At 39.8% G+C, this 136,962-nt stretch overlaps 7 protein-coding genes across 9 annotated transcripts; 5 read left to right on the forward strand and 2 right to left on the reverse strand.

Annotated features, from left to right (window-relative positions):
* The first annotated feature begins 777 nt into the window (after positions 1-777).
* On the forward strand, positions 778-22,679 carry rhoq (ras homolog family member Q). 2 transcript variants are annotated; one of them, XM_036572420.1, is made up of 6 exons: positions 778-794; positions 1,124-1,362; positions 1,750-1,808; positions 17,499-17,663; positions 20,494-20,589; positions 20,947-22,679. In XM_036572420.1, exons 2-6 carry the CDS (start codon positions 1,221-1,223, stop codon positions 21,100-21,102), a joined length of 618 nt encoding a protein of 205 aa, XP_036428313.1. In that variant the 5' UTR covers positions 778-794; positions 1,124-1,220; the 3' UTR covers positions 21,103-22,679. The 2 variants fall into 2 exon arrangements, with proteins under 2 accessions (XP_036428313.1, XP_036428312.1); XM_036572419.1 differs by lacking the exon at positions 778-794 and adding an exon at positions 804-893.
* pigf (phosphatidylinositol glycan anchor biosynthesis, class F) lies at positions 21,610-29,298 on the reverse strand. 2 transcript variants are annotated; one of them, XM_036572418.1, is made up of 6 exons: positions 29,047-29,298; positions 28,283-28,523; positions 28,099-28,190; positions 27,090-27,206; positions 25,985-26,093; positions 21,610-22,069 (listed from the first exon to the last, which is right to left on the reverse strand). In XM_036572418.1, the coding sequence occupies exons 2-6, from the start codon at positions 28,508-28,510 to the stop codon at positions 21,956-21,958; spliced, it is 660 nt and encodes a 219-aa protein (XP_036428311.1). In that variant the 5' UTR covers positions 28,511-28,523; positions 29,047-29,298; the 3' UTR covers positions 21,610-21,955. The 2 variants fall into 2 exon arrangements, with proteins under 2 accessions (XP_036428311.1, XP_036428310.1); XM_036572417.1 differs by having other exon boundaries at positions 29,043-29,298.
* A 384-nt stretch (positions 29,299-29,682) lies between these two features.
* On the forward strand, positions 29,683-32,780 carry cript (cysteine-rich PDZ-binding protein). Its single transcript, XM_036572421.1, has 5 exons — positions 29,683-29,788; positions 30,820-30,885; positions 31,074-31,128; positions 31,245-31,348; positions 32,155-32,780. The coding sequence occupies exons 1-5, from the start codon at positions 29,773-29,775 to the stop codon at positions 32,217-32,219; spliced, it is 306 nt and encodes a 101-aa protein (XP_036428314.1). The 5' UTR covers positions 29,683-29,772; the 3' UTR covers positions 32,220-32,780.
* Positions 32,781-33,101: 321 nt separating this feature from the next.
* Positions 33,102-37,746, reverse strand: gch2 (GTP cyclohydrolase 2). Its single transcript, XM_036572422.1, has 6 exons — positions 37,301-37,746; positions 36,371-36,480; positions 35,945-36,000; positions 35,100-35,131; positions 34,880-34,964; positions 33,102-34,498 (listed from the first exon to the last, which is right to left on the reverse strand). Exons 1-6 carry the CDS (start codon positions 37,605-37,607, stop codon positions 34,369-34,371), a joined length of 720 nt encoding a protein of 239 aa, XP_036428315.1. The 5' UTR covers positions 37,608-37,746; the 3' UTR covers positions 33,102-34,368.
* A 16,350-nt stretch (positions 37,747-54,096) lies between these two features.
* On the forward strand, positions 54,097-71,932 carry socs5a (suppressor of cytokine signaling 5a). The gene is given in 3 exon segments (XM_036572423.1): positions 54,097-54,439; positions 65,032-65,554; positions 65,556-71,932. Coding segments are annotated over 2 exon segments (1,584 nt in total). The 5' UTR covers positions 54,097-54,439; positions 65,032-65,050; the 3' UTR covers positions 66,636-71,932.
* A 17,248-nt stretch (positions 71,933-89,180) lies between these two features.
* calm2b (calmodulin 2b, (phosphorylase kinase, delta)) lies at positions 89,181-93,541 on the forward strand. Its single transcript, XM_036572424.1, has 6 exons — positions 89,181-89,308; positions 90,775-90,805; positions 92,067-92,210; positions 92,424-92,530; positions 92,626-92,761; positions 92,870-93,541. The coding sequence occupies exons 1-6, from the start codon at positions 89,306-89,308 to the stop codon at positions 92,896-92,898; spliced, it is 450 nt and encodes a 149-aa protein (XP_036428317.1). The 5' UTR covers positions 89,181-89,305; the 3' UTR covers positions 92,899-93,541.
* Positions 93,542-129,151: 35,610 nt separating this feature from the next.
* LOC118808831 (tumor-associated calcium signal transducer 2-like) lies at positions 129,152-134,367 on the forward strand. The gene is made up of 8 exons (XM_036571706.1): positions 129,152-129,278; positions 129,531-129,638; positions 129,778-130,024; positions 130,278-130,347; positions 131,028-131,126; positions 131,944-132,141; positions 134,020-134,064; positions 134,290-134,367. Exons 1-8 carry the CDS (start codon positions 129,218-129,220, stop codon positions 134,311-134,313), a joined length of 852 nt encoding a protein of 283 aa, XP_036427599.1. The 5' UTR covers positions 129,152-129,217; the 3' UTR covers positions 134,314-134,367.
* Positions 134,368-136,962: the final 2,595 nt, after the last annotated feature.

Consider the following 136,962-nt stretch of genomic DNA (forward strand, 5'->3'; position numbering starts at 1 on the left):
ACTTAAGTTCTGCAAGAATGCATGAGAGTACAGATGTGTGGAGGCTTGTTGCTGTTTGTTAAAAGAGAATCTTGTAGTAGATTAATAGATACGAGTGGATCAGTTTCTGCAGCTGCTGGAGTTTTTAAACACCTCTGTGTGACTGCCTGACTGAGAATAGTCCACTAACCAAAATATCCAGCCAACAGCATCCTGTGTGCGGCATCCTGTGACCACTGATGAAGTACTAGAGGATGACCAACACAAGCAACAGACGAGTTACTGTCTCTGACTTTAGGTGGACCAACAAGGTAGGAGTGTCTAATAGAGTGGACAGTGAGTGGACACAGTGTTAAAAACTCCAGCAGCACTGCTGTGTCTGATCTACTCATACCAGTGCAACACACATTAACACACCACCACCACGTCAGTGTCACTGCAGTGCTGAGAATGATTCACCACCCAAATAATACCTGCTCTGTGGTGGTCCTGACTATTGAAGAACAGGGTAAAGGGGGCTAACAAAGCAGGCAGAGAGACAGATGGACTACAGTCTGTAATTGTAGAACTACAAATTACAAGGTGCTCCAAATTGGTGAGTGAGCACAAATTATTTCACATTATGTATATGTATATATATATATATATATATATATATATATATATATATATATATATATATATATATACGGGGGACTACTAACATTTTTAACACACCACATCTCCTCATGAACTTTTGCCTCGGTCCCTTCCTCCGGAGCTGTGACCCCGCCCATGTCGGGAGTCCGCTCGTGCAGGCTCGCGAGTCACAGGAGGTGAGGAGCGTTCAGAAAGTGGGGAAAGTGGGGCCGTGGAGAGAGGCGCTGAGGGGCGGCTTTCACAGGGCAGGGCTGATGTCTGTGGGGTTATAGAAGGTGTGCTGGCAGCTGAGGGGTAGTTCAGAGTTCACCGAGTTCGTCGAGGGGGAAAGACGCACGCGCGCGCCTGTGGGTGGGGGGGAGCGTGTGTATTTGTGTGTGTGTGTGTGTGTGTGTGTGTGTGTGTGGAGAGAGAGAGAGAAGGAAAAAAAAGACTACTGAGCACCAAATTTGGGAAGCGGGGAGGAGAAACGGTGCTTCAGCCTTTCTTTTCTCTCTGCGAGTAGCAGACAGAGCGGGGCGCTGGTGACGCCTGAAGAGGAAGAGGAGGGGGAGGATGATGATGAAGAAGAAGATGATGATGATGATAATTTCGCGTGTGTCATGGCAAACGGAACCGGCACGATCATGTTGAAGTGCGTGGTGGTCGGCGACGGCGCCGTTGGTAAAACTTGCCTGTTGATGAGCTACGCCAACGACGCCTTCCCTGAGGAATATGTGCCCACTGTCTTCGACCATTACGCAGGTAAATAAACACAGAGCTTTCATGGTCAGCTGTTTAAATGTGATAGTGATAGCCTCATGGCTCATGCATCAGCAGGAGTGTGCACTGTCATACCAGTGGTCAAAAAGGCTGAAGAAACTGGTCTGAAGTGGCACTGTGGCTTTTGTCTGCTGCTGCCTCTGATCAAAACCACCTGTGGGCTTCAAGGAAGGAAAGCAGTTGCTGTGTTTTGCCGTTTTCTCCCAACCCCCCCAATCCGCCACACACACTTTTTTTAGTCCAGAAACCACACATCCTGCCAGTTTTCACCTCGTTCGTCCTTATGTAACTGAATGATTTCATCATATTGCTGTGTTTGAGTGTTAGATGCTGCTGTAAAGTAACGTTTTTCCTAATCTGATTTTACAGTGAGCGTGACAGTGGGAGGAAAGCAGTATCTCCTTGGGCTGTATGACACTGCGGGTCAGGTAGGGACCAAATCTTGCTTTCTTTCTGTCTCTCTCTTCTTGACGTGTTTTATTAGAAGTGACAGCAGCTGTATCAATGACACCAATACATGGTGACCTGTGTGCCTGTATTCATCAGTGGGGGGACGTGGCAGACTCTGCCTCGGCAAAATGGCTCAGTGTCTGAGTCACTCAACAGGTGATTGCTGTCCAGCTTACTGGGTTTCATTTAAACAGTAGAGCTGCTCAGTATATTGTCACCGCAGTATTGCCAATATTGTTGATGCTGATAATGCAGAAGGTTGCAGTATGTAAATTAACTCTAATAAATCCACATTTTTCTTTATTGAGTACTGACCGACCTCAGATATGCCAGATGAGATTCTGTAGGTATTTTGGGTGAATCAAGGTGTTCCTAGTGATCTGACAATAAAATGCAGGCCAGTCTTTAAAGCACCCATATTCTGCAATTTTTTTTGTGTTTTATTTTTTCCCCCAAGGTCCTCTTATCTTGTTTGCATCAGTTTATGCACCCAAATAGCCCTAATTCATTTTAACATGACCATTTCCCAACCTCTCTTTATGCCTTGGAATTAAATAGGCTGTTTTTATTACTGTGGCTTTAAGATTGATACATGTTAATGACCTTTATTCTGATTGGCTGACCTGTGAAAAGGAATCCAGGCTGAAGCACTCCTTATAACTTCAACATTAATGAGTGCGGCTAAACTGCTGTAAGCTGAATTGGCGAATATGTGTAAATGTGTTTGTGGCATCACAAAAACGTAAACTGTACATTTTGATACTTTAACAATGTTTACATGCTCTATCAAACTCTTTTACTTATAAAATGTGTATTATGTAAAATGTATGATTATATATAAATATAAAATGTTTAATTGTCAAGGACAATTAGTTTTTTTTGGCCCTTTAACAATGTTGCATTATTTTACATGACATATCATAGTTACACTATGCAGCAATGTAGGCTCAGTATTGTACCATTTTTGAGCAGCCCTGGCCAAAAGCTTTTCAACAAGCTCATTACAAGTCTGAACCTTTCTTTCAAAGGTTATGATTTGGGTCCATTTCAGCCCACAGTCACAGTCCTACGGTTTGGATAACTAAGCAAATTCAGTCGGATTTAAAAAATGGACATGGAAAAACAAAACTGATTCGCCCGACTGTGCTCACAGTGTAAATCAGGGAAGTTGCCTCAGTGCTTCTTACTGAATTAACAACAAAAGTGCAACCATATGATCTGAAATGAGGATCTGAAGGAGTTCAGCCGCTCTATGCATTAATCAGCAGTATACGCTGTGTCTGCTCTCGGGGTTTGAGAGGAAGTTTTTTTTTTTTTTTCTTGGAAGGTGGTCTGCTTCAGAGAAAATGAATCTCTATGGGTCTGACACTCTAATGAGGAGGCCTAGGAGTCATGAGCTGTTGGAATGGAAACAGTTCTGCTATTCTGCTCTATGAACGTATAAGAGGAGCTCAGAGACCGTGCCTACTCTCTTGGGCAAAGTGGAGAGCCGGATCTGACATGGCTGCTGTTTTTCATTCAGAGAGCACTTTAAAGAGTGCTCCAGTTGAAGGAATGAAAATGTGGGGAGTGGGCCAGATGTGGAGAGGGGTCAGGAAGGGCCAAATGCTGGGATTTACTTTCAAAGCAGTTTGAAACCCAAAAGCTACTCCCTGCTCTCGCCCCCCGCACACAGCTGGGTTCAGTTAAAAACTATTCAGAGACTGTGATTGATCAGATGATCAGAGGCTTCATTTAGATTACGAGCAAGAGGGTGGGTCTGCAGCCCTGACTAAACTAAAGCTGATATAAAGAGAACAAAGGAAAGTTTTCATGGGAGTTTGTCTCTCTGCTAATTACCATCAGTTTTTTTCCCCAGTCGTGCTCTGAGATGTAGGCTAAGTGCGTAGTGAGCGAACCTGATACACACACGCACTACTTGAGGAGAGATCAAAGCAGCTGCAGCATTTGGCTTTGGTAGTGTACGGCATATCAGCTCTGGGAGGCTTCACCCACACACCAACTTCCCTGCCGGCCCACTTTGAACTGCTCCCCTCTACTGCATCGTGTTGCACACACCAGGGCACTGGACAAATATCTCACACAATGGTGCTTTGACTTGTTTAGCTGAGAGCGTCCAAGTTTATATTTTAGTTGCCAAAATCTTTTTTGTTTCTTTGAACCATCAAAAGCAGCATGGAGAGCAGGTATGTTGTCCAGAGCTATGTTTGAAACGATGGATAATTTGCTATCTTCCTGTAAAGCTAACACGGCAAGTCGTCTACTTTTGTATTGCACTTGCTCTTTTATTCTACTTTTTGACTAGTTTGTACATTAAAGCTCCAGTCAGGTTGCCAAAACAGTACCACTGTGTTGCTTGAAAGCCTCTGTTGTGGTATCAAACACCAGTTTACAGCACTGTAAGTTTAGAATACTACCTCACATAAGGAATGCAAACTGCAGTACTAAAATCAGTTTCTACTAGGGCTGTAATAATACAATCAGCTCATGAGTCGACTTCAATTCACAACACTGGGATCCTCATTCAATATACTGAATTATGTCATTTTTACATCAGGTATTATGGTGCAGCATTTTTTCAGAATACGATCGCTGTTCTAAACCCAGAACTATCCATATCCTGCTCAAGCACCCATGTCCATTTCCCATTGCATAACAGAACAGACAGAGTAGGCGGACATCTATGGATGATGTGTGGTCATATGATTTTTCACATGAATTCAGTGGTAACAGTAAAAAAAGAATAACAGTAGAAAAAATGAAAGACATTTAAGTTCACTTCTTATTCTGCTTAGGTTGAGCAGTATCCCCTTTCTTTAAGATGTTACCGCTCCCCTTGTCCTACATCATTTGAAGATAGAATTAAATCAAAAAGAATAGTATGTGATCATCATATAAGTGAACACAGTGCATAATGTACAATAAATCATTCAGTAAATGTCAAATCTATCTAGTGAATGATAAATGTTAATCAGTGCTGATAACTAGGAGAGAGGCATTGGCTTAGCTAGCATGATATCAGCTCTGCTCACCACAGAACATGTTTTATTCTGGCTAACTAAAACTACCTGGCTAACTTGGCAACAGCCAAGATCACTAGAGAATTGTGTCTCAGCACCTAGAACTTATTCTCAAATGTCTCAAGGATAAGGATCTACAAAAGCAGCTCAAATGCAACCTGCAGTGTCACAGTTTGCCTTGTTTTTTAGAAGCTGTTTGAAGGATTGTTTATAGGTGTTCTGCCCATTTTTTGTCCTCAATGAGAACAACGTGGCGAAATTGGAAAAAAAAATCATGTAGTGTTTGGTGTGTATAGATTTGATGTGAAAAATAGAGTCTGAATATTTCACATTGTTGTGTTATTTATTCACATCACATTCAGTGTGTTACGACATTTTGAAAGCTTAAATCGAGCGTGTTCTGTAGTTCTCTTATCCATTGTTAAGCCACTGTCATGCTTAGTTTTTCTGAGGTTTTTACTGGGTCTGATTTTTTCCCTCTTTCTGGCAAGAAATGGTAGCTTGACAAGAAATGTAACAGTATGGGTATTCATGTACTGTAGGTATGGCTAAGAAAATGAGTGATCACAAATTTGAAATCGTGCTGCACCACACCCACTGATTGGTGGGAAAACATCATAAGCTGAGGAGACGATTGGCCTCGAGCTGTGAGTGTGGTGGATGACAATGAATGTGCTAGTGTGGGTGAAGTTGGTTGTGACTTTTGTGTTTGTACAGTGCAGTTGCATCAGTTGGCGTAATAAATGTAGCTGATTTTGCCCACCGATATGCTCAATATTCCATTTTTGCATTGCATTGTCTGGTATCACAGTGTTCTACTACACTACCTCCTGGATGAGCTGAGTGTGCATAGTGCTGGAGAGTATACCGTATTTGTTTCACATAACAATACTTGTTTGTTTTGGACAGCGACGACATATTCCTCTGACAAACTAGCATCACACTACATCGTTCCCTGTGGAGAAGAGATCACTTTTAAGAATGTGTCTTCCCACAGCATCCAGAATGGTACTAGTTAGCTCTATTTGCTCACTAGCTCATCTGAGTAGGTAGCTTTCTTAACTCGTCCTGAGCGAAAATCTCCCTATTTCTCTTGACTATTTTTGAATACTAAAACATGTTTTCAAATGTATACATCTGCACAAGTGCTGTTTCTTAAAAGGTAAGCCTGCAGCCCTACATTAGTGTTGGCTGATGTTGATTTTCTTGCCAGCAGTTAAATGATAATCTTTCCCTTAACCCTTGTGGATACTGGAATATCACAACTAGTTGGAATGCTCATCCCTAATATTGATAAATAGCAAAACATACTTAACTGTAATGTGTGTTATGTGCTGAATGCTTCAAGTTGTTTTTAAGAACATTTTGAAATGCATAAAAACTAAATAAATAATAAATTTCATGTTTGTAAATGTTGCTTCTGCCTAATGTTTAAAGTTTCCTTTGGTGTAATTGTAATAAGAGAAAAAAAAAAACAGTCCAATCAAAACAAGCAGTCAGGTATGTAAGACATTCCACTACCACTAACTTTTATTCATAAACTTTGTACCAGTAACATTATTAATACAAGCTTAAATAGCATTGAATATTCTGAATTTTACGGTATTGCATTGTATCAGTTGAATTCGTTATTATTCTAAATCATAATGATATTAAATAAAGCATGCACTCATTTTTTTACAGTTTAAGTATGTTATTTTCAAAGGTAAAATACTAAATATCAGTGCTGCAGAGCTCTATTTGTGCATTTCTCTGGATGTCTCTAGCTTTGGTTTTCTCTATGGGTGTGTGTGTCTCACAGCTCGTGGGCATGGTGTCTGGGTTTAGGTGATGATGGATGGATGGACTGTGCCGTCCGCTGAACTCCATATTCCCCACAGCCACAGAATCATCACACATAGCTGACCATATCTGACACTAAGTCTGCAATGCTGCATGGGACAGACTGAACAGGGCTATGAATACAGTGCGGGGAGGAAAAAAATAGGCAGATAGTTAGCTAAGGTAGCCACAGGCAGGTACCAATAATATTCCAGCTGGCTGGGATATCTTGTTAGAAATGTCATCTCTCGTCTGTAGTTTCCTCCATGGCTCGGAGCAGAGCGTCTCTCAGCTCATTGGCAGATGCGCGTCAGTTGAATGACTTCATACACTCTGTCTGATTGGTTCTGACATGTGGAGCGCTCTAGCAGCAATCTGGGAGAGAGCGGAGAAAAGAGGCAGGCGAATTCTCTCTCTTTCTCTCTGTCTTTGTTTCACCCCACCTCTCCCCATTTTCAGAGACACGGCAGGAAGTAGAGCTTCACTGAATCTTTACAGAAGCTCATCCTGTTCCCATTCACAGTTGTGCCTTATAATTCTCTCTTTCTCACTCTCTCTCTCTATTACTCTATGCTCTGCCATTACACTGGGTTCTGAGCAGCCCCGTCTGTCACTGAGTTTCAAAGAAGAGCCTCAGTGCCAGATGTGTGTAACAGCTGTGGTGATTGCATGCTGCTTTCACTTCAGGAAAACTCCCACCTTGGAGGAGCTGAGAGGGCACAGGCGTGGTGACCTCTTCAATGGAAGGCAGGGCAGGTTCAAAGTCAAGACGCTAGATTTTTGAAACATCCTAAATCCAGAGGATTTAGGACTTCTCATCTCTCTCTCTTTCCCATATATTCTCTTCCTCTTAGTCTACATGACACTCTGAGTTCTTTGATCTGCAGTAGTGGTATAAAAATGCATTAGTGCATCATGATTAGAGATGGCACACATCAAATACCAGGTAACCAATCTAGCCTGAAATAGTACATGCTCACATTGTGTGATTTTATGTTGTTAGCTGTGTGTTTATTCCTGTGGGGTAGAAGAGTTTGAGTAGTTTGAGCATGATAGAGCTTTTAGATGATCATCTTATGTGAAGTACTTCTGTTAAAAATAGCCCATTTTAAACCTTATTAGCTTTTAAAAATATCAGATTGGTATTGGCATCAGCTGATAATCAAGGTTCCAGTGAAAGTAGTATTGGTATTATGAAAGGTGGTATTGTGCCATCTCTAATCATGATGAATTGATCTGAAGGTGGTGGTTCAACAATTTAGAATTTTATCAATTAGAATCAAGTAGAATAATATGTAATAAGGGTGGCAATTTTAATACATATAGTAAAAAGCAAATTTGAAACAGAGTGTTGACATTTAAAACTAATGTAATGCCAATGGCGACTATGAAAACGTGCCATCTGGGTGCATCCTTTCAGAGTAAAGTGGACGGTGATGGGCAGAGCCTGTGTTATGCATGCTCAAATGACTGGGCTTTTTATAAACTAACAATAAGTTCTAAGGAGTGTGATTTTTGGGGCAACCAGCTTCTAAGACTGAACTTTGGAGGTGTTGAAAAACATCCCTGCAGATTTCTTTGAAAAGATGAAAGCAAACTTTCCAAAAAGAATGAAAGCTGTAATAAAGGCAAAGGATGGACACACTAAATACTGAAAATTGTGATATTGTATTAAGTTCACATGGTTTTGTAGTTGTTTAAATAGTTAGTTAGTCTGTATACTTTGCTGTTAAATATTTTTGCTTTCTTTTCCCCTGATTCTGAAATATGATTAACTTGTACTTAATGGCTGTTTTGACTAGAAATTAAAGTGACAGATGGTCTCACTTGGTCTCTGAGTTTTGCACAGTACTGTATGTTTTAAAATAATGCTGAATCCTACTGAAATAACTGAATTGCATTAAACCGTGATTCAATCAGTCAAGAGACTCTGTAATTTGTGGAATTGTTTCCTAAAGAATCATGATTGAATCATGATGAGGTAAAGATTTACACCCCAGCTCTGCAGTTTTAAATCACTGTGTTCTATTGTGGATTTCTGGAAAGAAGAACGATTATCAATTTTGATCAGCTGCAGACAATATACACTGATCATCATAACATACAACAGGCACACACAGACACACACCCACAGTCTTCCATGTCATAAGCTATCAGTCAATGAAGACAGCACAGTTGAAGCAGGCTGGTCGCAGCTGATCCTTTCCCCTCGGGTATGCGTGTAGCATTGTTAGCTTTCGAGCAGCTCGAACAGTTTGTGGAGGTGTTAGCACATGCAGAGCGTGTGTAATCCCAGGTGCGGGAGGCCAGGAGCATCATGCCGTGGCATCCGCCTTGAGCCTCATTCAGCCTCCAGAGGAGGCAGCAGAAATGGCATAAGAAGGTATTTTCAGATGAGGGAGTGATTCTCTGCCTCAGCGCTGTGTGTCTGTGCACGTCTGTGTGTGTTGGAGTGCACAGCAAGCTTCAATTAATCTGCATCGGATGAGTAAATACAGGCATGAATTATTCTCTTTGGATAACAGCACAGAATCCCCCTCCCCACCACCACCACCTTTCTTCGACTGCTAGCTGTCTCTGTAGCACTTCATCTTCTGCCTTCACTATGTTCTTTGCCTGTTTGCATTAGCTTGGATGTAAATATAGCTGCCTTACATTCACTTGCTCCTGTGCTGTCTTATATAAGGAACCGGGCGCTGTCGGTAATGAAACATTCAGCTCCAAATTGACCCATTTACTGCTAAACAGCAAAATGGCAGGTCCACAGGAGTGCAGACGGGCAAACAGACACATTTACAAACAAACAAACAAGTGGATGACTTTCTCCAACGGGAATTAAAGGACCAGACAGAGATGGACAGAATAGCTCAGCATGCACACAGAAAGCCAGACATATACATACACAGACAGACAGAGATGTTAGTATTACTGTCTTTGCAAGGACTTCCATTGGTTCATGCAATATTGTACACTCCTAAACGTTATGGCTCTTCAAGGGTTCTTTAATCAAGAAAATGATTCTATATAGAACTATGAACACTCAGAGAACCCTTTGCAAGATTAAAGGGTTCTTGGCATCAAGACAGCATTCTTCAGATTGTGAGTGTGAGAGTGTGTTTTATATTGTTTTATATAGATCCTTTTTGTAAAGGGTTCTATATAGCACCAAAAAGGGTTCTTCTATTGCTATGACGTCAAGCCTGTAACAATAGAAGAGCCCTTTTGGTGTTATATAGAACCCTTTACAAAAAGGTTCTACATAGAACCATTTTCTTTACTAATGAACCCTTGAAGAGCCATCATTTTTAAGTGGGTAGCTGAATAATGCTACACTTAAACCTAACCTTACCTCGATAATGAGGTTAGATGTGATCTTCTAACAAGGACGTCTGGATACAACCATGAGAAATGTTGTGCTAAATGCTGGTGGGAATGTAGACGTATTAGTGTGGGAACAAACTGTGTGAAATTTTTAAATAAATCCAACACCTCATGAAGGCAGAGCTCAAAGTAGGGGTGCAGCAGTGCTCTCATCAGCAATGTCTGACAGACAACGAGCCTGTTGTTAACCCGTAGATGTAACGTGAGTTAACTTAACTGAAATGTCCCTCCAAAAATCTCCAAATTAAACATGTAGATGTGTGTCGTATGTACAGAGAACACATTCCTCGGGGTAAAAATAAGCACCACTCGCAAAAGAAAATCTGATGAGAAACTAGTGAAACTTGGGGTGGGTAGGTGTATATATATATATATATATATATATATATCTATATTATATATATATATATATATATATATATTATATATATATATTACAGTAGGTATAAATTTAGGTATAAAGTAGGTATAAATTTTTGGTAAAAAAATCAGCTTTTTTCTTGTCAGGACCAGCCAGAAATCCCCACATGTACACAACTGTCATATTTTAGTATCATCATGAGGGATTGAGTAGTTGGTCCGTCAAAAGGAGGTAAAGAGAGTGTGGAGTGATTTCTGAAATGAATGTTTTATAGGACCAGCAGCGTGAAACACACACACACACACACACACACACACACACACACTTTTTCCTCCAGTATGAATCCTTCAGCAGGAATTACACAGAAGCACTGTGTGAGCTTTACAGACGGCAGTCTGATCTAAAAGACAAGGGTAGAGGTGGGAGTAGATGGGAGCGGCTGCTTTATGTATGTCTGTGGAAACGAGTGGATCTCGGAGGAGCAGCAGAGACAGTAAAGCACCCCCACTACAGATAACACATTCATCCTAATCCCAAACACACATTCCATTCCCAGCCCATATCAACGTCTCTGTGAGCATGTGTGTGTGTTTGTGTGAGGGGAGTGTGTTTAGGAGGCACAGAGGGCCTGGTGTACTGAGCCTTTTGAGGTGCAAATTGTTCACTTTCTGCTTGCATGTTACAGTTACAGCAAAAGTTTGAACACCCCTGGTCAACTTACATTTCCATTTTCTACATTAAAACATTAGTTAACATCCTCTACAGGCAACAAATTTATTAATAAGACATTTTTTATTCAAATAATTGCTGTCCAAAGAAAAGTAAGTATCATATACAGAATAGTACCATATACAGGAAAAGGCAATAACTTTCTTAACTTTCAATGCAAGTTAAGGTAAAGGAGTTTTCTTCAAAGTGATTTTGGGGCGTTTTCATTGGTCCATTCATCATAAAATTTTCAAGGACAGCTGGTGTGGTCAAATAATGTTAAAAACTAAAAATTGACAAAAATGCACATTTTTCTTTGGACAGCAACGAAATTTTAACGCACAATTTCTATTTTTTAACATTTTAGAAAAAAATAAAATTTGCACAGGCCACATTGTTTATTTATTTTGTTCAATATGTCAAATTCAGCAAATAAACAGTAATTGTGCTTTAAAAAGTGCTAAATGTGTTCTGTAGACGTATTAACTTATTTTTTACCTAAAAAATCAATGAAATATGTGATTTGACCAGGGGCGGCCACATTTTTGCATACAGCGGTATGTACGAAACTGGTGTAAAAGCCTAAACGCCCAGAATGCCCACAATATGCACTTCTCTTCCTCATGCATATGCATTTTAGGGAGGGTCATTACAGAATGTGGGAGGAAAAACTGGGAGGAGATATTGCAGGTGTGGCTGATCACATATTCTACTCTAATTACTAAAGTTTGAGCAATTCTGCCTTTTTAAAAAACAGATATGAATTTGCATTAGTGTTTCAAAGGATGTGTTATTCAGAAACATTTAACACTAGTCAGGTTTCCATCCAGGTCTTGTATTTAATTCAAGTGAATAACTCGAATTAGGCTGCATATCCATCAGCTCTACACCAGAGAATAAAACTCTTCATGGTCAGGTTCATAAAAGACCACTCCTGAAAAATATGGTGGGAGTTAACATAGAAATCTTTAATGTTAAACAGCTTCTCATTGTTGTTTTGTTTAATTTTATAGCTGTATTTTTGTATTTCACATTGTTAGAGCTTGGAGTCAGAATGCAGACAAAGCGCCTGCGCGTCTATTTACTGGCTAATATCACCATTATTATTATTTTTTTGTCTTTGATAAGACAGCGATACATTTTAGTTTCCATATTAGGTGCCTGCTGCTTTCTGTCATGTTTTGTAGAAACTGTGGGCAAACCGAAACAAGTGATCTGTTATATGACTTCATATTATCTGTCAGCGAATGTGTAATTTCAGTTCAAGTGAGTTTACAACTCTTTTTTTGTAGAAGTTTGACAATTGTATTCAATATAATTGCTGTTTTCATCAAGTCTTGTTTATTTGATATGCCAAAACAATATATAAAAATATGTGGATGAAAACCCAACCACTGCCAGCAGGCACAACAGTTAGACGGAGACACAAGCCTCAAACACATGCTGAAAGAATGTTTGCCATCAGAATAATACTGTTTAACTCTCTGGACCAGATGTAGATGATGTAAGAAGATGAGGCACAAGATTGGCCATGATGCGACTGCAATACTGTGTCGTTTAATAAACTCTTAGCCAGAGTGAATAACACCCCTGTAGAATGTTTTGGTGGGAAAGAATTTCATTTATTAAGGCTACTATGACCATGTTGATAATTTCACCGCCTCTTTTAAACCCTGCCCCTCATGAATGAGCAGTTAGTGGGCGTGACCACGTGTGATAAGCTGCAGTCTCAGTAAATCAAACATTAAATTGATGTGGTTGTTCACATCAAGGTAGATTTTTTGCTGCGCCTGCATTCAGACATCTGGCCCAGAGAGTGCTGGATGACTGTACATGGTACAGGAGTGTGCGTGTGTTTGTACAATTGACTGTATTGTCACTTGGTGCATACTTCAGTGCAGAAGACAAACATTGAGGGCATGTGTGTGGTGTTGAGTGTGAGGGCTGTGTGGGGTGAGCGGCAGCAGCTGGAGACAGAGAAAGAAAGAGAGTGAGAGAGAGAGAGCTTTATGGTAATGCTGGAGGCACACAGGGAAGGGTGTTTCCAGGTTCACTGCATTAGACTGCTGTCTCTGTTTGTTCCAATCCATTTCCCTCAGTCTTTTAACAGAGCTGGGTCAGTGCGTGCAATACACACACACACACACCACACACACACATACATGGACATAGAAGCAAAGACGCGCATGTGGCCTTCTCAGAAATGCCTTATACTTCATTATTAACGAGATCTAGATCATTGGCCCTGGTAATCCATCACAGGGCGTATCCAAGGGAGTGAAGTGCTGATCTAATAGTGGCATTCGCATCCATGTGTCAAAATCAGAATAACATCAGTTTTAGTTCATCAACTATGTTATACATACAAGGAATTTGTCTTTGTGAGTGTACTCATGTATGTCAGGTAACATATTAAACACACCAGGCAAGTCTGCAAGACTGTTGCTGAATATTCAAGACAAAATCGTGGCTTAATGAATAAGGTAAAAAAAAACTGAAAGAGGGTAAGGTAAAAAACAGGTAGAAAAAGTACAGAGGTATAATAAGGACCCCAAAAATATGAATGAATATGTAAATATGCTCATATCTTCAGGATATGAGAAGACACACAGTAAGGTCCAAAAGTCTAAGAACGCATTAAATTTTTTTTCATTGTTAGAAATATTAAAACAAAGAAAAGTTATAACAAGCAAAATGAAGAAGAAATATTAAAGATTCTGCCCTGTTTATAAGTCACTATTTAAATTTAAGCAAATTTGTAAAATTGACCACATCAAGCACTTTATACAAAAAGGTCATGTTTTTTTCAGTCTCATCTCTTTCACTGAAGCTCGTGTTCAAGTGACTCTCAGGAGGATTTGATCTGTTCCTCAGACGCTTTTGCACAAGCTTGTGGAGTCTATGCCAGCTTGAGTGCACACTCATTAAAGCAAGAGGTGTATGTAATAAATGCTAAGAAATTCTGAAATTTATTTTAAAATTTTAAAGATTTTCTTTTCATTCAAATTGTTATGCTGATAATAGAATTTGAAATGAAAATCATCCTATTAAATTAGAAAGGAATGCAAAGTAGAAGCATTTTCACTAGTGGTCTCACCAGTTAACTTTAGGACCCCTCTGTATGATACAGTGGAATGTACAATATAATTCTTTGTAATATCGGCATTTGCGGAGTTACACATAAACGGTACAAAAAATGCATCCAAACTTTATGATCAACAAGCAATCAAACCCCTCCCTCACTGAACTGCTGTGCAGATGTGGTGCTGCAGTTCAAAAATGCATATTGTGTGCTTTCAGGCGAGGGGAGATCCAGAGAGGTATTGGGTGGACGGCTGATGTGTTGGCTTATTCCACTTTTCGGCTGGGCTGAGGCCAGCTGTAAATAATACTCCACTCTCCCTCCCTCCCTGCAGAATGTTTCAACAGGCCAGAGGAAGGCTGAGGGGTGTATTTATAACGCCATTGGCCCATCACGCACACATGCATGGTCACACAGCAGACGCACCTGCTCAGTGTTGTTTAGCCAAGTCCAGTTCCAGTAAACACTGGGTTGTCTCATTCTATGATGAGGCCAGTTTATCAACAGGATGAACAGCTCTGTGCATGAAGCAACCCAAACCTAGCCTCAACCTCAGATTTGATAAACAAAGTTTGCTTGCTGTTGCTAGTAGAAAGTAGTTGTCTGCTCTGCACACCTGAAGAGGAATTCATAACAGTAAAAAGCAAAGCTGTCACCACTGCCCCCATGTTAGTACTTATTGGAGTAATAACTGCTTCATATTCTTGATGTTTCTTCAGCTGAAAAGCAATGTTCGTACACGACTGACACCACAAATGTCACAGAGAAAAAAGTAGTGACCTGAAAAGGACTGGAGGGGTGCATCTCTGTCAGGACGCTGTCCCTGATTGGTCAGAAGCTCGGCCCGGGTTGGTTCAAGAGTTGCTTATGATCCAAAATTGCATATCCATAAATATCCATCAATAAGGAAGTCGGGTTCCAAGCAGTTTTTGCCTATGGGAAAAATGAATGACATGTAGCATGCATGTGTAGCATAGCATGCTTGTAGCATAAATGTAGCGATATTAATTTTTTGACCGCTATACCATCGGAATCCAGAGGAGTCAGTGACAGTGGGGGAAATGTACATATAGAGCAAATGTATTGGGTTTGGAACATTTTCGTTTATCACAGAGTGCAATAGCTGCTATTAAAAAAAATGGCATTCATTTTTCCCACAGGCAAAACTTAGACCATGGGCTTGTGTTAATGCTGATACCGATCTACAAAATGATGACACTGAGGTCTATGGCCTGCCCCTGCATGTCACACAGTCGGTCATTTTGCATGTCAGTCAAATTACTTCCTGCTTCCTGTCAAATAGGTGGTTCTTGGCCACACTAGAGACCCACAAGACTCTCTAGCAATAGTCAACAGTCCAACAGGATATCTGCTTGTGTTATTCCTGTGCTTTTGTAATCACTGTGCAGGATACCATTGGCCTGTGTGCCAGCGAAGGCTGTGTTGTGTAAAAATAATAAGGCTCATCTGTCTCTGACCTTTGGCGATGTGAGTCAGTGAGCTAGTGTCAGCAGCCGCCAGGTTTGTATTCACTGTGGCACAGTGCTCTGGCCCACGGGACACGAGTGAGGTCATGCAGCTTCGCTCGAGGGACAGAGAAGGGCAGCACTGCTCAAAAAAAAGGAAACATGACAATAATAAGAGTGAGACTGTAGCCTGTTTAGAGCTGGAGTCTGAGTCACCCGCTGCTGTGTGCAGATGATGAGGTGGTGCATGCTCTGTGATCTCACACTACACAAGCAGTGCATAAGCCTCATTTCTGGTAAATGAAGCTCTGTCTGAAGCCCTCTCAGCTTCTGCTTGTGCCTCTGAGGCGTCGTTTCTGGCAGCCCAGGGCCAGTGCTGACAAGCGTCTGTCGCTAATGAAACGTTTATACGGCAGTGTCTGCATGGCCAGAGGCACGCACTGTAACAACTTAGACGCTCACATTTGATCTTTCTCACACACACATGCACATGCACACATAAAAATCTGAGCTCCCAAAAATATCAGTCACATGTCCTCTGTAAATCCAGGCTTATCTGTTGTAGTGTGTGTGCTCTCTGGTTTCCAGAGGACACTGTGCTCTCACACTCCTCCTGCAGCCTGTTGGAGGGCGCAGGGGCAGATGAGAGAAATGCTGGTGAATAAAACACGCCTATCTAGGTCATAAGTCCTAATCTAAATCATATTAATCTCTCCAGGATCATCAGGGGCATTGTACATTCATGCCTCTGCTTAGGCAAGTTATTAATGAATTACTGCTAAGCATTTGGCCTGAATGATTTACCAGAGGGTGGGCTGCAGTTATAATTGTTTCTTTTGATTTTACATTTTAGAGGAAAGCGAGACAGTATTAGCTCCAAACCCAGTTGGTGAAAAATGCCTTCATATGCATGTAAAAAGTTTATTTTAATGATTGTTACTGTTGTTATTATTATTATGAATTATGGTAAAAAGCAGTATTTCTAAGACATTAAATTACTGTAATTTTACTATCACTGAGAAAACATACTTTTACTCTTAACTGCTTTTGTCTGGCTCCCCCACTGGACTGTTTCCCTGTTTTTTTTCTTTACAGTGTGACCAAGCTTAGAACATGTGCTGACCTGTGTCAGTATTAGTGCATTAGAGTTAATGAATAGATAGCTGATTAACTGAGGGGAAGGGAAAAAATGGGGTTAGTTTGCACTCCGGCCTAAAAATTAATAACTGGTAGGTGCTGGAAACAAAGTTTATGTTTTCATTTGTAGCAGAGAAACGTGAGATGGTTGTATAAAAAATACTAATCTTGCTTAAATAAATTTTTATTTACCCCAAACCAAAATGTACAAGTTTATGCCCCACCCTCCCCTACTTGGTAAACTGGTGGCTAACTTAGACTATTAAGGACCTGTTTATTGCAAATCCTTGACTAAAAATAATTTCTAGTGGTGACTCATCATTGGCACTTCAGTTCAATCCAAGACCAGACTTAAATCCATATCTGGGAAACCAGCTTTATGTTATGTAAAAATGTGCATATTTCCCCTTTTCCCAGCAAGGTGCAGTGTGTCGCAGCAGTTCTCAAACTGATCCCCAGACAGTCCCTATTTTTCTCTAGCTGTGTGTGTTGGGTTAGAGCAAAAATACTGACTGACTGGAGGTCCCTGAGGACTGGTTTGAGAATCACTTGTGTAACAAATACTTGAATAGTGGTTTCAGTGTTGGATTACTGGCAGCTGGAAAGATGAACCAAGTATTCAGTTACCCTCGCACAGCCCTAGTTTATATCGTGATTTGTGTGGTTAAACCTGTCCGTACTTTCTCCTATAGGAGGACTATGATCGTCTCCGGCCTCTGTCTTACCCCATGACGGATGTCTTCCTCATTTGCTTCTCAGTGGTGAACCCTGCCAGCTTCCAGAACGTGAGGGAGGAGTGGGTGCCTGAGCTGCAGGAGTATGCTCCTAATGTCCCGTACCTCCTCATCGGCACTCAGGTATCCCCTCCATCTTCAAGGGTCACATCCTGGGATTGCATTGCACCATATCTTAAGAGTGTTTATAACAACTTACCCTTCAATGTTCAATACCCTTCATTGTTCATACTCATTATTGTTCACTAAATGTTTTAATGTGTGTTGTAAGCATCCTGGGTTTATTGTATAAAGTGTATCACAAGATGTAGCAAAATAATTGCATGTAATCGTAATCACGCTCCTATGACCAGTGGTGTGCTGTGGTTTTGCCAAGTGGGAGGGTGCTGTTATTTATCACTCGAACACAGTTGTCCAGTCTCCCTGTTCATATTGTCACAGATGAAAAGTTCCACTCTTTCATAGCATCCCTACTGCTTTTTTCCTGTGGTCACCCACAGCCTAGCTGATGAAATAAATGTTCCTCTTATTACAGAATTGTAATTGTTTCCATAACTGTTATTTATGTAAGATTCTCCATTCTAATAACGCACACAAAAGCTACTTGAACGCTAATAACTCTCCCTTGTTGAGAGCCTTCAGCGTGCTATACTTAAGTGAGGGTGAAGAAGCCAGATGAACAAAAATACATGAAAAATCAGTTACACAGCACATATTATCAGCATCAAGCACATCAACCTATAGATAAACAGCACAAGACCATCTGAACCTCATCACAACCACCCTGTTCATAAACACAGTTAGCGCAGCATTCAACAAGTAACACCAGCAGAATTAAGACTTATAAGACTGGTATTGTGAAAATACTACAGCACAGAATTCTAAAATCCCTTTAAAGATACTCACCAAAACTGGTCTTAATCCTATTCAAACATAAATTACGTCCACTTAACATTTAACTTTTCAACAAATATTAGCACCTCAGCAGTATTAGCAATGTTACGTTAGCAATGTTTGCTAAACCTGCTGCCTGAAGCTTCTGATAACACAAATTGTTGCAAATCATATTAATGTGTTATTTTTGTGCAGCAAGGCCATTTCTCCAGTACCCCGAGTTAAATATGATTATAAACTGGCATTCGTTTTTTTTGACCCTCCTGCCAGTTTCACAGACATATTTCAATACAGAAATGATAACGGGTAGGGTAACAAGCCCAGCACTAATAATAGTGTTACCAGTTAGAAATAATATTGTTATCATATAGTAATAATGGATGAAAAGCCCCTGCCTCTCACTATAGATGAGTCTATAGTGCACACTACTATAGTGGCCAATGAAGTGGTCAACATCAAACCAATGCCAACCAACTAAATCACCTCCATACATTTGCCTTGCTGTGTGACGTGATTTTAACATTGGCTATTCTCCCACACTGGGTTATAATTTCCATCCATCTTGCTAATAGATCAACATGATGATTCAGCTGATGTAACAGTCTGTTTAGTGAGGGACCTGTTCACTGATATTGATTGTCCTTCATTTGTAACAGTGTTGCAGCACTGTTGTCACCTGTTGTGAGTTTGTTCAGCAGGTGTTTTAAGGCCAGCGCAGAGACCAGTGAATGCCCACATTTTCACTGAAAGTGACACTGTAGCCAAAGTATGTAACTATTAGGGACAATTTAATGTTCAGTGCTGCTATTTCTTCTCCCCGATGGGCAGAATCTCCAGTGGGCAACTTTTTTTGGTTTTGTGAAGAGTAATTAGAGACATGAAACAGCAGGTGATGTACCCTGTGTGTGTGTATTTTTGGAAATGTTTGTAATTAACCCTGGTCTTGTCAGGGTGTGTTTATCACTGTGTCGGCTCCAATCTTGTAAGGTCCATGTGCGTGACGAATACAGATGCACAGTTGATCAATAGAAGAGGAGGCTGTAGTGAGTCACAGAGCCAGGAACATCATGTCTGTGTTTACAAAACTCTATGGTGTAACTGCTATACCACCGAAGTACAGTCACTACCAGGGAATGCACGTACACAATGAGACAGCCATGCTATTAACCTTCATTCAAGGGTTATTGCCTTTGTTTTTCTATTCAATTTAAATGCATTTCTGTAGTTAACTACCTAATAATTATATAATAGTTACATTTCATAACTGCTGTAGAACCAAAGTATCACTTGCAGGGAATGTATATACATACTGAAACAGCCTTCGATATTGGTTTTACAGTTAAGTACATAATTATGTAATTACCTAGTTAATTATATAATTATGTAATGAATTAGTTAAGTTCAAGTTACATACTGTATTGACAGCTTTGATCTTTATTTCAGACTTTTTTTGTTTTTGTCAGAGACATATTAAGTCACACCATGTTTTTGTCACTACCATCATTACAGCATCTTTCAAAGGTTAATACAACATGTACAGAATTGTGTTTATAATGTATTCATAAATGCAAATGTCTGAAGTTTTAGCTAAATTTCCTGTAACAACTTCAGACGGCTGTCATAGTTAATGTTTCTTTCATTACTTGCGAATGATGCTATATTGTGTGATAGAACTACAAGTACATCACAGCAGGGTATGGCTGAAAATCAGTAGGGGAATTTTAACTGGAAACAGGGATATATGAAGAGACAAGAGACCCTCCCAGTCAACTGTAATGGAGCTTTTTAGGTGAAAGGGGAGTGTGTGTAGACGAATGCCAGCATCTGGCCTTGGGTCAGATTTCCTGGAGCCTTCTGCTCTAAAAACAAACCCCAACATATGGAATCCTGTCCACCACCCTCAGAATAAAGGCGCTAGCAGCACATGTGCAGATAGAGCCCGCCACTCCTCTCACCGCCTCCACAAAAAGTTTTGGACTTTCTGAGATCTAAGCCTAGAGAACTTCTTCTTTGTAATTCTTGTTTTTCTTCCCTTTATGCTATTTCTCTTTTGCTGCAGATTGACCTAAGAGATGACCCTAAGACCATCACAAAGTTAAATGATGTGAAGGAGAAGCCTATTGTGACAGAACAGGGGCAAAAGCTGGCAAAGGAGGTGAGGAAAGGAAGCCATGCCCCAAACTAAGTATAAACTAAGTCTAAATATGAAGCTTTGGCTGAAATGGAAAAACCAGAATAAGATTAAGGAAATTGGTAATTTTTCATGGCTTCTTCAAGAGCCAGTAGCAAAGCAATATGTAAAATATTTGTGTTAAATATAAAATTAATATAAAATATTAATGTTATGGGGCAATTCCACACTTTTACACATATTTGCCTCTGTGTTTGATAACAACTGAGGCAAATATGAAAAACTGTGGTTTTGGAGTTTGGAGGAGAACTCCACTCCCCAGTGTTCTGTAGAACATGTATTATAACCATTATAAATTAAACCCACTCTGTGCCTGTGTAGATTGGTGCCTGCTGTTACGTGGAGTGCTCAGCGCTAACGCAGAAAGGCTTGAAGACAGTCTTTGATGAGGCCATTATCGCCATTCTGGCTCCAAAGAAGGGGGCATTAAAGCGACGCCTCGGTCCGCGCTGCATCAACTGCTGTCTGATCACGTGAGCAGCGTGTCACCCCAGTTCTAGGGCATTTCGGGGAGTGAGAGATAGAGCACATACCCCACTGTTGATGGAGGGGAGATTTTCAAGAACAACTGTCAACCAGAACCTGAACTGTTCATAAACAGATGACAAAAAAATAGAAACACATATTGAAGTATGGGAGGAGAAGTACGGACACAAAATCTTTCACTGCTCGGAAAATGAGACTCATTCTGTCATGAGCAACGGGAGGGAGTGAGCAAGGACGACTGACAAAAAGAACGTCAGCATTCGACAGCAACAAGTGACCTACAAAAACACTAAACATGAATGAGACAACACAAGAACAAATGACATTGACTTTCTCAACACTGAAGCACAGAAAAGGAAAACTTTCCAGGGAGAGACGTTGAATGGCACAGTGGAACATTCATGAAAATCGAAAACAATTCATTTGTATTTCTTGTTGCTTCTGTACGCATGTGTGGAAAAAATCCCAGACAGCCTAAAGAGCACAACCAAACCCAACTGACATTTACAGAAGTAGGACTTTATTTGGCTCAGAAAAAGGGAAACTGTGTCTTGCAACATGAAGTCGCAAATTGCTTACCTTTCACAAAATTTCTCTTAAATCCCTTATTTACCAGAAAGATTAGAGGAATGTTGCAACAGGTATACCACTGCAAATATACAAATAATGTAATACCTGAAGGAAACGGACATTTCTATTGCAGCATCTGACCTCAGAGGACATGTTTTAAAGCATTTGGGGGCAAACAGGTGGAACTTGCTCTAGGGTGGATGTTTTTTTTCTGACTATCACAGCCCTTTGATGTCCGTCCACAACTTGGCCTTTGCCTGTGAGTTCCTGTTCTTCACTTGAGCTTGTAGGTGAGCTGCTTGCGATGCCAGCGGATCCAAAGCGGGGCTGTCAGGAGCCCTGTCAGAAAACCTATGGTTGTCCCCAGGGAACACGAAATAGGCCACACCTAGAGGGAGGAACCACAGGAATCAGCAACAACCAATCAGCCCTGTCCCCATATGGCAGGAGCACAACTATCTGGCTGCAACAAACAAGATCACTGTGGTGTTTTAATGGTCAACTTTTGTACTTAAAGCTTTAAACTGCATTTTCTTTGTTGTTTTTTACTTTAGGGTTTGATTTTTGTGTGCATTTTTGAAGTGTGCATTTTTGCCTCTCAGCTCTGCTCGAATTGATATGAATTGTTAAATTTTAAGACAGAAAGTAAAAAAAAAAGCCAGTGACTTAAAGCATTAGTTGCTGTTTTAAAGACATTTGTTGCACAGTACATGCAAACAGTGATTTGAGTGTTTTTTGCAGCTTCTAGCATCAAATGAAGTTTTTAAAAAATAAGAGAACCTTTTATGAATATTATGGAGTAAAGAACTAGTCAGTTGCAAGCAGAAATCTTCATTAAGTTTAGCAAATGGCGCAAATTATTTTCTTAAAAAGTAAAAAAAAAGTTGCAATGACTTTCTAAGCTCAGTGAACAGTGATTAATACTTTATGTACATTTTGTTTGATGACTTGCCTCAAAAATGATGATTGCTGAATATAAAGTTGTTTTTCATAACGGTTGTCCCCTTTCAGTCTCATTGCCTGCTTTCATCTTCTCAGAATGTAACGAAAAGCACACCCACTGAGCCTTATTTGTTATAGTTATTTACAGATGAAAATATTTTTATCTTGTGCAAGTAAAGCGGCTGGTGGTGGAGCAGGGCATCTGATCTAATCGCTGCTTGTGATCTAACCATTGTTCATGAGTGCACATGGCATTTATGTGAGCTTTAATAAATTTGTTCTGGTCTGATGACTAAATATCTCCATAATGCCAACCTTTCGAGAGAATGAGAATCGTTTTTGTAGTACCCTGCTGTGTCTCGGTCTTCAAGGAGCTTCAGAAGGTCTATTTCATAGCTTTCAACTGATACCAAAATTAATACTCACTACAAGATTTTTGTACTTTGATATTCCTGTTGTCATGTTCAGTAGAGTCATTTGGCTGCAGCCACCATGTACTGAAACACTGGAGGAGCTTTTATGCTCTGCAGACTCTTCACTTTTTAGAAGAAGAAAGCTCTCTCCATGTTCTAAAACACAGAATATTCTCAGAGTGAGCCAAAATTAAAAAATGTCAGCGAGATTGATTTTTCAATTATGTGCGAGCTGTGCTTGTGATATGGGCTTCATTACAGCATAGTGTCACAGAGCTCTGCCATGCCAGCTTCTCAGCAGTTAAGGCTCTCTTCATCATGCATTTCTCTGATGAGGAGCTGCTTTATTGCTTTATTCCAGCCTAACTGCACATGCTGCCATTCCCTCACTGCCTGGTTATGTCGGCCCCGTCTCAGTGGTCTAGTCTAGACATTCGCTGCGTGTGTGCGTGCGGGAAAGCACACATGGGAGACTTCAGTGTGACATTTTGAGGGCACAACGAGGGCAAACGCCAGCCCCCTTCTCTGATCGATGTCTGTACCATGCATGAATAATTCAAGTTGCAGTGCAGTCCTTCGATGCTTTGAGAACTTTTAATTTTTCATGAACACTGGTTCATTCCTAACAAAACCCCCGCTCTGGCAGTCACAAGAGATTTGTTGGTCCATCATGTCCAGCATTGTTTTGTTTGCCCAAAATGTGTTTGGTACTTGAGTGGTGTTCCTTCACTGTCATTACCAGGATGATATTACGTATTGTGGCTGAATCATTCTGAAATTTAAAACTGATATTATTTAAGATGATGTACTAAATCCTGCACAGGACAATAAAGGTATATCATATATAAAAAAAAGAAAAAAGCAGAAACAGCCACTGTCCTACATATGAAATCACTTAAATTACTTGAAAAGTTGTAGTTCAGTGGATTTCTTGAGAATTAATTCTGAAATTAGGTCATTTTGCAGGATATAAGAGAAGGATCTGGAGACATGCTTGCTGAAGGAATGCTTTGAATGAGTTGTTAGAACTGGTGAGCAGGATAAAAATAGAAGCTTTTCAGCATATAGACCAAATACAGCGAAAATCCATATTGAGTCAACGCATACCAACAATGCACACCAACACTCAATCTTATCTTAAGAGCTATTGAACTATGTACGATACAGTATAAAGAAACATTCTACTGGTCCAGACAAAAAAATCTCTCACACAGCAACACTTTTGCTGCATTCCAACATTCTGAGGTTCTGTATCTCTGCATATATGATTTACAGCAGATAACCAGGTAACATAAAACTGAATCTTAAGGTGCCCATGTCATGCAAAAACAAATTTTCCTCACTATTTTAAATGACAGTTTGATGTGATATGCAACCATTATTCACGTTTCAAAAAGTGTTCACTCACCAGTCCATACAGTCCATTTATGAAAATTAAGCCGCAAAAGTGCCTGTCTCAAATTCAAGTTTAATTTATGATAAACAATTGATATTTGAAAAGGCGGATTTTTCAGTCAACCTGATCACTGTTTTTGAACTATACACATGAGGGCGTAAGAGCGCAACTTTTTATGGTAGCCCTACTCCAGGTTTTCTGGAGTTGACTCAGACTCTCGACTTCGTAACTTTAACCAATCGAGCCAGTGCCGTTGCTAAATGGATATAGCAGAGATTAAATCATCTTAAATAAAGTTTACAGAATTTAGAGTAGCTACAGTGATATGATGAAAATTCATGCTTTTTTAATCTGCTCCCCATCACTCACCCTACACCTAAATGTAGTGTGTGGCTAAGAAGAGCGATATGAGACAAGTTTTTGTGCAAGAATGTGACATGTTATAAATTTCAGAGGTAGCACAAGTACAATGACGTACCAAATCTGCATCTGTAATCACGAAACAAAGAAAGACAGCCAACTATTTCATCCATGTTCTCAGAAAGTACAATGTACGGCATTGAGAGCCACTGAAGTTAGAAACTTTGGCCAGATGCTATTTGTGTACTGGCCAACAGACTGCTTAGTAGACTGACTCTAGTGGATACATTCTTTAACAAAAATGGCTAGAATATTTAGCTACATGCACTGTACTAAAAGAGACTACAACTGATTTTCTTTATGTTGTGACTATGCATGAGCCCTGATTATGTGATATATGTTTATTAATTTGGGCTATTAATAAACCACAGTGATGTGTTTGATGTTTTCATGGGTCACGTCCATGATTTTAGGTTTGTTAATCACCGACTAATAATGGGCAGTTATCGATCAAAAGAATTTGCCAAAATTTGCATCCCTAATATTTATATTTAACTTTTCAGCCTGCAACAGTTTGCCTGTTTACACTGAAGTTATAAGGAGTGTTTCAGCCCAGACTGCTTTTTGATATAGGTGCAATACAGGACACTCTGTTTGAGTCTAAGGGATGAAGAGAGGTTGGAAAACAATAGAATGAAAATGGTTATAATGTATAGAAAACCAGACAAATGTCATATAAAATACATTTTAATAAATATTAAAACATAAAAACACAAAGATGTAGAATATGTGCCCTTTAATATTTCGAAAAATCTAGTGTCTTCCACACTGAGAAACACTTAGAACAGTAAAATTACTAAATGCCATCTGGTCACTGTTTTGTTCAACTAAAATGCTTTTGCAGCACTGCAGTGAATCACTGGCATAAGTATAACACACATGGATTGATTCTGGCCCACGTTGTGCTGTTTTTCAGTACACAGACTGAGCTTTTTCCTGGACTGAATGCACTGACAGTGGGTGTTCTCCACTGATACTCCATCAGACTTTTTAGTCTAGGATGCTCAGTATTAATAATGCAGCATACAGGCCTGTATTGTCCGCTGCAACTGAAAGGACGTAAGTTGTGAGGACAACAGTCCATTACTGTATGTGGTGTGGGTGTGTGTATATGGTCTCCATCAGTACTGACCTGCCAGGGTCTGTCCCAGTCAAGAGGAATAGGGAAAGCTCCAAGCCAGGCCCCAACTACACTGCAGCCGGTAGTGATCTGAAGAGATGTGTCCCACACTGACATCGCTCTGCAACAGACATGCATATATCACTCAACACTACAGTCAACAGGCATGAATACATCTCTTGTATTAGTTGTTATATTACATATTTGCAAAAAGAATTTTAGAAATGATGTATAATTAAACAGTTTATCTGAGAGCCTGCATTGATGTGCCTTTATGCAGTATGTTGCACATCCAAATACAGTTAAACAATCTGTTACGAATGCATAAGCAAATTAATAAGTTATTAACTTCCAAGCCATTAAGAATTCTGTAACAAATCCTGCACTTCATTGCAAGTGAGTGAAATTTCAATTATTTGTCTGTGCAAGAGAAAAATTTCCTGTGGCTCTGAGGTAGAGATAACACAGCTGTATAAACACAGGGCATTCTTGTCCAGCTTAGACCAAGTTAGCAGACCCATACAAGCTACTAATTAGAACACTGACGTTTAAAAAGTAGGTGTGTAACTCTCCACCAATTAATTCCTAAGTTTGTATAAATAATGTTTCATTAACAATGAGATAGATTCGAGACAAACTCTTTCTTCTCATGTACTAACAAAACTGCAGTGAAATCCTCTCAAAATGATAAAGGCTTGAATGACAAAAAAGTAGAGACCAGGAAAACTACCTTTTTAGCTTGAGTGAAGTGTTGAAGTGTTAACTTGAGAACTGTAAAGTTTACATTTAAGTGACCTATACCAGCCGCAGGCACTACACATCTTAGTTTTATTGTAGTGATTCTAAATACTTGTAAATGAATACAGGTTTGACTGTGAAACTGCATGTGCTGCTCCCAACCCAGTTCAAGGTCTCCACCTAGTGGCACAGAACTGTAAAAGGAGCAGTCACCTTGTAATGATTCTGACAACTGCTCATAGAAAATGTTGGAACATGGTTGATAAACTGAGGCCTTCTCATCAGAGAGCAGTTTGACTTCATCTCACTTTATAACTGAGTTTGAATTTATCCCGAAAGGACAAAAGTGAAAAGTCAGTTCTGAACGAACAGCACTCACCCGTCCCTACTGAACACACGAATCCACGCCTGTACATTTGGGCCCAGGATACACAGACACCTCAGTGTGGTGAAAGTGGAGAGCAGCACAGCCAGGGAAAATGTCTCCAGGGCTGACCTACACAATGACAACACAGTTAAAACAGCATCCGCTTAATCATCTGCTGCTTGACAGCCAGAGGCCGCAATTGTGGTGAAACAGCATAAACCTATTTTTTAACCTGAGACATTATAACTCAGTAGAGGGACAAGTGTTTCATTCAAGTTGTTTGGAGTATTTTTTAAATACACACAATGCTGCTGTACAGTCATTCAAAAGTTTGTAATTACTTATATTAATAATTGTGGCTATTTTATTCTGTGATAATTTATATTGTGTGGGCTTAAATGATAAAACACTAAAAATATTTTAACATGGTTTATTCAGTATTTCAAGTTTTTTTTTGGAACATCAAGGACTCAAATGACAACTTATAGACTGTAATTAGTTGTTTACAGTAATTTCTTGATAAGCCTGTCTTTAATTTCAAATACTTTTCAAATACAAGGCATTCAATATGTTAATTTTGATTTGTAATTTATTCTTATTATTTATAACCTCATTCTCAATGTTTTACAACTTTCTCAATCATTACAGAAACATAAAACTTCTTAATGTTTTTTTACAGCTTCATGCAAATTATTTGTGACCTACAAAGTGGTGAGTACTAGCATCCTAGCAGAATCATTTTATTGATGTACCAAAATTTTATTGATTCCAAAATTTTAAACAGTATTACAAGTTTCACAAATTTTTATACACAGCCCATCTTTCCTTTCAAAAACACAGAAATTACACAGAACCATGCAAATCTTTTCAATTATAATTGGGTCCACATTCACACAGGCACCACTTCAGCACATGATCACATACTGGAAGTTAATATAAGAAGGCATATCTGACCAGGAGATTTGTGCCTCACACCGTTATCTAAACTCAACTTATTTACTTATTTACACATAATACTCACTCTAGCAGCGGCGCTCCATACAGCACAACCACAGTGTGGAAGAAAAGACATGACAGTAGGAAATACACACAGGATCTGAACAGTTTAGACAACTGAAACAAAAGAAAAAAGAAGAGAAATATTATAAGTAAACAATCCGATCTATATAGAATTTACTATGGTTTTTTCCCATTAACATCCGTACCTTATAACTTGGAGTGTTCTTCTTTGTTGGTGGACTAACACCAAGAAGCCAGAACACAGCTATGTTGACGACAGCAACAGACCCCGCAACAGAATACAGCCAGACCAAGTGGGTCCCATATACAGAAAACTTCTCTACAAGAACAGCTGGCATAATCGTCGCCATGAAGATGGAGGCAGCAATGATGGCATGGGCTGAAGCCATGCCTCTGATCTCGACGTCCCACATGATTCCGGCTAGCCTTGGTTTTTTAAGACACATTAAATAACTGAATGAACAAATGAATGAATGAATGAATGAATGCACAAATAAACCATCTATTATATTTTATTATAGGCCAGTCTATTCGGTATATATGCTATATAAGGTTTTACATTATGTAGTTCAGGTTTTGAATTGTTTACATCTTGCACTGTTTTATAAGATCACTTATTTGCACAAGGACATGCTACATCTTTTATTTTGAACTCGTGTATATTTTTCTAGGTCCAACAAATCTGTATAGTATGTAATTAGAGCTCTGTGACAACAACGCATTTTAACACAAAATATCAAAAATCTAATCAAACCTTGACGTCTATTCGTCTCGTTGTGCCCTTAACAGATATTTGTCTTGAGTAACATTATGTGAAACAAACTGATCTAAAGTAATTTGAAAATCAAAAGGTGAAAATAATAATTCATCTATAGCTACAAATCAACTGTAATAAAACAAAACATACTGCAATAGTAAAATTTCATAGGTAAGTTAAGTTAGTACTTACTTAGTTATCAGAGAGGCAGCCTAGCTTCTGCCCTGGCTTTCTTTTCCTTTTAGCTGCAAAGCAGCGCTAATACCAACTTACTGAATCGGATGTAATGTTACTGGATGTAACAGTAGAAGTCAACACAAAAAATAAAATACATAAAATACTAGATTGCCACAAAAAAGAATCACAAAAAGGCGACATATGCCATTTTAATTTCTGTGTACAGTCAACTGCTTCCGACAACATGAAGTAATCCACCATACCGACGATTCCTCAAAGGTTACAGCAATTCCAGCCAAAATAAAAGACTCCCACATTCTCCCGTCACTTTCTCTATTTTTCCACAAACTTAACAAACATTATTTAAACAAATAATTTTTAACGTTACAGCAACAAGATGTTTTGCTCTTTCGCTTTTAAAAAGAATACTGGCCGCTCAAACAGCAGGTTTTGCAGCTTTGGAAGTACATTAACTCAGGGTGCACATACAAACAGCGATAAATATGTACTGGATATAAAAAACACAATTTAACACGTGCGAATTTTAAATTAAATATATTAGTTGTGACTCTGCAAATAATTAACCCCGTTTAATCAAACAGTTTTCTTATTCCAGCTTGATTAGGGCTTTTATTTTGAAATATGTGTTTGCTTTATTTCCGATCTTCACAACCCTAATAAATTAGCTACTGCTGTTGTTTTTGGCGTTTTCAGGCCTCTAGATTGTATATCGTTAACAAAATGGTTTGTGAAAAATGTGAGTAGTTTTATTTGAATAACAGTGTAATGTATTTATTGTACTTTAATTCATTTCGTTAGTTAACCTAGGCAACCAAGTTCCGTTTTACAGGGGACATTTTGCCTCTGGTTTTCTGTTTTTGTTGTCATGAAGACTAACGTTAGCATTCGTACCCACAAATGACTCACTTGTACACTTTTACTACGAGAACTATCAGCTAGTTCAGTAGCCTTACACGTGTCTGTTAGTATTACAATTATTCTGGCTCTGTTAGCTTTTCAAGGTTAGAAACATATTTCGTAGAACGCCTGAACCTAGCCAGCTTATCAAGTTAGCTTAGCCATAGCCGAGTTGGAAAGAGCTCGTACAGTGTTATGTTAGTTAATTTATATAGCTAGGTATGTATGTTCATGTTACAAACAACATTGTAGTCTGTGATTGTTATGTTTTTATTGTACAGCTGGTTTACATTATGTAAGAAAGCATATGTAGGTTCCTCCTAATGGGCCTATATCATGGATAACCAAATGTTTATCACTTATTTGAAATAGGACAGTAAGGTGTATTATGTAAACAATGTTAAAAAAAAACTGTCCTTACAGTATGTGTATTGAAATTAAGCTGCAAAAAAACTTTCAGAAAGATCTGTTTTAAATTAATTGTTTTTTTTACAGTAATTTAGTCCCTCTGTTCATGTTGAAATTAACTGAGTGTCAGCCCTTTTGAGTGAAAGAAGGACAGCCAGTCAGCACAGATATTATGTACATATATTAGTCTTATAATTTGAAATTCATATCCATTTTAATATGTTATTCTATGATATGTTTCTAAAATACATGAAAAATGTAGGATATAGGTCCTTTCAGAGGCAAAGACCTACATTATTGAGAGTCAAGGCAGAGATGCTTTTAAGAAAAAACGCTTTGGCATTTTGAGCCTTAAAAAGTTGCTTGTTCATTCTTTTGTAGATTTATTCTTAGTTTTTAGCCTCCAGACTTTTCTTACTGTTTGTTGTTCTTGGTTGTAACTTTATATGTTGTTCCCTTCAGGTGAGAAGAAACTTGGACGAGTTATAACTCCAGATACCTGGAAAGATGGTGCAAGGAATACAACAGGTAGTACAATTTATTTGTTGTTAAAAATGTAATCTAAACCACTTTACTGTAGGGCTACAGGTGAACCAAGACACAAAGCTTGAGTGGTTTATGGATAATAAATGGTTACCACCAAAATTGATTCTCAGAATGCAAAAAACAGGTAAACTCTTAAGAAATGTCACAATATGACTAATGTGCTTTTACAGAAAGCGGCGGACGGAAACTTAATGAAAATAAAATGCTGACATCAAAAAAGGCCAGGTAGGGTTATTTTTGTGGTTATTCGACATTTTTTAATGGAATCTTGTTTTTTTGCAGTTCCTTTAAGCGTAATCCTGTAATAAACCCAGCGTTTGCATGTCTTGCGTCTTTGTTAGGTTTGATCCATACGGAAAGTCTGGATTTGCCACATGCAGAATATGCAAGAGCTCAGTCCACCAGGCAGGATCACACTACTGCCAGGGATGTGCTTACAAAAAAGGTAAACTAAAGGACCAGAAGTAGGTGAATGTTTTAGTGGTTCTTGATCTATACGAGTGTACCGTGATATTGGTTTTTAAGTTTGAGCAATATTTTTAGCAACATAGTTGAGAAATAATGAATAATATATCCATGCTGTAATGGCTATAAGACAGCAGTGTCTTTGTTGACAGGCGGGTTGGTGTCCAGGACCTGACAGTTAACTGTAGTGTGTATCATTTGTGAGGTGCTTCAGTTTGTTTTGGAAGAACAGTTTAAACTCTGTAAAAATAATACTGATAAAGACATGATGACAGTTGATAATTCACTTAAATCTTCAGAAGACACGTCTTTTACCAAGTGTTGACTGAATATTCTTTGAATACTCTTTCAACATGCTCACAATCGCCAGACTCATGCACTCAGGGAAGGGGTCTGAGGCACAGCCAACGTCACAAAATGTTCTTCCGCATACTGCGTGCAATTACACATTTCTATTCGAGAGGTCTTCAAATCCCCAATTCTTATGTAGTGCAGCTTTAAGTGAAGACATTAGAGCAAAACGATGTTATATAAAGAAGCTCTGTCAGATTTGTAGTCCATTCTCATAAACCAGTACCAGTACTTATGATGCATGGGTAATTAACTTTATTAATGCAGACTTAGATTATCTGATATCAGAATACAGTGATATATTTAGAAAATATCATGATATTGAATTTTATCACCCATCCTTAGTGGTACTTGGCAAAATTGAGGGGCAGCTTTGATAGTACATTTGTGCTTTTTACCTACTGACAATTGTGTCCCATATATTTCATTTGACAGGGATCTGTGCTATGTGTGGGAAGAAGGTTCTTGACACCAAGAACTACAAGCAGACCTCAGTGTGATTTTAATATGTTGCTGGCAGACAAATGTTTCACCTTGGAGAATTGAGGGAGGGAAGCATGAAGGTGATTGTGACTGTCTTCAACTCAAAACTCCTATTTGCATTCAGTTTGTTAAATTAGTGGAGCTAAGAGTGTTCACCAGTCTGTGGTGTTGTATGTGTGATAGTCCAACACAATGGTGCAGTAGTTAATAGCTGTATCAATGCTGATATTCCTCCCTCAATTGATAACTTTAAAGCAATATATGGGCGTGTACTGTTTGAGTAAAATTAGATGCCTTCCCCAAGTGGAGTACTTGTTTTGTTTCCACCTTTTTGGAACAGACTGTAAAGAATATTGTAAATAACATCCACTCGTTTACTTAAATTCAGGTGTGTTTCATTTCATTAAACATATTCTCTCATTCTCTTTCTCTCTGATATATACATTGCCATGTAGGAACTGCTTGACCAGTTAATAGTGATTCTTACTAAGGTCTTGATTTTTGCTGACAAGGCCAAGTCCAGTCTAAGGTCCCAGTACTGACATTTAAATACCATCTGTTTCCTGAGGTGATTTTCTTCATTGATAACTCATGATTCCCCTTCTGTTCTGAGGAACATTATATAATGCAAATGAAAGAGTTATGTGAGTTTGCATAATGTTTTATTATGGACTGATGGACTGTATTGTATTATGTCTAATCATATTGACAACACTTTTTTTTTATTATTATTATTATTATTATTGTCAACACTTCTGTAAGCATGTGTGGTCTCCTGTGCTTGTCATCATTGTATGCCTGTAAATATGTTTGATTTTTTTGCCTAAATAAAATGGAAGAGAAAAACAAATGGAAGTAAATGGTTTTTCATGTATAAGAACAAAAGATGAAATGCAAAGTATTTCATAACAGCATTTAATTATTTGGGGAATATATTACAGGGTTTTACTTTAACAATATAACCTAACTAGACAGTAACTTAGTAATGCACAATATTTCAATGGCAGTATAACAACAGCAGAAAACAAACTTTTACATATTCTGCGCAAGTTACAGCTTATGTAAATATTCATTATAGTAACATTTCACAGGAATACATGGCTCCGATTTAAACTAAACACCATATGTGCCTCACTTTAATCACAGAATTGTGCAGAGGACAGAAATGGACACTGAATCATTGGTCTTTGTATACACTACAAAATATATACCAGTTCTTTCTGTCATGCCAGTTTGCTGTGAAAATGTCTTATAGGCTCCATGCATGTGTCTAAAGGCACAAGGCTTTTCATTCAGATGCTGGTTTCAAAGGTCCTGGGATTTAGTAAAACGTCCAAATAGGGAACTTGCATAATATTCAGAAATATTACTACTGCTTCATCTTGAAGAACAATTCCTGTGTGGTCTGCCCTACCAAGTTTGTCAAGATACAATTAATATGGTTCTGTGTGCGTTTACAGATGTCAAAAATGCAGTAATAGGACAAGAAAGACACTCAAACAGTTGCCTGCAAAGAATCAATGATAATGGCAGAAAGACAATGGAAGCAAGAACACTGCAGGATCAGTAAACAAAATTAATATGAAGGCAAAAATAGTTAATTTGTCAGTCTTTGAGGCAGCTATAATTCAGATGATCTGTATATGGCAACAGTTTTATTGGATAACATTATAAAATTCACAAAGCTATGTAAATAATAATTAATAATAATGAACCAAAAAGCATTTCATAGGTTAGTTCTCCTAAAACTCCCTTGCGCTACTTATGATTGAGGTGATGTATGACCGGTAATATTCATCATTTCGTCCATCAGATTGGATAGAGTGGTGCTGGTAACAGTCAGTGAGGACACCTGAGGTTCTGCTGTAGGCAATACAGTACACTGAAAATGGAACTAGGTGGCTGGTGGCCAGCTTTAAAGCTCTGGCTCAATAAGAATCTAACAGCACCATAAAAAGCGCTATAGGTATTGATTTTTCAGGAACCTGCAAATCCTTGCCCTAAAAGCGAGCACTGATTTGAGTTCTAGGGGGTCACCAAAGCATGAGCGGAGATCAGAGGTGTATAACATGGCTTGGCTCAGTAAAGCTGAGTTTGCATTGCCAGTGTTGCTCTACAGAGGTGCTGCTCAGGTTTGAGGAGATCGGCAGGACGGAGCGGTTGGTACTATGAGTTCTTGGTCAGGGCCAGGAACTCCTCCCGGGTTTTTGGGTCTTCCCTGAACACTCCCAGCATGGCACTGGTCACCGTGCGGCTGTTCATCTTCTGGACTCCACGCATGACCATGCACATGTGACTGCAACAAAAGACAAAATGCGTTCAGTTTAAGACTGTGACTATGGTTGTATACTCAAGATGTGTACGGTAATTTGCTATTTAAGTCTGAGCAGCACTCTTAAAAGGTGCCAGAAAGTGTTCTATGGAGAAATGTTACAGAAGAACCACATTCAGTTCTCTAAAGAACCTTTCAATGCATTATTCTTTCAGAAAGAGTTGAAACAACTCAACAGCAAGATCTGTGGGGAACCAAAAGTGGCTCGTAAGAACACCTTTATTTAAGTGAGCAACAGTAACTAAATATGAAAAGATAGATGATCTCAAGAAAACTGAGGAATGTGGTTTCAAGCCATAGTATGTTTCTATGACTGCATATGGATTGACAGAGTGTGATACTCACGCTGCCTCAATGACTACTGCTACTCCTGCTGGCTGCAAGGCCTCAGAGATCGCCATGGCGATTTGCTTTGTCAAACGCTCTTGTACTACAATAGATGTAATGTTACAGAAGGTTAGGAGAAAGTAAGACATCAAGCACACAGCATATGTTATCTGTCCATCTGAAACACATTGACTAAACATGCGGAAACATTCACTGCATCAACAGTGAGAATGATTACCTTGAAGTCTGCGGCTGTAGATTTCCACAATCCTGTAGTGACAATATTGGAATATGATGTTAAATACATCACATACACCAAATCTTGGGCACTTACTAACACTGTATTCCCCCAAAATCACTGATCAGAATTTAAGTATTGGCCTAACTACAGTGCTTGGGTCATGTCTGTACAATGTACAGGCTGAATTACCCCACAGTAATCATTAATCTTATGATCAATACTCTTTTTTGTTTTTTTTTTGGTCTGGCACCATTTATCCCCTGAACTGAAGTCCTGACGTGACATTATATAGGTCTGGAGGTGAACCATCAATCATTTACGTCTCTATCTATACACACAAACATTTAATCGATCTTTTTAACCCTATACAGTATACCTGAGTATGTACGTGCTAATTCACAATGCAAGTTTTGGGTTTGGTATAATACGGATTGATTATAATGTATAAAAATGTAATGCATGTTATATGAAAGACTGATGAAGGGTGAGCACAGCTGAACAGTGTTAGTAATGCAGAGTCAGCACCAAAGGGCTTCTTGCTAAATGTACTAAGAGTGGCATAGGATCTGTGTAGTTCCCACAGCCTGGTGGAGGTGGGAATCGAGGCTAAGGGGGATTTCCTCAGTGCCAGAAGCTAGCTGGTCTGGCCATGTCTAGATGGGAGAGGATGCAGTGCCAGGCTTTGAGTCTAAGCCTCAAGTCAATGGGCTATGACAACAGAAGAACTCAGTGGCTCGTGACTAATGCGTCCCCTTATTCTCTCCCGCTCTGATGTAACAATGACTTCCTATATAGCCAGTACGAATGGCACACTAAATTTTGTATGTCTGCCACATACTCACCTGGCAAGCTTACTAAGGCCAACCACTTTTTTACTTGGCAGATATCCTATGTGAACCTGGGGGTCAAAGAACAGGAGAGTATGTAGTTCAGTGAAATGTACTCAGCGTGTTTTTGTCTCTGCCCTCTGTCCTACAAGAACCTATTCACCTCTCTCTCTTTCCCTCTCTCTAACAGCAGTGTGCTCACTCTCTATCTGTCTCTCACTCACTGTCTGAGTCTCTCTCTCTCTCTCTCTCTGACTGTCTCTCTCTCTTAGCAGTGTGCTCACTCTCTATCTTTCTGTCTGTCTCTTTCTCTGTCTGCATCTCTCTTTCTCTCTCTCTCTCTCTCTCTCTCTCTCTCTCTTCTCTCTCTCTCTCTCTCTCTCTCTCTCTCTCCATTTGAAATGAAAGCTTAAATATCCACATTTATTTGCTAATGCTTACCTTGCCAAAGAATGGTACTAGGTGGTGTTCACAGAGGGAGAACATGTCAATGTCTTTGACTATAACCATCTCATCGTGATCTTCATCAAAGATGGCATCATTTAGGATGTCTGTGGTGAGAAATGGAACAATAGCAGTTGTAGCCAGTATTGCATGATTTAAAAATTTTTCCTGAAACTGAATTCTTGCATGCAACCTGGAACAGACTGAACAACGGCCTTATTAATGCTACTTTTCATGAGATAAAAAGACGTTTAAAACACAAAAGCATCCAAAAAATCCAAATCTCCAAAACACCTTCTTAACTTTGAATTTAAGTAAACGTATATTGATTTTATTCTGAGTAATTTTGGAGCATTTCTTTTGGTCCATCCACTATCAAATTGCCACATAATATAAAGGACCTTTGATGTGCTCAGGTGACATAGGCTAATAAGAATAGAAAAAAATGAGATACATGTGTCTTTTTGGACAGTGATGATATGTGTACACAGCTCCAGATTTACAGCAGTGTACAGTAACCTTATTGGCACTTCGAGGCTACAGCCAGTGTTTAGACTATCTCTGAATTTTAAACTACTGCTCTCGTTTTCGTGTTTTTTTTCTGCTTTTGTGTTTTTCCTGACGCCTGATTCAGCCTGAAGGGCCTGATGATTATCTAAAGATGTTTCTCAGGTGCAGGAAAAACCAGCAGGGCAGCTGGACTACAGGACAAGAACTACAGCACAAGCGTGACTCGTATAGGCTGGTCCAAACTCTTAAACTGCACCACGCTGTTAGGACTCTGATGCGCACTCTTTGCGCAGAGCGCACCGGCGCGTAAAGGCGCACATTCATCGGACGGAGAAAGACGTTTTTAGCCCCTGCCTCATGTTAATCATCTAAACATGCTTATTGTAGGTGAACTTAAACAGAACTTCCAATACGTACCGTATATGGTCTCGTGGTAGCCCTTGGTGAGGAACTGCATGGCTTTGGCCGCGCGCAGCGGTGTCCTCAGGAGCCCCTGGCGCTCCGTGTTCTCGCCCAGGCCGCGCAGGATGGTCGTGTAGGCAGCCTCCAGCGCCGGCAGCCGAGACTCGTCCTCCGCCTTCTTCCGGGACGTCTCGCTCTGGTCCTGGACGGGCAGCTTCTTGGACTCGATGGTCAGCTCGCCGAAGCCGTTTCGGCACAGGTACTCTGTGACCAGCTTGCTGCTGCACACGCCGTTCATGTCTGCGCTGCTCTGGTACTCCATTTGGTCTGTTTAGGCTGAGTTGGGTTTGGTGCAGAGTGAAGTTCACGGGTGTGCAAGGAGCTTCCGTCTCAGGATGTCAGTGGTCAGCTGTGGGCTGCTGCTCGTGGTGCCGGTGTGAGTGCTCCACGGCGCACACCTCTACTTATACACCGCTGTTTTGTCCCTACCCGTATTCAGGCAGGCCCCGCCCCCTGCGCTGGGATTGGTTACTGGTTCATACTTAGATTAAGACCAGTATTAGACACACTACTGCAGTTGATTGATTTTGAACGTGATGAATCGTGTGATTTCCTCCAAAGACCAGGCACATGGGACACAAAGGGCTCAGATATTATTACCTCAAGCTTTGTCATGTAATTTTTAATTGCATTTATTAAAGTTACATTTTAGTATATAAAATGGTTACATGGTGACCCTTAATAGAGACTGTTAGGAATTTCGAAACGAGGGCTGGGTTCACATTTAGCTATTATACAAGCAGTCAGACCAGAGGTGGGGTAGTTCCATTTACTTGGTACTCAAGAAACAGTTCAATGATTTTGTACTTTCCTGATTATTCTCATATGATAATACCTTTACTTCTACCCAAATATGTAGTGGGGAATGTAATCTATTTTGATTTTAGCCTATTTCTATTTAATTTATAAGAGAAACTCCCCCTATTTTTCTAACTTTCTGTACAATAAATTCCTTGAGATGTAAAAAGTCATTCATGATGCACTTTAGAGAAACATACCAACATATGTTTACAGCGGTGGTGATAGGAACCAGGGGTTGCGATGTTTACAACACAAGTATAGCCATTTTATTTACTATCCAAAACTTCTACTGAACATACACAAGCAAGGCTTTGGCCTACAGCTCTCTCTAGCACTAGCTCACATCTGCACTCTGTATGAGACCCTCTTATATTAGAGAATCTCTGAGTCTCTCACTTGAAAACTCTCAGTGACACCATTCTTCCTGTTGTAATACAAAAACACAGCAAAAAAAAAAGGCTAGCCCCGCCTTCACAATAAGAGTCCTTGTCAGAAAAAGCCAGAGAACAACTGCTGGAGAACAATAACCCAGAATCAACATGCAGAACATTTGTTGAACATGCTACAAAATTTTAAGAGGTTTTCACAAAACATAATATGTCACAATATACACTATTCAGACAAAAGTATTGGGACCCCCCCTCCTAATTGTTTAGTTCAGGTGTTTCAGCACATAGCTTTACAGTCTTGATAGACAAACACTGGCAGTAGAATGGGTCGTACTGATGAGTTCAGTGACTTTAAATGTGGCACTGTCATAGGACGCCACCTCTGCTGCAAGTCATTTTGTAAAATTTCTGTCCTGTTAGATCTGCCCTGGTCAACTATAAGTGTTATTATTGTGAAATGGAAGCACCTAGAAACAACAAAGTGGTAGACCACACAAACTGACAGAGTGGGGCTGCTGAGTGCTGAAGTGCTCAATACCTATCCTCTGTTGAATCACTCACTAAGAGTTCAAAATTGCCTCTGGAAGCAACATCAGCATCAAGGACTGCATGTTAAGAGCTAAACAAAAAGGGTTTCCATGGCTGAGCAGCTACACACAAGACTGAGATAAAAATGCACAATGCAAAGCGGCAGATGGGGTGGTGTAAAGCATGCCGCCACTGGACTCTGGAACAGTGGAAACATATCCTGTGGAGTGACAAATCACGCTTCTCTATCTGGCAGTCTGATGGACGAGTCTGGGTTTGACAAATGCCAGGAGAACGTTACCTGCCTAACTGCATTGTGCAAAGGAGGGATAATGCAATGGTGTTGTTTTTTCAGGGGTTGGTCTAGGCTTCTTAGTTCCAGTGAAGGGAAATCTTAATGCTTCAGCAAAGCAAGACATTATAGACAATTGTATGCTTCCAACTTTGTGGGAACAATCTGGGGAAGGCCCTTTTCTATTCCAGCATGACTGTGCCCTAGTGCACAAAGCAAGGTCCATAAAGGCATGGTTGGGTGAGTTTGGTGTGGTAGAACTTGACTGGCCTGCACAGAACCCTGACCTCAACCCCACTGAACACCTTTGGGATGAACTAGAATGGAGATTGCGAGCCAGACCCTCTTGTCCAACACCAGTGTCTGACCTCACAAATGCTCTTCTGGATGAATGGGCAAAAATTCCCACAGACACACTCCAAAATCTTGTAGAAAGCTTTCTAGAAGAGAGGAAGCAGTTTAGCAGCAAAGTGGGGACCAACTCCATATTATTGCCTGTGGATTTAGAATGGGATGTCATTAAAGCTCCTGTAGGTATAATGTGTAGGTGTCCCAATACTTTTGTCTATGTAGTATATATTCTTATTCACATTTGTTCATTTGGAACAGACAAAGTAGGGAACATTTAAAAATAATGAATACAATGATTTGGATTCAACATTTCACATACTGCACTGCACCAAAATGGGACTAACCAATAAATGTAATCACTTTCTGTGAGGGAGCTTTTAGAAGCATTAAACTCTTCAGATGTCTGGTTCCAATCACTGCTCTGACTCTACTTTGACTTCCTTTAGAATTGCGTATTTCACATCAAACCACTCTGAAAGTCTTCAGTCAAACAAGGTTTAATAAAGCAGAAATGTTTGAGTGCAAGTCAAAGAACTCTAGTTTGTGCATAGTTTGGTGGAATACAGGTATAAATAACTCTGTTATCTAAACATGACATTTCAAAGTAAAGAATGCAATACAAAATCAATTCGTGCTATGAAAAGCGTTCATGAGCTAATGTTACACTTACGGTTTCCTCACTAGGCACATGACCTCATGTGCTCAATACAGTAGCTACATAAGCATCACTGAGGCATGAATGTGCATGTGAACCTCAAGTGTGAAATTAATCTACCCCACATTTCTTGACAGCCTTTATCAGCAGTCACCATATGACCAGCTGAGCTATAATACAGAATAATAGTAAAGAAGTAAAAGAAAAAATCCCAAGCATGAGAGAATTATGCCTGAGCCTTTTGTGTGTAACAATGAGGATTTCATGTGCTTGGTCTTTGGAGGAGGTCGCACGATTCATGATGTTCAAAATCAATCATTGCTCTTAGGAGTGTGTAAGGCTGATCTATGGGATAAAACTCTTTTCTCCACAGAAAGGTCAGTATGTTTGCTTATGGTGAGGAACTTTGTTTTACAGTAGGTAATGTAAGAGTCAAGCTTGGGGTGACCAAGTGTTCTTCTGACAATGACATAACCCCTCAAACCCCACAGGTCCGTATTGGGGCCCACATTTCAGTTCCACACTCTCCTAGCCACTCATGTTGATTTCAGATTAGTTACTTAATAAGAAGTTATAAGGTTAACAGCTGAAAAATGAGCATAGGGTACAAAGGGTTAACAATTCTTTGCATCATGAAAGCATTCTTCGGATTGATGGAGTATATGTTGTACATGGTACCATAAAGCTTTTCAAAAAGGGTTCTATACACAAACAAAAAGGGTTCTGCTGTTATTATGACACAAGCTTGTAACAATAGAAGAACCTTTTTGGTGCTGTATAGAACTCTTTTAAAAAGGTTCTATATAGGACCATCTAGAGCACTTTTTTCATCAATATGAAATACGCTTTCATGATGCAAAATACCCTTTAATCATGGAAAGGAATCTTTATGGCTCAATATAGAAACATTTTCTTTACTAAAGAACCCTTGAAGAACCATCTTTTTCAAGAGCGTACTGTTTATCTGATGGTGACAGTTGGTGGTCTACAGGACTTACATGGTTGTTAGGAGTCCCAATTTCTCTATATCTTTTAGTAATCTTTTGAACTCAAGTTTTGGAAACTACTGTTGTTTTCACTTATTTTCCTTTGACTCTCTCCTTCCTTATGTAAGTGGATTATCTTGTATCTAATCTCCACAAAAGTATCTCCTGAAAAATGAATAACTTGGCCCAGAAATTAAATAAATGGAAGGTGATCTTTGACTTTTGCAGGATATTATATGGCTCGGCAGGATTTAGCCTAACCTTTCACAGTGAGGTTGTAACTGATCTGAATATTGTAACATGTCAAATGTTTTAAACAAGTCAAACGAAAATATCTTTGATTTTCTCTTGCCCAAGCAATTCTGTTTTGCTATGTTAGTCTGTGCTAATGACCTACAACAAACCACCAGAGGACAGTGTGTTTGGTCATTATTCATTTATGCAACCTGTTAAAGTAGCTCATTGTACTAAAACAGCAAGTGTATTGCATCAGCATGTTGCGTCACCTGCCCATTTTTCTGCGCTGGACTCAGGGTCCTGGTCAGGAGAACTAGAGAAACAGGGGAGTGAATGCAAGAGCTCATTGGCTCCTGGGCCCACTTAGTCAGGCTTACAGCTTAAACCGCTTCCGTCTTTTCTTTCTATGACGGCTTACTCAGGTCTGTAAATGGTAAACGGGGTGAATGGCGGGATCAGATATGAAGGCAGTGTTTGATGTGTGCAGGGCTGGTGTTGCCATGCCATGTGCTGTAGAGCTGCTATGACGTGGCAGGAGAGTGCTGTGGCGCTCTGCTTTCCACCAGGCCTAACGGCATCAGCGGATGACGGGGTCGTGCTATCAGAACATGGCATGAATCACAGCAGCCCTGGAGCCAGATCCAATCAGCCACGTTGTCATGGAGACCAGGCAACCTGTTCACAACCCCTGAGGCTTTGTGAGTGGTGTGTCCATGAATGTTTAAATGTCCAGTGGCAAGAGATGGAGGGCCATAGTAATAATTTATCACTCTGAGAAGTACTTCTCATCTTTTGACAATAAATAAATAAGTAAATAAATAAACAAACAAATACATAAATGACTGTCCCCAAATTCTCAGAAAGACACTAAACTTTTTTGGGGACAAATGCTGTCACTGGAGGTACCTCTTCAATACCTTTAGCCAACAAACATAATAGTACCATAATTTTAGAATTTCTATTGTATGTTTCATTTTTTTAAAATGCCAATTCACAATTTTACAAAATAAAAGTTTGCTGTAGGATGTAAACATTGCTAAAGTTTCAAAACATGCCATTCTCTCCCCAGTCTATACATTCCATTCATGGAAACTAAGCTGCATAAACAGCCTGTTTTCAATTAAATGTTTTTGTAATGTCATGAAAACTGAAACATATACATATAGTCGTATGCAAAAGTTTGAGCACCCCTGTGTCGAATTACGTGTTTTGTTGATTTCATAAGTGAAATAACATAATACATTCTCAACAGCACGGGTGGGGAGCTCCGGCTTTGGAGAGCCGGAATCTGGAAGAAGCACATTTGATACAACTCATCAGCCAATTATCAGGTTTAGCTGATGTGCTAGAGTAAGAAAATCACTGTGAAAAACGTTGCTGGACTCCAGCCATCAGTTCAACAGCCCTGCTCTCAGAGAACAAACTGCTGCACATTTTAATGCACAGCTACTGTTAATTTTCTGTACATACACAATCTCAGAAAAAAGGTATGAAACTATCTCTAGGGCAGTGCCCCTCTTGTCCCTGGGGTGGTACCCTCAAGGGTACATCTCAGTACCTTTAGTTAGGGAACATAATTGTACCATAATCCATTTAAATTATGTTTTCTAAATTGTATTGACTCCACACACCCCGTCTCATCTCCAGGCTTTTTAACTTACTGTTCTGTTTTAAAACAATAGATTATGAAAAGGTACAAGTATGTACTTTTCAACTGGCAAAAAGGTACACAGTTAGACCCTAAAACTACTGTAGTACCCTTGAGAATTATTGTTTCCTGAAAATTCATAAACCATAAGATTAAAACATCAAAAATATCAAAATAAAGAACATACATTCAATCAGGTTTGTCCAGATTTTTAACCTGTACAATTTGCCATTTAACTCAAAACACTTGCCATTTAGATGCTTTAGCCCAAAGCAGTATACTGAACCTTGCTTGGGTGCACATCTGCAGCAGTAAGAGGTAATCAGCTGGAATCAGATCTGTGTTCTTCCACTTCATGATTAAGTTCTCTGACCACATGACCACCACTGTTCCACTTTTTAGCTGAAGGAGTTGTATTACAAAAAAGAAGCTGATTATTGGTATATCCTGAGAAATCAGATGTATTCAACTAGGTGAGAACTCAAGAACATGGTGAACATTAAAAGCTCAGCAGGATCAAAGGATCAGCTCGCTCTCCCTGCACAGCTCAGCATGCACATGTGTTTCCTGCACGGGACTTTTCCCTCACACTTGAAAGGAGGGTCGTATGAGAAGACACGTGCTCTGGAACAGAACATGCAGCAGTGTCCTCACTCTTCTCTACTTTTTTAAACAGTATTCTACAGTAAAGAACAATAAAAAGGATAAAAAAGGATGAAAAAGTAACTTTAACAGTTATTGTAAGTTGTTAAGATTAGACCTGTATCTGCATCCAAAAATTACAACAACATTTAATAATAAAAAAGTATAATGGAAATATGCAGGACAGGTCAGAGCAGACTAAGCTCACACAGCAATCGTTTTATTCTTCTTGATTAGGACAAAACTGAGAAACTAATAAATGAAATACATCCCTTGCTGTCATGATTCATTGATTTAAGTGATCCCAATTAATGCTGAAATTAAAAATGTGTCTCTTTATTCGTTTTATTCTGAAATTAAACAGTCATTCTCTATTCAATGTTAAATAATGATTTCAATAATCTACAGAAGGGTGATAGATTAAAGGGCCCATATCCTTTTCCCTTGAGGTTCAATTATAACATTTGTGTGGTTTTATGTACCAAAAGTGGTCATAATTCATTCCTACATGACCACTTTTTCACCTCTCTTTATTGCTTAGACTTACATTGGCTGTTTTCAGTACTGTGTCTTTAAAACTGATGCAAGATAAAAAAAAATTTCTGATAGGCTACCCTCTATTGTACCATATTCAAATAGCATATAGAGCTGAAACACTCTGTAGATCTTCAATATTAGTGGGTGAAGCTAAACTGCTGTAGGCTGAATAGTCCATCTGTTTCTCAGAGCAGGTATTATCTGGGTGGTGGATCATTCTCAGCACTGCAGTAACACTGACGTGGTGGTGGTGTGTTAGTGTGTGTTGCACTGGTCTGAGTGGATCAGACTCAGCAGTGCTGCTGGAGTGTTCACTCACTGTCCACTCTATTAGACACTCCCACCTTGTCAGTCCACCTTGTAGATGTAAAGTCAGAGACGGTAGCTCATCTGCTGCTGCAAAGTTTGTGTTAGTCATCCTCTAGTCCTTCATCAGTGGTCACAGGATGCTGCCCACAGGACGCTGTTGGCTGGATATTTTTGGTTGGTGGACTATTCTCAGTCCAGCAGTGACGCTGAGGTGTTTAAAAACTCCAGCAGCACTGCTGTGTCTGATCCACTCAGACCAGCACAACACACACTAACACACCACCACCAAATCAGTGCTACTGCAGTGCTGAGAATGATCCACCACCAAAATAGTACCTGCTCTGTGAGGGTCCATGAGGGTCCTGACCACTGAAGAACAGGGTAAAAGGGGGCTAACAAACAGATGGACTACTGTCTGTAATTGTAGAACTACAAAGTGCACCTATATAGTAAGTGGAGCTGATAAAATGGACAATGAGCGTAGAAACAAGGAGGTGGTCATAATGTTATGCCTGATCGGTGTATATATATATATATATACTGGTTCTCTTGACATCACAGAAACAATTATTTCAAAACAGGCTGTTCTTGCAGCTTAGTTTTGATTTATGGGCTGTATGGTGCACGATACAATTAAGCAATTAACTTCCTACTATGTGCAGCGGAATGTATAAAAATGCTGAGCAAACTGAGGAAAAGGTCTAATTGACTTTGAAAGATGGTTTATTTTGGGGGCACAGATGGCAGGACCCTCAGTCATAAAGACTGTGTTTCAGTAGGAACAGTGAGTGCAGTGACATCTGAATTTAGTTCTATGGGAAAGATATCAGTATGATGGGCTGGGAATTTTGGTTGAAAGTGTACATTCAGTGACTGTGTTGTTCATGCGTTTGAGTATGATATGTAAGGAAAAAAAAAAAGAGCTACTGCCCCTCAGGTGACCAAGAATATCAGTGCAGGATGTGATCAGACTGTGTCAGCAAGAGTCTGTGCACAACTATAGGGAGGGATACTATAGTCTACAGAGATGTGGACAAGAGTGATATGGTCACGTGGGTCATCAGTCACCATGTTCTTCACAAGTGGACAAGTGCATTTGTAGCATACAGGCCCGAATGTTTTACCCCTACAGTGATCTGTTATGCTGTGGGGGGCATTTTGCTGGTATAGATTGGGTCCACTTGTCCCTTTAGAGGGAACAAGTCACTGCAAATCAATACCAATACCATCTGACTGATCACCTTCATCCTATGATGCAAGATTTCCATCCTGATACAGGTGGTTTCTTCCAGGATGACAAAGCCCCCATCCACAGGACACAAAGAGTCACTGAATGGTTTGATGTGAATGGAAATTATGTAAATTGCAGTCCTCAGATCTGTAATTCAGCATGCATGGGAGATACAGAGTGTTGCAAACCACCAGTGTTCTTGACTTAGACATGATGTCATGAACTCACAGTCCTTTGCATGTACACACACAGTATGTGGCTTAATTGTAGAGACTCAAAAAGGCCCATGATTTGTGTATTGCAGTAGGCAGCAACACTGTGGCCAAAGTAAAGTTTCTAGCATGCCAAATGCCCCTAGAGGCTTTGGTAACTCACTGCCCTCCAGCATGACACAGCTGTGAATTTGTTCCAGCCAATGCAGGCTTGGGCTTTGACAAATCTCTTTAAGGAAAAGTTGCATTTTTCTGCTGCATATGGTTGATTGCCAATACGTTTCACATGCACACACTATCTAAGCCGCTTATCCTTCTGGGTCGCGTGGGGGTGTTGAAGCCTGTCCCAGTGGTCATCGGGCAGAAGGCAGGAAACAGCCTGAACAGGTTGCAGGGCAGACTCACAGACACATACACGCACACACACTCACACCCAAGAACAATTTAGATGTGTCCAATTGGCTTGAATGCATGTCTTTGGACTGTGGGAGAAAACCCACGCAGACACGGGGAGAACATGCAAACATCACACAGAAAGGACCCTGGTCATCCGCCCGGGGAATCGAACTCAGGCCCTCCGCATTTACATAGAAGCCAAGTGGCAGGAGCTGAGAACCCAGTACAAGGACAAACACTTCAAAGTTATTGTCTATGCTAATCAGCTGCTACAGATGAAAAATACTACACTATTCCTTTAAATGGAAAAGCACATTTTCCTCAGTTTTATAAAATAAAGGAATTCGAGTTTTAAAACATGTTGTCATGAATGGACCCCAGGGGAAAAATAAAATACATGGAAAAATGTAACTACTAGGTGCTAAATACAGCCAAGTAAGGATACGGTTGCTAACTGTCCTGATCTTTGCCTCAGAACAATATGGGATAAATAAAGCTTGGAAAATGGTAATGTAAAAATAAATTAGAACTGTTTTTGGAACATAATATTATTAGTGGACCTCAGGGGAAAAAAATACATGGGCCCTTTGATGGCTGTCCATCCCCTATAGCACTCTCCACAACTCTTTATCACCGCTGTTTTCTCTTTAAAATAGCATTTAGAATCAAATAGAGTCTGTCAAATGGGATGCAGATGTAAATTTCTCTCACAAGATCTTGTCATGTTTTCCTTCCATCAGCTCAGAGGTGATTCTTTAGCCCATGTATCCACATCAAAAGGTTCAGGGACTACAATAATTCATCTCCTTTCAGTCTGGCCTGCACAAGGCTTCCAACCGCATGCTGCATGCAGACAGGGGGGCTTCCAACTGGCGAAGGTAGGATCCAGCACAGGGCCTTTCACTGTACACCAACAAACATCTTGCTTTTTTTTAATAGAAAGGCTTCCTATACTTCAGCATACATCAGTAACTAGTATAATGAGACACTCTAACAGCTGAGTTTATATAGGAAGGTAGAGAGGCTGAAGAAAAGAGGAGTTGTGAGTGAGGTCTAAGTCAAGGCTTGTTTTGTGTGGAGTTCCAGGACAGGCGCAGGCCTGACCCAACATGACTCAACATAAAGCACTTTTAAATAACACATTATGTTCTCTCAGACTTCACAGTGGGGTCCAAACATTGGGACAGTGCATCTCAAATGATGTTTCTTGCATCTGCAAGCAAAGAATCTAAGAATATCAGGCAGATGTACAGTGGGGTCCAAAAGACTGAGACAATTATTAAAATGCTTCCCTTTTCCTTTCCTTTGTAATTTAATACAAAGCTTTTTATTACAAATGATATCATCAGCATAATGGTTTGAGTGAAAAGTAGAATTCTGCAATGGACTGGCAACTTGTCCAGGGTGTTTCTTGCCTTCCACCCAAGAACCACTGGGATAGGCTCCAACTCCCCCCACAGTCCAGAAGGATAAGCAGCTTAGATAATGTGTGTGTGTGTGTGTGTGTGTGTGTGTGTGAAAAGTAGAATTTTATTTTTACATAAACATAAATTTGAGAATTTCCAGCTATTTTATATACCTCCTTCAGCATTAAAGACAACATGCACTCAAGCAAAAGCCTCTGACGGGTAGATCAAATCCACTTAAAAGTCATCTAAACACAAGTTTCAATGGATGAGATAAGACAAGAAATAAAAAAATCAGATCTTTTTGTGTGAAGGCCTTAACATGGTCAGTGTCCTAAATTTGCAGAAATATTTCTGCTTCATTTTAGTCTTCTTCATTTTTTTATGTTTCTAGAAGAAGAAGCATCTCCTTTTTTCCGATTTAGATTTTTCTACATCATGTGGGCACAGCAACTTTACATGCCTGAAAATTTCATGATGAATGAACATTTTTTGAACATTCTAAAAATGCTAGGAATAAAATCTCTTTCCATTAACTTCCCTTAAAAATAAAAAAAATGTTTTTGCCTTTGCCCTCTCCTGTACAGTTGCCATTTTGGAGATACTTTTTTTTTTGGTTTGGCAGTGACAACTGCTTTATTGTATTTAAATATGCTTCCTGTGTTCAGTCCTTAAGTAAATTAACCCATTAATAATTAATTATGGAAATGCTGTAAATTGTGTAGCTATGAGGATGAGGGATCTGGAAGAATCTGGAAATGCAGCACTGGAGTGAAATACTCTGAACTTCTTTCATTATGCAGTCAGCATGTACGACTGTGCAGCCAATGTGTTAATCAAACAAAAACAAGATACACAAACAAGAACTGAAAATAGGAAAGCTTATCACTGGAGTCCAGGGAAGACAGTGTTGTCTCTGCAATGCAAACCAGTGCAAGTACTACATGCTATGCTACTTTGATTACTTAAAAGTTTATTTGTTGCAGTACATATGCAAAAAACTCTGAAGACATCTTCATCCCATAATAATTCAACTAACAGGACCAGGGGACACTCCTAACTGCTTAAACCGTGATATCAGTATAGTCATTCTTATATGACTCCATACATTTTCTGCGTGCTTGCTTGGTATGCGCTCATGCATGTCATCCATTCTCTGCAAACGTCTGAACCATGCCATCCCAGAATCTTGTGATTTTGATTAGTTCTTAGTAATCACATGCTTTTTCCAGAGCATGCCAAATCATGGATATTTCAACAAGCTGAATTATTTATTTTCTATCCAAAAATTATATTCCTTAATGAGTGCTCTTGGATGGGTTTGGATGATCATCTGACTATAATGACCGTGGGTACAGTGTAATTAATACAACGAGTTTGCGTGTATTAGAGGGATTTCCTTAATGCTTTTATAACAGTGAAAAAGCTGAATCAGCATTATATTGGATCTTCTGCAGAATGATCTGTATTATGCTGTTAGCAGGGTCATTGGAGTAAACTAAGATTAAAACTAAAACTACTGGACAAAAGCTCTTTTTCAAACACAAAAAGTAGACCAGGTCAATAACTGAACCTATGAGACTATCAAAATAAAATGAAAATGAAATTATATTAAAAAAATATATTTATTACAATACACTGAAATAGTCTAAACATGATGAGAAATACTTCCCCCTTATTATTTTTCACAGAGAACAAGCCTGATAATTTAAGATGGGTAACACAGCAGTGTTTTGTTAAATGCTTAGACACACTGTCGTCAGAAAACGCTGTTTGTTGCTGCATCCACAAATGCAAGTTAAGACTGTACAGTGGAAGATCTATGTCAACAAGCTACGTCTAGAAACACAGCCGGCCTCATTGGGTTCAAGCTCATCTGAAATGGACTCATGCACAGTGGAAATGTGAGTTGTGGTCCGATGTGTCAGTCATTCAGATTGCTAATGGCAACAATGGATGTTATGTTCGTCATGCCAAAGAAGAAAAGGACCTGTCACTAACGCAAAGTTCAAAAGCCAGCATCTATCATGGTATGGAAGTGGCATGGGTGACTTATACATCTGTGATGTATACATATTTTTTATATACATATTTTGGAGCAACAGATGCTGCCTTCTAGGAAATGGCTTTTCCAGAGACATCCATGCTTATATCAATATGACACTGGCAAGCCACATTCTGCATGTGTTATGACAGCATGACTGCGTAATCAGAGAGTGTAGGTGCTACTGGCTTGCCTGCAGTCTAGATATGTCTCCTGTTAAAAATGTGGCTCATTATATGAGCAAAATATCACACTGAAGGCACTGTACAGTTGCACAGCTGGAAACGTATTATAAACTTATATAATTAGCGAATGGCAAAAAAATTCTGCTTTCAAAACTGGATCCACTGGTGTCTTCAGTCCCTAAATGATTATTGTTGTTAAAAGGAAAGGTAATGTAACACGGTAAACATCCTCCAGTTTCAGCTTTTTTGGAACATGTTGTACACATCAAATGTGGAATAAGCATATATTTACAAAAAAATAAACAAATAAGTAAAGCAAAACATCAAATATTGTGTTTTTGTACTTTGTACTATTTTCTATTTAATACTAATTATAAATCTAATAAATTTATTAGTAACTGCTTTCTGTTTTTACTAGAATTTCACATAAACAAAAAAATAGAATAAATGAAATAGAAGCTCAGAGCAATAGCAAAATGAATGGATAGATGACTAGATGGATAGATGGGAGGGCAGGCAGGCATCCAGAAATGCCGCTCACTTCTCTGGGCTCAAACTCATCAAAAATGGACTGATGTACAGTGGAAACATGTATTATCAAGCTTTTGGATTGTTTATGGGAATAATGGCTGTTGTGCTCTCCAGGGAAAAGACGAAAAGGCTCATCTAGACTGTTACCAGCATAAAGTTCAAAAGGTTCTGTCATGGTATGGCATGTGTATTAGTGCCCTGTGAAGGCATCATTAACATTGAAAGATATATACACACATTTTGAGGTATCGTTATATTGTTACAAAAAAAAAAGAAAACAGCATCTCCATTTTTTCAATATTTATTTTTCTACATCATTTGAGCACATCATTGCCCTTTACATTGTGAAAAAAAATCACGATGAATGGACGAGTAGACATGAAATATTAGAATTAAATGTCTTTACAATAACGTACAAAAGCAAAAAAAATGTTTTTGTTACCATTTTGGAGATATTTCTCTTTTTTTTTTGGACAACGCTGATTTGCTGCCTTCTACATTGTGTCTTTTCAGGGACATCCATGCTTATTTGAATATGGTAACGCCAAGCCACATTATGCATGTGTTACAACAGCATATCTGCATAATCAGAGAGTGTGGGGTGTGGGTCCTAGACAGGCCTGCCAGTCTCCTGTTGACAATGTGTGGTACATTACGAAACACCAAACATCACAATGAAGCAATGAAGGTCCTATATGGTAAACTTGTGTAATGGAAGTGACAAACATTCTGCTTTGAAGATTGGATCAGTTTGTGTCTTCAGTTCCCAAACGAGTAATATGTTATTAAAAGAAAAGGTGATGTAACATAGTGGTAAACATACTCCTGTTCCAACATTTTTGGAAATTTGGATATTTTAAGCATTTCATCGCTGTCCAGAAAAAAGTCAAGTCTTTTTTTATTTTTATTTTCCTCCATTCTTTGGCACAGCAGCTGCCTTTTACTTTGCTTGAACATTTTATGATGACTGGATCAACAGTAATGATATGAAATTGCTTAAAATAAAATCTTTTTATAGGCAGGCAGATAGATGTTTAAAAACCTAAAACTAACCTGAACTTCATGTAACACTCGAAAAAATATACAAATAAAAAAAAAAAACATTAAAAACAGAACACCATTATAACATTATTTGTCATTCAAGATCAATAGATCATTCATATTAAATCACTTGTATAAAATCACTAGATGGCGGCATACCAATTTTGATAATACTGTTATTACTGTGAAACCAGTGTAGGGCCAGCACATGCAACTGAAAAGCAGGGGATGTGAATAAATTTCACAGTGACTCAGACCAAAGACTCCAGAGTTGTAATACTATTAATTTAAACATTGTTCCCTCTCGTGCAAAAAACACAAAAACAGTGACCTACAAGCACAATCCGGAGGTGACTCACTGGTCAATTTTCAGTACTGCAACAACGAAGATTTTCAAATAACAATGTCCTTAATGTATGTTCTTTTTATGTATTATTGAACTTTAGGCTAATCCTGAAACAGTAATGGCACTGCTGACTGGCTGTGACTAGGCCAGGTAAATGAAATGTTCTTCTTTTTTTACTTTATTTTTTACATCTTAAACCTCAACCAACAACATTTCTTTACATAACTGCATATGATGCCTCTGTGACCACATGCCATTAATCAGGCAGTGCTATATATACAAACACTGACCACTACTGTATGTTGACCACCAGAAAAGAAGGATTAGCCTGTGCAATAAGTTACAGAAGTCCATTTAAGGAAGTAGACCTTTGTATAACCCTGCTCAGGAGTATTACTGACTGACATTCAGAGCACTGCCCCTTTCTAGTCTAGACTAAGCAAATATCAAAGTCACTTACATGCTATACATCCTATGTTGTCATAAAGAAAGAGGAGGGGTTGAATTTCAGAGGCTTTCTCAGTTCTGTTTCAATTAAACTTGCCTGCAGTTTGGGGGGCTGTGAGTGGACCAGCAGCTGATACTCAGGCTTAAAGAGGGTATTAAGTGGAGAACAGTCTGCCTTTGTCATACAGTGCACATCCATGTCGCATGACCAGGTGGATGGGAGGGGACATGGCACAAAGGGGGACCTGGTCACATGACTGGGGAATCCACCCACCATTCAAGCATGCGCACATAAATATACAGAATGCACTAGAGGTGGGCAACATAGCAAAAATACAATATCATAGTACTTAAAGCCATTTTCACGATACGCAATATTCATCATGATATTTCATTTTTCCTGATGTTTGATGAGTGCAAATAAATTTTTATTCAAAAAATTTTATTCAGTGCACTGAATAAAGTGCAGTGCAGTTTATATACTACACTGCACTAAATCCAGTCAAACAGGACTAGTCATGCTTTCTTTGTAATCAGAAAGAAAGAAAGAAAGATTGTAATTATCCCACCTGCAGCACCACACTGACACCTTGTGGTCTTCTCGCGTTCTGACAATATGATCACTCGTTTGTGAAAATGTAGGCCTAGTGGTCACCGGTGGGCGCACTTCTGAAAAAGTCGTAGAAACCATTAAAAGTTTCTGTTAGTTCCTGGTGGTGTCCAATAGTCAGTAAGGGTAATTTGTGTTTTCCTGATAGGTTGATATCACAGTGTAAATGATTCTAATGGTTTAACAGGTGTTCTGTGACTGATTCCAGATGCATTTGATGTTTTCCTAATGGGATCTAATGTGATCTACAGGGATTTGGCTCTAATGGTAACCATTAAGCCAATTCCCATTTGAAAGCAAGCCCCTCGGGTATTAATCCTGGTGGTTTTAATGGTCTATTTTTCAGCAGGGCTTTCACTAGAAAAATAACGATTAGGTTTCGTCACAGAATATAGTCACGTATTGTGGACATGGGTTTGATGGTTCTGTTTAATCACGCTGCCCGGAGCTTTTTTCCCTTGTTATGGAGCAAAGTTAGACTAGGCTGTTGTTGAAGAAGAACCCGAGAGGAATCCCACTGCACACTAAACTCTCTCTACAGCACCAGAGCAGAAACTGTGGCCTTCGAGGGGAACTGCCGCATCCGTAAAGGACCACGGTCACCAGTCCGCCTATTCTCCGACAAATCCCGCTCGTATTCCGGCAATCTCCGCCCTTCGTCTGCATGATTAGCCACTAGTGCCCTTCATGTGCTGGGCTCGTCTATTACGAACTATACCACCCAATCCTGGCGCAGGAGGCGGGGTCTTTTCCGAATACGGGCGGGATTTGTCGGAATACAGGTGGAGAAAAAATAAATAACGTGGTCACGGACTCCACCGAGGCCTTTCCCCATCCGTATCCGCTATCGGAAGCCTAAATCCGGGACTGCGTGTGATTGGAGTCCCCTGATGTCACTCAGGAGCCGCCTGCCATCCCTCCTCCCTCTCTCTCCCCCTCTCCTGCTTCTCTTCTTTGCTGCACTCGGCGACCATATCGGCCGTCAGGGGAAAGAGAACGACTCCGGGAAGAAGGGAATGGGACTGTTGTAGTTTTTTCCCTTATTATATAAGAATAGACTCGCAAAATGTCGACGACACGGTCGAGGCGCCTGCTTACAGCTCGCCTCTCCATAAGTCCCCACTGCTGAGACGAGACGTGTCTGTTTGGGCTTTTAGCTGCCTACTTCTCTCGACACGGCAAAATGGATCCCACTTTTCTTGATCGCGTTTTGGTCGCAAACAAAAGAAAACCTTCGAGAAAATAGTACAAGAGCGCCACGGAAGAATCGGTAAGTTCGTTTTGCCGTGCAGTGTCGCTGTGAACCGACTCGGCTGCGTTTTCCTGCATGTTGTTTCGAGGCCTTTTGTGCTGAGTTTGGAGTGGGCCCTTACCCAGCTTACCCAGGTGGGCAGCCGGCTCAGCTAAAGCAGCCATGGCCAATACGCAGCCTGGTAGCTGCGGCTTTACACTGGGTGAAATGGGTAAAATGACTTGTACTGGCGCTACTGATATGAAAAAGGGTTCAGAGTGGGAACTCGTTTGAATCAGCTAAAGCGTGCAGAATTAGACACAAGAGTCGTAACGATGTCTGGGATAAAATAGATCCGCTATTTCCAAGGCAGCAGCCCGGACTCTGGATAGGCTGTCACTTCCCAGGGTTTCCATTCCCGTGTTAAAGGCCCCAGCAGGCAGCCTCGAACAATTCACGTTTCTGCTGTTATAAATGAATCGTGGAGCTGAGATTATTTTTAGCACTGATTGTGGACTTGAGGAATAAACGCTGGTTATAACGCATGTGCAGATGAAAGCCAGATTTAGACTATTTAGTTCCCGTCTACTGACACTCATTTGCTTCAAACACTACTGAATAAACGACTTGGAAATATGTGTAAAAAAACTTTTAACATTAATTATAATTCAAGATCCCTTATCATGGATTTTTACTTGTATTTTTTTTTTTGTTCTCCCTGAAGTCCGCTTATAACATTTATGTGGGTTTATGTACCAAAATCACTCAATTAATTTTTTCATTTTCCAATCTCTCTTTATCCCACTAGTAATAAAAAGCTGTTTTTTTGCTGCTGTACCTGTAATACTGGTACATGTTAATGAACTCTGATTGGCTGCACTGCATTGTGCCTCATTGAGTAATTGTCTAGTCCAGGCTGGAACACTTCCTATAACTTGAGCTGAATGGGTGGGGCTAAACTGCAGTAGGCAGGTATATGCAAGTGAGTTGGTTTTTGTGACATCACAAAAAACACTCAGTTCACAGTGGCCTGCTTTATGCAGCTTAGTTTCCCTGTCTGGACTGGGGAGTGAATGGTATGGTTTGAATCAGTTTTGTGTGCTACATACTAGAGCTTATTTCACAAAAGTGAAGAATATTCAGTTTTCCATGATATGGGCCCTTTAACTCTTTGACTGTCTGTTCATGACCCTGCAAGCCTTGTCCTGCAGTCACAACTGCCCTACTGAAGCTTTAAATGTGCACATATAAATAAAAAGCTAGTATGGCTTGCATGGCTGGGTAATATATGATGAGGGGTGTTGATAAATGATGTCTGTACTGAAGGAGGGATAATCTGCACAGAGAACAGGTAGTTTTAGTTTCCTCTAAAAACTTTGTCTGGTTTGATGAGCTTTGATGTCTACAGTGTAATCATTCGCACAAACACAGAAGCACATGAACCACAAAAAATCTGGTGTTTTGCACCCTCGCTCATGGGAGGGAATTATATGGCAGCGTATATAGAAAAAGTCTGTAAATATGGTGTCCAGTCCTCTTCATCAGTTCTGAACACTTTTTCTCACCGGATCATGACCCACGAAAGCCCTCTGCCACACAGGAAACTGGGCCTGTTTTCCCAGAACCCATTTTTAAGGAATATCACATATGAAATTCAGTTCAGTGGCATGCGTCCCTGGAGCATTCATGGAGGTTCTTCCAAATAAGTTTGAAGTTTCACAATGCATAAAGTGATCCGTTTAAGAGCACGGTTGGCACTGCAGACATTCCAAATGGCAGCAGTTCACTGTCTTGTCTTCAGCAGGCAAAAGTTACATGTGGATTTGGTAACGGCTTCACAGTGCCTCATACTTGGGTCTATGGTTGTGGACCAACGTCTTCATCTCTGATCTTGGATGCCTTTTGGCCGGGGTTCATTTGAATTTCGCATTCGTGTTTCAGAGCAGTTCCAGATTCCAAATGTTCCAGGAAAATGCTCTAGGAGGACATTTGGAAGTATTTTTGTTGCCACTTTGCTTGAACTGTTGCAGTACTTTTGGCATTTCAGATTGGCATTCCTTCTCAGCCTCCTTAATTATGTTTCGAAATATTGCACAGTTGTTTAGCACATTGCCATTACCGCACTTACATTCAGGCAATTAAAAGTGGAAAGGAATATAGAAATGTATTATTATCCTCTTCTGGTTGTAGGCACATTTCCCTTTGTTGCAATTAGGGCCTACGCAGGTGTTTTAGCTGGCTTGAAGCTTGCAACAGAGACGATGACCTCAGTGGAAGTGTAGGTGCGTCTACAGCCTCCTTACTGCTTATTTCCTATGAGACAGAATTTCACTCAGGGGACAAGTGTCCTCCATGAGGCTGACCACAGACATTCAGGCACAGTGAAGTCTGCTCACAAGTCTTCTCTTTAGTGGTCTACATCAGAGGTCATCAACCCTGCTTCTAGAGATCTGCCTTTTTGAGTTCTCTTCCAGTCCTGATTGAATGCATCTGATCCAGATCATCAGCCCACTTAATTATTTGGATAGGGCTGAAGCTAAATTCTGTAAGAAGGTACATCCCCACAAGCAGGGTTGGTGACCACTGGTCTGTGTTAAGAGTTTGTTACTAGAAAGGAAGTCATAAGTATTTGCTGTACCTATGGCGTAAAATTAGTTTGGTTAGCAGTTGTACCATTTTAACTTGTGTTTCAGCAGTTTTGTTGTACATCCTCTCTGACAGCAGGTAACAGTTAATTAACAGAAAAAAGATGCAGTGATAGCTGCAATTTTTTATTAATAAATGAACGAGTTGAATAGTTAATCAGGTCATCACCCTTAAAAATAAAATGTTCCCAAATGGTTCTTGGCTTGAAAAACTTTAATTGATATAGAAACTTTTACCTGATGTGAACATTCTTTAAACTTTAGAAAGGTTCTTCACACTCACATCTCATTCACAAAAATGGTTCTTTTTAAAGAACCGTCCATTGAAGGTTCTTTAGGGAAATAGAATTGGTTCTTCTGTGGCATCACTTCAAGGAACCCTTTTTAGCGCTTTTATTTTTTTAAGAGCAATGCTTTCCCCCAGAGGAACTCATTGTATTTTGGACATGAATACTAAGAATAATTTCTGTAAGGTTTGGGCTTGTTTGTTTATCATGACTAGCAAGAAGGGTCATAACCCAGAGATGGACCTGGCACCTAAAGTGAGGTGCAGCAGCTGTGCATGAACTTGCTCGCTCTTATCTTTCTGGCAGGAGGTACCACCCTCTATGTCTGTCTTCCATTCAGGACATGGATGTTATCGTCAGCTGTTCATAAGACTCCACTTGGTGTATTTACAAATCTGTTGCACGACAGTAGGTTTCATATAGACTACTTGTTTGAGACTTCACCTTATTGTGTTTGTGAGAAGATTGTGCTTGATGCACGGCTACATTTACTTTATTCGTTCTAATGAATTTATTTGATTAAGATGGTGAAAGGTTAAGAGTTCTAAGAAAATTCTCTTTTCAACTGCATGTTGTTACAGTGATTTTCCATGCAGCTAAACTGATCATGGCAGTTTGTGTTAGTCTAAAGATGATAAAACTGAAACACTCCACTCAGGATATAGTATTGCACACAGTGGGTGTAATACAGTACCTAACTGTGACGGGGAACTAAGTTAACACCTTTTGTGGTATTGAATATATAAAGCCCCCCCCCGTGACATTTTCCTAACTGTTTTACAGACTTTTTAGATGTCTTAAACTTGTGCTTTGTATATTCATACTGATAATGAAGCTTAGGTAGCTGCAGTAATGATGAATGAATGTACAGTACTGTGTAAAAGTTAGAGATCGACCTTCATTTACTTCATTTTCAGTTAAAATTTAGACAAATTATTCATTTTTAGGAGATAGTTCTGATATAACTGAGAAGAGAAAATAGACAACGAAGAAGAAAATTTGCACATTAAACAAAGATGCTACTTGTGTTCTCAGAATAATGAACTGACCATCCTAGAGTCTAGACCTCAACAGCATTGAATGTGTTTGTCATGACTTGGAGAGTGAGAAGCAGAAAATGCAACCAGCTTGTAGGACTGAACTTGGGGGTGTGGAAAAATATTACCGCAGATTTCTTCGAAAAACTTCCAAAAGCAAATCTCCCAAAAGATTGGAAGCTGTAACAAATACAAAGAATGCAAGGAAAACCTTGCACTTAATGGTCATTTTGACTGTAAATTAAATAAATGAGTGAATTGACTCTCTTGCACAGTAATGTAGTATTTTTAATTTTTTTTTACTGAGAATTTCGGCAGTAGTGTGTTTGATATGAGTTATTCTCCGTCCACTGAATATTAAAGTAAACCGTGTGGCTGGATGATTATTAGGTCAGAATCAGGCAGACTGGGCCGTGGTGTATGCTGATGTGCTTCCTCCACTGTGACTTGGATGTCTGGTGTAGAGTTTGGCTGCAGTATCAGGTGGAGGGGAGAGGGGGTGGGGGTGTTGGGGAGAGGAGTGGGGGTGTTGGGGAGGGTGGGGGGGGTGGGATCTGGACTACCAGGAAGTGGCAGCTCTGCACAAGGCTCGTTAACGTTCTCGGGAGCAGAAACCCAAGCTGAGCAGAGAATAGCCTAGTATTTAACAGCCTAGTGTTTTGTGATCTGGTGCCAGGAGCCAGAATTCATCCAGAGGCTGTCCAAGTGCAGCCAAAGGATGATGGACAAGGGGGGACTGCTATCAACCCGCTAGATATTCTGCTGCTGTTAAACTGCAGAACTTTCAGTATACAGACGTTTGATAACTGGTTTGCTGCTTGTGGAAATTCCGAAATATTTTTCTCTCTTGAAATGCACAGAATTTGTCCACATTCAATTTTAAAAGTTGTGTGGTCTTGGGTATTAATCCACAATATCAAGAAATCTGGCCACTACGCTAAAATGTGTTACATACCCCCCTTGCACAATTGGAAAGGCTTGAAGAGACCTACAGACAATACAGGTGCAGATGCAGATTTACTAAGAGAAACACATGTAGGTAAAGTAGAAAGGAAGAGTGTTCACATTTCAGTTGCTCAGGTGATTTACAATTACTTTATGGCAAAAAAGGAGAAATAAGATACAGTTTAATGCCCAGTGTGAGCCTAATACAGGTTTACTTTAATGGCTTCACATAGGACAGAATGTTCTTACAGGCAGTAAACAAGTTAAATTATCTAATAAATTAGGAACACATCATCTGCATAACATCTGTATCTGCATTAACAGTTCCTCAGATCAGCTAATGCTAATATAAACTGTTAGCCCATAGTCCAGTTTTTCTCACTCTGTCCAATCTGATGTGAACTTTGTAAGATACCGTTACCTTAAATTACTTCTATTGTTATGCTTACTCATTGTCGATATCTGAATACAAGCCTACCGGTCAAGTGGCTTTGTAGATTTCTGAATTCTGTGTAAATCATTTTCTCTAGCCTTCATGAGCTTCGTTGCTAGTTATTACTATCTGTCACATGCAGTGAGTGATTCTGTTTATGCCTGGTGTGAGCCTAATACACCACTAATTAATACAATGCTTGGGTCAGGCTCTCTTCTCATGGTTGAAAGTTTGTCCTGAGCCTTTCATCTCTGTCCCACTTAAGCTGTGACATTTATGTTTCTGCTTATTGTCCCTCAGCGACAGCATAGCCAGTCCCTGTCCTTCTGATCTTCATTGTCTTTCTAACTCTGGAGAGTATATAGGACAGTGAAGCATAGCCTACATTTATTACGATGAACGTCGTTATATTTGGGTTCAGTATTTTACTTTTGAGAGAGCGCTGACAAGCACTTTAACAGTGACCTGTGGGTGAGCTGCTAAATGCATACATACAGCCTGAAATGATGTGAAATTCCTCAGTGTTTGGAGCAGAGGGTCAGCCTTTACCAGATTGTTGTCCCACGCCATTTTTAGGCCAAATATGTTTTGTTTGTTTGTTCTAGGGGTTTGGTCTTGTCTCCCAGCCAAGCAAGGGAACCATACAACCAGTCCTAAGCCTCCTCTGTAACACATTTGGTAGCATTTAGGGATGTAATGATAAAACATTTTCAGGTTTGATACATTTTTCAACTCAAAATTTAATTACATTTTGAATATATTGTATTAGAAATGTTATAAACTACGTATACTGCTTTGGCTAATTTAAAATAAAAGTGCTTCGGAGCTATAAACAATACAAAAATCCTGAACTGCCTTATGTAAAACCTTATACTGCTTGTTTCCATTTTCAAATGCCACCAAAGTTAAAACATTAACTTCAACAATGTCCTAAACCCACATGTAGTTTAACCCTGGATTTTCTTTGTTCTTTGGTCCATCCCACCAAGCTCAGAACTCTAATTACTTGACATAGGGGTGTCAAAACTATGGACAAATGTATGGATGCTGCAGTCATGTGACTCAGATTGAACTCCTCCTGAAAAGATTTAACACAGCAAGCTAAAGCCCAGTTAAAATGTGCATATAAAACTATGTTGAGTCTGACACTAAGCTGTAAAGCCTCAGCACACCAAAGTCTGTTTTGTAAGTAGGTTTTTCATGCTCTAGTGGCCACACAATATGTACGCAATCTATAAGTTCAAAGTATGTTCTGTGAATAAATTTCGTGTCGTGCGTGGCCTCTCTCTGAGCCGGAAAAACTTACCAGTAAAAAGTGCCAGTTGATGATCAAAAGCTACCCTAGAAAACATAACTGAGGTAGCAAGCTATCCCATCTGTCTGCCTGTTGTCTGTTCATTTGTTTGTTAGTTTGCTGTCCATTTATTTTTTCGTTCATCTCTCCATCTTTTCGTCTGTTCATTCTTTCATCTGTTCATTCTTTTGCCTAGTCGGTCATTCAACATGGCCATGCCAGCATTTCCTGGACCTACATCCAGCAGTATGGTCAATAAGCTCCTTTGCTTCTTTAAGACGCTGCCATGTAAAAGCTGGATAATATTTATAGAGAGTCTTGAACTCTGCATCGTAGTCCACAACATGACCTGCGTATTGTCGCTGTCCGAAGAAAAACAAGTATCTTTAAAATGGTAACTTTACAGAAGAGGACAGAAAACATTTTTAATGTAAATAATGTATTCAAAGCAATTTTGGGGCAGTTCTACTGGTCCAATCATCATGAATTATTCACACAATGTAAAGGACAGCTACTGAGCTAAAATAATGCAGAAAACTAAAAAATTGTGAAAAATGTGTTTGTTTTTTTCTTTCTTATCATTAAATTTATTGTGTTTAGCTCTTCCTCAGTGGTGTAGCGGGTGTACAGTTTTGGACTGAAGGATGTCAGTCAAGTGGCGTATGACCATGCCGAGACAGTTCTCACATGTCTATGTTTTTTCAAACTTTCAGGAATGTTCAGTATAACGTGCAAATTTAGTATCATGCAATCATTTTTAAAAATACTTTACACTGTGACTTTCATTGCTTTAATTTTTAATTCAAATTCAAAGTGAGACCCTCTGGCCTGTTGTCGAGGAAACTGAGAGGCCGAGGGATATATTGACGATATGCCAATATCTGACATTGTTTTTCTGGTTTTGATGCTGTTACACATTTAGTAACATTGAATGTGTTGTAGATTATTGATTTTGCTATGCCTGTGGATTAATGAAGACTGTGCTTAGAGATTTATGTTGTGTTCAGATTTATGCTTTGCTTGTTGAAGCATCATCCCATGGGGACTGAGGTCAATGTAAAAGGCCTTTTTTATTCTCAGACAGTCCATGATGACACTGCTTTGGCTGGAGTTAGAATAGGTTTAACCTGAGAAACCATAATGGTCAGAGTGCACTGCAAGATTCACACACATTCATTGCAGTGTGCTTCTTGTGCTGGCTAGCAGAGGACAGTATTTCCTTTGAATACCCTGTGTGTCTTACTTTTTAAAACCCTACCAGTGTCCCAAACCCATTCTCATTCTTGTTCTTGGGGCCATCCTGTCAATTCACCATCTTCTTTTTAAGCTTAGAATATTGACTACTTGAACCATGTGTGTCAACTCTATGGACGAAAACATACTGCACTCTTGAGGTACAAGTTGAAATCCCTCTGAAAGAAGTTTAATGCAGAAAGCTAGATAATTTTTTTGTTGGTGCTTTAATAGGACTAATTGCATTTTTGTAGCAGGACATTACATGGTCTGGACAAAGTAATTTCAAGGTAATTTAATTAGTGTTGCTTTATTCATTCAGCATGTTCAGATGTCCAGATTTAATCTGGGAACTCAAGGCACTATATAGTCAAAGACCAGTTTGTGTTCAAATTTAACTGTACACATGTTACATGAGAGGCCTACACATAGCTGACCCCACTGACAGATCTCTCTATTATGTGCACATGCATTCAGCCCCCAACATTGTTCAGCTGTGAGGGTTTAGTGTGAATTGATGTAAGGTTGTTGAGTTAGGAGAAAAGACAAGCTCATTGGCCCCCAAGCAGGTTGTCATCATAACTACACAGCAATATCTGAGCTTTGATTTATAGCCGGTCTATGTATTCTCCTTGTAAGAGGGGGGCAGGGGAGACAAGGAAAGCTAAGTATAGCTGATGCAAGTGGTCCACTGCTGTTTTGTTCTAAGTTACCACACATAGAACTGCTACAAAAATCTTTATTTCCCCTGAATTGCTTTGGTTGTACAGCATATTTGTGATTGAGCAGTGAGGATGTTTACTCAGTTGACTAACCATTAGAACAAACATTTCCAATTGAAACAACAGCAACCAGTCTATACTTTTCTTTTTTTCCAAGTCCCAGCATACATGAGCCAGGTAATAACTGTTATAGCCTTGGCTACCTTGCTCAGATGTGATAGGAGCCTAATGGAGGGAAGGAGATCAACAGTAATGTTGGAAGGAGCTACAGGCTTTCAAAGCTTAGGCCAATTTCAGTGTGCTCTGGACAGCAATATCATTATCTGAGTTTCCATTCCTACATATGTTTAATAGGGAGTAGTGAAAAAAAAATGTGCAAAGAATTGTGGGGAGAACTGGTTAGAACTTTACGCAAATTACAAGCTTAACTCAGTTAGGTTCAGCAGGGAAAGTTAAACAATATGAAGAACTTAGCTGGTATTACCTAGTATTATGTCAATATGCTCTAGAACTAGAGATTAAGAGTTTAGAGTTTTTTAGTTCTTGTGCTAAGATGTGTGTTAATTATAACGTATCATCCTCAGACATTCATGAAAATGATTTGGTGGTGTGCTTGTTTAGGTGTACCTTCATCGTGGAATATATTGCTAAAGCATTATAACCCAACTGGCAACTTTCTTGTTTCTCCTCTCATTTTCCATTTTATCAGCTCCTCTTACCATATAGGTGCACTCTGTAGTTCTGCATTTACAGACCATAGTCCATCTGTTTCTCTGCATACTTTGTTAGCAGTGCTGCTGGAGTTTTTAAACACTGTGTCCAATCACTGTCCACCCTATAAAATAATCCTGCACTGTTGGTCCATTTTATAGCAGTAAAGTCAGAGACATTATCTGTTTCTGCACAGTTTGTGTTGGTCATCCTCTAGTCTCTTATAAGTGATAACAGGATGCTATCGGCTGGATATTTTGGTTGGTGGACTATTCTCAGTCCTGCAGTGACACTGAGGTGTTGTTGCTGTGACACTGAGGTGTTGTTGCTGATCTGCTTGTACCAGTGCAACACACACTAACACACCACCACCACCACGTCAGTGTCACTGCAGTGCTGGGAATGATCTACCACCCAAATAATACTTGCTCTGTGGTGGTCCTGTGGGTGTCCTAACAATTGAAGAACATTGTAAAAGGGGGCTACTAAGATGTATAGCCACTTCTGTAGATGTTGTGCGAGACACACTATAATTGGATTATGTTTTATATTATTATAAATTGTTAGTTACGGAGGTTTTGTGAGAAGACCTGAATTTGAATTTAGGTGGTTGCTTGATGTCTGAACCAGAGAAAAGTTCATCCTTTGGAAAGAGAAAGGTCAGCCAGAGTACAGATGCTCAATAAAGAAGCCACTTATGAGTGGCACTAGGAGTACTAAGGCTCAGGCTTCACCTTATGGGAGATCACTCAATGGCAGGGCAACTTTATTTCTTGCTGACTCATATAATGACTAGTTTACCGTGAAGAGCCAAAGAAGGTTGGTGGTGCATTCCGAATGCAGAAGGGATTACCTGACACACATAAATTATTCCCACTTGGAGACTTGAACAGCAAGCAAGACCTGTCGAGAAACCTCTTTAATCCAGCAGAGATACTTGTGAGAAAAGTTGCATTTGCTAGCATTACTCTTTTGGAGTCATATTCAATTAAATTTAGATGTAGAATTGCTGAATATTAGCTACTGTGCTTTGAGTGGTCAGAGAGAGACAGGCCCAGACTGGCATTGTAACTCAGCCCATGGCAGCAGGTCTGGGAGCTGGGAGCGTATCCATGAGTTCATTTTTAGCGCTGGCCTTGAGTCCTTGCGAGTCTGCCTGGCAACACTTTAATCACTCAGTCACTTAACAGAGTTGCTCTTCTACAATCCCTAACACCAATCATTCAGCAGTTTATGTGCGTTTTCTCTCTAGGCTTGACTTGCAGGCACAGTCGTTTGTGCTCTGATAAATGCTCAGACAATAATGTGCTGTCTCCTGTTTCAGGTACAGGTGCCCCCACCACATGGAGAAGGTAGGCAAGGTGTGGAGCAACCTGAAGAGGGGATGTCAGTCTCTGCTCCACCCAGATGGAGGTTCCCATGGGGAAGTGCAACCGCAGACACAGCTAGATACATTTTGTCAGAATGTGGACCAGGTCCAGCGAGAGATCACACCAGAACAACCCAGCCCTTCTCGCAACAGGTCAGCACTCCCTTTGGTATCGCAAAGGGTTAATGGCAGCGTGGCACGCCGGGGTCATAACTGTGTGGCGGATGTGCCCCAGATATTAGAGATCACAGTTGAGCAGGACACCGAGGATGGGCGTGCCCCTCTTGGTGCCCGCAGAGACTCTTATTCGCGTCACGCTCCCTGGAGTGGCAAGAAGAGGCACTCATGCTCCACCAAGGCACAGAGCTCCCTGGAGACCACCGAAAGGCGGAGTGGCCGCTCCCGTCGTAGGCATGGAACAAGTAGCAGCAGCAGGGAGGAGCTGGAGCCAGGGGCACCACGCTCCCTGCGGCAGCAATTTCCATGATACGATGGGCCTGTGCCTCCCTCTGCGCTCTTCGTCACGCAGCACCCACTCACGGCCACCCAAGCGCAAGATCCAGATCACTGAGCTGATGCTGGAGACATGCCCCTTCCCGCCTGGCTCAGACCTTGCCCGAAAATGGCATCTAATCAAACAGCATACAGCTCCTGTTACAGCCACGACAGTCGACTGCTCCACGGAAGGTCCTGATGCTGCACGTGCTTCTCCGGAGGATGAGGAGGAGCGGCTGCGTGAGCGACGAAGGCTCAGTATAGAAGAGGGCGTGGACCCACCACCTGACGCCCAGATACACACGGTGGAGGCTGTCACAGCACCCTTGGCCTCCATCTACAAGCTGGGACCCAAATTGGCCCCCGGGATGGGGGAGGCCCTGAGTGAGAGCCGGGGAGCTGCAGCAGCTGACTGCGACTCTGAAGACGATGATGCCACCACCCTTTGCCTGCAGGCCCGCCGGCCCAAGCAGCGCCATATCTCGGTGGAGGGCCACCTAGGCAGCAAGCACCCAGGACCGTGGAAGGTGCATACGCAGATTGACTACATACACTGCCTGGTGCCGGACCTGCTGCAGATCACGGCGCTGCCGTGTTACTGGGGAGTGATGGACCGTTATGAGGCCGAGGCGCTGCTGGACGGCCGGCCTGAGGGCACCTTCCTGCTGCGTGATTCGGCCCAGGAAGACTACCTATTCTCTGTTAGCTTCCGTCGCTATGGTCGCTCGCTGCATGCACGGATCGAGCAGTGGAACCACAACTTCAGCTTCGATGCCCATGACCCCTGCGTGTTCCATGCAGCCACGGTCACGGCACTGCTGGAGCACTACAAGGACCCCAGTGCCTGCATGTTCTTCGAGCCCCTGCTCACTTCACCTCTCCACCGGACCTTTCCGTTTGGCCTGCAGAGTCTGGCTCGGGCTGTTATCTGCCGTGGGACCACCTACGACGGCATTGCAGCACTGCCTCTACCGCCAACACTGCAAGACTACCTCAGGGAGTATCACTATAAGCAGAGGGTACGCGTGCGCTGGCTGGAGCGAGAACCGCTCAAGGCCAAGTGAGAGGGAGCTGACCTAGAACTCTACTCCTGCTAGACTAAGAATGGGGTTTAGGTGTGGGGAGGGGCTTACACTGTGTACCAAGCAGCAGGGGTCAGGGGAGTCTCTCGGAAGACTAGTCCATTCAGCACTTTCTAGAGTTGGAGGATTTAAGATCTTTTGTGGGGAAAGGCTTTTAGGACAAGAGATGGGGAATTGTGGGAGGGAGCAAAGGGGGCCTGAACCTGAACACAATATATAAGCTTCTGTCTTTTTCTTTTTATTTCTTATTACTCAGCACCAACAAATACATAAAGCTAAAGTGGCTCTCCCAGTAGACACATCACTCTACAGCTTCTGGACTTCTAGACTGAAGCAGTGGGGGGGCCTTAGTTTCACTTTCCCACCCCCCTCACCCCCCAGCTTCTTTTGATATTCTCAGAGAAGATGATTGGGGTGAACTTGTAAAAGATATGGTCATGCTCCTCCACTCTCACTGCTTGACTACATGGTTTTAGTCTTTTCACTGTGTTGATTTTCTTTCACATGCTAATGTGCGTTTGTACAGCCATTCACTTCCCTACTTACTTTGAAATGCATCGCAAATGCATTGTCAGCTTTTAAGGTCATATCATGGACAGTTTGGGCAAGTCGGGGGTGGGTTTTGGGGGGGAAGGGGGGGGGTTGAGCTCTGATCAAGTTGTTACGTTTACCCATAATCCTTTGCCTTCATGGTGCTCTGTTAGTGGTTCCCAAGATAACATTCTGTTGGGAGGAGTGGAGCAGGCATTGAAGAGCGGGAAACAGAAAGGAGGATTTTACCCTATTCACAGAGAACAACAGAGAGAGAGGTCTGTGAAAGGTGGATTGATTTAGAACTATGTGTCCAGACAGCTGTCGGAAGGCCCCCGTTGTCGGCAGAAGGGCTCTGTGACATTCTGCTTCTTTTCACTTCCAGGAAGTGATGGACGATGATGCATAATGTGGCTACAGTTTTGTGTCATGTGATGTGAGTGCACCTGGTTTTCAAGAAACACACTCTATGCGTGAACGTTCTGTTGCTATCAGTATGTTTTGTAATCATTAATTCCTACCACTAATTGCACAGGCGGTGGTGATAATTGTTTTGTTTTTTTGTTTGTTTGTTTGTTTGTTTTGTATTGTGAATGGACTGTCAGTGCCGTGGGAGAAGGGCACTGATGAAGGGCACTTTAACTCAACTGTGCTTATGTTAGTGGGAGCAGCAGAGGCAATATATAATCCTACAACACTGGGACCATTGTTGTTAGCCATACATTCATTCATATACAGACATACATACCCAGACTCTCTAAGCTCACCTTGTCTGATAAACATTGCACTAGGCAGGACTGACGACTGTGTCGTGTGGTGGCCCTATCAGAGCCATTGTGCGTACTGGGTGCATCGGGCTTGCTTAATTAGCTGATTCTTAGTTAAATGTGAGTTGTTGAAACGAAAGTAATGTGCAAGTTGCATTACAGATACAGACTCCTACTAAATTGCAGTGTCACAGCCTCAAAAGCAGAGCTTGGCTCCTACACCAGGTGCAAACTGGTCAGACCCATTTTAACAGTTTAACGTATAGAAGTAAAAGAATGAATATAGCATTTCATTGCAGCTCACTCTGAGTGCACTCTGCACCTGCGGTTATTTTTTCTTTATTTATAACCCAAACATTGTAAATCTTGTGTATTCACATCTAATGTTAAAAGTTAAAAATGCCCTAACCTCGTCATCTAGGCAGTGTGCATTCATAGCTCTATACAAGTCATTACGTTTTGCATAATGCATGTATCTTCAATATGATCAGCGACCTAATTGTTGTAAAAATCAGTTCTACCATATATCACAACCTGTGCTTACAGTATGAAACACCAGCAGAGAGAAGGAGTAGTTTGACTTCCTCATGGTGTATGATATCATTCGAGTGTCAGACTCCCAAAACTCACTTCCTGCACCCCCCACCCCCTGCTCCCCCAACAACGCCCTCCTGCTTCTCATGCACAGCGTTGCCACCTGGCATCCATGATCAAGACGTCTTCCCACATTATCCCATTAAGCTTTCCTTTTGCTCAAGGGCAGATGTTGAGTCATGGGCGTAGACGTTAGAGGTGCGTCATTTTGTAGTCATCGACTTGCCTAAATAAGGAACTCCAGATCAGAAATGGTTTTGCCTACGGAAAAAGTAGCATTTTTAGGGATGTTCCAAAATGGTGGAACATCTGGGGACATTTCCATCTTCAATATTTTTCTGGTATATCTGGTGATGACAATACATAAACATTTATAATATGTATTAATTGGGATCCATCTGGATTAGCATTGCAGAGAAATGTACCATTTATTTCTGTAGGGTTATAAATGCTGTAAAACGTATAAAACGCAGACCGTTTAGCACAGTTGCCCAGTGTCGCCTAAATGTTCTGCCTGTAAAGACAGCAATTAATACATAATCAAATATCATTTTTAAATATCTGTTAAATCTAAACATCTGTCTGATGCCTTTTGTTTTAGCAAATGTTTGCGGAAACTGTTTTATCACCTTGCATCCCTTGTGCTTTTGGAAATCGACACTATGGCAAAGTTAATATACGAATATTGCTACGTACATGCTACAAGCAAAATAGCACTCCTGTGCATAGAATTGATGTTGCGTGAAAGTAAACAACCTGCTATACTTTAATGCTATTATATAACACCAGCTACTATGATTGTAGAATACTACTGCCAAAGCCATTTAATTACCACACTTGACAAAGCTCACTGGTTTGCACAGGGTATTTTGTTTAGGTTGACATTGTTGATATCAGTGATATCTATTCAGCTCGCAGGAGTGCTAGCTTACATGTAACGTGTGTAGCAGTGTTTGTGTTTTGACTGTGGAATCATCCTGTAATTCGGAGAATCCAGTAAGATTCATTGGAAAAATGTACATATGAAAAAACGTGTAAGCTTTGGGACATATATGTTTTTTGAAAATGCCATTCATTTTCCCATTGGCAAAACCAACTAGGTCTCGCCTGGGTACAGACAGCAAACTGCATCCATAGAGTTCTGTTGGAGAGTTATCAGGCGTTGAGGTTTGGTGTATATGGGAAACGCAGGGTCCCCGCTAAATGATTTCCCCCTTTGGCTCAGCTTCAGCAGGAATGGTGGCAGGCCAAAGCTCACCTGAAAACAGTGGTGTTTTGAGAAGGCCTTGGCTGTCCCTCTGACTGCCTGCCTGTAAAGGTGTATCATGCTTGGCTTTGCTCCAAATGCTGCCTTATTAAACTTGACACTTTTATCAGGGCAGCGGTTGATGGCAGGGTGGGGTGTGTGTGTGTGTGGGTGTTGCTTGGACTCCCTGATATACCTCCTCTCTGTCCTTCCCTTGTTTTACTAGTAGAGAGATGTACGGGGTAAACGTGTATTCATACAGATTTTAAAATAAGATATTTTTATTAGTAGTAATCGTAACGAAAGGCAATAACTCGTTGTCCTTTGGCTTAGCTACCAACAGGGGTGGGTTAGATGAGGAAAATTCTCCTTTATAGTGTAAGAACATGTGAAGTGAAGATTGTCCAGTTTACATCTAGAAGCAAGATAAAGCAAATGAACTGGTGACAAAGAGTCATAAATGTGTATGAGAGAAAGTATGTATTAAAGTGACCAAAGGTTCTGGTTTTGACTGCAGCAGATCCAGATCAATCCATTGACCAGAGAAGTGATGGGCTTACTACATCTTCCTCTCTGAGTGAATCCAGTTAACATTTACAGGTGAGACATTTCAGATACAGAGAAGCCTGGTTTGAGACCCAAAAAGGTGCTGATTGGCTCTCTGTGGTGTGACTTTCAAAAGTGCCTTTCCCTTCTAACAATGTTCAAACTACCGAATTGTCTCTGCAGATATTTCAACTTTAGTGTTCTGGCCCATGTCAGACGACTTGCAATCAAGTGAAGTGAGATGTCCCATTATGTAGTTAAAACTCTAAAAAAGTTATGTAAGAAAGATTTAAAAATGTAATAGCGTGTGTGAATATGTATGTGTGTTTAAAAGGGGGTGATGATAATGATAATGATGCCATAAAGATTGGTATAAAGAAAAAAAGGCTTGTGGCTTAATCCATATTTTAGCAGCTGATTTTGTTCTAGGCTAGCCTTTTTTTTTTTTTTCAATAATCATCCCACACCTGGTGCGGTTTTTAGTGTTTATATTTGCAGGCCACCTGGTGTATGTTTGACTCAGTGCTTTCCTGCACAGAAAAGAGAAGCTGCGTGGACAGGTCTACGTTCTCTCAGGCTGCCGAGTGACCGATTTTGAGAGGCCAGTTGTTTACTTGATTTTGAGTTGTATGTAAACGGAAGTATGATTTTTATGGTCTCCTGGTCACAAGCATGTGAGCAAAACTTGCCAGAATATGCTTCACTTTATTAAAGGGTTATCCTTTGATATAACAACACTGCAGTTACAAACTTAAGGGAATATTTTCTAAGCCATTTCATGAGTAATCTTGCGCACTTACCATAGGAGAGATTGTTTCCTGTTCAATGTTATCTGGCATGTTTCTGTACACATAGCATAGGAAGGTTGAGTTTAGCAATGCTTAGGCAGAAAAAGTGAATTAAAAGATTTACAGTCTAACTTTTGTTTGATATATATTTACATTAAGGAAAAAAAAGTGAGTCTTTTGTTTGAGATGCAATGGATCATGAACATCACCATGGTTACAACTCTGTCACTTTAATGCTGTATATGCACATTTAGTTGAGGGGAGGGCATTGGAGGTGGGGGTGTGGCCTGGGTGCTGTGGTGACACCACTTGACAAGGTTTGGACATCATAAAGATGACTTTTTAAGACCGCCCACCCCCACTTTAGTGATTTGACTGCCAAAAAAAAACCCTTGCAGCACTTGCCCAGCGAACCATCATGGACTGTCTTGAACTATGAGTATATCACTCTCTTTCTCACCATCTTTGAGTTGTCATTTTTATCCTTTTTTTTTTACACTGCCCGTGGTTTGTACTGTACAGTGTAATCACTCACCCCTTTTTCTGTTCTCGATGTTTTTTTCTCTGTCTTTATCTCTCTTTCGCTCTTTCTCGCTGTCTATCTTATGTACAGTTAATGGTCCCTACTTCAGGCTATGTTACTAAGTTGCTCTGTTGTATTATTTTGTTTGACTTTGGGTTACAGTATGCTGTTTGGGGGCAGAGGGGCAGCAGTGTTGCTCTCCCACCAGTAGCTGTCACTCTCGGTGCTCTTGGCTTATGCTTCATTGTCTTAATATTAAACAAAATAAATAAATAAAACAGTTATGTGTAGTCTGCTTCCCTTAAATTTTATTTCAGATGGGGTGGGGGGTGTCAGTCTCTCACGCAAATAGCTGACATGTTCATCCCGAATGCTGTCCTGAGCTTTTGATTTATAGACTTTGTGACCTACAGTGGTTAACAGATGTCATTGTAAACACCACTGCAGTGGCCATCCCTGCTTGACCTCGTCTACCCTTTCCCCGTTCTGATGAGACGAAGCAAGAGAGTCTAGACTGAACCCTCCAGCAGCCTGGGCCTGGGGAGTAGACAGTGGCCTGGACCCAGGTTGGCTTGGGTCCCCCCATTTTACTGTGTGCTCCTTTGAAGTCAGGTATAAATAGAAAGTGGGTTATGGGTTTCAAGTGATCTGCTAGAGGCCTCTGAATAATTGAAGCACAGCATTGACAGAGGAGGAAAAAGAGGAAGAGCAGAAGCTGGAGGGAGCTGGACTGCAAGAGAAAAAGCTCTGTGAAGTGTCTCGTCTCCCAGAATGACCTGCAAAACTGGAACTAGAACAGTAACATAATCAACCATATAGTCATGTCACTGAGTTAAAGGAAAAGTTTAGGGGGGAAAAAAAACATGTAACTCTCCTTACCACAAAAGACATTAATTAGCTTCATGGGAACTGCCTACCCGTCACACGCTTGTCTACACAGATTGGTTTAGTTCAGAAAAACATGATCTTATGAAACAGTGTAAATGAGCTATAAACAATAGGAAAACAATGCTCCTGCTTGTTTGGAATGAAAATCTGCAGACACACGTGTCTTTTGTGGATAAGGTTGGACACAGCTCTCCTAGATGTTTTGTACTTATCTTCTGGTTATATATTTTGTTAGAAATCATGCCATGAGATTCACTTAGAAGTCTAATGACACATATCAAGTAGATGCAGTTTCATGTGTCTGTGATGATTTTGCCCATTTTTTTTTTTATTTTTAATAATACAATGCTCTCTATCAAAGTACAGTGCTGTGCCTGTAACTGCACTGCGACCTTGATTAGTATTTCCGGTGCCCTCTGTCAGAAACCCCTCTGTTCTCTTTCAGCTGACCGTGTCCAGGCCTCTGCAGGCAGGAAGTGTGTATCTGGACTGGCAGGGGCTCTGCACGGCTGGCCTAAGTGCGGAGCTGCCTTGAAGACGCTGTCCCATGCTATATATACCCAGGCATCTGGGTCCTGGAAATAACACCAACAGTTTGAAATAGCAGTGTCTCAGCCTGATTTCTCTCTCCTCTCTCTCTCTCTCTCTCTCTCTCTCTCTCTCTCAGCATAAAGTATTGACTTATCAACTTCAAATGCTAGAAGTGCAAAACACAAATGCATTTTAGAGTATATGTGCAGTTATAGAGGTGTAAGTTGTGGCCATGCATTACTTTTGTTAAAAAAGAAATGTTACCAGCAGAGCTTTGTAAATTTCAAAGGGCCTCATGCATTAAATGAGTATTTGTAGAAAGAAAATACTCATATCTTTAGGGTTAAGGCCCTCCAGGACACCCCGGCCTACAGGTTCTACAGTGGTCCTTGAGCCTTCTTCTGGAGATGTACCTAGGAACAGATTTCAGTTCACCCAGATCTAACACACCTGATCCAGCTGAATAAAATCTACTTCAATTGATTAGTTGGATCAGGTATAGCAGATGAAAATCAAAATGAACACTGCAAGAACAACTCTAGGAAGAGGGTTGATAACTACATGACTTTAGTTAGTTTATAACTAGTTATTAATACAGCTGGCTTAGAGTGAACTTCATACTTGTAGCTCTGCCCGTGTTTCCTAACCCATTTATCTCAAGCAAACAAAATTAGTACTATAAGGAAAAAGCTTGTCCTGATTGATCAACATTGCTGCCACTTATTTATTGTACTGTGTATCAAATTAGACTTTTCAGTTTATTGGTTAAAAATCCCATATGATGGAAAAAATTGGATTTGACATGTGATACAAACTCATTTTAACAATATGATTTGGTTAAACTTCAGATTTGTGCTTATATGCAGGCTCAGAGAATATGTGGTCCAAAGAAAACTTATGGATGTTAATGGGTTGTTCCTGCTCATGGGGACCCACTGCACTGCATTTCAACTATGTCATGCCTCAACAAGGATCTCCAAGAGCAGGATTAAAAAACCCTGAACCAATCCTGTGCATGCCAAGTGCTATGACATTACAAAACCACTACTGCTATAATGTTGCTCAGAAAAAGACAATTCACAATCTCATCTAAAGACAAACGTGTGCTAAAACACCAAAAATAAATGTGCTACTTCTATTTTAACCCAACTCTAGCCAGTCTTCTGATGCCACTTATTAGATTAGTATAGGACTTCAATAGCATTAGTGCCTTTTCATTTCAAAGAGATTTTCTCAGTGGTGCCTTGTCTCCATGGAAGTGTGTCTTCAATGCTGCCATATTTGCTTCATGGGGACTTTCTTTCACCTTGTCTCAGAAAAAGAAAGTAATTTTGAAGGAAAGTCTATGGAGAGACTTTTTTTTGGCATGAGACAGGATTTATACCATTTGGCCACTAGGGCTGGCAGGGTTGGCTCCATGAGCCAAATGCTGCCTCTCTGGTTTACACAATTCCTGACAGTAATGCCCCACACTGCCCTCCTGTGGTGCTTTGCAGCATCTATAAGTCCTATATCTTTTTCGCCAGGCTCATGTTTTTGCTTGCTTTTGACTTTCTCTTAGTGAGAGATGCAAAATGCATTTAAAGTGCACAACTGCAGAGAGCAAAAAACTGCTTCTTAGAGCAGACTACTGCGTAATGTAAACCATGGGGGGAGATTATTGGAGATGCCTGGTCACGCATACCAAATTGCGGAGTGCAACAGTTACATCCCCCCTCCTTAACTCTCAGGTACTATGGTATGCTTTCAGTTGCTCACTTTCGTGGAAAAGGGGAGGGAGAGGGTCATGTTGCATTCTGTCCTCTCTTCACCACGTCTCCCTGGCTGTTTGAGACACCACAACACCTCTTAGAGACGGGAATGCTGGCTGGGGATTACCAGACAACACCACGCACTAAAGCTATCCATCAGACACACTGTCCACTCCAGACATGTGGCAGGCTAACAGTAAATGAGAAAAACCGTATGTGTATGTGTGTAAATTTGAGGTGAGAGAGTCTATCAGCTGTGTAACTTATATGAGGCTGCTAAAGGGAGCATAATACACTTTACTGCAGAGGTTTCCTATATAATCTTTAGAGACCTCCAGCCAGTCTGCATTTTGGTTGTATTCCAATACTAAACAGTGTGACAGGTGATCAAGTGCTGTACAGTACTACTCTCTAGAGCTAGAATAGAGCAAATGTGGACCTCTCATCCATCTCTGAAGAACAGTACGCCAAATTTGATGTACACATGAAAAGTTCTACTGTGATGTCAAAGCAAAGAGCATTTTCTTGGAACATGCACACACATTTTCCCTTGCCCTGGTGTTGATAGAGAAAGGTCGGCTCTATATCATGATCAGGGTAATGCTGAGCTGAGACATGGGGTATGACTGTAGGGCATGCCAACAGAATTTGTGCCAGCAGACAGGCTCAGGCAAAAACCACAGCACTTTTTCACACATCAAAAGATAGCACTGATAAAAAGTGAACATCTAGAAAATATGGGAAATGATGGACACAGAGCAGTCTAACCTGCATTGATGACTGCAGTTATAACTGGAATGACTAAAGTTTGAAAGAATGACTGCTCCATTTCTCTCCCTAAACCTGCTTTCTATATTCATATCTCTCTTTTCTGTTTCCTGTGATGTTTTCACCCATCTCTTCAGCAAGGAACCATCCGATCTGTGTAAAAAAGGAGCTGTTCCCAACTTCATCCCAAGTTCTTAGACCTCGTCCACACAGAGATACATTCGGATGTCTTTTTTTGCTCAGTTTTTTTTTAAAACAATGTAAAAATGTTAACATGCCTGGAAAATGACAAACTACATTTAAGTCGTTCCATGTTAGTATGAACAAGGCCTCAGTTCCTTCCACTTCTAAAATTCTGTAATTACTCCTCATAGTACAACCATAGACAGAAAATTTGGTCTGTACTCGCATCAGATTTATTTATAATTTAACAACTTTCTTCAGTATATGTAAGAATCTGCTGCACCCAGTAAAAGCTCTGTAATCCCAGCTACTGAGGTTTTGAATAGAGGTCACAGAGTCCTTCTATTTCTGTCTTTGCCAAATGGCATTTGAGAATGTGCACAGTCATTTGGTAGAGTTGAAAATTAGCATCCTTTCATAACCTCACTGAGATCCTCAACAATATTTCTTGGCCGCGGTTGAGAGGTGATGAGAGATCAGACGAGACATGTGCAGCCTGCGTGGCGAAACACACAGTAACAGATCCAGTAGACTGGCAGACGCATGGTGAATGGTAAGTAATCCTGGCAAATCAGTTTTTGTAGAACTTTTTAGTTAAATTATATAAAAAATAAAATTGTAAATATTATCTACACTGAACAAAGTGATGCACTGAATGTGAACATCATTTCAATATGAATTAAATGTATTACAATACATTTTTGTATTGTGTTCTGTCTCTCATTTGACAAAATTTTGTCAGTAATTATGCTGATGTAATCTATTTGGTTGACATAGAGATTGTGAACATATTTGATTCAGAACAAAATGTGAGCCATAATGTTTTTTGGTGTCAAAATCTCATTTATTACATGAAAACATCATCTAAATATTGGTAGACATTATTTTGATCACACAAATAAGATGAGTGAAAGAAAGATGACATTATGCTAGTTTGTTGGTTCCATATTTTAGTTCTTATCAGGGGTGCACAGTGAGTGCACACAGATCAGAGACATACTACACTGAATGGTGTATAAGGACAGCCTTCAGCATCAAGAAGGATCTCACTCCTCATATGGACTGTTTTCATTCTTCCCATCTGGAGCATCCAGGCCAAGTCCTCCAGACTCACAAACTGTTTCTTCCCACAGGCCGTCACACTGCTGAATAGGTCTGCCTGACAGTCCTTTACGCTTCTGAACTCAACAGCTACTTCAATCCTAGTGAAAGTATGCTCACTAACAGTAATAAAAATAGAAATGAGTTTTCTAAAACACGAAAACCAAATCAAAACAATAAAGTCCACTGCAAAACTAACTAAAACAAAAAAAATTACTGAGGACAAAATTTTAGCTTTTGTTTTTTCAGTGCGCGAGCCAAGCTAAATTAAATACCTACTATCACTGTGTTTATCATTATACTAATAACTAATACTGCTACTTTTCTAAAAAACAAAACTAAATCTATTAATGTACACACAAGACTAACTGAAACTAAACTGAAATCAAAAACCACAAAGAAACCACCAGTAACTTTACACATAAGATATACTTTATTCAATTTATTTGCACAGACACTTTAATCTGTGCACATTATCTGCATTTTTGACAATGTCTCAAGGACTAAGTCTTCAGGACTACCATCAGTGCATTAGCAATCCCCTCATGACATCACCTCATTATCCACTGTCCAAATTGTATTTTGTTCCTGACTCAATACATCAGTGGTGAGAAGGAATAAAGTTGACTGTGACTGACAGTCGGTGTAAGGCCGTGCATTTAACCTAGATGTGTTTCACGTAAAATATGCCTCATAAAATGAATGTTTTCTTTTTGCAGTTCATTAAGTCGTATCTGTAAAACCATTGGTTTATTCCAGTCCTCAGGAACCCCAAGACAAGACGGATTTTTGCTCTCTCCCTATGTGTTGCAAGTTACGTGGGAGCAAAAATCTGGACTGGACTGGTTTTAGAACTACTGCTATAAAGGCCTGAAATGCTGGCTGCCCAGTCGAGGTTCAGTGTAGAAAAGCAAATTGTGACACTAACACAGAACAAACTGTTCAATATCATCAACCAATTTCTGTCCTCATGATTAACCTGCTTGTTTAGTATGACCTTGAGAATCAACATAATGGCAGAGGTGGACTGTTCAGGTTTAGAAGGATCTTGTTTTGGCTTCTAAAATTAGCTCTAACCAACGATAGAGGTGTCCAGCAAGTTGGAACAAAAATATGAGAGACTGATTTTCCACCCCTGGATACTAGATACTTCTCACAAAGCCTTAGGCCAGATGTGGGGAAGTCCGATCCTGACATTCCTGCACAGTTTGGTGATTTTCTTGCTTAAACTCACCTGATTCAACTCATGGGTTAATTGCCATGTTTAACTGGAAAGTTAGAGGAGGTAAATCACCAAACTGTTCTGAACTCAATTCAATTTATTCCATTTATTCAATTCATAATCTTAAATTATCTTAGAGCAAATGTAGGGGACATTCCAGTTTAATACAAATAGCCAGCAACACCATGTGCTTGTTCTTTCTGTCATTCTATACAATGTATATTTTCCATATAGCTTCCTGTACTCTCAGCAGAGCCCAATATATTTACATTTTCCTGGATCTACAACATGTTTTTGTTTTATTATTCATGCTTCCTTTGATGTAATACAGAAAATACTGCAATCTGAGAAGGATTGGAGATCAGTCATCCACAGCTGTCTGAAAATTGGTGTAAGTACTTTCATTAGGGTAAATTTGTACTAAATGTTTCTTTAAACTTCAACAGTTTTAGCCCTGCATTGTGGGCTGGACAATCAGTTTAAGATAAAATTGATCAGGTCAAAAAATTATGGTTTTAGAACCATAGACATTACCTGCCCAACACACACTTAACGTGGAGGACACATGATTCTACATCCTCTGTAGCCACTATGGCCAGCACATCATAAGGCAGAAAAGCTGCTAGGTAGAGTAGCAATTACTACAACTAGTGCAAAAGAACATTTCATTGCTCAAAAGCTGCTCTTTGATGGCTCAGGAGAACTCATGGTGATTCTCCTAAAATTCCTTAGGGAAAATAGCATTAGAAACAAAGGAAACATGAGATACTTTTAGCACAAATAAAAATTATAATAATTAATCCACAACATCAAAACTGAGAAGGCTTTTAGTCATGGATTGGAAATGGTTGAGCTCCTGTCTTTTATTCACTTGCAGAAAAGCATGAGCATTATTATCTTGGCAAATCTGAGCATTTGTGGCTTCATAGAGAGGTCTACTAAGACTTGAGCTGAGACATCTGAGATTACTGGGGTCTTACCTGTTGTAATGAAGGCATTCAGGGGCATCTGAATAATAGAGCTAGGTGTGTTGAATCTGAACTCTCCAAGTAGGTAGGTCTCCAGGACCAGGATTGGGCACCTCTGATTTAAAAGTACAAAATCAATCAAGATTAATGCAATGTTAATGCATAAGTATGCACCCACCTACCCTGCATATTTTAGTGTTTCCTCTGACTTGAAGTGGGTGTGCTGGGAGCAGGGAAAGCATTACAATGTGCAGGGCAGGAGTACTTCGGACCGAGGTAGAGAACCTGTGTTTTAAGAAATTGATTGTGAGTCTTGTAAAAATGTTTTTAAGGGGTCTGGTAAACATCAGTACAGATGTCTGCATTTCCCCAGCATTTTAACTGTATTGTGTTAATGTACTAAAGTAACTCATGCACCCATTAAAGGGGTTAAATCAGGCATATCTTTTATTATTAGAGACAGGTGTGTTGGATCTGAACTTTCCAGTGTTTGATCTCCAGGACCAGGACTGGGCAATGCTGGGTTAGTTTGTGAGTTGAAGCTTTTGCTTGGGTTTAGAACGAGCTACAGTACTAGGGTTAACCTGTAGATGGCAGCATCTTAACACTTTACTCTCCTGCAAGTAAAGTTTTCATTTCTGAAATGAGCCATCTATGGCCTGACATATCCTGCTAATGCAGCTACCATATGCAGCAACATTTTCTGATCCAAAATGAGTCAGCAAAATAGTGACTGGCTACAGCATTTGTCATTCTGTAATCACAAACTGTGATTGTGAAATTACAGAAACAATGTTAATATGTGCTAAAAGCTTTGACAAATGTGTCCCTTAATGTTACTCACAGCCTCTCAGCAATGAACATTTTGCTCAAAACATTTATTCATCAAATGCATAAAATCAAGCTGTTACATCTGTTTGCATATTGTAGTTTTAAAAGCTGGCAGTTTTAAAGAATGATTTCCATAATAAACCAATTACAGAACAATTGAAGGACCCATACAGTATTTATTTATTTATTTAGTTAGTTAGTTAGTCCCCTAAGGTCTGCTTATGAATTTTTTTTCTTTCCATATATGAATGGTGTGGATTGAGGAAATGGTGCATTTTAAAACTTATATTGCATCAAAGAGTTTTCTATGACATAGGCCCTTTAATGCTTGATTTCTAAGCTTTCTATAACATTAGTAATATAAATACTTGGTTATTATGTATGGAATCCCCCACATACCATGATGTCTCTTCAACAAAGAAAGAACTTCAGCAGATCTTGAGCCCACAGATCTTGACCCATAAACTTTAGGACAGCTTCTGTTTAGGCCTCTGCCAGACTGCAAACAATAGACATGTTTTTCCTCTTAAAAAACAGGGGGTTTCCAAACGAGACATATTATTATCATTCCCTCTCAGAGATTCAAAGCTAGTCTAGCATTTATTAAATATTGACCTGATCTTCACAACAGATGGGGATGATCTACCCTCTACATACATATGAATATAATGTATCCACCATAATGGATATTGATGTAAATTACTGTTACATAACGATGTGCTGTGTATAAATCAGCCTAATATTGTGCCAAATATTTGTGAGTTTCATAGGGGCTCCTACATTCCCTTTGATTAGTCTTAGAATGCATAACATGCTCTGATTTAACATTGTGCTTTATAATGCAGACATGCTGGGAAAACACCATATTGTGGCTTAAACTGATTTATAATTGTTGTTTTTCAACTGGAAAGTTAATCACAGATCACAAAGGTCACATTTCATAATGATTATTTGTTTCAAGCCTCAGGGTTCGACATAACTATCCATTCTGTATGAAGCCGTAATTACAGAGGTGATCAGTTGAGCTTTCATCATGAGCGTCAGTCAAAAAGATGCATCCATTCAGAATGAGGACAAATCACAGAAAGGCAGACAAACTGTCATATTTGTAAGAAAGGAGTTGCATTTATCAAATAGTCTGAACAAAACAGGTTTGTAAATGAAGAAAAATGATGCACATGGCTGTGTTACATATATACATACAACACAATACATAAAACATATACATATGCACAGCATTACTTTAGAACATGATCCAGCCCAGCAGTTCCACATTTGCACTCTGTCTTTGAGCTAAGTAATAGCATCATTGTGCAGTGTGACATTCGGCCCTGGGTTTACCGTATCTGTTTCACCAGTGCTCATAATCCTTCACTGGGATGGATACACAGGTTTCCCATTGTAATACAGGAGCTGGTATAATCCTCATGTCCAGTACATGTTGGGAGAGCTTTTAGCATTTGAAAATTTGCCACAGGGGGACTGTGATATCTTACAAACCAGGCATGTCAAACTGGGGAACTTCTGGGCCAAAGTTCTGATTTTAGCGTTTACCATTATCTAACACTATTAATTCAGTTTATGAAGGCCTTGCTAATTAGCTGATGAGTTAAATCAGGTGTGTACAGGCAGTATGCTGAAGTCAAGGAGTGTGCAGTGTTTTAGCCTGTGTGGACTGGAGTCTGACACTTGTGTTACAAACCATTAACTCAGCTGGATTTCTTGTTGCATATACACTCTTAAAAGTAAAGCAGCAAGAACGAGTTATTTGCAGCAACAGTATAGAGCAGTGTTTCCCAACCCTGGTCCTGGAAACACTCCCACTTCAACTCAGTAAGGAGGTGTTAATTAGCTGATTAGTTGGATCAGGTGTGTTGGAAGCAGATAAAACATTAAAATGTGCAGGTCAGTGGTCCTACAGCACCAGGATTGGGAAGCACTGCCATAAAAGAACACTTCTGGTTTCCTGCAGAACTTTTCAGCTGAATGGTTTCAACAGAGTTTTAAACGGTTCTTTAAGCCATTGGTTTTCAAACTGTGGGTTGCACTGTGGGGGCACAAAACCACATCAATACATATTTTCTCAATACAGTGGTCCATAATAAGCCGTTTTAAATATTACAGTTCACAACCAGTAGGTGGTTCAACATCCATCAGGTCCGACTTAAGGCCTAGTGATTATTATGTGAAAAGGAAAAGTGATCAGTGAGCCTAATAAGCTAGCAGACAACATGGACCAGAACAAATCTAAATAATAACTAAAAACATAATGTCCAACAAAATGTTAATAAAATGTTTTTTTTTTTTTTTAACTGAAGATAAGAGAATTAATTAGAGCTAAGCATAAAACTAGTAAATGCCGTCACTACTGCATATCTTATTCTTTTATTATGTTTTTAACTGAGTAAAAGTGGATTGACAGCTTAAGGACTTCACTAAGTGGTTCTCAGGACAAATAGTACCTGTGTGCTTATGAGTCATGGCATGAAAAGTTTGGGAACCTCTGCTTTGGGGAATCAAAAGTGGTTCTTTGGTTGCATCATGCTTTCCCTTTTAGCATCTTTGTATTTAAGTCTAATACAGCTGGGATCTGAGGCCCATATGCCAAAAATTAGAACTGACACTAGATTAAAGACATCGTTATCTGTCCTTTTAAAGGGGCCAAATCTTACATTTTTCTTTCTCATATTTTATTTTTACCCTGAACTCCACTCCTGCCCAATCCTCGTCCAGGAGATCTACCTCCCTGGAGAGTTCAGATCCAACAGACTTACTTTTCCACCAAAGTTCTTTTATGTTTGTGTAGATTTATGTACCAAAAACAGTCAAAAATCGCTTTTCCAGGACAGTGTTCCAACCTCTGTTTTTCTTTTAGTATTAAACAGGCTGTTTTTGCTATTGTGCCTGTAAGACTGATATATGTAAATGACCCTGTTGTAATTGGCCGCAGTGTACTGTGCCCCATTTAACAAGCAGTTCTGGCTAAAACACTTCTTATAACTTGAGCATGCAGGTTAAACTGCTGGAGGATGAATGGGTGGATATACTGTACGTAAATGTGTTCACTTTTGTGACATTACAAAAAATAGATCTAGTTCCCATATATGAATTGTACAGGGTTTTATGTTTTAAAATTTGTTTGCATGACCGATGGTTTTAACTCAAAACAATGAAGAAAATACAGTTTACCATTATATGGATCATTTAAGGTGCAGGACCCAACACCTCAGTTGGAAGTCTATATTCACTCTCAAGGCTCCTTGTAATCCTGTGATCCAGTGGTAATGTGCAGTAGGTTGATATATGTGAAGCAGTGCTGTTCAAAGGAAAAATAAGTGGGTGGCCATTGAGTATTTATCTGAGAGACTTCATCTTGTGCAAACATTGCACTCTGTGTGTATGCGGGTGCTGTGCATTACTGATGAGTCTCAAGGCCAACCTGTCCTTTGGGTAAGCCTCTGCAAAGGCCTGGGCTGAGCTGGTCCAACTCAGGACCTCATGGAGCTTTTGCTGGTCTGTCAGTGCTGGTTGTGGTGCTGTCAGCACTGGTTGTCTCTGATGGAGGCCAGACGGTCGTGCAAGGGTGTGTGTGCACTCTCTGCAGTGCCCCTGCGCAATCAGGTGGCCTGCATTCATGCGGGTGGCGGCCTGCTGCAGAGTCCTGGAGCAGGGCCAGAAGCTAGGGTTTGGATGCAATGATCTGAACTGCTGCTGCCATGACAGGGCAGAGCTGAGAGCCACTGCAGGGGATTAAATCATTAGCCCCTGGACACAAACAGCTAACCACAAACATTTAGCACTGCACCAACTTTAGTAAAGCTCAGCCCTGTGCTGTAATACAACCACAATTAACACAGTGCTGTTAGTAAACTGCAATAAGTGAACCAATGGTCATTTAAATAGCTTCACTCAGTGTGTAGATAGGAAGTTGAAAAAGGCTAAAGGATGTTCCTTATGAACAATTCTGACTTTGGTTAACAAGGAAATCATACTTCGTGAAATACCATTTGCATGTAATACATATTCAAACAAACAAAGATATACTATTTTTTTTTGGTTCTATACCACCATACAGTTTTGTGTACATTGCGTTTATGTCCAAAAGTTTGTAGATGCTTACTCATACAATGTTTCTTCTGAAATCAAGTGTATTAATAGCTTCCCCCCCTCACTCCATGAAAGACTGCTCAACAGACCAATGATGGGTGCCGTTAAACCCCTCTACCTAACACTTGGCATTGAGCATGTTTACTTTAAGCCTTAGGCTGCTCAAAGTGTGGCTTGCAGTCTGTTTGCTAACAGTATTTGGCAAGCCAGACATCTACCCTAATCCCAAAGAGAGAACAAACATAACAAAATACAATACTAAATATTATTTTAAGTACTTTAATAAATATAGCAAAACATTAAAAAATACATTTTTATAAACTCAACCTGCTTACCTTTTTTCTTTGTATATTGTATTGCCTTTTTGGCCCTTAGCCCATCACATACATTGCACTTTGGCCCCCAATACAAAATGTTTGAGCACCCCTGCTTTAGGCTCATGTGCGGTGGCTCATTCTACTAGCAAAGCTGTGTGTGCGCAATTGAATGTGTCAGCAATGTGTGCACTTTACAGTAGCTGAATTCACAAATTAGAATGGATGTCTGGATACTTACACATTGTGCAAACTACACTGTATGAATATGTTGCCTTTGTATTGTTTTCTACTTATCATACATCCTAAACAATGTCGTTGAATGATTGTGTGGCCTCTGGCAAGCAAGACTTCCACTGCCTCTATACTTTTACTAAGTATATATGGCACATAAACCTCCGGCATGAGTAAATGGCAATAAAAATCTCTAGGCCTAGCGAGCACAGAGGCAGGATGTGTGCTAATCTTATATCTTTCATTGTTACTTTGTGGTTCATCCAGTCTTTTACGCATAATTGCTCCTGTCAGCATAATGAAGGCACAAATTAGTCATCACTTTGTTATCTTTTAACTGGCACCTCCATCTTCGTGTTTACTGTGCCATCAACAAGACGTAAGCAGTTATCTATATGTAGATAAAGGTGATATCCAAAGCTCTAAAACTCCATATCCAATCCTGATATCCAAAAACAAACTTGGCAAAAGAAGGCAAAACACTGCATTCCAGGAATATTGCTCATAACACTACATCATAGTTGTAGTTTTCAGATTATGCTGCTCTAAAATTGAACAATTTGATGAGTAGAAGCACTGGTACCCCATATTTATAGTGCATCATATCAGTAAGAAGGATACATTCATTTTGAAAGTGTGTTAGTTAGCTGGTAGGGAACGGCTATGTTGGATAGGTCTTGCTAAATACTTGCTGAAATATTGATGTTGCCCAGTATGCACAGCTGAAGCCTGAGCTGTTCTTAAATTACAGTTAGCGTTTCACAATGCTGGATACATACCACATATGTTGAGTACGAGAGCTGTACTCAGCCAACAACCCTGTCAAAATATGGATTTGTGTATTTCTTGACTTTACATGAAAACCATGCTCTATCACACTTAATATTTTTGCAACTGATATAATTTGTTGTATAATCTCTTTTGCAACATCACTTCAGTTGGACTTTAACCTGCTGCTGATGGTTCACAGCAATAAAATGTCTATATAGCTTGGTTTTAAAAGGTGATACTTATAGCATGTGAAATGGTCACCTGTTGGTTTTGAAACAAAAAACTATACATTCACCAAATAACTGAACTCATATATTAATGTTAACTTAAAAGCTTCTAATGCATTGATAGTTTTATGTTTTTGTATATAACCATGTTGCCTTGTAGACTGTAATGTAGGACATTAATGAGAACAATGCAATTTCTACATGAGACCACACTTGTAAATGGATTATACTGCATAAATCGATTAGAATTAGGTGGACAGTTAGATCACTGCCTCGTCTAAGCACTCAGGAGCAAAAGCCATCCATAATTAAATCTAAAATATCCCTTGTCACTGATCTCTCTAAGCTTTAGTGAACTGGAAGGTTGCATTTGCCATGAGGCATCCAGGGGACTCTTCCCATTTGGTAATCATTTTTCAATTATTTTTTATTATAAATGGCAAAAGAGCACATAGATTATGTGGACACAAATCTCTTTTAATCAGCTTTAGCCCTGCAGTTCCAGAGACAGCTTTTGTGAACAGGATGGGTGATACTCTCAGATTTATCTTTCAGATTTATCTATCTGCAAGGTGATTACATTTTAGCCACCAAACTCTGCTTTCTGTTCTGTTTATAGATGAGACTTCCAGTCACCATTCAGTATAGTGAGTTATCCACAGGAAAAGTGGAAGAGAAAACTTAAGTCAAACAGAAGAGGATCTGAATCGCTTTTTGTTCGTCTGTGTCTTCACGCATAACAAATATGCATTCACACACTGTGGGAAATGTGATCCTAGTGTTACAGTGCATTTCAAGGCCTCAAGGTGCATTAAGAATGAACAGGTCTTCAGTTTCATGGCTCTCACTCTTGGTAAACACCTGAGTGGTCAGGGGCCCTTTATACTTGCGATTGTCACCCACCTGTGTCTCGTGGCTTTTTATGTCCTCAATTACCCATTGACAGAAACTGGCATCTTATTACACTGGTTTTTTGGAGCGACTGTAGGCAAAATCACTTGATCTCGGCTTTCTACACTGTTTTCCTCAGACCTCATAAAATTAATTGAATGTAACAGACTTCATACAGTTTTTCCTGTGCATTTCATTAATGATTTCTGCTTGCCATCCAGTGTCAGTATAATAAGTGGAATTGCCTGCATTGCCTCTGTTAGGTACATGACCAAGTTTGAGGCTGGACCAGTACAGTTTATAATGAAAAGAAAGCAAAATCATAATATTTTCCAAATGTATTATGGTATCAGATTATATTTATGTAAACATTAATATGGTTAATAAGTTAGCTTTTTCTGATTGCTGCTACTCAGTGTAAAAGAACATCTCATAAACTTGACTTGTTTTGAATGATTACTTTTTGCTTTATTTTCTTCTCTTAAAATTACACCAAAGATTATCTTTATACAGCATTGTAAATGTTAACCAAGCAGATAGCATGTTTCTAGAAAAAGAAACTTACTATTCGTTCAATTTTATGAATTTCAAAACAATCTGTAGCACCCAGCAAATGACATACATTAACATTAATTGCCATGTCCTGGATACTATAAATGAACAAAGTAGAATTAAAAACTTCAAACTAACTGCTTGGCAACAGGGACATCACTGTTTTCTGGACATTATGTCAAAGCTACCTTAAATCCCTATTATCAAATATATAGCTAAAGATATTGCTAAAATTAAAAAGCAATGTCCATTTCCTACCAGTACAGACAATATATTATCCAGCCATATTTGTTGCATAAAAAGCTTTCTTTGTAAGCATATGCAGTGTCAGAGGAAGAGGACAAAAGGACTTCAATCATAGAAACATACGATCATATGATAAAAGCACATTAAGGACATTTATGATTTGTTATTTCTCCATGACATGACTGTTAAGGCTTACAAATTCAGGGTAATCGGACTAAATTATGTTGACACTGAGAACTCTCAAATAAAAAGCTTTTTTTGTCTAGGGCTGTGCTTAATCTATGTCTGGACAATTGGCCCACATTTATGAACTATTCTTGGATGTGTGATATTAACAGACCCATCCCTCTTTGCCGTTTATCAGAGCAAGATAACTGTCATTCCCTTAGAACTGTACAGTGTTGAGGCCTTTGTTTGCTTGTATGTAAACTTAGTATTTAGTACTTCTCCCAATGGACCATGAATATGTTGCAAGATCATTGATAACAAAACCTACAGAAAAAGATACTATGCTTTGCCTTTTATCACATAAGTTTTATTACACCAGATCTGCTTGTATGCCCTGTAATTGTTATCCAAATGCTAACCCACAACTATGAAGTATTCTACAGTCTCTTTTGTGATACTTTAACTGAAGAACAAATGTCTCATTAAAAATAACAATTTGCTTATTTTGTAGATCACAAAAGAGGAGCATAATCTAACAGGGATTACAGCACGTTCAAATTCCAGATTTCTCTATAAAGAGAATGGAAACTCTTAGGCAACGCAAAAGAGGCAGGCCTCTGTGCTCGTGTTATGGGCGCAGATGCTGAGTGATTCACTATTTCCCAATGTTTTTTACAAGCGCTGAAAGGGGAAACATAAGGGAACCACCCTAGCTAACCATGTACAATTTTGGGCTGAAGATACTTCATAAAGCAAAGTTAAACTCTCATACAGTCGTTCCTTATAGAGGTAGCATACAGTATACGGAAAAAACACGCAGGAAAAACAAAACTACCCCATGCACCAAATCCAGAGACCTTAATATCATCACCTGCTTTTAATAAAGCCACCATGAACCACAGTGAAACAGCTTGAACTGTAATCATAATGAGAAAATTAGCTTGAACTATTTTAAGTGGGCCTACTTGAATTCTCTAAACAAGATTACATAGTCCAGCATTTAAATCAGCCATGAGGGCTCTGGGCCTGTCAAGCACAGATAAATCAGCTTAAGATATACAAATCTGTCAATGAATCTCTACCTCTGGCATTATTCTTCAATCCTCAGGGTATTATCCACCCTCCAAAACAAGAACTGATACCCTTTTCATCATAGTTACTGCTTAGCCTCTGTTAGGATCTGACATGCAAGGCCAATGTTTCACACTTGTTTTCAGCAACAGAACTCACATTGCGAGAACTGGCCTATGCGCCTAGCCTGTCTGATAAAGTCAAGTCATTGGACCGCATACAGTGTGAAAAAGACTTTAAACTGCTTGCACTACAATCAGAGACGTTTGTCACCAGCACACGCGAGAATGCGGGACTTATGATAACACCAGAGTTATAAGACACTTAAAGTACATGTATTTAAAGATCAAATGTCTTATTTTACTTATGTGCTGTTCATTTAAAAGTCCGGATCAACTCAGGTGACAAGAATTTCTACACATTTATGACCGGCTCACCGCTACACTGTGTGACCAAGGGAGTGACGCATTGCAGGTACAAACGAACCAATCAGAGCCGTCCGCACGACCGCATTTCACAGAGTAACCCTCCGCCGTCAGATAGTTCTCGTGTCTTTTTGGCGAATGTTTTTTTATTATGGCAAAAATTAGAATCATGTCTCCTTCTTGGTATTTCCAGACGCATATACGGGTAAGTCTGCCCGCGATTTAGCGAGCAATCTTGTGGTATTTTTGAAAGACTCCCAGCCAGAATGCAGATGAGCAGGCGGATGGACACAAGCATAGGGGAGGCGTTTATGTACAACCGTCAAGGCGGGTCTACGCTGTACTGAATTTTCTGTTCTCCATTTGAGGAGTGATCTCAGTGGGTGGAAGGCTGAAAACCATAGCAAAATGGTAAGTCGACACGGGTGTTTCCTTATTTATTTATTTATTCATTTGGAATATATATATATACATACATACATATATATGATACGTAATTGTGAATTAATCGTTTACGACAGGAGCTGATCGCTAAGAAAATAAAAACAAGACTGAATGTCATTTTCTGTGTTATATCACTCGTTCCGTGTTCAGCCTGTCCGTATCGGTATTAACGTTCAACCAAGGCTGGTCAGCCATACGAAAAAGCGGTTTTCGTATGTTATGCGTTAGTATACCGTTACAGCCTTAAGAGCACGAGCAGCTTTATTTCCACGCGCCTTCCTCATTCTCGCGTTGTTGCTTTGGTTACGCTGTGGGGGAGAGCCTGTTAGCTAGCTCGTTAGCTGCGTAAAGTTAGGATGCGAAACTAATGTAGCGTAATGTTGGCTTCTTAGAAATAAAGTTAACTTGCTGTGAAGGTGTAAGAACCGCTTGGGAAATGATGATGATAATTAAATTAACGGTGTTAGTCGGAAGCGATTGTTTTTAAGACTAACGTTAGCAAGCTGAATTTCCGGAGGAGGTGTCCGGCTTGAGCACACAAATCGCCGTCTGTCTGTATGAATGCTGTTTCATTCATGTCAATTAAACTTATTATATGGACGTTTACTGTATAACGAAAAGTTAGATCCGTTTGTCTCGAGGCAGACTGACATGATAACTGATTATGCAACAAATGTAGATATTTGAGTAAGTTAACACATAATTAGCTTGAGCTTTTCTCTTGCAGTAAACGAGGCTAACGTTAGCTAGCTAGGTTAGATAACCAAACTAACGTAACGTTATTAATTAATATTTCAAGTCAAGAGTTATGAGCTAGCTAAATAACTCACGAGTTAGCAAGCTAGCTAATATTGGGTTGTGTTAGCTACCCTTTTCTCAATGTCTTGTTACTCCATTTTCACTGCTTAGTATGTAAAACTGAATCTACGCCTGAGTGTTTTTTTATTTTATTTACCTTTTACCAAGAACCTTTTACTAATCTCAACACCCCCGACTATCTATCTAACTTAGATAGTTAACTGTCTAACCTTACTGCTCTTGTGTAGCAGACAGACTACAGGGTTTGTTACGTTAGCTCCATGAAATTTAAGATGCTATCTGTAGGATAGCTTGTCCCATTAGGCATAGCTTGCTTATAAGGGAAAGAGTGTGAGATCAACCTGTGAACTGATTTAGTTTCCTTTGGTAATGAGCCTGAGACCGACTGTGTTTGGGAGAGTTGTGGGCTATCGTTAGCCTCACCCCCTTAGCAGAAATGTTGGAGGGCGGGAATCCGAGCTCTTTGTTTAAGGCAAAAAGGCGCGCTGTCTCAAGCGGCACACAAAGCTGGTTATTACAAACTAGGATTTGAAAAGGCCTAGCTCATTTTGAAAAACACGAATGTATTTAAACTTTTAAACACTTTCTTGATTCATTGTCATTTTTATTTCCAGGCTGATCAACTTACAGAAGAGCAGATTGCGGGTAAGGTCATAAACTCGCTTTACCACCCAGTTTAGTCTCCCTAGATATGTTACCTTCGCACATTTCTTTTTGCTTGGTCTCTTGCAGTCCTGCCAACTCCTCATATGATGTTGGATTGTCAGCTCGTTTGTTGCCTTTTAAGGCGGGTTCTTAGACGAGCCTATGTGTTAACTCCCTGTGTGCATGAATGGGTTGTCCAACTGCAGAGAGATTACTTCCTGAAAGCTGCCATTAAAATCAGGAGCCTCATGGAAACTTTGTGGGAACAAGCCATTCGTTTGTGAATTACTTTAAGGCCTGTAGGCTATTTAAAACATGTAGATGAGATCCCATGCTATCAGACCTCCTGTGGTTTGGCTCCATGTGTTTCAGTTACAGGCCTCTGTTTGTCATGCCATTTTATTTGAACTTTTTGAACTGGCAGACTGGGTGTGCAGTTCTGAGGGGGAGGGGGGCTGTTGGAGAGCTTCACTTAAAATATCATGGATTTCAACCCTCAGTGTACTGGAGAGAACATGGGATGCATTGCAAGCATTTCTGCCTACTCTACTTCCACACCCACCTACCATATGCATAAGGATGCTGAACCCAGCCATATTAGCTAGTGTAACAGTCTGTCATGCCATTTTGTGTAGCTTCTGCTTCAGTAACTTGTCGATGATTACAGATCTCAGTCAGTATCATTGACATGGCCTTAAACTTGTTAGGGTGGGTCAGTGTTGCTAAGGCTGTGACTTGTTTGTGTGTCTGTGCCACAGCTCCCTTCTGCTCTAGCCATTTGTTACAGTATTGTTGGTAACCGTGCCTTAGCAACACTCATTAATGCAACTGTTAAAGAGAATGTGTTTTAGCTTTGCTTTAAGTGCCAGCAGTGAATTTTCAGTTTTCAGCTATCTTTAGAAGTGGTGATTTGAAAGCAGATTTTCTCCATGTTTGACTTGTTATGAGGTGTGTGGGAGCTCTTGGGTACCAAGATCTGATATCTGTTGTCGGTTATAGGAAGATTCAAATGCATTGCAACTGTTTCTCGTTATGTCAAAATTGAGTTTTTGTTTCCACTTATGTGTTGAGCTTTAGATAGTACAGGACAGTTAGTGTCAAGTAGTGTAAAAAAAAAATGGATTACTCTATACACAAGAATATTTGAAATTTAAAGTGTGTGTGTGTGTGTGTGTGTGTGTGTGTGTGTGTGTGTGTGTTTTTGTGTGTAGTGTAAACAACAGTAGTGGCAGTAAAATGTACTCCGCTTTTGTCTTCACAGAATTCAAAGAGGCTTTCTCGCTATTTGACAAAGATGGAGACGGCACGATCACCACCAAAGAGCTTGGTACAGTGATGCGTTCCCTTGGCCAGAACCCAACAGAGGCAGAGCTTCAGGACATGATCAATGAAGTGGATGCAGATGGTGAGAACACATGAACCCATTTGGGGTAATTTGCAGTAAAGAGTCCTTTCAAGTCCACATCTCATAGAGCTGTTTATTCATAGTTTGAATGCTAATCACTAGATTACAGTAACAGTGGGTATATAACCCAGCTGTTTATTTTTTTTTCCATTTTAAACAAGTCTCTAATGTGGCCTAGTACAGCAGTGTGACAATCTTCTTTCTCTTACTCAGGTAATGGAACAATAGACTTTCCAGAGTTTTTGACCATGATGGCAAGAAAGATGAAAGACACAGACAGTGAGGAGGAAATCAGGGAAGCGTTCCGTGTCTTTGACAAGGTATGGTCTGCCAATGTTTTGGTGCTACTAGAGACATAATACCCACCTGCTGTTATGATTGCCATTTTGCTTAATGGCCTAAATGTCTTTTCCAGGATGGAAATGGATACATCAGTGCTGCTGAGCTGCGTCATGTGATGACAAACTTAGGGGAGAAATTAACAGATGAGGAAGTAGATGAAATGATCAGAGAAGCAGACATTGATGGTGATGGCCAAGTCAATTATGAAGGTAAGGACACTGTCAGAGTCAGCAACTAAAGTATTTTAGTTGGAAATAAATCTTATATAACAGTGTAGATATCTACTGAATTAATAGTTCTTTTCTCTTTTTCCACAGAATTTGTACAGATGATGACAGCGAAGTGAAGGCCTTGTACAGAATTTCTTGTATAAAATTATTTGCCTTTTCTTTGTAACTTCTGTAAAATGTTTCATTTTAATTCTACCCATCTTCAGCTGTCCAAAGGAACTGCATGTATAATTTTTTTTTTTTCTTCCCTTTTTCCTCATGTCATTTTTAACATCTTTTTTGATCTAATGAGTGGTCGCAGGACAAGGTGATGGGTATAGGCACACATGTTGGCTGGCACGTTCTTCTTTTTGTGCTTTTTCCTGTATGCCTGCCTGCTACCTGATGAGTGAAGGTATTGAGGGTCCAGCTGACTGAATTTTCCCCTCCCCCTTTTTTGTCCCCTTATTTTGTTCTCTTTTTGATTTATGTGGAGGAGCTACTCTGCATGGACAACGGACTAAGTATATACATACATGCGTGGGAAAAAGATCAACATTGCACTATTGCAACATCGGTGAATGAAATACTAACGGGTTTATCAGCAGGTACTCGTACACTAGTCTTTTTGTATTTGTTCTGTTCTCCAGGTTATTACTATGCTTTATAATTAGTCATTTCTTTTTCTTTTTTAACTGCTTATGGCACAGCCATGCCTCAAAGAATCCATTCCAAGTTGTATATTTGTTTTCCAATAAAATTAACATTTTATCCCAAAAATGACTTTTTTATTATTTGTAAAAAATAAAATAACTTGAAGCTAATCAACCACAATTACATTGGTTGTCTTGTTTCAGAACTCTTTGGATTGAAACTTATCACCTCATAGAAGAAGGAGCATTAACTCTGGATAGAGCAGAACTCCGCTTAGACCCAAATGCAACAAGCTCATCCTCCTTTCCTGTACATAAATAGTTTGTTGTAAACTGAAGCTACATGATATCTTGAGGAAAGGAAGCATATTTATTCCAAAAAATGAAAAACAATCCTGTGTTTCATAAAGTTACAGTTTAGGATGGAAAAATAACTGCATATGGTGGGAGGGTTTGTCTTGTGAACACAGTCCAACTGGACAGGTTTTAAGAGTTTTGTCAATATTTCTCCAGCATGAAATGGCCAGTGTGTTTTTGATAAGGCTGTTTTAGCGTTAAAGACAAGATTTTTCTGGGAGAGCCTTCATACTTATTTATCATTTGGGCACTCTGTTCTCCCTGGATGTTTTCAGTGTGGTGCTGCTGCCTGGCTGCACTACTGCACAACCATCTCCTTAAAAGGGGCTGTTGAAAAGCAGCCAGAGTTCCCTGTGTTATACGTACAAAAGGTTTGAGGCTGGAAGGCAGAAAGACAAACACGTTCCCCAAGTGTGTCATTGTTAACGGCATGCGTAAATGGTGCTGGCTGACAGGGCCTTTTGAAGTAATCTAGTGTAGGTGATGTGGAGTTTGAGGAACCAGGCACATTCACAGTGCAAACAAATGGGAAGGAGCCGTGATGAAGACCAGTCATGTGTGAGTGGTCTAATGTATCAAGAGAGATATACATGCATCCAGTTTCACTGGGCTGTTTAGTGCAAACCTGCGTTGGGCTTACTGGCTTAGATATTCACGTTCCATGAAGTCTCCTAGCAACCATAAATTCCAGTCCCACGGGTAGCTGTGTTCTCTCTTTTCCAGCAGACTCTGAAGGATCATCTCAAAGCTCAGTAGAGCACGTCATGTAGCTACGCTGCTGCCTGGGGACTGACATGAGGATCTCTTAGGAGAGAGACAAACACATAATTGTATTAATGGTGCTTTTTTGCGTAAGGAGGAGACATACAGTAATGTCTGCTTTCTCACTATGCTTATAGTAGCACTTCCAGCTCATGGTGGTTGACATCTTCTGAGCTTGTGAGATCAAAGGCAGGAACAGTCCACCTGCCAGCAAAGCCATGTAGCTGTGTGACATTACAGAAAGCCAAGCTATCAATAGCTCGAGGTTACAGTCATCCTGTAGTCGCGTTTCAAAAATGTTACAGCACTATGGTGTAAAACCAGGCAGTGCAAACTGTTAAAGCCCCTGGAGGCTACAACTCTTCTTGTGTTTCTGCATTGCTTGTGAAAGAATTGCAGAAGCTGATGGGAAACCGTTCACATGAGGAAAGATGGGTAATCTAAGGTGTAAATCCTCTCTTCCAGGATCATTCTACTCTGCCCATTGGGAATGTGACAGGAGAAAGAATAGTATCACTATGCTGGGGCCTAAATAGTTTGAGTTTTAAAACCAGGCTTTAGTGAGACGTGTACATTAGGAAACATGCTAGCTGGGTTGCACAGAGGGCATGAAATAGGCCGAGTCATATTGAGGTAGAAACGTTTCAAATTTTCATCACAGTCTATTCGATTTTCTTTGCAATGGAAATGCATCATCTCCCTCAGAAAGGATTCTTGTCAGGTAGCCTGGCCGTCTATCTCTGAGAGGAGTTTGTGTTGTTGGCATACTTATGATCATACCTATCACTCAGCAAGGACACAATGCAAGCCATTCCCAGAATGTGTCAGACGCCTCACAGACAGCTCCCCTGCCACACTGACACTTAATAAGATCATCTTTCTCCCCTGGCCCTAGCTGTCCACCCTCTCTGCGCGTGGTTTAGTAATCGCTGTGGCCATTATCACATGTTGCTGATGGATGTGTGCGCGTGTGCGTGTGTGCCTGAGTACCCAGCTGCTCCTGTTGTTGCCATGATAAATGAGCAAGGGTGTTTAATGGGCCCCTGTGCCCTGTTGTGGTGGTTATTTTTTAATCTGGTGCTTGGGGGTGGCTAGGAAGGGCATGTCTGATTGGCCTTGTTTGTACCAAAGATGGCTTCAGACCAGAACTAGAGACAGATGTGTAGCCTAACCTTTCACCTGAACACAGCAAACAGATCAAACATTTTTTTTTTACAGAGTCAGAATTGTTCACTGTGGTTATAGGAACGAGATGTAGATGAAAGTTTAATGGCTTTAATAGCTGCCTCACAGAAAGATGGTACATGAAATGTAAATGTTACATTTCATGATGCCTAAAAGATTGCTTTACAATAGTTCTGCAATAAAGTTTTGGCCCAGAACATATTGTTTTAAATCCATTTATTGACATGCAGGGCGTCATAAGGCAAAATAGTCCCCGAAAAACTTTTTTTTCAGATTTATCACTACTTTATCATTATCAACCTTACATATTGTCGTTGTCAGAGCAAAATCTTGTATCTCTAAAATGGTAACTTTCTGAGAGAAGGAAAAAAACATTCTTAACTTGTCATGAAGGTTAATGACACCAATTTTATTCCAAGTAAAGTCCACCTGCTAACTTACAAAACTTTACATAGTCTAGCTCAGCATTTTTAGCTGATCTCCTACACCCTTACTGCCTTGCCAGGACACTTAGGTCCTCTGAAACAGGTTGTCTAGCTGTCCCACAATTTGGAGGCCACTGTTGGAGGCAGATCACTGGTCACTGTTGGAGGCAGATCTTTCAGCGTCATGGCCCCCAAACTTTAGAACACAATCTCTCCATGACTGCCCCGCACTTTCCTTCTTTAAAGCTCAGTTTAAAACATGCCTCTTTTCTTAGCACTTTCATTCTTCTGCTCACTAATGTTATTTTCCTTCCTCTGTAAAGCCACCTTTGGTTTGTGAAAGGTGCTAGATAAGTTGAACTTTTTATTTTTATTATTATTAAGTAGCCCTGCATTGGACTGGCGACCTGTCCAGGGTGTATCCTGCCTTCCGCCCAATGACAGCTGGGATAGGCTCCAGCACCCCTCCGCCACCCAGAAGGATAAGTGGTTTAGATGATGTATGTATGTATGTATGTATGTATATATATATGTATTATTAAGTAATTTTGGACTATTTCTGTTGGTCACCATTTTTTTTTTTTTCACAACAGCGATGATATAAAAAAAACTCGGGAAGGTTCACTGGTTGCTTTGGATAGTAAATAAAATGGCTATATGTGTAGTAAACTTTGTGACCCCTGGTTCCTATCACCACCACTTCAAGGAAATCCGAGTAACTAGGTTTCCCTACAATGACCCATTTCACATCAAAGCACTCTGAATGACTTTATTCTGTCTCAACTGTTGATTCACATAGAAATTCAGAAAAATTCCCTTTTAACATTTCATGATGGAAAATCGGCAAATATGGACCAAACATTACTTGACATAAAATCTTGTTTCGTTAACTTACATTAAAAGTTAAGAACGTTTTTTCTTCTCCTGAAACGTTCTCAGTGTGGAAATACGAGGTTGTGCTGAGCTCAGTTGCTTAGTGACCTGCTGTTTGACTGGCACACCGTTGGACAGGTTAACCTCAATGGAGTCTCATCCAAGTCGGCACCTGGTCATGACACGAGAGTTTTAAAAAGAGATAATGTTCGGCAGCCACTGCTAAGGCTTTGCTGGGCCGGCTTAACAGCGTGCGACTAAATTAACACCTCCTACTGAACCTTACAGCCCCCCTTCAACTGAAAGGATTAGGTGACACCTGCGTATGGAGTCTGATGACATGTAATTTCTCTGCAAGCAGCCTACCAGGAGAAGTGGAATACCCTTAATGTACACACAAACATGCATCTGTTCTTTATGTCCAGTCTCACTATGTTTTAAACAGATTACACTGGCAAGACTAAACTAATAATGAAGTATTAAAAAAAAAACAAAGGAGTCCAGTGCAGGAGGAGAGCCTTCCTCATAAAGCTTATTAGGCGTCTGGCTGTGGGTGGCCTGGCGTGGGATATGGCTGGGTCAGAGAACTGAGTAATCTGCTTTCTTACTGGTGTCTCATTTTTCTTTCTAGAAAGGCACAGATAGAAGCAATGTGCGCTATTTCTGCCCGCATGCCTGCAAGGGCCCAGGGCGTGGTGGTGAGAGAAAGAAGGGGGGAGGGCTGCTGAAAATAGTGGAAAGCAATTAGAATATCACAAAGTTCAACCCCTGGAGGGAAGACTGGTGAGATTTTTTGAAACAAAAGAGTTATGTTCTGAGCTGAGTGTGCAGGGTGTGCAGGAAACAGAGGGAGAGAGTGTGAAAGAGGGAATAGGAGAGTGAGTGAAGTGCGTGCGTGTGTGTGTGTATGATGTGACAGCGCAGGAATGTTACCCACAGGGATCTGAAGCCAAAAGGAGAGCGCTTTTTGGCTCAATGGCACAGAAGAGTCTTTTCAGGAATTAAAATGTCATTGGCCGAGATTATGTTAAGAGCCTGTCTCTCTGTAGCATTTGTGGAAGAGAAGCCACCCATGCCTAACACACTACAGAGTGCATGTAAACTGAATAAAATAAACCACAAGAGCAAAGGAGTATGGGAAGTGTGTGTGGTTTTTGTGGACAACCGGTCATCCTTGTGTTCTGTTCTGTAAGTGCTGGAAGAGCCCCAGGACTGGCCATGGTCACGTCATTGCAGTGAAAACTCCTTAGGTCCTTTTTCCAGCCAAGGACTCAGCCATGGTGGAGTGAATGAGAAAGATTTTACAAGACCTTTCCTAGCATGGCATTCTGACCTCATATACTGTGACTTGATCATATTTCAGATCAGTGCTGACCCAGACTACTCTAGTAGTTCCTTTGCACAAACTGTATATTTTTACAGGGTAAAATAATTCTTAGTGCTGAGTGGAGCTCTGCATTCTTTTTTCAGGGCAAGAGTACATTTTATAGCCTTTCTGAATGACTAAACAAAAGTATTAAAAGTTTATTTTGCCAGCACTACAACCTTCAAAGTCAAACATGTCGATGAAACATAAGCTACAAGATCTGTGAAAAGTTTTTAGTGAGCCAAATAGTGACATAGACTAAAATCAATACCATTCACAATTTTGACCTTTTAGACACTTGCACAGACACACAACACACACACTTTTCTAAGCCACTTATCTTTCTGTGTCACAGGGGTGCTGGAGCTTATCCCAGCACTCATTGGGCCGAAGGCAGGAAACACCCTAGACAGGTCACCAGTCCATCACAGGGCAGGCACAAACACCTTAGCATGTCTAATTGGCCTCACTACATGACTTTGTTCTGTGGGAGGAGCAAACTCCACACAGAAAGGACCCTGCTCGCCCAGCCAGGGAGGCGAACCCAGGCCCTACTTGTTACGAGGCAAAGGCACTGCCCACCGCACCGCCACACTGCCCAAGTAAAAACACAAGATTTGAAAATGAATTCGCTACAATTATCACATGGTTGTGAGTGTTAGTGCTTGGATGCATGTTTGGAGCACAGCGCAAGGGTTTGATATTGAGCTTTAATGTTTCACTGGCAAGCTGTGGCCACAATAATGTAATCATGCTCATGTTAATCCATTTACAGTCATTCTCCGACTGCTTGGCAGAGTGGCTGCTCATCCTCCGCTCACTAATGGCCTCATCCTTTCTAATTGATCCAATACCACAGTGAGACATGGTGATCAATGGCCAGGCCTCCTCTGGCACACTGCTTTTCACTCAGCCAATTACACCATAAATGTTATTCATGCGAGGATAATTCCATTTCAGAGCTCAATTCCAGAGAGGATACATATCATGTTTCTTGGTTTACTCTTCGGAAACAATCATTGAACAAAGCAAGTAAAGCACAGATGTTCCAGAGATGTTCCTGACATCCATGACCCAGGGAGGTTCATTATGTCATTGAAGGAAATGCTTTATTCCATTTACACATATATTCCAATCCACCGTTGTCAAAGCATTTTTATTAACCTTGGCTCGCAGACACAGCAGATGCAGTGTGGATAGCAGATTTATACGATAAAGTGAACAACAATAGAATCATATGTTTTACCCAAACAAATTCTCCCGTGCTATGTTTGTAACTGTGAGCTCATGTTTGAGTTGGAGGCAGGGCTATCATTGTAATCCTGATCTATAAAGGCAGAAATCACTGATAATCCCAGTGACTGAGAGTCTTGTCAGCAGAATAAGACAAGGGATTAGGTCTTCTTCCTGTGGAAGGCCTGTTGCTAGGGAAACGGAGCTGCCACGCTAGTAGACAGACATGAAACCTCTGAGTGGCTTCTTGACAGATTTTCACATCTCTGGAGAATGATTTAGTCATTTTCACCAGGCCAAGCATCCTCTGTGTGGCTGTTTTAAGTCGAGAGTGACTAATATTTCAAGGACAACTGCTCTTCTCGGTTTCTCCTCCAGAGCATCTGGATCCTTAAGCATAAAAACGACTTGAAAGGGCTCCAAGCTATCACTGTAATTTCTGATGCTTTCGGGTGGGAGTGATCATAGATATTATCTCTCAGAAAAATTCTGGCCAAATTCCTGCTTTACAGATGGACTTTTTGCCTAGTCAAGTCTAGCAAAATGTAATCATAGATATTATCTCTGTCCAAGTTTAAATAACTACTCAGTTTGTGCTTGATTATGTTCAGTTGACTTTAAAAGGTGGTGAACTGTGACTGCAATAACTGTGGTCAGCTATGATATTAAGACAAGAACGTTTTTCTAGAGGAATGCTTCAACATTAACATGAGCAATAAATTTAGGCATTAAGAACAAGTTAGCGCCTTATTTGTATAATGCTTCCTGTGACTTACTTGATTTTATTAATTTTGAAAGAAGCATTTTGGGGCAAAGTATACTAGATTTTATACCAATATATTATACAAGACAATAATAATATATTGTTGTCCATACAAATACTTTGAGAACCTAATGGATCACAGTGCTCACACCTATAGCTATATATAGCTCTATAGTTCTATCGAGGATTTTTTCAGAAAACAGCAAGCTCTGTGTAAGATTTTTAACATCAAGCTTCTTCAGTGTGCTGTATTCATGATGAGTACTAGTAAGGAAGAGATCAGTGCCCTCCTCAGAGCCTGTGTCCAGGCCCGGGGTAATCCTCTGATCCATCAGGATGACCCAGGCTCTCTGTGATAGGCGTCTAATCTCTGACATATGCTCTTGCCTATGATTAAAACTCCACACTGCTTTCAAGTAAGACGGCATCAATGAAACCAGCACATTACACAAACACACACACACAAGTGAGAATGCAATCTCTCTGACCTTAATTCAACCTTTCAGAAACTCTCCAAAGTACAAGAAAATGTATTCAAATAAACAATGAGTTGGAGGGCAGGCACAAAAAATCTAATTATTAAAAATGGCTTGGGAGTATGTCTGACCTTCAGATGGTTATTGAAGCTGGAAAGCAGCTGAAAAGGGAATCAACACATAAATGAAAGGGATAATAGTCCCTGTGCTTTTCAGTGCCTTTGGAAAGTCTTGAAGTGGCAATGAAGTGAAGGAAAGAAGAAAAGGAAAGAATAACAAAATGTTCCCCTTAGATCTCTCTTGAGAAATGAGCCTAATATTGTAATGAATTCAGATTTGTGATGCAGATTATAAGTGCAAATGAGAGTGCTACAAGTTTTTCATTCAGTAGTCATGCAAACAGTTTTCCTGTGTTGCTTTGTAATATTTTTGTGCAAATGCATTTTTAAAACTAACTGCTTACCATTATAGTCAATGACAGTGAAGAGAATATACACAATACCAGACATTACCAAAGCTATCAAAGAAGGTCACGTGAATTATCCATGGCCCCGCACCCCACCTGTGCATTTTTCCAGTGGCTCTCCAGATGAGATGGCCATGACAGGGCCTCAGTAATAGAGCCAGGCCGCAGAGCCCTGGTGTCCAGTTCCCCTGCCAACGCTGGCTCCCCTGGATGGGTTGTGCTGCTCTATTGAATGACTCCTGAAACTTTGATGAGCCTGAATAGGCCACTGCTCTGCAGACAAAAAGAGAGTGCTGTTTGTCCAATAGTGCCGCTAGCATGATGTTGGGTCAGCCATGGGACGTGAATAAAGCCTGTTGTGTTAATCTGATGCCATGCTTGTACTTCCAAAAAAACGGTGGACAAGGGGAAACTTGTGGGTTATGCCAAACAGCACAATCAATTAGGCTTGTAAACAGGGTCAATACCAGAGTTCAGCAGAGACGAGAGGAGCATTTGAGTTTAAACTCAACGGTTCAGCTTACTGTATGCGCAAGGCAAAACTTTAGAATAGGCCAACCACATGGATGTCATTCTAAATGTCTCTAGTGTTTTTTAAGAATGTCATCCAAAAGACATTTAAATAGTTTGACATTATTGGGATCATAATAGTGTGGCTGCATTGATGGAACTGCACTGTTCTCATCAAAGGCTGCAGAGCCTAAAGCTGTTTAAAATCACATACACATTATGCTGCCTACCCAGAACATGTGAACACATGATGCAACATGCACATGTTGAGGAAGTGTGGCTGTGCAAACTTGATATGTTGCCTGTAACCCAGTGCAAGTGCCTGGTAGGGTTCTGAAGAACCAGAGATACATTTACACAGACTGCTGTTTTGCTTAGGCACAACAAATTTGCAGGTGGGCCGAATCTCACTTCCGCAGACAGGTGAGATATAGGCTACAAAGTGAAGTATGTCCATAATTGGGTGTGTTAAATGTCGTTCAAACAGTGCTGTAGGAAAAAAACTGCAGAAGAAGACAGAAGAAACTCTCTAGTCAACCAGAACACGGAGGCTTAAAACCTGTTTTTCTTTGTACACAGGAGCAATGATAACCAAAGTAACTTTAATATGAGGGAGATTTCTGGCATTTTGGCCTTCAGTGTTAATGAGCTGGTTGATGATGGGTGCCACATTCAAGATTTCTGTCTGTAGTTATTGTATATATATCTATGGCTATATAGTGCTCGACTGTTTTCATGCCTAAAACAAGCCATGCTGATACTCTTCCAATCATTAAATCCACAAATAGTCCTTTTTAAATAAATCTTCTAAATACCGACAGCATCAATGATGAAGCAGGACTTAATGAACTAATTTTTGTGCTAGCATGAGGAAAAGCTTGATTCAGCCCTGCAAACTAGCTGGGTGTTTGAGAGCGTGTTGTGGGTCAGGAGGGAGCGACATAACACTAGTTATGGTTATTGGTTAAACCTGGATTTTGAAAAATTTCATTATTCCTCTATTTTTTTTAATTATTAATTAAATTTTAATATTTAAAGTAAATCTGAGCAGTCATTTTGGGTGACGCAAGGAAAAAAATTGGTAGGCCTAGGCCCCCTGGGCCCAATCATAGCACCACCAATAGGTTATAGGTCATGCATACTTTTAGGCACTATATAGAACCACTTTTTGCTCTGAGACACTGTTAAAATAAGAGAATAGAGATGCTGATATGAGCATCTCTTTTATATTTTTAAAATATCACAGACTAACTTATACATGTTAAAAAAGAAAAAAGAAACAAAAATGGACCAAATTCTATATCTAGAGAAGGAGAAGAGGAATTACATCATCCAGCTCAAGCCAGGCAAAAGAAACCCACAGCAGTAGAAGACTCTCCTGGAGATCTTAAGGGCTATACTGTGATCAGCCGTGAGAGGGGCACTAAGGCTCAATAGGAGGATTACACATTTACCGGTGCCCTCGGGAGCCCTTACCTCAAATGCCCTGAGTGAGAGAAAGAGAGGACACCTTGGATTCTTTGTGTCTGGAGTCACTGTGATTTATTCTTTAATATCATTGAATAACACTATATCTACAGGAGCTCATCAGTCATTATAGTTTAAATGCAGAAAATCAGACTCTAACTGAAAAAGGGAGCTGCTAAGGATCTCAGGGATTATCAATGATTAGCTCCTTCATGCAGAAGCTCATTCAAAACTGAAAATAGAAAGACATCAGTGGGCCTGGACCCCTATGGCATGCCCTATTTCTTCCGTTAGATTCCCCAGGTCAATCATTTTGTTCATTAGCATATGAAAGGAAAAAAATCACCCTAAATCAACACTCCTATACTCTTAAAAACAACGTCTGGCTGCACAATCCTTTAATAAGTATAGAACCTTTGCATTATGTGGAGGATCTTTAAACTTTATATCAAAAATATGGTTCTTGGTTCTTTAAAGAACAATTTTTAGGAAACCAAAGTAGCATCGCCCCAATAGAACTGTTTTTGACACTGTTTATTTTTTCCAAGTGATCTCTGAGGTGTTAAATAGTAATGAAATCTTTTGTAGTTCAGCTCAATACGTCCCCTCATTTATTTCTTTCATTTAAGCATGGATACCCACATGCAAGCATCTCCTTCTCATAACAGATGGGTGATATAATGTGTTCTGGCCATGTGTTAAGCCCCTGGGGTTAGCATGGGCACAGACCCTCTCTCACCATCAGTTACTGTCTGATTGCATTCTCTAAACAGAAAAAACAAGTTCTGTAAGAAAAATCTCTATGCAGAACACAGAAATGTTTGCCAGAATGCTCTGATCACAGGCAAACAAGCTTAGGAACAATGTCCAGTTGGACACCACGGACTGCTGGAGAAATCAGGTTGCGTCAAGAATGCTGCATTATGTAATATGCACTTTCTCCCAGTCAAAATGGCAGAGCCACAGGCTTCATTACTAGAAGATGGAAAAATTCACTGTTAATTAATGAGGAACACAAACAGTCTTTAGAGATCTGTTTGTTTCACTAATGGATGTCTTCAGCTGATAGATTAGTGGTAATCAAGACATTATCATCATCAAATAGATTGTTCACTGACTTACACAACAAATGTAATGCTTCATTGTGCATTCTTAAAAAGTAGACCATCTGAATTCACTTTCAGTGCAAAATCAGAAAGATCTTTTCCAGTGTTGTTTAACCAGGCTGATAACTTGGACTTAATGCTACATATCGCTGTTGTCGGAAGAAAACCTTGTATCTCTATTTTTGATGTTTTTCAGTTTTTGACATAATTTGAAAATGCCAGTTGCTCTTTACCTTATGTGTAAATTTCATGATGAATGGACTAAAAGACTTGGAAAAATGACTTGGAAAAAAGTCTGGTTCCATTGACTTACATAAAAAGTAAAGTAGGTTTTTTCCTTCTCCTGTAAAGTTATCATTTTGGAGATACAAGGTTTTCTTCCGACAACAGCGATATATAATTTTTAAGTTCTGCATGGTTCATTTTGAAAGGCAGGATAAATGATCATGTTTCATTGGAATTAGTTGAATCAAAAACATTGCATGTATAATTTTATAGCAAGTTTAAAAATGTAGCAGTACTGGCAGCTTTTTTGTCTGTGTTGGCTGGAGTGGTGTAATGGACTCTGGATCAGTGGAAAGGTGTCCTTTTGAGTTAAAAATCATGCTTCACTATCTGTCAGGCTGATAGATGAATCTGAGTTTGGTGGATGCCAGGAAAATGCTACCTACCAGAATGCATACTGCCAACAGTAAAGTTTTATAGCAACAGTTTGGGGAAGGCTCATTTCTGTTCCAGCATGATTGTACCCCTGTGCACAAAGCTCGGTCCTTAAAGACATCCCAACCCCATAGTAACAAAGTAGGGGTCAACATTGTGCTAATGCCTATGGTTATGAAACGGGATGTTCAAAAATCTCATACAGGTATGTTGGCCACATACTTTTGGCCATACTATGTAGCTTAACGTTAGTGTCAATTTTTCTGCAGCCTTAAACAACTGAGGATGCGTGAACACTTTAAATGGGAAGTAGAAAGTTCCAAGTCGGACACTTGGTCCAAACCTTAGCCATTGAATTTATCCTTTATCATATGTGAGCTGTATGAGTTTTGAGTGTTGCCTGGTCTTTAAACCAATGTCATTATGTAAACTTTATCACTAAAAGGTTGCCTGACCTCTCATCGCCCCTTTTCAGTCCAGCCTCCCTCCATCCTCTACTCCTCTGCTCTCTCCTTCATACATCTCTGTACATTCTTTCTGAGAAAGCAATTGCAATGAAATAAAAATCTTCAATTATTCACACTCCAATAGTGTAGCTATGCCCTGAGGTCAGTGTTACACTAATGGGGATGGCAGGGTGTTTGTTCTGTGTTATGAACGGATGAGCGAATCTCTCATTGGTCTCAGAGCAGCCCAGCGTTTCACCCCAATCAGCTTTGCCTGCTCACTGTCTCTCATTAAAACTAGATATATCGATCCCAGCCAGGGGACCTACATGTGCCTGTGGATGAGGGATTGGGAGAGTGGAGTAAGGGCGCAAAAGTTTCTTGTTGAAGCTTTGGGCGGCCCCTGAATTCCACATTGCACAGAGTAATCTGACCACCATCTCACAAGTCTGTACTTGTGCTCTGTACAAATCATGCTGCTCCCTTTCAACTTGGTAGGGCATAGAATGCCCTAAACCACAGCTGTAGTACCGGCCATGTACATCATGTACGTTTATGTTTTATGTACATTGTGTACGCTGGACTTTTCAGTTGAGCCACAAAAAACACAGAGTTCCAAACAGGGCCTTTGTGGTGTCACTCAGGGCGTTTGCTGTTGACAGAAGAGAGGATCCCTTTGGTAGATTAATGAGGAGCAGCCTGCCTGCTCATCCTCTTTCATGTTTTCTCTTGTCACAACCTTAATTATTTACCAAGCGTCTTCTTGTTACAGAATGTAGAAAAGCACAGTTTTAAATGTGTGCATTTCCTCACTGCTCCCAGCTGACATGAATGTTTAATGAGACAAGATGAGGAATTAGAATTAGGAGAGAGCAGTAAATTTTCTGACCTTATCTTATAATCTACCCAATCTACACCCACCAATATATACTGTAACAAATAATGTTTTAAAAATCTATTAGATCTGAGAAGTAATTTACCAATAATGCAATTTAAGGGGCTTATATCAGAGAAAAACAAATATCCCTCATCTTTTTTAAATAAAAGTGTTTACTGTAACTTTCAAAACTTAACGCTCACTCCCTCCTACTCCATTCAGTCCATTTATGGTTTTTGAACATGACACAATACAGGGTAGGTAATCAGAACAGAGGTCATTTACATATGTCAGTCTTAAAGGTGCAGTAACAGCCTGTTTAATTCTAAGGGAGAGGCTGGAAATGGTCATGTAAAAAAGAATTATGACTGTTTTTGGTACATAATGTCACACAAAGGTCAGCAGTGGACATCAGGGAAAAAATAAAACAATAAAAATGTAGGATATGGGACTTTTAAAGGAGTATATTGCTTGTATGTACAAAAAAACCCTGCCATAACTACACTTCCTCGTTACAATGTGAGACACTTACAGTAATGCCAAATTGATACCAAGGAAGAAAGACCTCAAAGGGTATACCATAGAGCAGAGTATGTCAGCAAAAGAAGAGCTGTGGTCAAAGTGATACTGAAAAGTTTGATGCTAAAATACCAAAAGGGAATGGAAAGAATATAATACTTGGAACAATGTGATCTTTGGAAACAGTGCAGCACTCACACACACCCATACACAAACATAGTGAGTGATGCAATGGCCTGAAATGTGGGAAACAATCACTAGCTACTCCTCATACCATGTTCTAGAATTGCTATTCATAGAGGTCTCTACAGCATGCTTACCATTGTATTGTAATTTCAGCAGAATATTTAAGTGAGTTCCACTTAAAGTATATATGAGGTTTTATGGACCAAAAACAGTCATAATTCATTTTTATTTGATCATTTCCCAACCTGTCTTGATTGCTTGGAATTAAACAGGCTGTTTTTATTCAAAAAGTAGTCTGGGCTGAAACAGTCCTTATCGGTTTTGCATTAATGGGGGCTAAACTGCTTTTGGCTGAATAACTGGACATGCGTAAATGTGTTTGTGTTCATAGCATCACAAAAATAATGAATTGAAAGTGAGCCGTTTTTGCAGTTTAATTTTTATATATAAACTGAATGGACTGGGGAGTGAATGGCATTCACATGGCAAAAACAATAAAAACTTTTTTATGATATGGATTCCTTAAGAGATCAGAGGTACAGGCCTGGACCTCTTGCTTAGTACCTTTTTGTAGACCACATGTACCGTATCAATGTCTGTTCAGAAATCACATTTTTAAAAGGATCATGTCCTTCATTTTTCTTGTAGCTGCTTATAACCTTTGTGTGGGTTTATATACCATAACTAGTTATAATTCATCTTACGTGACCATTTTGCAACCTCTTTTTATCTTTAGGATCTAACAGCCAGTTTTCATTACTGTCCCTTTAAGCTGGACATATGAAAATGAATTGGAGCCTGTATTAGGCCTAATTCAAAAAACAGAACAAGCTGAAACACTCTTCATAACTTCAGTGTGAATGGGTGGGGCTAAACTGGAGGCTTAATAGGCAGATATGTGTTAATGTGTTGGTTTTTATGACATCACAAAAACAATTAATTCATGGGTTGTTTTGCAGCTTAGTTTCCATGTACAGATGGTGTGGAACGGTATATTTCTAAACCTTAACAATGTTTACATACTACATCAAACTGTTCTATATATAGAAATGTGTTTTTTACTGTGTTATATGTCCTTTAAGACAGTCTTCAAATGCTGTCTGACAGCTTTTTCCACAGCAAATGTTCTATATTATTATATATATATATATATATATATATATATATATACAGTGGTGTGAAAAAGTGTTTGCCCCCTTCCTGATTTCTTATTCTTTTGCATGTTTGTCACACATAAATGTTTCAGATCACCAAACAAATTTAAATATTAGACAAAGATAACGCAAGTAAATGCAAAATGCAGTTTATAAATGAAGATCTTTATTATTAAGGGAAAAAGAAATCCAAACCTACAGGGCTCCATGTGAAAAAGTGATCCCACCCCCCCTTTAAAACATAAATTAACTGGAAAGCTGAGTTCAATTTCCCTAGCCACACCCAGGCCTGATTACTGCCACACCTGTTCCCAATCAGGAAATCACTTAAATAGGACCTGCCTGACAAAGTGAAGTAGACCAAAAGATCCTCAAAAGCTAGACATCATGCTGTGATCCAAAGAAATTCAGGAACAAATAAGAAACAAAGTAATTGAGATCTATCAGTTTGGAAAAGGTTATAAAGCCATTTCTAAAGCTTTGGGGCTCCAGCGAACCACAGTGAGAGCCATTATCCAACAAATGGTGAAAACATGGAACAGTGGTGAACCTTCCCAGGAGTGGCCGGCTGACCAAAATTACCCCAAGAGCACAGCGACGACTCATCCTAGAGGTCACAAAAGACCCCACAACAACATCCAAAGAACTGCAGGCCTCACTTGCCTCAGTTAAGGTCAGTGTTCATGACTCCACCATAAGAAAGAGACTGGGCAAAAATGGCCTGCATGGCAGAGTTCCAAGACGAAAACCACGGCTGAGCAAAAAGAACATAAAGGCTTGTCTCAGTTTTGCCAGAAAACATCTTGATGATCCCCAAGACTTTTGGGAGAATGCTCTATGGACTGACAAGACAAAAGTTGAACTTTTTGGAAGGTGTTTGTCCCATTACATCTGGTGTAGAAGTAACACAGCATTTCAGAAAAGGAACATCATACCAACAGTAAAATATGGTGGTGGTAGTGTGATGGTCTGGGGCTGTTTTGCTGCTTCAGGACCTGGAAGACTTGCTGTGGTAAATGGAACCATGAATTCTGCTGTCTACCAAAAAATCCTGAAGGAGAATGTCCAGCCATCTGTTCGTGACCTCAAGCTGAAGCGCACTTGGGTTCTGCAGCAGGACAATGATCCAAAACACACCAGCAAGTCCACCTCTGAATGGCTTAAGAAAAACAAAATTAAGACTTTGGAGTGGCCTAGTCCTGACCTGAATCCGATTGAGATGCTGTGGCATGACCTTAAAAAGGCGGTTCATGCTCGGAAACCCTCCAATGTGGCTGAATTACAAGAATTCTGCAAAGATGAGTGAGCCAAAATTCCTCCACAGTGCTGTAAAAGACGTATTGCCAGTTATCGCAAACGCTTGATTGCAGTTGTTGCTGCTAAGGGTGGCCCAACCAGTTATCAGGTTTAGGGGGCAATCACTTTTTCACACAGGGCCCTGTATGTTTGGATTTCTGTTTCCCTTAATAATAAAGACCTTCATTTATAAGCTACATTTTGTGTTTACTTGTGTTATCTTTGTCTAATATTTAAATTTGTTTGGTGATCTGAAACATTTGTGTGATAAACATGCAAAAGAATAAGAGATCAGGAAGGGGGCAAACACTTTTTCACACCACTGTGTGTACATATATATATATATATATATATGTATGTGTGTGTGTGTGTGTGTGTGTGTATATATATTCAGTAACCCAGATGTGGCTTATTTCAGGACAGTGTTGAGCACATGCAAGCATGTGTGTGTGTGTGTGTGTGTGTATGTGCATGAGGTTAAATTCAGGTCAGTACTGCCAGGACCCCACTTTGATTCTTGCACTTCCCCCTCACATCTCATGATACTGTCAGTGTTTTGCAGGTAATGAGAACATGGGCACAAAGTGAAGGTGAAAGAGAGAAGGAAAAACCAATAAACAAAAACATCTACTTCATTGCTAATTATTCTGCTCAAGCAGCTCTTTCAGATTTTCATGCTCTCTGTCGCCAAGACAGCACTGCAGAGAATGTTCTTCCTGAGACAGCTGAAGAAATTCAACCTGCCACAGAGTCTGATGATCCAGTTCTACACAGCAATCATTGAGTCCATCCTCACATCATCCAAAAATGAGCCAAACTCCACTTTTATTGGAGTTATTTAAAAATGATCAGGATGGCGGAGAGGATCACTGGATAGCATATGCCAATGCTTTAGGACATCTACAACTGCAGAGTGATGAAATGCTGCGGCAAAATTACCTTACATCCTGGACATCACCTCTTCCAGCCACTTCCATCTGGTAGAAGATTCAGGGCCATCAAAACCAGCACAATCTGACATGCCAACCGATTGTTCCTCAGAGCTGCAGCGCTCATTAACCACAGTGGACACCTCACACTTTAAACTTAAACTAAACCAAACTAACCTCCTTTCTGTATTACAGTAATTCCTCTGTAACATCATGCTGTTTGCACAACTATCCAAATGTTAATTCTTACAAACATTCACATCATTCTGTAATATTCTGTATATAATAATTAGCATATTATATGCCTTCTCAGCTCTGCACATGTATAGATATTCATACGTGCATATGTATAGATATTCACAGATCTCTTTAGCTCATTTCATATTGGCTCTTTATTATTCTTTTGTATTTTTTGTTCTATTTATTCTATTCTATTTATTGTAGTTTTTTGTGATATGTTCCTTAGTTAAAGGTCTGTTCAGTATGTTTAATGTCAGACATGTGTGCATGTAAGTTCTTCTTTTTACTGCAATTCACAAAGCTGCAAAAATAGCACGCTTTAAATTCATTATCTTTCTGATGTCTTTAAAAAAACAACACATTTTTATGTTTAAGCTGACAGCAGTTTAGCCCTGCCCTGTCACACTGAAGTTATAAGGAATGTTTCAGCATGGACTGCTTTTTCAATAACAGGGCAGCCAATCAGAACAGGGCGTATCTACATATATCAGTCTTAAAGGCACAGCAACAAAAACAGTCTGTTTAACACTGGGATAAAGAGAGGTTGGAAAATGGTCATGTAAAAATGAATTTCAACAGTTTTTAGTATTTCAACCTACACAAATGTCATGTGTGGAAAAATGGAAAGTGTAGGATATGTGCCTTTTAAGGCAAAAGTAAAACACAGAAATGTCTATAAGACATGCTGAAGAATTAGCTGCAAATGTTCAGCATTCTAGCTACTGCTAAATAGGCTAATTTAATCTAACGAGTTCAACCCCTCCCCTAAGTATCGATTGTGTAATTGTAGCTTAGCAACTTAGCAACAGTCCAAAATAAGAATAATAGACCTCTACATTAAAAAAAAATGAAAAATATTCCCAGTGATGTTTCACAATTGTTCCCAGAGACACAATCCTTGCAGTACAAACAAATTACATAATGAATGGGTTAATGAGAAGAAAGAACACAGTAAGCAATAGAATAGACTTTATAGTGTAGACAGATCAACTGGATCATAAAATTCCAGAGACAATACACACTGTGTGTGGGTTTATGTTCACGCTCTTTAAGCACACAGTCTATGATTAGGCCAGAATTCTGCGGCCGCCTCCCCTCTGTGCCCTAATTGGTGCAGAGAGCACATGGGCGTGCTTTAAGTGCCTCTCATGCCCTTCAGTTTCGGTAAAGTCGCTGGGCCTTGGCTGGGGTCAACAGATGCCAGTATTTAAAAAGCTGGCAGTGAAGAAAAGGGCAGCGAGCGTTCCACCGTGACAGAGTGTGTCGTACAGAACAATTCGGGCCAGCAGGACCCATCCTGTTTACAGATCAGCAGTGTCCCCTGTGTGGAGCTGACTCACGGGGGGCAGCTCACTGCCCACAAAACATCAGCTCAGCTCCCTCTCTCCCCCAGCCTTTCACACCTTACTGACAGAGCTCTATTTCTGAGTGTCTCAACCTCTCTCTCTCTCTCTCTCTCACCTTCTCTCTCTCTCTCTCTCTCTCTCTCTGTCTCTCTTTCTTTCTTTCTTTCTTTCTTTCTTTCTTTCTTTCTTTCTTTCTCACTCATGTCTTTCTTTCTTTCTTCCTTCCTTTCTTTCTTTCTTTCTTTCTTCTTTCTTTCTCTCTCACTCATTTTCTTTCTCTCTCTCTCATTGTCTTTCTTTCTTTTTTCTTTCTCTCTCACTCATTTTCTTTCTTTCTTTCTTTCTTTCTTACTCTCTCACTCATTGTCTTTCTTTCTTTTTCTTTCTTTCTCTCTCTATTGCCTTTCTCTGTCTTTCTGCCTCTCATACACTGTCTGACTCTCTCTCTCACTCTTTCTCACTCTCAACACTCAGCTCTCATTCTATCACTATTTTTCTCACTATCACTGTCTCTCTCTCTCTCTCTCATCTCTCTCTCTCTCTCTCTCTCTCTCTCTCTCTCTCTCTCTCTCTCTCTCTCTCTCTCTCTCTCTCTCTCTCTCTATGGATGCAATTAGTCTGGTTGCTAGGGGATACCTGAAGGTTTGCGGATTCTGCCGAGTTATAAAAAGCACGCTTTGCATCAGCTAATCAGCTAGAAATTTCCTCTTTACCATGAAGACGGAAAAGAGCAAAGGAGGTGGTGAGAAGACAACAGCCAAGTGGAGAGGAGAGAATAAGGGTGTGAAAGGTTTTGGCGTGTAGTGTTTCTTTTAGAAAGTTCTTAGTGCTCAGCTCTCCAGAACGCTGAACTGTCTTCATTCCCTGCTTTAGGCTGCATTTCTCACAGCAACAAAATGAGTTGACTACAAAAACAAACACAGTTCTTACTCAAGAGCCCCCCTGAGAAAAGTAATTCTGTACAAGCCACAGTCGTCACCGTCGGTCTCAAATGACTACTACAGAAATGCTTCCAGGTAAAGCGCAGAGGGAGCTGTGTGTGGCCAGGGAACTCTTTTTTCTGTTTCCTGTTTATCCCTTGTTCCACTCCAGCTCCAAACAAGGATTCAGGTGGAAATAAGCGTGTTGGGAGTTGATTGGGTGGAGCTGAGGGAGACAGAGAGAGAGAGAGAGAGAAGAGAGAGAGAGAGAGAGAGAGAGAGAGAGAGAGAGATGTGGAGCAAAAAGAAAGGGGGGGTATCCAATTGAGAGATGAAATAGGAGAGAAAGACAGAGAATGAGAGATAGAATGAGAAAGAAAGAGGAGAATTGATAGATAGATAGATAGATAGATAGATAGATAGATAGATAGATAGATAGATAGATAGATAGATAGATAGATAGATATTATTATTATCTCTAATTAAACTGATGTATATGAATCCTCACTCTCACTTTTGTTACAGCGTCCAATCACAGTTTGAATCTGCTACACTCTGACTCACTATGAGCACCATTTCTTCCATAAAATCATACAAACTCATTTTAATATTCACACTGAAGTCACACTCACAGATACACTCTGCTCATGCTGCACTTTGTCTATGTGTGTGTGTGTGTCTGAGTGAGAGGGAGCGAGTGAAAGAGAAAAAGAGCGGCAGCTGAAAGCCACGGGCAGTAATGAGAGTAGATCGATACTGAAGTGCATTACTGATGTTTCCCACTCAGCAGTCAGATGCTTCTATGCAGCTTTTAATGAAACCTGTCTGTCCGCACCCTGACCACAGATACACACGGCCGGAGTGGATCAGACTTTCAGCTGCGGTATCAAATACACACCCACATGCTGATGCAGCGAGAGTACAACTCTTTTGTTATGAGTAAACATACACGACAGCACTGTGCAAAAGTCAGAGACCCTCCAAGTTCTTTATTTTTCAGTGTCAGGAAGAAAGGGAGAAAACACATTTAACAGAAAATAACACAGAAGCCTAAACAGCTAAATATGATACGACTTTTTTTCAGTCCTCAGTGCGTCCACTGTTTGACTTAATTACAGTTTCTGTTCTTTTCTGTTCTGCTTTAGACTCTTTAAAGAAATCTGCAGGGGTATTTTTTCAAACCAACAAGGCAAACTCAGTGATGTGAAGGTCTGGACTTTGCAATTGGCCAGTTCATTGATGTGATAAGATCAGCAGCTTCTTTATATGATTTGCAAATTTTCTTCGTTTTTTTTTTTTTCTTCTTCTCAGTAACAGCTCCTTGACAGTTACACATTTTTTTTCAGACCTATAGTGTTGAGTTGTCTTCTCACAGTGGAAGGATGGACAGAAACACCTGTGATTTTTTTTTTTCAGATCTGAAGTAAGAGTGGAGCTTGATTTTCTTCTCTCTCTCGAAGATGAAAACTTGAAGTTCTGTTTATCTAATGGTGACAGTTCTGGTGGTCTACCAGGTCCACTTTCCCTATATTTTTTAAACTTAAATCCTGTTTTTATTTTTTCACTTATTTTCCTCTAACTTTACCCGTCCTTATGCAAATGGATTATGTTATGTCTTGTATCCTCGAAAATATCTCCTGATAATTAACTTGTACTGGAAATTAAATAAATGAAAGGAAGACTTTTGCACAGTGCACAGTACATGTCCAACAGCTTGTAGACTGCCCTTCTTACTAGTGAATACAGATACTTTAAGGTGCACCCATTGCTGACACAGGTGTTCAACAGCACACACTGCTTGTACAACAAAAAAGCAATATCAATAGAATGGGAAGCTCTGGAGTAGTCACACATGAGCCTAAGGTCACCATGCCGAATGCCAAACATCAGCTAGAGTGGAATAAAACTCCCCTGCATTGGGCTGTGAAGTGGTGGAACTGTGTTCTCTGGGGTGATGAACCACCCTCCAATATCTTTGGGATGAGTTGGAAAGGCGTTTGTGATCTAGAACTAATCATTTAACATCAGTACCTGACCTTACTAATGCTCATGTGGCTGAATGCAATCAAATCCTCACAGCAATGTTCCAATATCTAGTGTAAAGCCTTCCTAGAAGAGATTGTTTATGCCTAAAGGAGACAAAAACTCCCTATGAATACCCTTCATTTCAGAAGAAACGTTGAATGAGCAGGTGTCTACAAACTTTTGGACATGTAATGTATTTGCAAGGCATGCTGCTCCAAGACAAGCACATTAACCAAACAGGGTGAGCAGAACTTTTGTTTTGTGAAGAACAACAGGATAACTTAATTTGGTGCGGCACCCTGGGAAAGGGCTGGAGAGAGACAAGTAGAGCAAAAATGAATTGTGTAAGGCCTGCTCCAAAAATACCCCCCTGCTGCCAACCCCCACCAGCAGGCAGTGCAGTGAGTCATCCTACCCCCTCACTCTCATCTCCAATATCACTGAGACAGGCTGGAGCACTCCACTGCTCAGCTGTGTTCCAGCCATGCTCATGGCAAAAAAAGCTTTAATGCACACATATCAATAGACATGTGTCTATGGACTGGTTGTTCCACTGGAAGAGCAGAGAGGTACAATATGACCTAATGACAGTGCTGCTTTGAATGTTTGCTAATGCTGAACAAACTCCTGTTCCATGATTACGACAATGATCCACAGTCGTACAGATAATATTCTACTATTTTCAATATTTCATACTCTGTAAGTCTGAGAGTTTTGGCTAGTGAAGAACTGAGATTCATGATATAAAACTGTAATCTTTACTGGGTAAAATTGACCGGTGAAGTGGCAATAGATCAGGGCCCAGGCTACATTTCTGCATGGAAAACATGAATCACCAACCGTGAGTGATCAATGCCGAATGCAATTATTAGCTAGAAGTGACCTTTCTGTTTAGTGCCCCCCCCCACACACCCAGCCCACGAATGACCATGTCCCTCTGCTCTCCTGGAACAGCCAACAAGAGGTAAATATAACTGGTGGACATCACTAAGGACAAGCCTACTTATTACTTCCATCTCACAGAGAATAAAGCACAGGAACATCTTAATATTTAAGGACATCTTAGCATCTTGGACTACGAGTATTCTGACTTTCCTGAATGTTCAATGACATTCAAGCCAAGTTGTCAAGCCCTACCTTGGTTCAAAGACCAATGTTAATTGGTAATGCAGATAAGTTAGAGCTGTGTCAATGGCATCTACAGATCTAAAACAGCCTGAAGCTACAATACTGTGCAAAAGTCAGAGTAAAAACGGTCTTTAAATACTACTAAATTATTTTTAGGAGATATTTCTGCAGAGATTATATTTGAGATAATCCACTTGCATAAGGAAAGGGAAAGTCAAAGGAAAAACTGTGAGTTTTTCCAAAAGATTCTTTAAAAATATAGAAAAAATGGGACTCCTAACAACTGCGCAAGACCTGATAGACCACCAAAACTGTTACCAGCAGATTAACAGTACTTTCCACTGTGAGAAGACAACTACGAGAAGACAAATGTTACTGAGAAAACGAAATATTACACTATGTATCCAAAAGCATCAAGACACTCCTTCTCATTAGTGAATTTAGTCACTTAAAGTTGCACCCATTACCAAAACAGGTATTCAGTTGCACTCAGCGTATATAATCTCCTTAGGAAACCTTGGTCAATGGAATGGGACGCTCTGGAACAGCCACGTATAGCCTAAGGCCATCAATGCCCACCACCACAAATCAATTAAAAGGTATAAAGCCCCCAGCAATGGGCTATGGAGCAGTGGAACTGCATTCTCTGGAGTGACAGAGCTCCGCCCAATACCTTTGGAATGAGTTGGAGTGGAGTTTGTGTTCCAGAACTGCTTATCAGTACCTGACTTTGCTAATGCTCTTGTGGCTGAATGCAATCAAATCCTCACAGCAATGTTCTAACTTCTGGTGTAAAGCCTTCCCAGAAGGATATACTGTTACTGCAGCAAAGGCAGACAAATTCCTTATTTATACCCTTAATTTCAGAAGAAACTTTGAATGAACAGGTGTCTACAAACTTTTGATCATATAGTGTATACTTAGTTTCTGTCTGATATGTTTTCTGCTTTTTTCCTCATGCTGAAAATGACTTAACTCCTGGCTGTTTAGACTGAAAGTAAAATCAATAAAGGGTGGGTTCTGACTGTATATTGAATAACAAACAATATTCTGACATTTGAAGGACCTTTTATCTGTATTGACAGAAGTGTGCCTGCATCATATCCCAGTATCCAGCACCTGCCGAGGACTCTCAAGGCTGTGAGGACAGGACAGAACCTTTAGCAGAGAGCTAAGATGATGTAATGCAAACAAGAAAAGAAGAAATTAAACTTGTCTTTTTGGATAAAATCAGAGAGACTTCGCTAGAGACTGTGGATGGATGTCTCCAGTGACAGGTGCAGGCACTTGCTAAGATGGTGTGCCTTGATTTGACACTGCTTTAAAACCACTCATGACTCATTAGCATCAAAATCACACACAGCGATGATTGTAAACATGACTCACACGCTGCCTACTGATCTGACTGTCAAATATTCATCAAAGACCAGAATTTACCATACTAAAACTCTGCTATATCAGAAATCTTTACCATTTTTTTCATGATGTGATGTCTTCTAGGTCCTATATAACTTGTCTGTTTTGCTTATTTGTTGGTTTGCATTTTATTTCCTTAGACCAAGCCTGTCCAGTTGCTATTTTGTAGCAAATGTTGTTTTCAAACAGACAAGCTTTACAAAAAGCTGTCTATACTGACACCATGCACGGTAAAAAGGATGATTTGATTGGACAAAGAATCTCCAAGGATCACAGACGGGTAATTGCAGATATTAGTTAGGTCTTGGGATCAGAGAGAGAGTGAAATTAATAAAACACTACACTCATTGTCCATTTTATCAGCTCCACTTACCATATAGGTGCACTTTGTAGTTCTACAGTTACAGACTGTAGTCCATCTGTTTCTCTGCATACTTTGTTAGCCCCCATTTACCCTGTTTTTCAGTGGTCAGGACCCCTATGGACCCTCACAGAGCAGGTACTATTTGGGTGGGGGATCATTCTCAGTACTTCAGTAACACTGACGTAGTCATGGTGTGTTAGTGTGTGTTGTGCTGGTACGAGTGGATGAGATACAGCAGTGCTGCTGGAGTTTTTAAACACTATGTCCACTCACTGTCCACTCTATTAGACACTCTTACCTCGTCAGTCCACCTTGTACATCAGAGACAGTAGCTCATCTGCTGCTGCACAGTTTGTGTTGGTCATCCTCTAGTCCTTCATCAGGACGCTGCCCACAGGACACTGTTGGCTGGATATTTTTGGTTGGTGGACTATTCTCAGTCCAGCAGTGACACTGAGGTGTTTAAAAACTCCAGCAGCACTGCTGTGTCTGATCCACTCATACCAGCACAGCACACTCTAACACACCACCACCACATCAGTGTTACTGCAGTGCTGAGAACAATCCACCACCCAATTAGTACCTGCTCTGTGAGGGTCCATGGGGGTCCTGACCACTGAAGAACAGGGTAAAAGGGGGCTGACAAAGTATGCAGAGAAACAGATGGACTACAGTCTGTAATTGTAGAACTACAAAGTGCACCTATATAGTAAGTGGAGCTGATAAAATGGACAATGAGCGTAGAAACAAGGAGGTGGTCATAATGTTATGCCTGATCGGTGTATAACATTCAAAATAGGTAACAATTTGTAGTTTTAATAATACATTTGAGGATTAATAACTGAATCATGGGCCTTAATAATAGGGTTAAAATGGAAGGATTTGGTCTTTAATGTTCTTCTTTGATGTTAAGACTAACATCTTCCACGTTTACATCCTTTTCCTGCAGTGAGAGAGCAGGGCTGAGTACAGCCCTCATACAACTTGTCCACTGTTGGCATTTCAACAATGGAACTCAGGAGCCAGTGGGTCATGTGGGAGCTCTGTTGGTGAGAGAGCAGAGTGTGATCCCAGAGAACTGTGGTCAAGCATTGACCTCTCTTTCCCACGGCCTCTCAGCACCTCGTCCAGTCTCATGGGCCGAGAGGTATTGACTATATGTACAGAATCTTGTAGTTCTAACCAGTCCTAAGATAGCTGACAGACACTGTGCAGCATTAAAGACCTCAATACTTGACCAACAAGAGTAGCAATAGCAAATAAACCTGTGGCAGTGAGAAGCATCTCTTCCTCAGACAGGACAAGGGCAGCTGCAGCTGCACTCTACATTTATGAGCCCCACCTGGCCCATTGACCCAGTAATCAGGAATAGTCCAGTGTCAGCAACGTGGCCATGTATTCTCTCCATACATCCTCACCCGTCAGAGAGAGATCCATATGTATAATATACAGTTCCTCTCTCTCTTCACTCATCCAGTACACTGAATACAATGAAACGCATGATTTTTAGTCCTTCAGAGTGAGTACATTCTAAACATTCTAAACAAATTACAACAATGAATGTTACCATGCTATCATTCAATTACATGGCAGAAAGCTTAGTATATATTTGTATGCAACCCTATGCAACACTAGTCAAATCAGATGTTTTGTTTATTGTATCTGTGAAAATAAGACATTCTCTACAGAGAACACAATTCTGAGCAGAGCCCCAAGAGACTTCCTAATAATTTTTGCTGGGGGTAGAGTTCATTATGCCAGTGAGGTTTTCTCAGGTATAGACCACAAACACCCAGACTAAGTGAACAGCAACCACCTCCTTTCATTCCTTTGACGTTTGCTCATCAGTGCAAGTTTCAGCATAAGCCCCTCCTGTGTTCTAAAACAACATCCCAGCAGACCGCATACATTAAGATCCAACAGCAACAAGGCACATTAATGAATCTGTAAGCGTTGTTCACGTACCTTTGGGAAGATGCATACATGCTTACAAATTCGAGCGCATTAGAAACATGACAAAGTACACATTTCCCTAGGACGATTTACAGCAATTATTTATTTTTGCAAATGTTGGCCCCATGGTGCAGACTACTGTCAGCTCTATAGCATTAATCCCACAAATTTATGCATTCATTCCTGCCAACACATCTCCCTCTAAATCTCTCTTTTTATGAAGATAAAGAGCGGAGCCATCAGATTTCAAAAGTGAGGCTGGGTAATAGACACATGATGTGAAGGAAGGACTGATGACAAATGTGCAGTCATTCACTATACCAACCCGCCAAAGGAAATGTATGTAACCGTATTTCCTCATGTGCAAAATATATGAACAATATATGGCAATATATATAATCTCTTAGCATTGAAATTCCAAATATCTCATAGAGACAAAAAATATATGCACAAATATTTTCTCATATCCAGAACATAAGTGCAATATGTGATGTCTTGTGTTGAAATTAATTTGGAAAAACAATATATGTACATATATTTCCTACTGTCCAAAATCTATGCACAATATATGTCAATGTATGCAATGGCGTAGCCCTTAAACTTGAGCAGAACCCGACAAATCCATTCAGCCAATCAGCGTGTAGTATTCGGGTCAAGTGATTCAACACTGCCATGAACTGTTTTAGTCAGAATCTCAGGTGGCCCCCTTCTCCCTACAAAGCGTACAATGTAGATCTTAAAATAATGAATACTGTATCTGAACAGAGCATATTGTGTCTAATAAAGAATCACTCTGTATTCAGCCACAATTCATACTGGACAGAAAGTGCAATATTTGTGTAAGTCTACATTTCATAACTCACATAGTGCACTATATAGGGAGCAGTGAGCCATTTGAGATTCAAATATGATGTTATAGATGTTTATTTTTTCCCATTAATGGCCTGTTTTTGTTGTACTTTTTAACACTTCACCTACTTGTTTTATGTAAAGAATGTCAAATATTGCACTTAAAAGAAACCTGTATCTATTAAAATTATTTCATTTAACTCTGAATTTATCTGCTTTTGCCAAAAACAAAATTTAAGTAAAAAAAACTGTAATTTCAATAATTTTGTAAGTTACCTGTATTTTGTAAAGTTATATTTACACCATCAAAACAACCCAGTAGCAGTTTAATTGATATTACCTGGATTAAAAAACATAATTTATGAAAATTCATTAATATGGAAATATCTGTTTTTGCAAATGAACTCTCATGTGATGTCTTAGCACTGAAATTCCACATCTAATATAGAAGAAAAATACATGTGCATATATTTTCTCAAATCCAAAATATACATATGTATATTTTTTGTATGGCACTGACAATGTCAGTGCAAAACTGTGTCTTTAACACTTACATCTACAAAGCACTGCTCATGCAGCAAGAATAATGATGCATGCCTATATCAAGAATTTCCCCCACTATCTCCTCTCTTAGCATCAAGTTATGGATTATGTAAGTATGCTGTACACAGTGCTTGCCAGGGCTACATAGTTAGCCATATCTGTGGATGAGTCACATATCCTCAGTGTGATATGAGCTTATTCATATTGCACACACTCCCCCAATCGCACATTCTGTCACTCCTATTTATACTTCATCCTCATCCCCAACCAGCTCTCACAGCTTTACCCCATTAATCAGATCTTAAGCAGATCTTCTGTTACCACTAGCATGAACAGGACCAGCGTGTGCTATTCGGTGGCACTCTGATGGAATACTGATGAGAAATTTGTTGATATCTTTGTACTCATTAGAGCTGCTTGTGGAATTCTCACTTGTTTTTACTCTGCTGAGTCTCACAGTAGTCCTATGTGCATCCTACACTGTGTTAGCACCCACCTACAGGACAAGGCACTATCATCATCGTAGTGTCCAGTCATGTGTAAGTAGGCGCTCACTTGCAAGCCTGATGAATATGTAACACAGATTTCATCTGAAGTATAATATCAGGTTTGGGATGTAACGGAACACAAGCGTACAGATTCAGAATCCAGAAATCAAGAATCTGTATTGCATTTTGTAAATGTAGTATTCAGGATACAGACACATTTTTATAGCGATACTTTTAAGTACACGCCCACCTAACTGAAAAAATACCACCTTTAAAAAAACAGGATCAGTGCTTGTTTTGAACATTTTTTTTTAGTTGTCTGCTAATGGCAAACAGGCTTGTTAAGACTCTAAAGAGGAACTCAACAAACAACTTCTTTGCAAACCTTGAGGTTCTTGCTAAAGCCGGAGTGGACTGATAAATCACAATGAAAAGCCAGTTATTAATCTCAGTGTTATTGAGTTCTTTTGAGGAGTGATTGAACTGAACAAGAACTCAATAGTGAACGTGTTAGTGAGTGGACAGCTGTACTGGACACATGCATGCATTAACCAGAAATCACATAGCTACCCACGTCATAGTCAAATTTGCATGATTTGGTTATTGGGATGTAATTAATTGTTTATGCAAAATATTTATTCATTTATTTAGCAAGAGTGAAACAATATGTTTTTGAAAAAAACTGTGATGTCACACTGTAATATCATATTATATATGACAATATATATATATATATATATATATATATATAATATGATATTATACATATGTATATTATATATATGATATATCTCAAATTGTAATCTGTAAGTGTCTTTGGTACTTAGAAAAGCACTATATAAATGTCATGTATTTTATTGAAAACTACATTATTATAAAAGACATGAGTATGTAGCTTTTATGAAGGTGACTTTACAAAGCCCAAAAACAAACACCTTCACCCATTTTACATAAACAAGATCATTTTATTTATTTTTCTCAAAAATGTTCAAAAAACCAGCACACACATGCACACACACACACACACACACACACACACACACACACACACACACACAAACACACGCACACACACAATTGTTCTCATTTCAAATATTCTGCTTGTTGACCCAATTAGAGACTCTTCTCAATCTCTGAACCAATCAAAGCCTACCATGTGGTAGGAATCCCCATCACCGTGGCAACTATGAGGTCACACTCTCTTCCAGTGCCTTCAGCCTCAGTGTGCAGTGGCTGAAGGCTTTGCTAAGACGAGGCTTTGGTCGAAATGCAATTTCTTTCCCTTGACGGAACAGCTGCTCTGTATGTGTGTGTGTGTGAGCCACTCATGCATGTACACTAAAGCGTAAAAGAGCTTGCCTGTCCTGAGCTTGTTTTTCTGCAGTTGCGTCACCTTTAAAGGGGGTATTCCCCCTGTCCTGAAGATCACAGCACGTACTGTTGTGTATTTGCGTGTATGTGCTGAATATAAAGCACTGAATCTCATTTCACACTCATTTCAAAATCAGCTTCCTGCTACATGATGCAGAAGTGGTTGCAAAAAGCTGCACCACAACGGCTGGTCCATGTAGATAAGATCAGAAATGGTAGTTTCACTGTGCTGTCTGTTTGAACTGATTAAAGTCTTCCTGCCTAAGGAGCAAAAAACATCAGAGAAGAAAAAGAAAGGGCAAAGCTGCTTGATTATCCTCAATGTGGAGTTTTTTCAGGTACTCTATTAGCTATTATTATTCTCCATTTCGGTTCCACTCTTCATCCATGTTTAACGCAACATCCCTTTCACACAAAGGAAAGCACTCGCTCTTGTTAAAATGTTAATGATGGCACCAATAAATGAATTGAAAATGAAAAAGGCCCTTACATGTTTTATGAGAACTGCTGGCTGACTGCAGCACACAGAGGCCAGGAGACCAACGAGTACAGAGGAGATGTCAGTCAGGGGGGTGAGAACTAGAATGGAGAGGAGAGACAGAGAAAGGACAGGAAAAAAGAGAGAAAGGAGGAGAAACAGTGGGAAAGCAGTGATGGGGAGCAGAGAAAGAGAGTCAAAAGCAGAAGAGTAGGAGGGTGTAGAGGACTGTCATTTCATCAGCTTTTCCACTCCCCTTTGCCCCCTCTTGTCTTGCTTGGTGAAATGTTAATATGACAGGGAGCACAAGACAGAACCGAGGATCAAAAATAGGTCAGAGGGAAAAGAAAAGAAAAGAAAGAAAAGAGGGAGTGAAGAACAGCTCGCTCTGTGATTTAACGCAAGAGAGAAAGTAAGAGAGAGAGAGAGAGCGAGAGAGAGAGAGAGAGAGAGAGAGAGAGAGAGAGAGAGAGAGAGCATTTTCAGACACTAATGGTACTTTGAGGCTCATTACTGCATGGAGGCTGAACATAGATCACCTACAACAGAATGAATGTAAGCGATTACGGTGTGTGTACTCGCTCCTGTGTGTTTGAATCTCGGTCCCCACTGCTGGCCTGGCATGCTTTCATACAGTGTAGGTCAACTGCATACATCAGTACAGTTCAGGCCACTAAAAGGAACAGTTTTTCTTTCTGCAGTCTCTCTCTCTCTCGCTCTCTCTCATTCTCTCGCTGATGCTGAAGCTCAGATGGGAGCTGCAGGGGGGGAAGGGATGCAAAGCAGGGGCAGCAGCATCCGAAGGACTGTCTTATACAATCAGAGAGAGAGGAAGAGTACAAAAGAGAGAGAGAGCATGAGGAAAAGAGAGATAAGAGAGAAAGAGAGCAAAACCAGAGAGAGAGAGAGAAGAGACAGTGGGAAAGCACAAGGAAAAAAACAGAGAGAGAGAGAGAGAAGAGCGAAACCAGAGAGAGAAGAGAAAGAGGAAAAGCATGAGGAAAAAAGAAGTATGTGAGAGAGAGATACAGAAGAGAAATAGAGAGAGAGCAATCAAGAAGCGAGAGACAGAAGAGCAAGAGAAAAGGAGAGAGAAATAGAGAGACAGCAATCAAGAAGCGAGAGACAGAAGAGCGAGAGAAAAGGAGAGTGAAACAGAGGAGAGAGAGAAAGAGACAGCAAAATATAGAAGAGAGAGAGAGAGAGAGAGAGAGAGAAAGAGAGAGAGAGAGAGAGAGAGAGAGGTTACTGCAGGAACAAAAATACATTTCCAGCTGAGGAACCAGCATACATGTGCAAACCTTTTCTCCTTTAACATTTCTTGTTTTCCTTTCTTTAGTCAGAGTTCAGCAGGGACCCCTAATGTCTGCGATTAAAATCAGCACCTGCTCCGTCATACTACTATCACAAATGTACAAATGTTGAAGATTTTGATCTGGTGTGTACAGGAGTGATATCTTTGAGCCAAACAGCAAGTGTATAAGGCCCTAGTGCAGGAATTTAAAACAGGCCACTGTCAGATCAAGCAGGCTTGATATTTATTGTTACAGATCAATCTTAAGATCAGTTAGCCAACTGGTTAGTGTTTCTGAACTTAGCTTGATTAATCAGTCAGATTGAACAGGACTGCACAGCGCTAACATTTGTGACTACAACATCGCGTGTAAAGATGAATGTTAATGTACTCAAACACATGTAGCCTTTCTTTACATAGCTAAATGTAGGCCTACTCCTCTGTGTGATTCTTAATTTTACTTTGTACTACTGAGCTGTTTAGTCTGTTAGTACAAGTGCTACGGATGCTACCATGTAGCCCAAATTGAAAGTTTGACAGATGTAGCAACAATAAATAAAGGAGGCGGAATTTTCTTAGAATTTTGCAAGTAGTGAATTCCATAGAGCACTGTGATGTCATACACGTTATCTTTATTACAAGCAACAAAGGTATAAGGCATTGTGATGTCATACACAGCACATTCTAGCAAGTCTCCTATTATCTCACATTATATTGTACACACAGCAACACTTAGCGGGAAAAGCCGCACGCCCAAATGTTCACTTTCCCTCTGACCTCATAATCGTGAGCTTGACCCCTTTATTATATGAAAGCAATTTGCACTTCATGTAATTTTCATTTGGTTCCTGTGTGTTCAGGATGGCCCTTGCCTGTAATACTGCATTAATGGATTATGCCTTTATCCAGCTTGCTTCTCTGCAGCCCCTGGCCCTCATTACCACACCCAGAACTGGAGAAAGAGAAGTTCTGCTCTCCAAGGAGGTCAATCCTCTACATCTCATCTCCGAACTTCTTCTGCATCCACTGAAGCTTTATTCTTCTCTCTCTCTCTCTCTCTCTCTCTCTCTCTCTCTCTCTCTCTCTCTCTCTCTCTCTCTCTATCTCTCTCTCTCTCTCTCTCTGTGTCTCTCTCTCTCTCCCCCTTCTTTCAGCTGTATATACACACCAATGGGGTCCTGTTATCTTCATCACTCCTTTGTACTGTTCAGTCCTAGAAAGAAAGATGGAAGTAGAGAGAGATAAATGGGAGGAGCTGGACAGTAGAATGTACAGTATGTATGGTGCTCTCATGCTACTGCACAGCCCTGTATGAACAGTGTTAACTTACAGTCCTCCCACCCTTCAACACTCAAAGGCAAAAAGCATCCAAGGCCATTCTATGTTCTGTTCTGTTCTCTCTCTCTCTCTCTCTCTCTCTCTCTCTCTCTCTCTCTCTCTTTCTCTCTCTCTCTCTCTGGCTTTAGCTCTAATTATACTGAGAAGTAGGCTGCCGTTCTAGTTCAGTGCACCCAAGTGGGTGGCCTGATTCACCATCAATGGAAGGACAGAGGCAGGACAGAGGCAGGACGTGCATATATTTATACATACATGCTCACATGTGCGTATACATGTATACACATGACAAGACACAATGTGTGCTGCTGCTTTAGAAGAGACTCTGACATGAACATGGTGGAGATGAGGAGTTTAGACACTGAAATCTCTGTGGAGGTACTATAATAAAGTGATTACTAATAAGATCTAGGATTTTAATCAAGTATGCAAGTTATAAATTATACTGAAGTGAAATTATTGGTACTGTGTAAAAATCTTACTCTATTAAAAGTGGAAGAATGAAGCCAAAATATACTTTAGATATACACTGAAACATAGACAAGTGTATAAATGTAAAAACAAAATGTTTTAACAGGTAAAATAAAGAGGCTGGATATTTTGAGTGTGACGTGGTGATGAGTGATGTGACAATTATTTGACAGTACTGGTCCTTATGCAAAGATGACTTAGTATAGTAGTAGCGCATTGTATACTAATTGAATTTTGTAGGGTGTTTAATTTTAAGTAATACTTAAATGGAGGAACAAAGTACAATTCCATCCCTGGTATGAATCTGCTATGTCTGTAGTTTTCATATGTCTGACAGTAAGGCGTCCAGAGTGAATGACCTTATGTAACTGCCCAAACATGGAGCTTCTTCAATAATATTAACCCTGCTCAAACTTCACAGAAATAATAAAAAAAAAAATCACTGTTAATAGACACAGCCTTGCTCCGTGTTGTTATTGTTATTGAGTACTGCGCCTGTTGTATAACACTGACACTATGACATTCCAATTCATGCTATCTGTTGTAATTTATCCCATGTAAATCTGCCAGTCAGATCTCTTATAAATTACATTACTGAATCTCATGTGTTAGTAGACAAGACAAAACATGAGTTTCAGGAGTAGGTACAGTAGCAAGTGAAAGTATTTGTCTGGTAGGGTTGACTGCTTATTTTCTCTCTCTCTCTCTCTCTCTCTCTCTCTCTCTCTCTCTCTCTGTCTCTCTCTTATACACACATATTCACTTGCTTGTTACAAAGCCACAAATCTAATTCCATCTTGAGTGGTTGCTCAGCAACCCAATCATAAGGGCCCAGTTTCCCAAAAGATCATCATATCAGACTTATCTGATACAAAGAGCTTCCAAAGTCATCTTCTAATTACCATCTTACAGTTTGTCTTTGGGCTAGAATGTTTCTGAGAATCCAGGCCTTATTCAGACAGGCTGCCGGTAGCTTCTTCCTGCATTAACACACACACATTACAGCAATTTCATCTCCTCTCTACATATTACATTTGCACAGAAAAACAGAATTATTTTATAAAAGAAATGTTACATTTAAGAAAGTGAAATGTAATAGTCACTGAGTAAAGATTAAAGATGAAGGAAAAAGATAGAGGAACACAGATAGAATGAGAGAATGAGAGAAAGAAAGAGAGAGAGAGTAATAGAGAGAGAGAGAGAGAGAGACCTTTGCCAACATGTTGACTTGCATAACCATGAGCAGCGCTCAGTGAAGCTGAGGCTGAGGTTGCTAAGCAACCGCATCCATGCAGCAGCTGCATTGCGACATAGAGTTGGGAATATTCTGTCTGAAGTTGACCGTTTCCCCACCCACTAACCCCTCGTGACATTTAATTAGAAAGGTGCGTCTCTGCACTGAACAAAGCTGAACTGATAGCTAGGTCACCTTTAAATCGTCTCTATGATCTCAGATTCCAAAAGGTTTTGACGGTGAGCAAACCTGCATGAGATAAACACAATCACACACATACAAACACATACACACAGTCTACATCTGATGCACCAGGCTGTCTAGATTGTGATATGCTGACTCACTCCTTGTTTGAAGAAGTCACGTGGGTGGAGAAGTGCAGAAGATGGGAGAGAGCGAGGCGAGGCTGTTTCAGGGGCTGCAGGAAATCTGCAAACTGTAGGCCAAACTGTTCTGAGGGTACGTTGCAGTTATAAAATTCATGTTTTATAATGCTTATACCCAACTTGGCAAAATGACACCCACCCTTGGCATCAAAGCAAACATCCTGAAGCTCCCATCAGCAAAGCTATCCAACACTATCTGCAGTCAAAAGATTGAGCAATGAGTTGTGTCTTGACTGTCTTGTTAGGCTGCACTGGCACCTGCTGGTCATAAAGAGAAACACCAGTCCAGTGATATGGTGCAAACCAGTTAAACAACACACCAGTTGGATGTACAGCAATGTCATTAGTGTGCAGTCAAAACGCTCGTGCACAACAATGTGTCTTACAGGTAGGGCCTGATTCCTCAGTAAAACATTTCTTATATAAATGAAGTAAAGCTCGTCCTGCAAGCTACTGAAAAGACACTACTGTAACTACATAGTGCATTGTCTAAGTGCAAGTATGAGTCAGGATATCAGTCATTTGAGAAAGTCAGCTAAATCTGGATGTAAGGCCTGAACAAGATGAATAAAATGCAATGAAAGACATCCAGCCTGCTACAAGAGTTCTAGAGTTCTAGATATGCATCAATCACTATCACAGATTTATATATGGACTATTTTACCAAACTAGTTTAATCTGTTGTCCCACAGTAAAAACCCTTTATTAAAAAACAATTTTATTTTTTAAAACTGCTTTATTTCTCTGAAAACACACTTTCTGAATGGCTGAAACAGGTCTGTTCAGCTTGTTAGACAGAACATTCTGTCCAGAAGGTCACCGCCCCTGTTGAATAGAGTTTTTTCACTTTGAAATACCTGGAGCCTTTTACTGCGATGACCAGAAAGCTGCCCTCACCTCACTGACATGACTTCACTTGGAGTCCTGCTGCTTTTTTTGCTCTCCTTTGTTCGATCACTTCATGCTTGTGAGTAGCCTGTTAAAATTAATTTGCATTATATGTAATAAAATGGTTAACATTTATAGTAGTCTATGCCCTATGTGACTGCTAAAGGTCAGTGATTTTTAGTAGCTGCACCTTGGATCAGTTCTATTTGTTTATAAAGCATTAATTCTAGTAGAGAATATAGAATGTAGTGGTTTTGTTAGTGAAAAGACTTGGTTAAGAGGTTCTGTCATATATTTACATGCCTCTAATTTGTGTCATTTAATGCTTTAGGCTCATGTGCATCTCTAAACTGGGCCACTTGTGACGAATCTTCATGTGAATGTTATATCAACGTTGGTGAACGGCAAAGACAAATTCTGAATTGCTCTACGAGTACATGTAAATGTTTATTGGAAGTAGGATTTGTCTATGGAAATATTTACACTGCTCAATTTATAACATATAACAGAGGCTTGTATATTTTTGAACTTCTCTAACTTTGGCTGACCTTTTCAACTCTTTTTCTCCTCTTTGTCAGTGATTCCAAAATGCTTTCTGATGAAGGCAGCGATGTACCGCCTTAAACATCCTTCATCCTCACAGAATAAGCCCACAGAAACAGCGCTGGCCGATGAGCTTTATGATCCGGAGTGTGAGCCCAGTGGGCTTTTCAAGGCTAAGCAGTGCAATAACACAGATGTCTGCTGGTGTGTTGACAGTGCTGGAGTGCGCCGCTCTGACAAGGGCGACAGAAACCTGAAGTGTGAGGAGCTGGTGGAGACAAAGTAGGTTTGATAACGTCCAAAATAATAGCATAAAATTATTTAACTGAAATGCTCAACATATTTAAATGTGTGCTTTTTCTCAACTGGGTGCCTGTCCAGTTGAAACACAAAAACATCAGCAGGGCCTACAAAGGTGAAGGTCTCTTGTGACTTTGTAAAAGTTTTAATGTACTGTGGCTTTTTCTCATGTACTGTTAATAATGAACAAATACCAAGACGTTCTAGTAATTGGAACATGGTTACTTATTTACAGTGCTATTGCCAGTGTCATTCAGGAACAGTACAAAACAGACCAACAACTGGATAGCAAAATTAAGGTCAAGGTAAAGACTGATTTTTGAAAAATATTATTAGTCATATTAATATTAATATTATAAGTCAATTATCAATTCAAATAGTTACAATATCAAAAAATGCATTTAAAATGATGGTATAGTGCTTTTAATCCAGTTAACATACAGCTAGTCAAGATATATTATATACATTACCATTCAAAAGTTTGAAATCACTTTCCACATTAAGTTTTCTATTGATTTATACACAGTAATAATTTGTACAATGTGGATTTAAATATTACAAACTATTCTTAACTATTACAAACTATATTGTCAATTAAGAATCTGTCTTGTCAAGTAAAAACTTTGGATATTAATTTAGTTATAACTTAATTCTCATTTTAGAGTCATCTACAGCAGTCAACATTCTGGACACATCTAAAATTTTCTTTTTTATTTACAGATTTTCTAATTATTTAAACCTGTGTGCCCAGTAGTAACATAATATAATCATTTACTATGATCATACACTTATTTCTGCATTAAACTATTGAACATAAAACATTGAACTATTGAACTACTGAAAAGTGATTCCAAACATTTGAATGGTAGTGCAGTAAATGCAGTGAGTACAGATACAAAAAGAATACAAAAATAGTGTAGAGCTTTTCTCCTGGTAGCCCTTTACATTATTACACATACACATAACTCACGTTGTTTTCCTGTAGTATAATGTTGATGCCCGCCTCATCATTCTGGATGTGAAAGATGACGCTGGTGATTGGGATCAGGATCTGTCTGAATTGGCCTACTACATGGAGGAAGACGTGAGAGCACATTCTTTTAGACATTTGAGTGTAATCAGAGGTGGGCAGTGTAACATAAACCCTTGCTCAAGTAAAAGTATTGTTCCTTCTGTAAAATAATGACTTACATAAAAATTAGACCCTTAAAATTGCAGGCATTGTTTAAATTACAAACTAAGGCTTATTATTCAGTAACTACTGGGACTTCAGTGCAAACTGGTCGAGCTATTGTTTGGTAACAGAGGTGTGTAAGAAAACTTTGGGCCTGTCGTGAGCCATTTAAGTGGTTAAAATCTATCCATATTACAGCTTGAGCAGAAAAATGAGCAGGTTTAAAAACTACTCAAGAGGGGAATTCCACTGATTTGTCAATATCAATATTTGGTGGTGATTGGTCTCAGGGGTCACAGTGTGTACAATGCAAATATAGCCATGTGTTTTCTGAGTGTTTATATGTAATGTTGATAGTAGTGAAATAGCAGTAAATCTGACAACAAAAATAAATTTTCTTTGGCATCTATTTTACCTAACAGTGCCCTATATGTACCACTCTGCCATGAATGAATTTTAAAAAATGCATTTAAAGCCAAACAGCTTATCTTAAAACTATAATAAAATAATGTCCCAGGTATCAGGCTGCATAATTACATGTAATCATTTTCACTGAGGGAGCTTTTAGAGGCATTAAGTGCCTCAGTCATCTAATTTCTGTCACCACCATTCTGCATCCTGTTATGAACAAAATAGCATAATACTACCCACCTCTGGCACCGATATATTAATTTGTAGTTTATTGTTATTTAGCCACCGATAACTGCTTTCATTATTTTATCCTAAGGTTAAGGTTCAGCCACTCCTTGATGACCAAATGAAGTTGGAACCAACAGTCGTAGACCAACAGATGGAGATGGAGAATGTTCTGGTGTACTATAAGGGAGAGAAGGCACCCACCGGTGACATGCGGAGGCTCACTGTTGGCATTCTCACTGTCACTGTTGTGATCATCCTGACAATTCTTGTTGGGCTTCTCATTCTGGTCAGTCACCTTGTAAGACAGATTTCTATTGAAATCTATTTTTCTGCAGTGTACCGTATTATTCTGTGCTGACAATGTGCAAAAGTCTTAGGCACCTAATTATTTAAAACCAGTTATCTCAGCAGTATGCGTGCTTCTGCTTGTAAAAACACTATAAGGATCATTCTACCGAACTGGTTTAAAGTCAGAGTTAAAAACACATTTCAGACGTTTAACTGACTTGAACTTTAGACTAAAATCCTTTTGCTTTGAGTGACCCTATACTTTACTTATGTGTATTTTATTACATTAATGAGCATTTCACTTTGTCAGTAACAAAACAATCAAAACACTACTAAAACATACCAAATGTTTCTGTAGTGACTGTTTCAGTCATGAAAATTTTGGCTAATTTTGAGCATAATTCAAAATGCTGGTACATGACTAGCAAACACTGCCTTGAACATTCACACACAGCTTTTTCATTGAAACACAACAAAATAGTTTACAGAAAATATGTGTTTTGGTAATGACAATTCTTATGGATATACACCGAAATGAAAACGTGGGACAGCATTTTTTTAAATAATTTTTTATTTAAAAATTTAAATTGTGATAAATATAATCTCTTTCAACTTCACTTTAAAAGAAATGATTAAGTTTATTAGGTATTATTTTTACATGATGTAGGGGTTAGGGTTTGGGACAGCCACTTCCCAATCAAAAGTACCCTATAAATGATGAGTTTTGTATATATTTAGTTTATTACTATCTCAGTTAATGCATTGGGCTTAAATAGATCATAAGATAATTCTTATAAATATAAATATCTAAGGTCTAAATACGTAGTACTGTGGGACATCGATTTGAACAAATTCAGTTGTCCATTTTATCAGCTCCACTTACCATATAGGTGCACTTTGTAGTTCTACAGTTACAGACTGTAGTCTGTCTGTTTCTCTGCATACTTTGTTTGCCCCCTTTTACCCTGTTCTTTAGTGGTCAGGACCCCATGGACCCTCACAGAGCAGGGACTATTTGGGTGATGGATCGTTTTCAGCACTGCAGTAACACTGACATGGTGGTGGTGTGTTAGTGTGTGTTGTGCTGGTACGAGTGGATCAGACACAGCAGTGCTGCTGGAGTTTTTAAACACTATGTCCACTTCTTAACCACTCTATTAGACATTTCTACTTTGTCAGTCCACCTTGTACAAGTCAGAGACAGTAGCTCATCTGCTGCTGCACAGTTTGTGTTGGTCATCCTCTAGTCCTTCATCAGTGGTCACAGGACGCTGCCCACAGGACACTGTTGGCTGGATATTTTTGGTTGGTGAACTATTCTCAGTCCAGCAGTGACAGTGAGGTGTTTAAAAACTCCAGCAGCACTGCTGTGTCTGATCCACTCATACCAGCACAACACACTAACACACCACCACCACATCAGTGTTACTGCAGTGCTGAGAATGATCCACCACCCAAATAGTACCTGCTCTGTGAGGGTCCATGGGGGGTCCTGACCACTAAAGAACAGGGTAAAAGGGGGCTAACAAAGTATGCAGAGAAACAGATGGACTACAGTCTGTAACTGTAGAACTACAAGGTGCTACTATATAGTAAGTGGAGCTGATAAAATGGACAATGAGCGTAGAAACAAGGAGGTGGTCATAATGTTATGTCTGATCAGTGTATGTGATCAGTTTCACACAAATAAAATATCACCACAATTATTGCCAAATGTAAGTAAACTGAAAGACAAAACTGTTTTGATGTAATGTATTTCATTCATATGGAAATGATGCTCACATTTGAATCAGGTGCATTCAGCGCATCACTTTTTCAGTGATGCTAACTTAGTTACAGAGATGTAAATTGTGTATGGAATTCTCTCCTCCTTCAGTTCCTGATCAGAAGACAGAAGCAAGGCAAATATGAAAAGGCTCAGGTGGGTTTACTGATGACACTATTTTTAGATGCACTGTCTCTCTAGTGATTTCAAATTCATCAGATCTGACAAAACTAAACTGGAATTTTACTGAATTTGTTCCAAGTTGTCAGAGCCGATTGATAAAATGTTCAAAACTCAGTGTTTGTGTCACTGAATAAGAGTCAGGTTGACATATCAAGTTCAAGATAAGCATGTCTTTAACTTTTCATTTTTTTTTTCCAGACAAGTGAAATAGAGGAAATTTAGACTTTTAGTTGAACTTCAGCTCTGTGAAATATGGAGAAAGCTGGATGGAATATGGAGAAAAAACATCTGACAACGCATTTAAACTGTCTGTGTGTTTATATTTACACTACTTTGCATCATGAAAGAGTTCTTCAGAAAGGAACAGGGTGCTATATAGCACCAAAAAGTATTCCTCTATTGTTATGATGTCAAGCTTGTAACAATAGAAGAACCCTTTTTGGTGCTATATAGAACCCTTTTCAAAAGGGTGCAATATAGAACCCTCTAAAGCACATTCTCCAATAATCTGAAGAAGGCTTTCATGACTTTAATCATGCAAAGGGTTCTTTGAGTGTTGATGCTTCTGTACAGAACCATTTTCTTTACTAAAGAACCCTTGGAGAACCATCCTTTTTAAATGTGAGCATTATTCAATACTGAGATAAGTTGTAGATTGTAGATTTCTATAATTTTAAGAGGAAATGGTCTTTTGATGAAAACCTTTTCAACAATAGTTCTAACCTTATTCTAAACCATCAAGGTTTTATCAAGCTTGTAATGAAATGACCTACACTTACTTTGACCTACTACATACTGATTTGAATGAAATAAAGCAGGCACTTGCACAGAGAATTATGCATTAATAAAGGTTAATACAAGTGTCACTGGTTAGTCTGTAGTACTACTGTAAACAGATGGTTGTCTTAAAAAAATAGCACTAGGCTGCAACATTAAACATGACAGCACAACCATCATATACCGTACAATGCTGTTTCCAAAAATGTATTTGTTTTATGATTTACAAATACACATGTAATTTATGATGGCAAAACATAGCATACTTACATACATACATACATAGTACACAGAACATTTTCCTGAGAATACTCTAAATTAATTTATTAGAAAAGATCAGTAGTTTGATTTCTGTATTACTATTGTTATAAGTATTATTGCTGGGTAGTAATAAAATTAAGAGTATTTTACCTGCTTCTGTTCTATTTTTTACTTTTACAGATAATTGTTCAGGTCCAGAATTTAGAATTACGATGCCAGTCATTTTCAGCAAAAGGTCCTGCATCTCTTATTTAAACTAAACATATCCTAAATGCAGTGGAGCCTTAATTTATGGTTCATAGAACACATAGTCACAAAAGAGTTGGCTACAATAGATGCCTTATTAAAGGCATGGGCAAAAAGAGCCTTTGCCTTTCATGAAATCTAAATGTATCTATGGTCAATGTTGTAACAGATTAAATACAGTCTAACATATTTTGAATAAAGGAATATTAGGTTGTCACATATCACTGTTGTCGGAGCAAAACCTCATTGTCCAAAATGATAACTTTACAGAAGAAGGAAAAAACATACTTTAATTTTACTGTAAGTCAATGGAACCAGAGATTTTTCCACATAATTTTGGGCCATTTACACACAATGTAAAGGGGAACATGCATTTTCAAATTATGTCGAAAACGACAAAAAAGAAGATACAAGGCTGCGCTCCGACAGCAGCGATATACTCACCAAGCACTTTATTAGAAACGCTATATAGGGTAGGGTCTCCCATTGCTCTCAAAACATCCTCAGTTCTTTGTGGCATGGATTCCACAAGATATCCTTTAAGGTTCTGGTCCATGTTGACATGATTGCACCACTTCCTACAGTTTTTTCAGGTGCACATTTATGCTGTAAATCTCCCATTCTACCACATCCCAAAGGTGTTTTACTGGATTCAGTTCCGGTGACTGAGAAGGCCACTAAAGAACACTGAACTCTTGAACTTGTCCTGCTCATGAAACCTATTTGAGACGACTTTTGCTTTGTGACATGGCGCATTATCATGCTGGAAGCAGCCATTCGAAGATGGATAAATTGTGGCCATGAAGGAATGCACATGGTCAGCAACAATACTCAAATAGACAGTGGCATTAAACAATGTTTGATTGGTTTTAACTGACCCAAAATGTGCCAAGAAAACATCCCCCACCCTAATATACCACCTCCACCAGCCTGGACTGGTGACACAAGGTAGAATGGCTGCCTTAGATAATGGACACACTTCTGGTTAGGGTGGAGTCCAGGTCTTAAAAGACTAGCATGTTTGTGAGAACAATTACACACTATAGAAAAAATAGACCCGGTCAGCCTTGAGGGCAGCGGATGGAAGAAGAAGACAGATGCACAACTGAGGACAGCCACAACGCAACTCAAAATAATATAACGCATTGTTCACTTGAAGCAAGCCATTTCAATACAGCACCAGTACGGACCGGATTGTACTCCGAAACTACATGTTAACTATGTATCTTGTGTATTTATTTATTTATTGTATTTTACCTTGTGCGTTTAGATTTTTTTGCTGCTGTTAATTTACCCATTTAGTGTTCTGGTGATGTGTGTTGTCATTGTTATGAATAACTGCATTAATTTAAGTTAATAAAAAATAAATAAGGTCCTATTACTCGAGTTTAATAAATAAACTTTAGATGATGCTGTGCTAAAATTCCCATACTGGTACCCTAAACAATAACAAAAAAATAAACTATTTTGTAAAATAACGCTAAATATAAATTTACAGATTGTTATGGCAGAAAATCCAGGTGAAAAATCCAGGTGGCTTTTTTCTTTTTCAAACCAGCCGGAAAAAAGCTCGCTCCCTGGACATTT

This window comes from Colossoma macropomum, unplaced genomic scaffold, assembly GCF_904425465.1.
Source record: "Colossoma macropomum unplaced genomic scaffold, Colossoma_macropomum, whole genome shotgun sequence".
Classification (NCBI taxonomy): Eukaryota; Metazoa; Chordata; class Actinopteri; order Characiformes; family Serrasalmidae; genus Colossoma; species Colossoma macropomum.

Bases quoted from the DNA above. Each gene is read 5' to 3' on its own strand.
- rhoq (XM_036572420.1), top strand. From the start codon at position 1,221: ATGGCAAACGGAACCGGCACGATCATGTTGAAGTGCGTGGTGGTCGGC. The intron at 1,363-1,749 runs GTAAATAAACAC...CTGATTTTACAG, and splicing joins TGTCTTCGACCATTACGCAG to TGAGCGTGACAGTGGGAGGA. The intron at 20,590-20,946 runs GTGAGGAAAGGA...GTGCCTGTGTAG, and splicing joins GGCAAAAGCTGGCAAAGGAG to ATTGGTGCCTGCTGTTACGT.
- pigf (XM_036572418.1), bottom strand. From the start codon at position 28,510: ATGTGGGACGTCGAGATCAGAGGCATGGCTTCAGCCCATGCCATCATT. The intron at 26,094-27,089 runs GTGAGTGCTGTT...TGTCTGTTGCAG, and splicing joins CGTGTGTTCAGTAGGGACGG to AGCGATGTCAGTGTGGGACA. The intron at 22,070-25,984 runs GTCAGTACTGAT...TCCTCCCTCTAG, and splicing joins ACTGGGACAGACCCTGGCAG to GTGTGGCCTATTTCGTGTTC.
- cript (XM_036572421.1), top strand. The intron at 30,886-31,073 runs GTAGTACAATTT...GTGCTTTTACAG, and splicing joins TGGTGCAAGGAATACAACAG to AAAGCGGCGGACGGAAACTT. The intron at 31,349-32,154 runs GTAAACTAAAGG...TTCATTTGACAG, and splicing joins GGGATGTGCTTACAAAAAAG to GGATCTGTGCTATGTGTGGG.
- gch2 (XM_036572422.1), bottom strand. From the start codon at position 37,607: ATGGAGTACCAGAGCAGCGCAGACATGAACGGCGTGTGCAGCAGCAAG. The intron at 36,481-37,300 runs GTACGTATTGGA...TTCTCACCACAG, and splicing joins CTACCACGAGACCATATACG to ACATCCTAAATGATGCCATC. The intron at 36,001-36,370 runs GTAAGCATTAGC...TTTGACCCCCAG, and splicing joins TAGTACCATTCTTTGGCAAG to GTTCACATAGGATATCTGCC.
- calm2b (XM_036572424.1), top strand. The intron at 90,806-92,066 runs GTAAGGTCATAA...TTGTCTTCACAG, and splicing joins TACAGAAGAGCAGATTGCGG to AATTCAAAGAGGCTTTCTCG. The intron at 92,762-92,869 runs GTAAGGACACTG...CTTTTTCCACAG, and splicing joins TGGCCAAGTCAATTATGAAG to AATTTGTACAGATGATGACA.
- LOC118808831 (XM_036571706.1), top strand. From the start codon at position 129,218: ATGACTTCACTTGGAGTCCTGCTGCTTTTTTTGCTCTCCTTTGTTCGA. The intron at 130,025-130,277 runs GTAGGTTTGATA...ACTTATTTACAG, and splicing joins GAGGAGCTGGTGGAGACAAA to TGCTATTGCCAGTGTCATTC. The intron at 134,065-134,289 runs GTGGGTTTACTG...TTTTTTTTCCAG, and splicing joins GCAAATATGAAAAGGCTCAG to ACAAGTGAAATAGAGGAAAT.